Source organism: Panicum virgatum, chromosome 4K, assembly GCF_016808335.1.
Source record: "Panicum virgatum strain AP13 chromosome 4K, P.virgatum_v5, whole genome shotgun sequence".
Lineage (NCBI taxonomy): Eukaryota > Viridiplantae > Streptophyta > Magnoliopsida > Poales > Poaceae > Panicum > Panicum virgatum.
In genome coordinates this window covers 43350708-43494587 of record NC_053139.1, presented here as the reverse complement: position 1 = coordinate 43494587, position 143880 = coordinate 43350708, and the positions used below count along the sequence as shown (strand labels likewise).

Below are 143880 nucleotides of genomic sequence, written 5' to 3'. Positions count from 1 at the left end.
TCCTCCCCGGCGAGCTTCGAATCGGCGGCGGGCCCGCCCTCGCCCTCCGCTCCTCCGCCTCGCGCGCAAGGAGGGAAGCTGGGGAGGGGCGCTCGCCGGCGGAGGCGAAGCATGGGAGGGGCGTCGCGCCGCCTGGCCCCGCCGGGAGCAAGGAGGAGAGGCCGCGTCGCTCCGCCCACCCTCCCTCGCCCCGCCCGCGACGCTCCGCCCGCGCGCGAGCCGAGCTCCTCCGCTGCGAGCTGAGCTCGAGCTCGCGCTGCTCCGGTGGCCTGCCGCGACGGCAGCTCGCCTGCGCCCGCTGCCCGCCCGCGCCGGCCGTGCGCCGCGCCGCCCCGTCCGCCTGCCCGCCGCGCCGCGCCGCAGGGAGGAGGAGAGAGGAGCGGGGAGGGCGCTCGCCGGCGGAGGCGAAGCAGGGGAGGGGCGCCGCGCCGCGTCCCCGACCCCGCTCGATGCACCGCCGCGACCCCCGACGGCCATGGGCGCGAGGGCGGGCGTGGCGAGCTCGGCCACAGCGCGCGGGTACGGGCGCAGGGACGGCCACCGGCGGAGGAGAAGCAGGGAGGAGAGAGAGAAAGAGACGTGGGGAGAGTGAGCGGCGATGCTGGCAGCCACGTCATAAAACCGCTGCCACGTCATAGCAATACCGGTCTGGTTTCAGCTCGAGGGGGTATTTTGCACGGTTTGATTAGTTCAAGGGTGTGGGATGCCCGGTTTTGTAGTTCAAGATAAAAAAACGGACTTTTCCCTTTCAAATACCGTCCACCCCCTGACGACCTACCGTCCGTCCGCTGCAACGCGTGCGGTCGAGATTGGGCGCGTCGCGGATGGCGTCTTCCTTGTCAGGGCCGCGCGGCGGCTGGCCGGTGGCCGCGATGGTTCGGTGGCTCGGGAGAAGCAGCGGCTTGCCGGTGGCCGCGATTGTTCGGTGGCTCGGGAGAAGCAGCGGCTTGCCGGCGGCGTGGTGTGAGCGCGGCCATACATGTTCATGGAATCGGCAGCAACCAAGAGCCTGTTCGCGACGCGGCGAGCCGGCGTGGCTCCTGCGAGCAGGGCGTGGCAACACGGACGAGACGACCGCGCGGCGAACGCTTGTGGCGGCGCGCAGCAACCGCGTAGCATCATGGAGGAAGAGACGACGAAGAGATACGCGGGCAGGATATGGCCGGAACGCGGCGGCGCCCCGGCCAGCAACGGCGTGCGGCATGAAGCTGGCCTTCAAATTTCCCGCAACCCCTAGGGGTCGTCGTCGTTGCTTGATCACCCTTGCTGCGTGCAAAATGCAGCGGAGCAACGCTGTCAGGATCATGGGAGGGTCGCCGAGGACGGCCGAGGCACGGCCGGCGAGCGGCGGCATCAACCGTTTCATGCGACACCCGGGGGTCGGGGGTGGACGGTATTTCAGATACCGTCCGTCCCCAGGGTAGCTAGCAGCCGTCCGATCCCGTTTCTGCGGGCTAGATTACGCGCATCATCGCGAGAGACGTCTTCCTCCTCAACCTCTGATGGCTCCTGAGTCCGAGACCGTGCGCGTCCCCGGCGGGCGCCTCGCCGGCTCACCTGGCGGCGGGCGAAGGTTCACGCCGGCGGCTACCTGGCACGTGTCTGTAGAGATGTCCCAGCCGCCGGCATTCTCTACGCCAACATTCCCTGGCTTCTCTACGCTGAAGCCTAGAGGAGTCAGGAGTAGAGGCTGTCTCACGGCCGTGAGCCATCCTTGTCTCCTGTTCAGACTGACGGCGGCGCGCTGCTGGCCTCTGCTTCCGATGCAGTTTACTGTGCCGTCACTGGCTGTGACGCCGGTGATACTAGAATAGACCTGTGCCTCCTTGTCTCTCCGGCAAGTGAAGGGCACAAGACTGGTAGAGTTATCCCAGAATTTCTCCCCTCGTTCCTGGCCGGTGCAGTCACTTTGCGTTCACACGCCATCGCCAGTACAACAACCTATGTTGTCCAGGGCAAAGTTCATCATGCTTTTGTGTTTAATTCAACCACGCATTGCTGTGCAGTAAACATTTAAGACTATAGCTAACTGGAAGGAAAATGCGAGTGCAAATTAGATGTGTCAGAGCCTGGAGTTTCTGTAGCTGATCAAGAACAAATGCTTTGTACAAATTTGTCGTGGTGCTGCAAACCACAGTCGGGTGGCGGAAGACACCCGCCCTAGCCCAGAGGGCTCCCAGACCTTCCCCAGCCGGGGGACGGGTCCGGGACCATTGTCGGGTGAACAGGGCTCCGGACCGCAGGGGTCCGGCTGTTTGGACGTAGTCAAGGATAACCACAAGGCTCTTGCCTAGACACAGCAAGAGGGAGTACCCCAGTCCTGGGGTACCGACAAAATTGCTTCTTCAGAGAAGCAGCGTGTGTAGTTCTTCTTCAGACAAAGTTGTTCAATTCCTTATTGCAGCCCAGACAACAATAATTGAGATCATATTATAACAGATCAACTTCTTCAAATTTGTGTAGTTCTTCTTTGTACTTCCGGCCATCACTGTATTACATACACAGAATCACAATCCTGCAATTCAGTATGCGTATTCACATGAACATATGCTTCTTCTCTAAAGATTGGATGGTACATGCTTCAGTCATTTCTCTCTCCCATGATTGATTCATAATCCTGCAAATTTCCAGGATATTTGCTCACATCAAAACATGCTGCTTCACTGAAAATTCAAATTGCACTCTCTTGACATTTTTCTCTTCCAAAAATTAGATTCAGGGTGCACTGCTTTCTACAGAGCACAATGATTGTACCATTTATTCTTGACTAGCTCTGTCAGACTTATCCTTGGTCTTCAACACAGCAATGACTGTGGCTTTCTTGATTAACAAATGGACATGAATTTGAACTTGAACGAAACTGCTCTCAGATTTCACTACTGCATGCGACAGCCGCCGTTGAAGTCGAAGCTTCCCGGCCGCCGGGGCGTCTCCCCAGGCCAGCACATGCTTTCGCCCAGAATGGATCGTGAGAGCTCCGGCAAGGTTCCCGGGGTCCTCGACGCCCGGCGGGTGCTCGCCGACGGGCCCGAGCGACGCCGCATCGAGCTCCCGCGCCCGCCTGACGAGGAGTCGAGGATGAACGAGCCGCTGACCAATGTCCACGACCGATCTGGGCCGCTCGTGCTTCATCTAACGGACGGCAGGGCCTCCAGGGGTGGACGGTGTTTCAAATACCATCCACCCCCGGTGCTTGTTCCGCTCGCCGTCCGCCCCTGGTTGTAACGTCCCGCCTCCCCGAGGCCGGGCCCGCTTACATCTGGCTGCTTTCTAGGACATAGACTGTCCTCACAGACCAACACCAGTCTTTTCTGCACATTTTATCCTCACTCGTGCGCACCCGGGAATAAATTCTCGGTCGGTCACCCATCCCCAAATTGCTCCGGGCCAAGCACGCTTAACCTTGGAGTTCTTTGGAGACCGGCTCCCGGAAAAGAAGTTGCAACTTGTTGGTATGAGTATCCTATTAATCCTATTAAGCCCTGAGCGGGGGTGTCACATGCTCACCCCCTTAAGAGACTGACGTCCTCGTCGGTCAATCCCAAGCCAGGAACGTCCTCTCTTGGCCACGTCCCGTACGTCCAGTGCCAGCAGCCCATGTGCCACGTCCGTGCGTCCAGTGCCAACGGTCCCTGTGCCACGTCCGTGCGTCCAGTGCCAACGGCGCATCCCAGATGCCCGCGCACTGACCCACCACGCGCCCGTGCACATGCCGGTGGCATCTGCGCCCCCACGCGTCCATGCTCATGCCTCCGCACTTACGCCCGTACGTGCCTGTGAAACCGCGAGAGTCGGCTTTGATACCATTCTGTAACGTCCCGCCTCCCCGAGGCCGGGCCCGCTTACATCTGGCTGCTTTCTAGGACATAGACTGTCCTCACAGACCAACACCAGTCTTTTCTGCACATTTTATCCTCACTCGTGCGCACCCGGGAATAAATTCTCGGTCGGTCACCCATCCCCAAATTGCTCCGGGCCAAGCACGCTTAACCTTGGAGTTCTTTGGAGACCGGCTCCCGGAAAAGAAGTTGCAACTTGTTGGTATGAGTATCCTATTAATCCTATTAAGCCCTGAGCGGGGGTGTCACACTGGTCCGTGGGTCGTCCGCCTCCGCTGCACCCAGGACCGCCGCCTCTTCCGTCCAGGTCTCCTTCCCCGTGACCTCGTGACGAAACCGGCTCGGATCGCATCTTCTTCCACGGCCACGGGCAGCAGGCAAGGGCCAAGGAGCAAGGAGCGGAGTTCATGCCGGCCGGTGTTCAGCAGCGGCCGCGGCAGGTGCTCGGCACCGTGCACGGCCGCGCGCGGCGGCGGCCTCCGCTGCTCAATAACAAGCTTCCTATTTCCGAGGGCGTCGACGGCCGGCGGGCCCGAGCAACGCCGCGTCGAGCTCCCGCGCCTGCCTGCCTGACGAGGGACGAGGACAAACTGAGTCGCTGACCAAAGTCCACGCCCCATCTGGACCGCTCGTGATCGATCCGACGGACGGCAGGGATTCCAGGGGCGGACGGTAATTGAAATACCGTCCACCCCTGTCCCCTGGACCCTGGTCGGTGTCGCTTTGCCGTCCACCATGACCGTCCCGTCCGCCTTCGCTGCGCACCGGCGATCTCGCCAGCCATGCGATTATGCTGACGTCGTCCTCGGTAACACAGGAGCAGGACAGCGCGGACATCGCGCCGTTGCAGCCTGGAGAAGCTGGAGTTGCCGGCGGGGCTAAGAGATGGAGGGGTGGCACTCGGAGCGCACGGTGGATGTGAACTGATAACTGCCAACTGCGGCGGCAGCGGCGGCGCGGTGTGCAGGACAGCAGGAGGAAAGACGCCATAGGCGGTGGCCTCCGGGAGTCGTCGGCGCTCGGGCGAGCTATGGCGTGCCGCGGAGACGGCATTCTCATGACCCCGCGAGGTGGACAGTGTTTGGGATACTGTCCGGTGGACGGTATTTGAAACACCGTCCACCCGCCTAGTAGCCGTCCGTTCGAGCGTACGGCCCAGATCAAGAGAGTCTCCGCTACCTCTTCATCTTCCTCGTCAGCTTTGGACTCTGACGGGTCCATGCCGCTAGAGTTCCTCGCCGGGTCGGAGCCCTCCGCCGCCCGTCGGCCCCGCTCCTTTATCTGCGCCTCCTCGCTGCCTTTTGCCCAGGCAGAAGGGAGGAGTTGAGACGGCGGCCGCACGCCCACGTGCAGGCGCTGACCTCGCCGGAAGGCCGCCAATAGTGGAGGATTAAATTTGCCATGTCCTGAAATTAGCCTTTTATTTTGACATGTCCTGTTCACCAATGACGTGTGTGTCCGGGTCCGGGAGAATCGAGTGAAGATGGTGGCGAGCTGGTACTATACAGCTGAGTTAAATGGAAGGTTGACAGTAACAGCAACAGCACCCTTCCTTGCTCTCTTGTTAAGGTTCATTGGTTACACCAGACTTCAGAGCTAGCAACAGTGCAGGGCAACACTAGTGAGTCTGCAGACAGGTCAGCTGGCATCATGTCATACAAATTTCTGCAAGATTCCATTTTCTCTCTGGATGATGCTTCAGTAGGAAGTGCTCCCTGGGACTATATTTCAGCCGGATCCTCTGTTTCTGAATCCTTTCAGTTTGGTAAGCAAAAAGTTCAATATCCTGTCCATAATGGGCTCAGATGTATTGTTTCCCCCTCCCTCTTCTCTTTAGTAATTCTTGACTTACATGTCTTGGCGATGCACGCGTTTGCCGTTTCGTGGACAGCTGAATGAAAAGATCTTGTTTAGAGCAAAGTAATTTTGCCACCGCGCATACTGACATCAGTTTGTATGGACGACGTTTTGCAACCTTTGGCTCTGCTCCGCTCAGTTCATCCTTTCTGTTTGGTAACTAGAAAGTTTAGTAGTATCTAGTCTATAAAGGGATCAGATCCTGCTCGGAGCAAAATAATTTGGTAAATGTTTCTTGTTATCTGCTAAGCCATTCTGGCCGTGCTTCAGTTCACTTGTATGTTGGTTTCCTTCTCTTGGACATTGATAAATAGTCCTCTAAACAATTCTGTAGATTTGTTTCTCCAAGCAGTTGCTTCTAATCTCCTTGGCCTCACTCAGTCAAGACACTGAAGCAATGGAGGATTGATTAATATGAATAAACTGTTTCTGCAAGATGATTGCTATCCATCCTTGTTATCAATTGATTTTCCTTGTTGTGTAATATGATTTCTATAGTTGGACTTCCAGCTGTGGTTCAGATAGTGCATCCCTGTTTACTTGGTCCCATGATGTTGCTGCTGTGAAATATGATAGCATGACACAGAGCAGAATCACCAAGGATTCACACGCTGCGCCCTGATCAGAAATATTTTGTTTGAGCAAAAATTCAGATAATATCACCACTTCACCGGTACCTCTCCTCTCTCTTCTGTTTTGGATTTTGGCTACTCTTAAAAGATCGCAATTTTTCTTACCACTGAATCTTTTTTTAGTTCCCTATATTAATACGGCTGCTGTCACTATTTTTTCATTGGTCTTACCTTTGATTCTTTTGAGCTACCACAAAATTTGGTAACTCCCTAATTATAATTTTTTGGTCTCAGTAGTACCTTTTGATACATACCAAGGAGTAAAAAAAACTCAAATTAGTATGCTATACCACTAATGAAGTAAGCAGTTCCATGTCCTTGTGGCATATGCATTAAGCATTGGAGATGGTAAAAAAAAAACTCAAATTAGTATTCATGGGCAACCGTGTCAAGGCGTTGAGACTGGACCTGCCGGAGTTCAAATCATACAGCAGTAAGCACCGGAGATGGTAGAAAGGCAATATTCTGGTACTTGTCATGGAGAAAGGACAGGGTCTCTTTTTTCGCAACTGTGACTGAGCATGTTTTTCATTAAGAGGAAAGGTGGTTCTGTTACAAAAGAGTTGGTTTCAGAGATAAAACTGTAGGAAGGGTAGGATGCGTATAATGCGGTCGATTGTATTGCAATGAGCCGCTTGGGCGGTATATATAGGAGTACAAGACTTGGAGGGCAAGACACCTCCCCTAGAGATAAGGAAGGCTATCACGGGATTACATCAATCCTAAACTACCATATCTGGAGTTGCCTAATATACTCTAACATCCCCCCGCAGTCGTAGCGGTAGCAACACGAACGGTCAGACTGGAGAACAATGGAGACGTATCCCCCCTGCAGTCGGAACGCCGGTGCGAAAGCTTTGATTGGAGACTCATGCAGATGATAGCCCTTTAGTGCCATAGTAGCCGAAGTCGAGGTGGACGTGGTCGAAGCCATGGAGGGGGCGCGGGTCGAAGCGTCGTCGAGGTGCTCGAGTACGCAAACTCAGCAGCTTCTTGACGAAAATAGCAGAAGGACGGTGCGGCGGATGACGAAGGTAGACGGCGCGGTTTGCGACTTAGGTCAAGCTCAGGACAGGGGTGGCGACGGCACATGTTGCAGCAAGTGTCGCGCTCAGATCAGGGGTGGCGACGACGTCTTCCTTAAGGAACATCGGCGGCGATGTCCGCGCGAGAAAGGCTGGAGGCGCGGAGGCAGATCGAGCGCCTACTTGACGAAGACCGGCAGCGAGTGGCGCCACCGCCTGAAAAGACGACGACACCGGTAGGGTGGCTTGATCACAAACGTCGTTGCTGCAGCCTGGAGGGCGCAGCAACAACCTCGTCCTTCGGGAGGGTCGACGATGGATCGAAGACGAACGGCAGGGCGACGCAAACCCGATAACGAATCGGGAAAAACCTAAGAAAAACACACAGCAGCAGCAGGGTGACCTCCGGGTACAATCTCGGGTGCCGTAGCGAATTCCTCTCTCCTCCTTGTCTCTTCGCCGCGTGGTCAACACGGGACAGAGAAAATAGAGGAGATTGGAAAACCCGAGCGGCTCTCCTCCGATCGTCAGGCCAAGATCCTCCCCCGCAGCCGCATCTTCTCGAGAAGCGGATGCGGCGCTGTGGGAGGAAGGGCGGCGGCTGATGGCGCAGGGGGGTAGCCGGCGAGGGAAGGGCGGTCGGGCAGAGCCCACGACGCGGCGACCCGACAGCGACGTCGACCGGCGATGCTGCAGCCCGTCCGCCCGACGGCGCGGTCTTGGCTCCTCCCCTCCAGCCGCGCACGCGCGCGGTGCACAGGCCGTGCGGCGGCACTGGGAGGGGCTCCTCCCCCTCGGTAGCCGCGCACGTGCGCTGTCGTGCGGCGGCGGCGGCGCTGGGAGGGGGGCTGGCCTGAGGCGCGGAAGGGGCGGGGAAGCCGTGAGCGGGGCCGGGGACGACGACGCAGAGGCGGCAGCGGCCCAAGGCGGGGCCATGGCGATGCCGACGAGCGACGCGGCCACAGCGACGGTAGAGGTCAGCCCTCCTGCTGCTTGTGGACGACAACGGCGGCGCGGATCAGAGGGATCCGCGGCGTATCCTAGGAGGGCGCTGCCCCCGGCGGAGATCAATCTCGATCTCCCCAGGGGCGCGCGGGTGCAGCGAAAGCGGCGGCGCGGCTAGGGTTAGAATCTCGTAACCTAGGCGTCTGATGCCATGTAGGAAAGGTAGGATGCGTATAATGCGGTCGATTGTATTGCAATGAGCCCCTTGGGCGGTATATATAGGAGTACAAGGCTTGGAGGACAAGACACCTCCCCTTGAGATAAGGAATGCTATCACGGGATTACATCAATCCTAAACTACCATATCTGGAGTTGCCTAATATACTCTAACAAAAACACCAACCCTTGAGTTAAGTTAGCAGACTATTACACGGTATCGAATGCGCGACCTGTAAACCTACCAAAAGCAGCTACCGTCGGCTGCTGCCGTCTGAAACCAGCATGGAACCAAGCAAGAGTCTCATCGCCCACCCAAGCTAAGACATTGTCTACCCTGCGCACTCGGCGATCAAACGTTCTACCGTTCCTCTCTTTCCAGAGCAGCCAGCAAGTCAAGACGACAAGGGTGTCAAAGCACTATCGTTCATCCTTCTTGGTCTTCTTCCTCGCACTACTCCTCCAGACGACAAGTTTGCATTGCTGGGGATCAGGGAAGATAGCTTCCCAACCGAGCTTACGTAGCAATCTGAACCAATCTTCCTTGGAGAATGTGCAACATAGGAGCAAGTGATCAATTGTCTCTGGGAGCTGAGCGCACAGTGCACAGCAGTCATTGTCTTGCAGCCCATGTCTTTTCCTACGATCAGCGGTCCAGCATCTGCCATGTAAGACCAGCCAGATGAAAAAATTTGCATTTGGCCGGCGCACGCACTTTGCAAAGTAATTTTACTCCCTCAATCGGGTGCTGACCAATGAAGAAAGATAAATAAGCTGAGGATGTCGAGAAGACCTTGTTAGCCGACCATTTCCAGCAGATTTTATCCTCACGGCCAACCGTAAGCTGGATCTCCCGTGTCAGGTCCCAAACACGTAAGTACTCGACAAGGACCTGTACCGTTAGCGCCCCCTTAATATCAGTAATCCAGCAATTACTTTCAGCAAAGTTGGACAAGGTGGTCAGGGATGAACTAATAATACACCAGAGTTGGACAAGGGGCTTCAGGCTTGTGGAAAATGGACTCAGTTCGGCAGATGGCTAGCTTTGTACAATTATGGGATTTGGTGCAGCAGGTGGTGCTAACAGATGAGCAAGATCAGACTGCCTGAAAATGGATCAACCCATGGCATCCATTTTTCAGGCTACAGTACTACTGTTCTGGGTACGACAATATGGCAAGGTCAAGCAGAAGGGAAGCACAAATTCTCATGATCTTGTTCTTCGACTGGTTTCAGTGCCACGAAGACTGCACGCGTATTACTACTTTCTCATGGTTCTTCTCTTCTTCTCTTCCAAACAAGAGCGAACTGTTCCCGACAGCAGTAGAAACTGTTGTGATCACGTCGTCTGTTCAAGAATTCGAAGTTCAGAACTGCTGCAATGGCCAATGCATAGTAAAGTTGAAGCACCTCTCCGAATTTAATCATGTATGGATTCCCTTGCCCTTGAGTGCTCGGTACAATGGCTGCTACTATGAACTAACAGCTGAAGATCGATTCGGCTAATTGTGTCATCAGGTGCAGCGATAAGCATCTGGAGCTTAATGTCTGACTGGACTAACATCTGATCGATGTTCTGTCGAACGAAATCCATCCAAAAGTGGCCGACTGAAATCAGCGACAGACTGCGAAATCCACACTGCTGGCTCGCCGCTGCAGAGCGAGCTGGCGGTGCCCGTGCGTGAGTGCAGTGGGAGAGCATGACGGACGCCAGCTCACGGCGGACGCGAGCGGCGGCGGCAGCGCGGTCTGCAGGAGGAAAGATGCCTTAGGCACTAGACTGGCCTCCGGGAGTCGCCGGCGCTCGGGCGAGCCATGGCGTGCGGCGGAGACCGCGTTCTCGCCCCCCCCCCCCCCCCACGGGGTCCTCGCTGGCCGATAGATCACGCCGCACGCGCATCGCTGGCCGAAGCTCCGCCGGCCAGGGCCCGCTCCTCTCTCATAGGGTCCTCGCTGCTGCACACAGAGAGGCCATGGTCTTGCGTTGCTCGGTTGGCCGGCAACGAAAACAAGGCCAGCAACAACTCAAAAACCAGAGAGGCCATGGCGGTCCACGTCCAGGAACGCCGAGGAGCAGCTCCTTCCTTTCCATGGACCTCCCTGGGACAGAGCCAGCACGAACAAGGCAGCGCAGCTGTGCAGGTGCTGGCGTGCGTCCCGGTTCGTGCAGTTGATCGTTCGCCGTCGCAGGTGACCGCGCGCGGTGGCGGTGCGTGCAGCTGCCGCCGGCGGAGGGTAAATCAAAGAGCGAGCGAGGCGCGCGCCACTGGGAGGCTAGGAGCTAGCGCACGACGCTACTGCAAGGGGGCGGTGGCGGAGGCGGCAAGGTCTCAAGCAGCGAGGACATGGGAGCCGGCAGCCGGGGCGGACGGCGTTTGAGATACCGTCCAGGTGGACGGTATTTCAAATACCGTCCACCCCCTGGGTGCCTAGCAGTCGTCCGATCGAGCATGTGCAGCTCAGATCGGCGCTTTGTCAGAGAGTCCTCCCCTTCGTCACGAGACTTGGAGGCTTGGAGATCGATCGGGCCGCTCGCTCCGTCGCCGTCCCCAGGCCAGCCCGGCTCGGTTCATGAGGCTCCTCGCTGCTGCCAAGCACGACGCCATGTCTGCCGGCCGCGTTCATCGTCCACCCCCCGACTCCTGATCTGCCCCATGTTGTCGATCATCGTCAGCGTACCGCGCGGGCGCCGCAGGTGATGGCCACGAACAGGATCAGCATGTCCACGCTCACCAGAGCCTGCGGGATGGGGTAGTCCTGCCAGCCTCCTCCCAGTGCACCGGCGGCTTGAATGTGCTTGTGTCAACCAGGAGCCGGGGCGAGAAGGCGGCGGCGGCGGTGTAGTCGCAGGTGGCGTCATCCTCGTCACTCGTCAGGGCAGCAGCCCGTGGCCATGGCGAGCTTCCCATCCCTCTACCGGCGATGGTCTCCGCGGATTTTGTCGGAGCTCTGCGGTACCCTGACGGGGTCAGTCTCCGTCGCCGTCGCCAGTGGGCTGCCATGGACGACGGTTCCAAGCAGAAACCTGATGCGGCTGTCATGGACAGTCCACCCCGGCCGCAGTCCGGCACTGGGAGCGCACGACGCCAGCGCACGGTGGATGCGAATTGCAGCGGCGGCGGCACGGTGTGCATGAGCAGAGAAGCCATAGGTGGTGGCCTCCGGGAGTCGCTGGAGCTCCGGCGAGCCAAGGCGTGCGGCGGAGATGGCGTTCTCGCGACCCCATGGGGTGGACGGTGTTTGGGATACCGTCCGGGCGGACGGTATTTGAAACACCGTCCACCCCTGGGTGCCTATGGCCGTCCGTTGGAGCATGTGCGGCCCAGATCAAGAGTCTCCTCTTCATCTTCCTCCTCAGACTTGGACTCTGACGATCAAGCCAGCGCCCAGGTCCGCGAGCGCCAGCCATGCCGCTCGAGTTGCTCGCCGGACCGGAGCTCCGCCGCAGGCAGCCCCGCTCCTTTATCTGGGCCTCCTCGCTGCTGAGTGCTGACCACCGCTGCCTGGTCTGGTCTTTGCGGCGCCTGTGCCCAAAGCCCCGTACCGTCCTACCTGTTGGCGTGTGTGTCCGGGGGAATCGAATGAAGATGGTGGCGAGCTGGATAGGAGGGGGGAGCTGAGATGATGCTTCATCACCCGGATCCTCTGTTTCTTTTTTGTGTGTGAAATCCGGGTCCTCTGTTACTACATCCTTTCAGTAAGCAAAAAGTTCAGTTATATCTAGTCTGTATTGTTCTGCACCCTCTCTTCTCTACATGGGGTTTTGTGCAGCTCATGTAAAATTAATTGGTTGGTGTAATGTCCAATCTTTTTTCTTCCATCTCCCCTAAGACTACTAATTTTCATTTGACCATTCAGGGGATACATGTATGCAGTCCTGCGGAATAAGGCTCTGTTTAGATCTTTACTTGTAAATCTCGTAAACACAAAAAAAACGTCACATCAAATGTTTTGACATATGCATGGAGTACTAAATGAAGTCTATTTACAAAACTTTTTGCATGGATGGGCTGTAAATCACGAGACGAATCTAATGAGCCTACTTAATCCATGATTTGCAACAGTGATGCTATAGTAACCATCCACTAAATATGGATTAATCATGGATTAATTAGTATCATTAGATTCGTCTCGCGATTTACAATCCATCTGTGCAAAAAAATTTTATAAACAGACTTCATTTAGTACTTCAAATTAGTAAGATTCCAACGCATTGAATGCGGTGGGTGGGCGAGTCTTCCAGCGGAAGGCTTGCGCCCACGCCCGCGTCTGCGTGACACGTGGCGGCTCCGGACCCCTCCCGAGCAGCTAGCTGAGCCGAGAGCTCACGGGGGTCCGGATAGGTACGTGGAGGTCCCGGACCCACCTGCGGGGGTCCGGGTCCGCGGCCACAGGTGCTGAGCATTTCCACCTCTGGGACACGTGGTGACACCGGACCCGTCCCCGAGCGGGAAGCGGGTCCGGTACCGTTGGTCCGGTGAGATAGAGCTGGACCCCAGGGGTCCGGCTGCTCAGCTCCTTAGGGCGTAGTTACGGATAACTATGCGAGTCTTGGCACAGTAGGAGTGGGTACCCCAGTTGCAGGGTACCGACAAAGGCCCCCGGGCCCGCCTCGGGAGAGGCAACGAACTCGCAGGTGGGGCCACTACTGTGAGCAACTTGGTTGCTTCTGGCGCCCAGCGGTGCGCGCCGCAAGGGTCTTGTCCTGCGTCGTCCATCCTTTGGGTCACCTGCTGCATCATCACGTTTGGACCTGCACATGACTCAAGGTAGATGCTTAGTAGCGTGCCCACGGGTCCCAAATCCTGTTGGCTCTGATCCTTTGAGATAGACAGCTAGGCTCAGTGAACGGAGCTCAAGAGGCCGATCTTTAGGTTAAGAGAAAGTCCGGACCTCCAGGTTCCCAGTCCTAGGTACTACGGCACTCATTCACAGGAGGTGGTGCGTGCAGGCTTAGGGTACGGAACCAGGCTAAGCGGCTACACGGCTCCGGACCTCCTCGGAGAATGAGTGCGCTTCCCTGAACCTACAGGTTCCCATGGGTCCGAACCCCTCTCTTCCATGAGGGGTCTTGAGCTAAGTCACTAGCTAGGCAACTCAATTCGGACCACAATCACCGCACAAGAGTAAGAAGTCACGTGGGGGTTAGCGCAAACAGAATGCGTAGATTGAAATTGGAATGTAACATCCTTAGAGGCGAACTGAGAATAAACTTTTCCTTTATAACTAGATGTACATGAGATGTGTGATGTAAGCTAGAACACGGGTTTATGAGGCCGGAGCTATCCGGACCTCCGGGCCCCAGTCTTTGGTACTACGGTATACGCACTAGGGAGGTAGAGCATGCAGGCTTAGGGTACGGAACCAGGCTAAGAGGCAACACGGCTCCGGACCTCCCGGGAGGGTGAGTACACTTCTGAAGCGTCCCCTCATAAGAGAAGACTTAAATGTGATACAAAGCACCAGTCCCGGGAGGCTGATGCCACATTTATTACATCAGATAGTTCAAAACCGTACAAACCTTGGAGGACACTCGATACAGATAATAATAATAATTAACCAAGGTACAACGTAACACCAGACCGCGAACCACATAGGGTCTATCACGGGCTCAGAGTATTGCGACAGCGGAGGCATCTCGACAGGGCCGGTACCACAGGCAAGGTTGGGTGTAGAACGATAGCCCTACTCAACGTCGTCTGGCACGAAGTCTGGGTCTTCTTTTGTAAAAAGTAAGAATGGGGTGAGTACAAACGTACTCAGCAAGTTCAACCACACCCACGGAGGGGGTTATATCAGAATATCATGCATATGTAAATCAAGGTTAAGGTTACGGTTTAATTTGCAGAAAAACAATATTTTATGCAGGAGTTTATTTTACAAAAAACCATTTTAGAAATCAGTTTTGTAGTAACACGGAGTTCAAGCTTTAAACTGCTACCGGACTCCCCGTCCGTCGTAGCACACGGCACAACTGCCGGACACAAATTTCAAAACAACTCACACCAGCCCATCCCAAAGAAACACTAGTTATGTGACCACACCGTAACTCGCCCAATACCGTGGGCACAGACTATTCGAATAGATTCTTAACTCTGCAGAGGTGTGCAACTTTACCCACAAGTAGAATACCACAACTCGAACACCGTCGTGTCGGTGTAGATCCCAACATAGCCATTACCCACCTTAGCCAAGTCTGACTAACCATCACAGGATTCACCAAGGGGTCATCGACCCAACTCTGAGGTATAACCGGGGTATAAGTCACACTGAACATATCCCTTCTCCTTGGTCACCCGTTGCTCTCAGCCCTCCTGATGGCTATCACACCAAATAGTGGGATTTATGCTATGCCGTTGCCCATTCAACGGTCGAGTGGTTTGCACGATAGTGGAGTTAGGTGAGATGACACACCAACTCGGTCCTTAGACACGACAAGATGGATATCTCCCTTCTTTTCCCTGCCACACAGGCATAAGCACACCAATCGGCAATTCACACAGAAATGCCGTCCATCCCGTCCATACTCATCTTTCGAAAATCCACATTTTATCCCTTCCCACACACACACATTTTCTTTAAAAATAAATCGTATTATGGGCAAGGTCCTAAGCATTCTAATATCGATTAACGTCCAAGCAAAATCAGACATTAATCTAGGTGGTCAAGGAATGGTCATCACAAATCAAGGGGTGGCTATCCAACCGTATTTTTCATGCAAGCAAAACATATGCAATTTTTATTAAGCAGGCTTTTGGGTTGTGTTTATAAAAACTAGGATAGAAACATGCATCAAAGGATGGGATTGAACTTGCCGTCTTCGTAGCCTTCGGGAAAGTCCTGTCCTTCGGGCTCGGGGTCGCGGAACTGTTCCTCGTTCCCTTGTTCGCAGTACTGCTCGTTAGCGGGCTCTCCTTCGATCACACCGTGATCTACGACGCAAACAAACAAGCACACAATCAAGACATAGAAATAAAAGTTTTATCGTTGAGCTCAAATCGGGAACACATAGAATATGGAGCATGGAGTAAGGTTTTCGAGTAGATTCCTAATGGTAGGGCTGAAACTGAGTTAAGAGATACTTGGTAAAGTTTCGGGTTGATCAGAGGTTGTTTGGTTCATGAAATAATGGGTAAATCAAAGGTTTAGGAATTAATAATGATCCAGGGACCTATTTGTAATTATATTTGGGAAGGCAAGGGCTTGGTTCGTATTTTAGAAACTTCTTGGGTTATTTAAAAAGGGTCAGGGGCTTGATTATAAAAGTTTTCTCATGAGAGAAGGGTTTACTTCGAATTATGTTAAAGGAGGGGTTCTATTTGCAAAAGCATCAAGAGGTGGAAGGGCTCTTAAGGAAATAAAAGAAAGGGGAGGGGGTTCTGGGCATAACTGCCCTTCTTCTTCCCCCTTCTCGCGATCAGAACAGGGGAGGGGGGGCGGCCGGCGCCGGCGATTCGGCGGCGTGGGGGCTTGGCGGCGGCTCGGGGTAGGGGAAAAAGGAGCGGTGGAATGTGGGGGATTGATTCCCCCGCTCACCTCGGCTCGGGGCGTAGCGAGGAGGCGGGCCAGCGGGAGTAGGCGGCGGCGGCACTAGCAGCGTGCGGCGGCGCTGTGAGCTGTGAGGGGAGGCGGTGGTGGCCGGGAAGGCTTGGGTGTGGAGGAGCGGCGCCGGTGGGGCTTTTTATAGCCGTGGAGAGGCGGTGGCGCGGTGGAGGTGGGTGGCCGGCTCAGCGTGGTCCGCGGGCGGCCATTAATGGCGTCCCGGCCGCTAGCGGCTGTCGTGGGGCGGCTCTCGCGCCGAGGGCGGCGTGGCGGTGTAGGGTGACGGGACTCGAGCGGCAGCGGCGAGCACAGGGCAGTGGCGCAGGCGGCGAGGCGGCGAGCAGTGCCGCACTGCGCGGGGCAGCGGTGGGCGACGCGCCGTGGTCAGGCGAGCACATGGCTCAGCGGCTAGCGGGACCGGGGCGGCCAGCGAGCGGCATGGCCACGCGGGTGTGCGCGCGCCGAGACGGCGAGCGGCTCAGGGGAGTGGCGCAGGCGCGGACCGGCGGGCGGCGCGGGTACAGGGGCGTGGCAGCGGCGAGTGGCACGGCGTGCGGCGCGAGCACGTGGTGCGCGTGCGCGCGTCTCGGTTCGGCGTGCCGGGTGCGCGTGCGAGCGAGGCCGCGGTGTGGCGCGGGCGCGCGCACTGCTTGGTGCGCCGCGGTGGGCGTGCCCGTGCGCGAGCGCGGACGGCGGCGGGTTGGGGTGTGCGCGCGGGCGGGAGAGTGAGCTGGGTGAGGCCGGGGCCTGGGCGGCGTGGTGCGGGTGCGGGAGGGGGTGAGGCGCGCGCGGGGTAGGCGGGCCGGGGCTGGGAGTGGCTCGGGCGCGCGTCGGGGAAGGAGGGAGCCGGGCTGGCGAGGCTCGGGGCGAGCGGGAGCGAGGCAGAGGAGGGAGAAAGGAAGGAGGGAGGGAGAGAAAAGAAAAAGGGAAAAGAGAAAAGGGGAAAAAGAAATGGGAAAAAGGAAAAAGAAATAGAGGAAAAGAAAATGGGAGGGAGGGAAAGGAAAAAGGAGGGAGGGGGCGGTAAGCGCCAGCGGCGTCTGCGGCCGCGGTCGGCCACGCGGGTGCGGGCCACGGGAGATGGGGCACGCGGTCAGGAGGGGAGAGGAAAAAGGAGAGAGGGAAAAAGAGGAGGCGGGATTCGCGGCGGCCGGTCGCGACGCGCTGCGTTTGATGGGAAAGGATGGGACGCGGATTGAATTCGGGTGTCGGGTTGTTCGGGAGAGGTTCTGGGAATTAGGGTTCAGGGTTTGAGTCGAGCTCAACGACAAAAACAACTTTAGCGCATGATTTATTTTTGGTGAGTTTTCGGGATGTTACAAACCTACCCCACTTAAAATGAATCTCGTCCTCGAGATTCGGCTGGTTCCTAAACAGGTGGGGAAACTCCTTCTTTAGAGCGTCTTCGCGTTCCCAGGTAGCTTCTTCCACTCCATGTCTGCTCCACTGAACTCTGCAAATCCGTACTTCGGAGTTTCTGGTTCTCCTAATGACAGTGTCTAGAATCTTGACCGGAACTTCTTGGTATCGTAGGTCTGGCTGTAAATCTATCGTTTCTACTGGCACAAGCTCTGCCTCGGGTACCCTCAAACATCTTCTTAGCTGCGAGACGTGGAATACTGGATGTATATCTGACATTTCTTCTAGTAGTTCCAAATGGTATGCTACTGCTCCAACTTTCTTCAGAACTCGGTATGGTCCAATGTACCGAGGGGCCAATTTTCCTTGTACCGGAAATCTTCGGGTTCCTCGTATGGGTGATACCTTGAGATACGCGAAATCTCTTGGGTTGAAACAAATTTCCCGTCTTTTCTTGTCTGCATAGCTCTTCTGCCGGGACTGGGCTGCTTTCAGTTTCTCTTTAATCTCGGCAACTCTTTCTTCTGCTTCCTTTATGAGCGCGGGTCCGACTAGGGCACGTTCTCCAACTTCTGACCACATCAGAGGGGTTCTGCATTTCCTTCCGTAGAGAGCCTCGAATGGCGACATGCCCAGGCTTGCTTGGTACCCATTATTGTAGGAGAACTCGGCATAGGGTAAACTCTGTTCCCAATCTTTGCCGTAGGTGAGAACACATGCTCTCAACATATCTTCCATAATCTGATTCACCCTTTCTGTCTGACCATCTGTCTGTGGGTGATAAGCGGAGCTAAAGTCTAGCTTGGTGCCCATGGCTTTATGCAAACTCTTCCAAAATCTAGAGGTGAACTGGGTCCCTCTGTCTGAAACAATTCGACTAGGCACGCCATGCAACTTCACTATATTTTCCACATAGAGCTTGGCTAGCTTCTCTCCACCGTAGTTGGTCCGTACGGGTATGAAGTGAGCCGCTTTAGTGAGTCGGTCCACTATTACCCATATGGAATCGTGTCCTTTCTGGGTTCTGGGCAAGCCTACCACAAAATCCATCCCTATTTCATCCCATTTCCAAACCGGAATGGGTAGAGGCTGCAACAATTCTGCCGGCTTCTGGTGTTCAGCTTTGATTCTCTGGCAAGTATCGCAATGGGCGACGAATCGTGCAATATCTGCCTTCATCCCATTCCACCAATATTTCTGTTTTAAGTCCATATACATTTTGGTGGATCCCGGGTGGATGGAGTAGGCCGAGTTATGGGCTTCGTCCATGATTATCTGTCTGAAGTCTCCCTTCTGGGGCACACAAATCCTATCTTTATACCATAACGTTCCCTTATTATCCACTCTAAAGTCTGGTGCTTTATTTTCTCCGGTCTGTCTCCGGATTTCCATCAGTCCCTTGTCCGATCTCTGGGCTTTCCTGATTCTTTCTTCTAGAGTGGATTGAACGTTCAGTACTTGGCTGGAGCCTCGAGGGACAATGTGCACATTTAATCGTGCCATTTCCTCTTGTAAATGGTCATTCTTGGGCCCGTAGGATTTCCGACTAAGGGCGTCGGCCACTACGTTTGCTTTTCCAGGGTGATAATGGATTTCCAGATTATAATCTTTGACCAATTCCAGCCATCTTCTTTGTCTCAAGTTCAAGTCTGGCTGGGTGAAGATATACTTCAGACTTTTATGGTCGGTAAAGATTTCGCACTTATTTCCAATCAAATAATGCCTCCAAATTTTAAGAGCATGCACTACGGCTGCAAGTTCCAAATCATGGGTCGGATAGTTCTGCTCATGGGACCTGAGCTGGCGGGAAGCATATGCAACGACTTTCCCGTCTTGCATCAGTACACAACCCAACCCTTGTCGGGATGCATCACAATAGATGACAAAATCCCGATGAATATCCGGCAGGGTTAGCACTGGGGCTGTCGTCAATTTTCGCTTCAACTCCTGGAAGCTCCTTTCACACGACTCCGTCCAGGTGAACTTCTTCTCCTTCTTGAGCAGCTCTGTCATGGGCCGGGCTATCTTAGAAAATCCCTCAATGAATCTCCGATAATACTCCGCTAATCCGAGGAAACTTCTGATCTCACTGACATTAGTTGGTTGTTGCCAATTGGAGACTGCTTCGACCTTCTCGGGATCCACTGCTACTCCTTCCGCGGTCAAGATATGACTAAGGAAAGCTACTTTCTCCAGCCAGAACTCGCACTTGCTGAATTTGGCGTATAGCCTATGCATTCTCAGCTTCTCTAGAACTACCCTCAGGTGTTGCTCGTGCTCCTGAATACTCTTTGAGTAAATAAGTATGTCGTCAATGAAGACTACGACAAATTTATCTAGCTCGTCCATAAACACTTTGTTCATGAGGTTCATGAAATAGGCAGGTGCATTTGTCAGTCCAAAAGACATCACCGTAAACTCAAACTGACCATACCGGGTGACAAAAGCTGTTTTCGGGATGTCGCTCCCCCTGATCTTGAGCTGAAAGTAGCTGGACCTCAGGTCAATCTTGGAAAAGTACCTGGCCCCTTTTAACTGGTCAAAAAGATCATCGATCCTGGGGAGAGGGTACTTGTTCTTGATCGTGACTTCGTTGAGTGCCCGGTAATCAACACACAACCTCATACTTCCGTCCTTCTTCTTGACGAATAGAACCGGGGCTCCCCAAGGAGACGAACTTGGCCTGATGAAGCCAATTCGTAGTAGCTCCTCTAGTTGTTTCTTTAGTTCTGCCAACTCGGAGGCTGCCATCCTATAAGGTCTCTTGGCTATAGGGGCAGTTCCAGGGACAAGGTCAATAACAAACTCTACATCCCTATCTGGTGGCATACCAGGAAGTTCTTCGGGAAAGACATCGGGGTACTCATTCACTACTGGGACTTCTTCCAAGGACTTGGCTTCCATGCTGAATACCATTGGGTTTGCTCCACTTTCCCGGGTATGACAGGTCACTCGGACTCCATTTGGGTTTGTTAGATGGACTACCTTGTCCGTACAACCTATGAGGCCATTGTGTTTGCTCAGCCAATCCATTCCAAGGATCACATCTATCCCTTCTGACTTAAGTACTACTAGATCTGCTAGAAACTCTACCCCACTTAAATTAATCCTCACCTGTAGACAACCCAGTTGACACCTGATGTCTCCTCCGGGCGTCCGGGTTAATAGGGGTGTCTTTAGTAGTACTGTAGGTATTTTATGTTTCTCCACGAAACTCGAGGATATAAATGAGTGTGATGCTCCGGAATCAAACAGTACTGTTGCAAGAGTTGAGCTGACTAGGTACTCACCGAGCACTACGCCCTGAGCTCCGTGAGCTTCCTGCGCGTCGATGTGGTTGACGCGGGCTCGTCCAAAAGACTGCTGGGGTTGCCTCTGCTGGTTGCTGTTGTTGGCGTTGCCGCGGAGGGGCACTCGGTTGGCACCGGTCAGCACTGGCTTGGGTCCGTTCACTGTGTTGGAGAAAGCTGACGTAGCTGGCTTGTTCTTGGCATAAGGACAGTCGGCGATGAAATGACCCGTCTCCCGACAGTTGAAGCAGGCCCTTACATTGCTATTGTTGTTGGTGACCTGGCTTGCATTACTCTGTGGGGCCCTCATGGTGTTCTGGCTCCTGAGCTGTGTGTTAGGGGCCCGTGGTCCTGTCACTTGAGACTGAGTTCTGTACTGCATTGGGGCTTGGGACCTTGGTGTGTTATAGCTGAAGCTTCTGGGCTTCTGGAAACGATCCTGCTGGCGTGACTTGCTCTCTAGGAACTTGCGCTTGTTATCCTTTCTTTCATCAATCTTGGCCTTCTCTGTAAGGATTGCCGTGTTCATCAAGGTGTTGAAGTCAGGATAGATCTGAGGGGTGAGCAGGGTCCTGAGTTCTGGGTTTAGTCCCTTTTTGAACATATCCTGCTTTTTCTCGTCGTTGTTCACTTCTTCGGGTGCATAGCGAGCCAACTCCATAAACTGGTGGGTGTACTCCTCCACCGACATACTCCCTTGCTGAAGTGCGTGGAACTCATCTGTCTTGCGCTTCATGGTGGCCGAGGGGATGTGATAATGGCAGAACTCCCTCACGAATTCATTCCAGGTGATGGTGGTGGCATCTCTGGCAGCAGCGCAGTAATTTTCCCACCAGGCTAAGGCAGTCCCGGTGAGTTGATGTGCTGCCAGGAGGACTTTATCTCGATCCTGGCACCCAAACGGCTCGAGCTTCCTCTGGATCACGCGGAGCCAATCATCTGCATCCAAGGGGTTGCTGGATCCGGCAAAAGTAGGTGGCTTGGCCCTCAGAAAAGCTGTAAGCTTGTCATTGAAGGTCTGCTCTCGTGGCTGCCTGTTCACTAGAGCATTGGCCAATGTCTCCAGTATGAGAGTTTGGTTTTGAATTATTTGTGCCAGGTCCACGAAGGGTGGTGGTGGTGGTGGTGGCTGTGCATCATGAATTTCCCCTCTGCCCTGACTCACTTCTTGTTCTTCCTGAGGATGGTTTTGCCCGTTAGGTCGTACTCCTGCATCAGCCGCTGCAGGGTCCCTGACACGGGAGGCCCTCGTGACGCTTCGAGAAACCATCTGCAGATTGGGTAGGGTTTTTGTGAGATTGAGATTAGGTGATGTTTAAGTTGTTTAATTCGTAGCTTTGAAAAGGCAGAATTAACCTTCTGCCAAAAGGCACACACACAACAAGCACACAACAAGGCAAACAAGCAACCTTCAATAAAGCGAGGCAGGGTACAACACGAGGACACATCTAGAACGCGTACTACACGTCCGGGTACAGGTTCAAACTAGGGATACAACTTAAACCGAAAGGGCTAGAAGGGTACAACAACAGGGTAGGGTTGGACATTCTACTCGCGTGGCGAGTCTTCTTCTGGGGCGGTACGTTCTTCCGGGGAAACAAACGGCTCGCCGTCCTCCGGGTTTCCGTTCTCTTGGGGCTGAGCAGCAACTTCTCTTTCTCTGACAGCAGTAGACCCTTCGGGGTTCTCGGGTGGGCCTCGAGGGCTTCCGAAGAGCGTTCCCCATCCTATGACGGGTGTCCCAAGTAGAACATGGTCTTCTCCGATGGCCGGAACTGGGGTCCCACTTCTGGTCCATTCTTGCATGCACCGGTCTCGGGCTTGTCTGAGGCTCTCTTGTGCAACCGCTTCACTGCTGATCGCGGCTGCGGCTCTTGCCTCGGCTTGGGCTGTTCGGACTTGTTGGAGCCTCACCGCGAGTTCAGCTTGCTCAGCGCGATGGGTCTGCTCCCTCAGCAGGTGGGCTTGTTCATCGAAGAGCTGATCCAAAGTGGCTAGGTAGTTAGCCACTTGGTACAGAGGGTCCTCTTCATGGCGGCGCCGTTCCAGGCTTCTCATGCGAGCTTCCCAAACAGGGTCCTGATGGCCGGCGGGAAGAACCTTATTGGTGTGGGCGCTAGGTGTTCTTCGAAAATCCGGCACAGGTAGCGGAGTGTCTTTCTGATGGCCAAGGGATAGGTGTCTTGGTGCCTAAACCCTGTAGCGGTCACTCGCCAGGACTGGATGTTGGGGTAGCGATCACTTCTGGCGATGACTAGGATCACCCTGCAGCGGAGAGTGCCATGGTGTTCGTACTCTCTGCTGTAGTACCTTGGGCGTTCCGTGACGCCAAGGCTCTCCAGGGCGTTGATCAACAGGCTGGGGAAGCCAGGTGCAGCTTGGCAGTCGCCCTGGGTCCATCCTTCCTCAGCCATCTGAAAACAGAGATAGAGTAAAGATCTTGCACAAATAATTGAGGTACACTAAGAGAGTGGATGACATTTATTATTGGCAACATGGTGGGGTACAAACTTTATGGATACACGATAATTTGAGCAAAGGTTCCAGCTTAGAGGCTACTTCGATCATGGGGATTCTTTCTCAATCCTAAGGGAGCGCATCTTCAGTGGAAGGTACTGATCCATCAAGTCATCCTCAGTCTGAGTCCCTTTATCCCAGTGAGTTTCTTCGGGTTCTTCTTCCTCGGTCTGAGTGCCAACGTCCCAATGGGTTTCCATGGGTTCTTCTTCTTCGTCTTCCTCTATCCATCCACCTATTCCCCAGCGAGCCTCGTACCTCCGCATCCGAGCTTGGAGAGCGGCTAGCGAATCCTCTGCACGAGTGGCTCTTGCCCGCTGCTCTTCCAGTTCTGCCTCTTTTTCATCCATTTGGACTTGGAGGGCGGCTAGGGAATACTCGGCGTGTACGGTCCTTGTTCGTTGTTCATCCAGCTCCTGGGTTGCCTTTTCTGCTCTGTGGACTTGTTGCTTTAGCTGTGCTGCTTGCTCACGGTAGAGCTCATCCAGGCCGGTGAGGTAGATGGACAGGTGAGATACAGTGACTTCCAGGTCTTCTCCTTCCCTTCCGAGTCCTCTCATCCGGGCAATCCAGGTGCGTCCTCTTCCTTCAGTTGGCGGGAAGAACCCCATAGGAGTCCGCTGAAGGTGATGCTTGTAGATCATTCGGAGCCGTCTCAGGGCTTTACGGGCGGCTTTTCGATAGGTATCCGGGAAACAGAATCCAGTGGTGGAGATGAACCAAGGGTCCACATCGGGGTAGCGGGTGCTCCTTGCTATGAAGATCATCAGATCACACCGAAGAGTGCCCTTGGAGTCGTACTCTCGATAGAGAAACTCTGGCGGATCCACAACTCCAATGCGTTCCAGGCTGAGTATCAACAACTTAGGAAGGCCGGGCTTTGCGAAACAGATTCCGCCGATCCATCCATTGTCAGCCATCTGGAACAGGGCAAGAACCAAAGGTAAGTGTTTGTGTGAGGAAAGGATTAAAGATAGAAAAGTCCTAAGGTGAAAGGTCTTGAAAACAGGTTTCGCTCCTAGGGTCACGTCCTACGGCCAACCTACGGCTCTGATACCACCTGAAGCGTCCCCTCATAAGAGAAGACTTAAATGTGATACGAAGCACCAGTCCCAGGAGGCTGATGCCACATTTATTACATCAGATAGTTCAAAACCGTACAAACCTTGGAGAACACTCGATACAGATAATAATAATAATAATTAACCAAGGTACAACGTAACACCAGACCGCGAACCACATAGGGTCTATCACGGGCTCAGAGTATTGCGACAGCGGAGGCATCTCGACAGGGCCGGTACCACAGGCAAGGTTGGGTGTAGAACGATAGCCCTACTCAGCGTCGTCTGGCACGAAGTCTGGGTCTTCTTCTGTAAAAAGTAAGAATGGGGTGAGTACAAACGTACTCAGCAAGTTCAACCACACCCACGGAGGGGGTTATATCAGAATATCATGCATAGGTAAATCAAGGTTAAGGCTACGGTTTAATTTGCAGAAAAACAATATTTTGTGCAGGAGTTTATTTTACAAAAAACCATTTTAGAAATCAGTTTTGTAGTAACGCGGAGTTCAAGCTTTAAACTGCTACCGGGCACCCCGTCCGTCGTAGCACACGGCACAACTGCCGGACACAAATTCCAAAACAACTCACACCAGCCCATCCCAAAGAAACACTAGTTATGTGACCACACCGTAACTCGCCCAATACCATGGGCACGGACTATTCGAATAGATTCTTAACTCTGCAGAGGTGTGCAACTTTACCCACAAGTAGGATACCACAACTCGAACACCGTCGTGTCGGTGTAGATCCCAACATAGCCATTACCCACCTTAGCCAAGTCTGACTAACCATCACGGGATTCACCAAGGGGTCATCGACCCAACTCTGAGGTATAACCGGGGTATAAGTCACACTGAACATATCCCTTCTCCTTGGTCACCCGTTGCTCTCAGCCCTCCTGATGGCTATCACACCAAATAGTGGGATTTATGCTATGCCGTTGCCCATTCAACGGTCGAGTGGTTTGCACGATAGTGGAGTTAGGTGAGATGACACACCAACTCGGTCCTTAGACACGACAAGATAGATATCTCTCTTCTTTGCCCTGCCACACAGGCATAAGCACACCAATCGGCAATTCACACAGAAATGCCGTCCATCCCGTCCATACTCATCTTTCGAAAATCCATATTTTATCCCTTCCCACACACACACATTTTCTTTAAAAATAAATCGTATTATGGGCAAGGTCCTAAGCATTCTAATATCGATTAACGTCCAAGCAAAATCAGACATTAATCTAGGTGGTCAAGGAATGGTCATCACAAATCAAGGGGTGGCTATCCAACCGTGTTTTTCATGCAAGCAAAACATATGCAATTTTTATTAAGCAGGCTTTTGGGTTGTGTTTATAAAAACTAGGATAGAAACATGCATCAAAGGATGGGATTGAACTTGCCATCTTCGTATCCTTCGGGAAAGTCCTATCCTTCGGGCTCAGGGTCGCGGAACTATTCCTCGTTCCCTTGTTCGCAGTACTGCTTGTTAGCGGGCCCTCCTTCGATCACACCGTGATCTACGACGCAAACAAACAAGCACACAATCAAGACATAGAAATAAAAGTTTTATCGTTGAGCTCAAATCGGGAACACATAGAATATGGAGCATGGAGTAAGGTTTTCGAGTAGATTCCTAATGGTAGGGCTGAAACTGAGTTAAGAGATACTTGGTAAAGTTTCGGGTTGATCAGAGGTTGTTTGGTTCATGAAATAATGGGTAAATCAAAGGTTTAGGAGTTAATAATGATCCAGGGACCTATTTGTAATTATATTTGGGAAGGCAAGGGCTTGGTTCGTATTTTAGAAACTTCTTGGGTTATTTAAAAAGGGTCAGGGGCTTGATTATAAAAGTTTTCTCATGAGAGAAGGGTTTACTTCGAATTATGTTAAAGGAGGGGTTCTATTTGCAAAAGCATCAAGAGGTGGAAGGGCTCTTAAGGAAATAAAAGAAAGGGGAGGGGGTTCTGGGCATAACTGCCCTTCTTCAACCCCCTTCTCGCGATCAAAACAAGGGAGGGGGGGCGGCGGCGGCCGGCGCCGGCGATTCGGCGGCGTGGGGGCTTGGCGGCGGCTCGGGGTAGGGGAAAAAGGAGCGGTGGAATGTGGGGGATTGATTCCCCCGCTCACCTCGGCTCGGGGCGTAGCGAGGAGGCGGGCCAGCGGGAGCAGGCGGCGGCGGCACTAGCGGCGTGCGGCGGCGGCGCTGTGAGCTGTGAGGGGAGGCGGTGGTGGCCGGGAAGGCTTGGGTGTGGAGGAGCGGCGCCGGTGGGGCTTTTTATAGCCGTGGAGAGGTGGTGGCGCAGTGGAGGTGGGTGGCCGGCTCAGCGTGGTCTGCGGGTGGCCATTAATGGCGTCCCGGCCGCTAGCGGCCGTCGTGGGGCGGCTCTCGCGCCGAGGGCGGCGTGGCGGTGTAGGGTGACGGGACTCGAGCGGCAGCGGCGAGTACAGGGCAGTGGCGCAGGCGGCGAGGCGGCGAGCAGTGCCGCACTGCGCGGGGCAGCGGCGGGCGACGCGCCATGGTCAGGCGAGCACGTGGCTCAGCGGCGAGCGGGACCGGGGCGGCCAGCGAGCGGCATGGCCACGCGGGTGTGCGCACGCCGAGACGGCGAGCGGCTCAGGGGAGTGGCGCAGGCGCGGTCCGGCAGGCGGCGCGGGTACAGGGGCGTGGCAGCGGTGAGTGGCACGGCGTGCGGCGCGAGCACGCGGTGCGCGTGTGCGCATCTCGGTTCGGCGCGCCGGGTGCGCGTGCGAGCGAGGCCGCGGTGTGGCGCGGGCGCGCGCACTGCTTGGTGCGCCGCGGTGTGCGTGCCCGTGCGCGAGCGCGGACGGCGGCGGGTTGGGGTGTGCGCGCGGGCGGGAGAGCGAGCTGGGTGAGGCCGGGGCCTGGGCGGCGTGGTGCGGGTGCGGGAGGGGGTGAGGCGTGCGCGGGGTAGGCGGGCCGGGGCTGGGAGTGGCTCGGGCGCGCGTCGAGGAAGGAGGGAGCCGGGCTGGCGAGGCTCGGGGCGAGCGGGAGCGAGGCAGAGGAGGGAGAAAGGAAGGAGGGAGGGAGAGAAAAGAAAAAGGGAAAAGAGAAAAGGGGAAAAAGAAATGGGAAAAAGGAAAAAGAAATAGAGGAAAAGAAAATGGGAGGGAGGGAAAGGAAAAAGGAGGGAGGGGGCGGTGCACGCCAGCGGCGTCTGCGGCCGCGGTCGGCCACGCGGGTGCGGGCCACGGGAGATGGGGCACGCGGTCAGGAGGGGGAGAGGAAAAAGGAGAGAGGGAAAAAGAGGGGGCGGGATTCGCGGCGGCCGGTCGCGACGCGCTGCGTTTGATGGGAAAGGATGGGACGCGGATTGAATTCGGGTGTCGGGTTGTTCGGGAGAGGTTCTGGGAATTAGGGTTCAGGGTTTGAGTCGAGCTCAACGACAAAAACAACTTTAGCGCATGATTTATTTTTGGTGAGTTTTCGGGATGTTACAACTTCCCTGAACCTGGTTTGCAGAGGTCCGTACCCCTCCACGGGGGAGGCTCACCGGACTAGACCACACAGAAGTACTACCTAGTTACAAAGGAAAAGGTTTTATTCCCTGCTGGGCCTCTAAGGGTAGGACTTATAGAGATGTAGAGTCCGGGGTGCGACCAGAGTCGGCTTATCATCGGAGAGAGCCACTAGAGTCGGCTTAGTGCGACCGGAGTGGGCTTTCCACCGGAGCGGGCTTGGTGCGACCGGAGTCGGCTTTCCACAGGAGCGGGCTTGGTGCGACCGGAATCGACTTTCCGCCGGAGCGGGCTTGTTGCGACCGGAGTCGGCTTTCCGCCGGAGCGGTCTTCGTCACATGAGTGAGGTATGATGCGAGCTGGGATTTGTATTTCCGCCACTCGCAGCTCGTGAGGGGCCCTTGACGGGCGCCCTGGCTCTCGCCGACGTGCAGCGCGCGCCGCCGCCGACGGTGGCTGCTCCACAGGCACGGTTGCCCCTGGCACAGGAAGGCCAGAGGCGCGTGGCGCGGATGACGCCACACTCTCCATCATCTCCACGTCGTCGTCGTGGTGGGAGTGCTCAACCATCCGAACCATGGAGATGAGCAAGAGATGAACTAAAATGTAACGCCCGTATTTTCAAATTAGGAACCTAAATAAATTTAATTAGGTTTTTTGTAGGTTCAATAAGGTTCTATTTATTTTATCTTGAATTTAGAGCATTTATCGCAAGCTTAAATAAAATATTTAGCCATAAAATAAATGTAAGGAAAACAGGTTTGTGCATCTCATGCTGGTTTGCATTTTTATTTGCTTGTTGTTCAACTTAAATTCAAATCTTTGAGTTTGAATTTAAATTGAAAGTGTTTGAATCATTTTGGAAAATGGAAAATCCTTTCTCTTTCTCCCTCTCTTTCAGCCCAGCCCGTCTCTTTCACTTTCTTTCACCCCCGCAGCCCAGGAACTCCTTTCCCGCAGCCCTTTTCCCTCACGCGCCGGCCTGTCTCGCGGCCCCGCCCGCTCCGCGCTTCCCTTTCCTTTTCTCTCACCGACGCGTGGGCCCCGCCCGTCGGATGCTCCGTCTTCCCCGCGTCGTACCCAGGAAGGACTCTCCCCGAGTCCGATTCCGCGCCGCCGTGTTCCCGGGGCCCGCGAGCCCAGGCGCCACGCCCGCCCCTATAAAAGCAACGCCGCGCCCCCCTGGAAACCCTAAAACCGAAGCCGCCGCCGCCGCCTTCGCGAAACCTAGCTCGCGCCGCCATTGCTGTGCCCGAGCTCGGAGCCCCGCATCGCGCCGACGTCCTGCTTCGCCTTCTCGACAACATCACAGCCCCGAAGCTTCGCGTCGAGGTGAGGGAGCTCTCAAGCTCCGTTTTCCTTCTCCCTCTCGCTCTGTTCGCCCGCTTTAGCTCGCCGGCGCCGCAGCTCCGCGTGCGCCGCCACAAGCCGCTCCACTGCCCTAGCGCCCTCCCAAAACCCCCTAATTGAGTTCGCAAACTCGCGAGCTCGCTAACCGTGCAACCCGCGCTCGAAAAGAGCCCCGGACGGCCGTTCCGGCCAAGTCCGGCCATCCCACCGCCGCGTACGCCTTGCCGCCGGTCGTTTGCGCCGCCGCCAGCGCCGCCGCTCAGCCCCAACCCTTGGTGACCGTCGGATCTAAATCAAACGGACTAGATTAGATCCCATCCAAGTCAACTAAGTTAGAACCGGTCAACCATGGTCTTTTTGCACTTAAGCCCCTCTGTTTTTCCAAAATTAACCCGCCGTCCACTGCTGTTGAAAAGTTTTTACGGAAAAGCCCTTTCTTTTATGTTGTAGCCCCTGCGTATAAGGTTTAATTATGTTTTAGCCCTTAAAACTTGTTTTATCCATAACTTCTCCGTTTTAGATCCGTTTTCGTTGATCTTTATGCTCACGCAAACGTTACAACGAGTAGTATAGTTTAGTAACCTCTTTTTGTACTGTTTATATTGTCTGGTATACTGTTTCTTATTGTTTGTATTTGTTTGTTTGTATGTGCGTGTGCAATGCGATAGACGATCCGCAGTTTGAGCAGCAACAAGATCAAGGCTTCGGAGGGCTGGACCAGCAGCAGTTTGAGGAAGGCAAGTGGACCCTTGATCATGTTTTTGACCCATGAAATCACCAAATCTATCACATTTACTTTTATGTTCATGCATGTGTCTATAAAATGATGGGAACCGAGTTAAGGACATGCCTAGTATTGTTTACCTTATTCCTTGATCAACTTGGGTTTAATTTCATGTTGGGTAGCTATGCTAGTTGCTATACCTTGGGTTATGGTTGGTTAATGATGATACAAATGTTATACATGTTTTTATCCCATGTTCATGATGCTTAATGTTGTTAATCAAGAGTATATGATTTAATTGGAACATGGAGAACCACCCAGGAAAATAGTGCAACCACAATACTATATGGCTCTGGTCTTGGCTAAGTAACTAGATGATCTATATGTCGTGCTGGGGCGGTGATTGGTGGGTTTTTCGGGTTATCGTGCTTTGAGGAGCGGGTGAAGGAAGCTTCGTCTTCTGAGGTACCGCAGAAAAAGGGACCAGTGCGTACATATAGTGATTCTTTGGAAAAGCCTCGTAGTGAATCCCTAGCCACTCACCAAAGGAAGTGTTTAAGGGCTTTGCAAACCCGGGCGACATGGGAAACACGAATTATGGGTAAAGTGTACAACCTCTGTAGAGTGTAAAACTAACCGGTTAGCCGTGCTCACGGTCAAGAGCGGCTTGGACCCTCACATGATAATTGAACTTGAAGTTGATCTAAATCGATGCTCTAATTTATGGTTAATTGTTGTTTATCTTTATATATGCTTATCTTGTGGGTTTAATGGTATATACTTATATCTAGCTAATGCTTGCTAATAAAATATAAACAACTAAAATTGCTGAGTGCAGTTAAACCGTGTCAGCTATTCCTTGAATTAGCTTTGCATATATTATAGTTGTTTCCCTGCCACTTGTTGAGTACCAACCATAAGTGTACTCACCCTAGCATACTTGCTGCTCAGACCGTAATAACAACTATCAGGAGTTTCCAGAAGACTTCGAGGATTTCTAGGCGTATGTCTCCCAGTCATCTGACTGTGCTGAAGAAGATTCCGCTGCTACTCTATAGACGTTTAATTATTTGCTTAAGACATTCGGTTTTATAATAAAGTCTTTAATACTCTATTTACGCTTGCACTAGTTGTGATATTCACTTTATGGTTAATCATATGTGTGTAAACTGATCCTGGCGCACATATGAGATGCATTCGGTTTGCCTTCATAAACCGGGTGTTACATAAAACTAGCTAAAGCTTCCCCTACCTGGCGCGCCAAATGTCGTGGTGTGCAAACCCACAGCCGGGTGGCGTAGTGCACCCGCCTAAACCCAGAGGGTGAGTATTCGGGGGTTAGTTAGGATTAGCCCAATCTCGGTGGAAGAACGCGTTGAACACAGCAGGTTTAGAGTGGTTCGGGCCGTCGGAGCGTAATACCCTACGTCCAATGTGTGTTGTATTGCTTGTGCTCTCAAGAGGTTGAGAACGGGATTGTTCGGAGTGAATCCGAGCTTGTGTTGTGTCTGCCATTTTCCTGGCCTTCGAGAGTCTAGAGTGTGCAGCGAGCGCCTCCCTTTTATATCTCATGGGAGGCGCGTACATGGCCGTTGAGTACCCGACAGGCGGGCCCAACGATGTAGTATAAAATAACATACTGTACAGACATTATGGCGTTGCAGGCGAAGGAGATCTCATTCCTGGATTTCCTTGCTTTGCCCGTGGGAATCTTCCGTCCGGCACAGCCATGCCCTGTCTTGTCAAAACGGTGCCAGAGTGTAGCTTGCGGCGTAGCTTGCCGTAGCCTGCCGCGTAGCTGAACGGGCCGTGTAGCTTGCGGCGTAGGCTGTATGATGAAAAGGTGTCGTGCCGTCGTATCTATTTAATGCGACAGACGGGCTATGCGTGGATGTGGCGCATGCGGCTGCACTGTGTACCTCGGTAATATGCGGTCTACAGTGAGGCCTGACAAAAGCTGACCCGCGTGCCGCCACGGCAAAGCACGCCTCAACCACCCGCATTGAATGCGGTGGGTGGGCGAGTCTTCCACACTACAAAAAATGTGGTGATCTATGACGTGATATTTTAAAAAAACCGTCACAATGTTACACAATCCATGACAATTTTCAAATTTTCGTCATGGATTTGAAGGTATGGGCCCTTGGCCCAAAACTTAGTGACGTTTTAATGAATTCGTCAAAATCGAGCCCACAAAACAATGTTTCGGCATTAATGTCACAGAAATCGTCATAGTTATTTTTGGCTACTTCTGCCATGGTTCATTATTTAATTTTAATTATATTCAAAACATGTTGGAAATATGCGCATTATTCTATTACTAGATTTTAATTTGAGATATATTTCATAAACAATTAAACACAAGATGCAAGCTAGTTCTAGCTGTATGTAAAATTACTATGCGGTAAATTAGAAGTTGTCTATTACATGTAAAAATTATATTGGGATCTATAAGATTAGTTTTGCATTTTACTTCATAATATTGTCTTAATTAGTTATTTAAAAAGAGCAAAAACAATTTTACATATAAGAATCGAAACATAGTCTCAAATCTCAAAGATATAAAAAAAATATGACTTACCAATGAGGTATGCCCTCACTCATGGAGTGCTAGGCGTTATTTTTTCAGTTAAATTATCTGGCTTAAAACGGAAAAAAAGTGGCGCATGATGATGGGGTCCGAACCCTGGTCCTCAGGGCAATAGGCACCCCACCTTTCCATTATGCCACATCAGGTATTAAATATTTTATATAGTCTCCCATGTTTTAATTCGAACAAAAAAGAAAAGGAAATGCCTGCGCCACGGAAATAAGAAGCGCAAGCCCCGCCAACTCCTCTAGACCACCGTTTGGGTTGGTGAATCTATATATAGACAATGTTTCTCATATTTTAATAATTTGGAGAAAAAAGAGGCACAGAGAGGAGCGGGTTCGAACCCGGGGCATCGCGATAAGACCAGGGTGCCCTACCAGTGCGCTGAGCCTTTGTATGTGATCATGTTGGATAATAATTTTTTTATATACTAATGTTGCGACGTGGCCCCACAGAACAGATGTGTGATTCATCTTTTTCTTTTTGTAATTAGTATTTCTTCATCATATGAACTCTAAATTTGATGGTTCTTTTTTCTAAATTTTTCTAAAATCCGGATCTTTTATTTAGTGGCTTTTTTTGTACGTTAATTGTTATATCTTGATTGTTTTTGTAATACATGTTTTATTCCAATTAATAGAGAATTGAAAAACATGTTTTTCCATAACAATTGCTAATGTAACTAGATATTTTTCAATGTTATGGTCAACATAAGGTGATGTCCAAATTTGAGGTGCATGTAAGTTGGAACATGTTATGAGGTATTCAAATCTCAAAGTTTGACTTGAGATATATGAAACTATGTGAGAGAGGTATCCATTTGTGAATAATATATAGTGACATACTATTAGAACAACTTGATTTTTTATGGGAAGCTAAACGATCAAAAATATGTCGTCATTCCAATTTGTAAAATTTTTGGACCAAATTTAGATATTACTAGAACTCAGTGCGCGGCGTTGCCGCGCAGTTCCGAGTCAGGCCATTGTTTTTCTTGTAAGCTATTGTCTAGCTAATGTTTTGTTGTAAGATAATCATGCCATAATATTAGCATTTAGATGAGTATCAAATAATACAATACTTCCTCCGTTTCAAATTATAAGTCGTTTGACTTTTTCAACCTCAAGTTTTGATCACTCGTCTTATTAAAAAAAATTGTGCAAAATATCACTTTTTTTGTCGTGGTTTGCTTTATCAATACAAGGTCTTCAAGAATGACTTCAATTTTATTATGTTTGCACAAATTTTTTGAATAAGTCAAGTGAGCAAATTTAGAGTAAAAAAAGTCAAACAAACTATAATTTGGAACATAGGGAGTACATACAAGAGAGTGATCAACGTGAGATTTTCACATGCTTTATTTGTAACAAGATACGTAAGAAATTTTGATTAGTGCCTTAGTATTCCTTATTTTGTTTTTCTTGCCCTCTAAATTAAGCTTAGCTAAGTCATAGTATGGAGATGTGTACCTGTCGTCTACTGCATTTTTATGTTGTTCTGACTGCAAAATCGAGATAAGTACCTGAAAATATGTTGATAGTATCCCAAAACTCCTCAAGAAAGAAACGTTCATGCAAATTCAGCAGACGCCAAATTTTTATTGCGGACAAAAGATATTGCACGGAAAGGACATCAAATCCTCATGCAATATTTACATAAGGAGCTGTTATATTATAGGGAACAGACATCCAAAATCATGCAATCCCTACTTGTGAAGTATGACTATACCAACATTGAAATTTGAATTGAGAATCTCGAGAAGCTCCATTGTACAGCGTGAACCTAAATCTACAGGAAGATCAATATGTTTGGATGCAGGGGCGGAGCTAGGAATGCCCTCCATCCCGGGCTAAACCAATGAACAAGTGCTAGTTTGATTAAATTTAAGATAAATGCTATTACCTTAGGCCTAATTACTATAGAGATTTACATGGCACGAACTAGTTTGGACCCGTGCTGCAGCACGGCAAGCACGGGCCCTGGCTCTGCCCCTGTTTGGATGTCACAATCTTTAGATAAACCAATAGTCTCAAATCAGATCGATGGATCATATAGTATAACTTGGAATCTTTTTAACGGAGATGAATACCTGTCAGGTTTTGAGCTAAATAGCAAACAGTCCAAAGCTGCAAGCAGTACTACTTCCTTGATTTTATATGCAACCACTCATTTCAGTAAATCAACGAGGGTGGGGGTCTGCCGTGGGAGAAACGTGTGTCGTGGACCGCAGTTTGGGTGGAGCAGGTGAGTGGCAGCGAGCCGCAGAGGGACAGCAGTCCATGTTTCATCGCCGTGGAGACGAAGGCTCTGGAACGCCGGCTGCTTCACCGTGTTCGAACGTCTGATCAATATCCAATGGCTGAGATAAAAGTGCGACGTGGCCCAATGTGTGGCCTGAGTCTCTGGTACAGATTTCGTTATGTAGAGATTATAATTATTCTATGGCATCTTAGAGAGATAGAAGTACAAATTATCAATAGGAAACAATTGAATTATTGATCTATCTCGAAAATATGGGTTATAATGGAACATATGAGGCTAAATATGATTTTTAGATTCTTTTGTATCTTAATCGATGTCCACGTAGTTTAATTTTTAATTACTTTCATTAAGCACACATAATATCATTTAAACCATTGAAAATAGTAAATGAGTTCGAAAATTAACAAAATTTGTACAAGACAAGTTATAGGTAGTCTGTTATATTTACAAAATATATTAGTGTATATAAGATAATTATTTTTATATGTTACTTCACACTGGTGTAATAAAATAGAAAAAGAAAAAAAACATTAAGCAGAGAAGGAATGTACTTGGTTCGTTTCGACCCAAAACTCAATATCAACCGCCAAGCCCAGCAGCGTGTGGCCCATCGCCACCGGCCCAGCTCAGCATGTCTGGCCCATCACGCACAAAATCCGAATGCTACTAAATCTGGACGGTTTATCAGATCGGACAATTCTCATCTGCAGCTGCCTCAGATAAAAATAAAATGGGATGTCGGACGGTTCCCATCCCTCGAATTTTTTAAATTTTTATATTATTTTTTCCCCGATTTATCAAAAATATATGCCGAATTTTTTTTTTGCAAAAATGTCATCCTGCCGCCAGTTCATCCGGCGGAAGGCAGGTACCGCCGGATGAACCGGCGGTATGGTACTGTAGCGACTTCCAGCGGTACTATAGCGGCTTACCGCCAATTCAACCGGCGGTTACTGTAGCAAATCATTGTAGCACATTTTCAAAAAAATATAACAAATTGATATGGATTTGGATGGAGATAAAATTTATATGAAAATTATAGACCTCGACGAGATCTACAACTTTGCAATTCAAACTTTTTTCATTTAGAATCATTCTGGTGTTTAAATAATCGACACAACATTTAGATCTAAAAAATCAGATCTAAACAAGTCGTGCTGCTCATCAGGAGTGCACCGAGAATTTTTCATCTAAACAACGCTAGACTTGTTGTAATTACAAAGTTGTTTAGATCGGCAATTTCCGGTGCACTCCCGATGACCAGCACGACATGTTTAGATCTGATTTTTTAGATCTAAATGTTGTGTTGATTATTTAAACATTAGAATGATTCTAAATGAAAAAAATTTGAATTACAAAGCTGTAGATCTCGTCGAGATCTATAACTTTCGTATAAATTTTATCTCCATCCGAATATGAATTTTTTATAATTTTTTGAAAATGTGCTACAGTAGCCGACGGTTGAATTGGGATAAGTCGCTACAGTACCGCTGGAAGTCGCTACAGTAACCATACCGCCGGTTCATCCGGCGGTAACTGCCTTCCGCCGGATGAACTGGCGGCAGGATGACATTTTTGTAAAAAAAAAAATTCGGCATATATTTTTGATAAATCGGGGAAAAAATAATATAAAAATTTTAAAAACTCCCATCCCTCACTCCCTTCTCTTTCCCCAGACAGCAGCCCGAGCCTCAAGGTCCAGCGCCGCCGCCAGGGGTCCGGCCGGCCGCCGGCCACGCTCGGCAGCACCGCCGCACCCTAGATGCGCCGCCGGCCGGGATCTGGACGCTGCCTCCTCATGGCCTGCGCCAGCCCGGTCACCTGCGGCGTCAAGTCTGCGTGCCCGAGCGCCCCTCCCAGGCCCACGCGCGCGGGTCCGGACGCCTCCTGATGCGCCGGGTCACCGCCGGCCGGAGCCTCTGCGCCACGCAGCGGGCGCCGCCCGTCCTCATGCGCCGCGCCGCGCTGCGTGGACCCCGAGCCTCGCGGGACGCGCGCTTCCTCATGCGCCGCCGCGGGCGCTCGGGCCCTGGCCTCGGCACCGCCCTGGAGAGGGCGAGCGTCTAGCTACTGCCATCTCCGCTCAACTCCAGCCAACCTGCGGGCTCAGCCATTACGCTCTGCCATGCCACCAAGTAGCAGCCTCCCCTGCGCCCTGCTTTGCAAGTCTGCATCTCAGGTGAGTGCAGTGTAGTATGTAGATTTGCTTAATTGCTTACCTTCATCATAAATTCGTATGTGATTCAGTACTTCAATGGTTAGGGGTTTGCTTAGCTAGTCCACGTCCCAAGTCAGGTGCAATGTTGAGGAGGAAACAATGCTAAGAACATTCTCCATCTCTGATTGATGAATTGTGCTCCAATCTAGGAGAATATAAATGCCATGGAATGCTACTGCTGCAGACATACATGCATAGCACTGGCTTGTTTTTGCTGCATTAGTATGTTCATAGTACTGTTTGCGTGCTAGAGAGCACACTGCATTCATTTAGAGGACTTGCTGCGCCTGCTGATATATTTCTGGTAACTGCTAAAATTTTCAATTGTTCATGTTTTTTCCATATATAGTAGCAACCAGAGGTGTTTGTTGTCTTTGCTCATGTATAATTTTTTAAGAAAAATAGTATTTTTGGGACGTAGAGAGAGTATAATTTAGCTGATGCTGGAGGATCTTTCTAACTCTTCCCCTGCGTGGATTCTAACTGAAGCCACTCTAGGTCTTGGTGGGGTACCAAAGCCAACGTAATCTAAGAACCCGCGAGTCAAAGTGTTCTAAGTCAGATATTTGAAGCCCATCCTTATTTTTTGGTTTGCAGGTGACGGGCTATTTGATAAGGCAATGACCATCAGTAGTGTTTCTAAATGCCTCGCCCTTTCACAGAATCTTCTTCTGATCAACTTTACTTTAGATAAGCTTTGTGCTTTGAGATTTCATTACATGGAAACTAAATTCCGATGGTGTTAGTGTTTACAGATGCAAATTGACAGAAGCTGACCATTGCCCTCAGTGGTGAAGTATCATGCTTTTCTGTTAGTTAACTTTTCTTTTGCAGTGATCTCTAATTGCCTTTACTGCATAGCAAGTTAATCTATTGAAAATAGTATTCATGTCATATCTGTAATTTGTTTATACTGAAAATCAGTTGGCTAATAGTTCTTGTTTATTCTTGATGATACAATCTAATCCTAATTTGCAGGATGTCTTCTGCTGATATGTGATCCTTGGTTTCAGTCTCTTAGATGACGATGACTCCAGAATGTCAGTATTGCTCTTCCATCCCAATCTTACATTCTGATGGTTTTTGTGTTTTTTTCCATGTCTAATTTACCTTGCACATATTTTCTCAGTGAAGGATCAACAAAGGTGGCATCTGAGGCAACAGATATAGGAAGATCTGCCTTTTATCCAGATTCTAGTTTATCAAACACCTTTGGGTTCAAGACACAGGACAAGCAAGGCAGGATGCACAGATTTAACCGTGGTATATATCATTTACTTTGTAGCAATGTTTTTCAAGTCTTGGATTTATTGGAATGCTTCTTAATCTTTTTTTTTTAGGAAACAGAGTATGGGAGGATCAAGAGAGATGAACAAGAAGCAAGCCGAGCTTAATGCAAAACTTGATGCTGGATTAAAACTTATGTGATCTGTTGTTTGATGTGTGATGTGATGCTGGAAAATTTGAGATGTATGATGTAACATCATTCTAATTTTGAAACTGGTTCTGTGGGCTGTTTTTATATGGCTCGTGTATAAAGCTGAATCTTGTTTGTTGGTAATTAATGTTGAATTGAAATTAGGCCCAACTTAGTGGCCCATGTAGAATTGGGCCCATCCACAAATGGGCTATGGTGCTGATGCCACCAGCCACATCACTAGCCACGTCGATCGCCATGTCACTTGCTTTTCATGTCTTTGCCATGTCACCAGCCATTTTATCGTCCACGTCAATTTACATATCATCATTACCATCCATGTCATCACCATGTCAACAGCCACATCATCCTCCATGTCATCGATGTGTGACATGGCAATTGAATCTGTGACGAAAATTATACTGTTTGTGACGTTTATTTTCGTCATAAAAAATGGGCTTGGGTTGGGCTTTGGGGCCCGGGGATATTTTATGACGATTTCAAAACGCCATAGATCAAGCGATTCGTGACGAAAATTTAAAAAATGTCACGAGGTGTAATCTGTGACGCTCAATACATCACACAATTTGATATCGTCATAGATACTATTTTATAACGGTTTTTTGGTGATCTGTGACGAAATTTAATCGTCATGGATCAATAGATTTTTTGTAGTGCCAGCGGAATACTCGCGTCCGCGCCTGCGCCTGCGGGACACGTGGCGACTCCGAACCCCTCCCGAGCAGCAAGCTGAGCCGAGAGCTCACGGGGGTCCGGATAGGCACGTGGAGGTCCCGGACCCATCTGCGGGAGTCCGGATAGGCACGTGGAGGTCCCGGACCCACCTGCGGGGGTCCGGGTCCGCGGCCACAGGTGCTGAGCATTTCCACCTCTGGGACACGTGGTGACACCGGACCCGTCCCCGAGCGGGAAGCGGGTCCGGGACCGTTCGTCCGGTGAGATGGAGTCGGCCCCCAGGGGTCCGGCTGCTCAGCTACTTAGGGCGTAGTTACGGATAACTACGCGAGTCTTGACACAGTAGTAGTGGGTGCCCCAGCTGCAGGGTACCTGAAAGTGATCGAGTGCTCTAGCCTAAGAGGGGGAGGGGGTGAATTAGGCACTAATAAAAACTTTGACATATGGCTCCAACTAGTTTGCATAAAACTTAAACTAAAACACCAACTAGTTTGCATAAAACTTAAACTAAAACATGCTATCTAAATATGCAACTAGATTGTTCTAGTGTGAAACCCCTATCCCAAAAGAGTTTATCAATATATAGCCTTTCCTATCAAGAAACTATTCTATGAAAGTAAATGTACACAAATTGCTAGTATGAAATGCGGAAGCTTAATGAGCGGGATAGGTGATAGCAAACTCTTGACGCGGGTGTTTATCCCGTGGTTCGGTTAGCCACAAAGGCACACCTACATCCACGTTGTTGTAGCACTCACTAAGAGTATTGCTACTTGGCCACCAAGTCTCTTCCGTGAACACAATCACGGTCACCTTGGCCCCGGGTTCCACTAAGAAGCTTCTCCACAAAGGATGGGGGTCTCCAAGTCGGAGGGTCGATGACGTTGCCGGCGAGCTTCACGCTCCAAGGTGCCGGCGCACCAAGCTCTTGTTTGGTTCACTAGAGAACCACAGCACAAAGGCTCAAGGCCTTGCAATCTCACTCACTAAGAGCTATTCTAGCACTCACACTTTACAAGCTAGTGCTAAAAGCTAAGGATATGAACTTGATGCTCTTGTATGGCTTGGAGATGTTCTTGGATGTGTGTGGGATGTTTAGCAACTCCAGCCAACTTCAAATGGCCGGGGTGAGGCATATATATAGGCCACCAAGTCTTGTAGCCGTTGCTCCAACGGTCAGCAGAAAATCTGCGTATCACCGGAAGAACCGATGCCTCTGGCAGGGGTAGCGTCGGTTCATCCGGTCACTCTAAGACACGAAATAGCCGTTGAACTTCTGACTGCTGACACAGTGACCACCGGTTGAACCGATGCTTGCCCGTCGGTTAAACCGGTCACTCACAGCCTTCTTCTCTTCTGCTGACGTCAATGCACCGACGCAAAACTCCGATGCACCGTCGGTTGAACCGGTGCTGAAGAAACTTCTCCTGGGCACTTGACATCGTCTCTGGTACATAGTACGCCTAATGCACCGATGCCCTTTCTTGGATCGTGGGTTCAACCGGTGCCTATAGGCTGACTTGGCTTCGACTCCTTTCTGCACCAAACATCATAGCGTCGGTTCATCCGACAAGTGTCGGATGCACCGATGCTTAGGCATCGGTTCTTCCGGTGCTCCTGATCCGAAGAGCCTTGCTACGCCTATCTTCTCTTTCTCTTTGTCATCACTTGAACCTAAAAACTTGAGAATGATCATCTTAACAATCATATTAGTCCAAGTATTGTGTTGTCATTCGATCACCAAAATCACTCGAAATGGCATAAATGGTGCCATATTCGTTTCAGTACCGACAATAATATACCATGATCAGACACTAGATAGCTCTTGCATGCTTTATTTAGCGTGATCGAACACGACCTTCCACCCTGCTCAGATGGATAGACAGATAGATAAGATCGCGGTGGATTATTATGCGTGGGTAAAAGTAAAAACTTTATTTTTTTAAAAAAAAAGTAAAAACTAAAACTCAACCGGCGTCAAAGACAACGCAAGCTGATGATGATATATTAGTGGAAGTTTTGACCTAATAACAGGCGCAGCATGCTGCTGATGACTAGTCTCAATATGTGTTGTCCTAAGCTAAGCTTTCTACGCGCTTTCCCGCCTTTGATGAGCTTTCAATAACATGCCATTGATTCAAAAAGCAGGAGATCCTGCATGACAGAAAGCAGTAAATAAAAGCACTGATTGAGAGCGACCATTTGGCATTATTCCTCTCCCGTCACCGGTGGGCCGCCATACGTGGTACCAGGATGTCAATTGTCAGAGTTTACGATCTTCTCATAGGTTTTTCTACAAATGATATAGAGAGATGATATCTTTGTTTGTTGGTCGCACAGATTTAGTTAGTAGTAGTTACATGTACTCGATCTTCTTTCTTCTCCTCCCCATGTATTATTCTTCGTGATGTTTCTCCTCACTTGTTAAACTTTGTAAGAGCATCTCTAAGAGTTTCCAATCTCACTTTCTCATCTTTATTTTTTTAAAAAAAAGAAAAAAAAACTCTCTCCAATAGTTCCCTATCATAGTTCTCCATTTTCTAACAATTGGCAAATTATCCTTCATCGTGCGTAAAAATACGCACCCGTCACACTCCTGATCGCCCTTCTCCGCGTCTTTTTTTGGTCGCGGGCTTCTTCCCTGCGCCGTAGCCGGAGAGCGGGCCGCTCTTGGCGCCGCCACCGATGCCTGGCCACAGTAGAGGAACTGCAGCACGAGCAGGAGCTCTTTATAGCGGATGGAGCCGACAGGAATGACCAGCTCCGGCGCGGCGCTCGGCTCGGATCCCAGTTAGGGGGGGGGGGGGGGGGGGGGGGGGCGGCGGCGCGCGGCAAGGACGCAGCGGTGGGTGTGCACGAGACGGCCCTCTGCGCGAATTGAACAATGATGGTGACAATCATGGAAGCACAACTAGCTAGGCAAGGCGGCAGCCATTGACCCAAGGAGACAAGCTAGCATGGTGTATTGGTGTGGCGGTGTACCCGGCGTTGAGGTAAAGTCAGTTCGAACCGACGAGAGGAATCGCGAAAGCACAATGTTTCCCGCGGAATTAAGCTACAACTTTTTATTTTTAGAGTAAAAATAGGGAATTCTTGGAGATGATTTTTTTTTATTTTTCCCATATCTATTTGGAGAGTTTGCAAATAACAAGATTTAGGAAGAAAAAATTGGAAATTCTTGGAGATGCTCTAATAACTGTCTCCCGTTTGCAATAAACGTTCAGGAACCTACGTTGCCGTAGTTTCTTTTTCTTTTTTTTGATACAGAAGTTGCGTAGTTTCTTGTTAAAAAACAACATTTTTCGGTTTAACGTTTTTTTGAACTTTACAATCCAAGAGTTTGGAAGCTCAATGTCCATAATTGAAGGGGGTCTCTAGCTTGGCCGTGGCCTATGCTGGCTTATCCCCGGCCGGCCGCCGACTACCATTTTATGCTTTCCCACGCAGGGCGATCGATCTTGTACGTGAAGCTTCCGGGAAGCTAGTCAAGCGCCACACAGCACCGTCTTCCAGGAACCTTCCCCTCGCTCAATGCAAAAGGCCCCAATTTTTTTTTTCTCCTGGAAAATTATATTGAAGCTACACGTCAGGCTCATTAAAAGGGCATCATTGCTAAGTGAGAGCACGCAACCTCCACACAGAGCGAGAAGACGGGAGCTGCTAGGGCTCAAGATTATTGCCGTTGGGGATCGGTGGATATGGACAGCAAGACCGGCAGCCTGACGGCCCGCGGCAAGGGGAAGGCGCCCGGCCCCCCGCCGCCGCCGCCGAGTCGCGACGACGCGAACGGCGGCGGGCACCGCCGTGGGTGGCAGAGGAGGAGCATCTGGCCGCGTGGCCGCGCCGTGGTCGTGGCTCTTGTCGCGATGATCGCCGCCGCCGCGTTCCTTCTCTTCGCTGACGCCCTCCCCGTGGCGCCCCCTTCGCCCGAGTGGCTACTCGCGGCGTACGTTCTTTGGATCATCGGGCTGAACATGCTGGTTTGGCTAATGAACTGATGGCCACGCCGGCGTTAGCGGCGGCGCGCATTGTAGGTCAGGTCTCTAGCTAGCGCGGCGCTGCATGGAGGGCGCGCATGGTAGGTCAGGTGTCTGGCGCGGCGCCGCATGGAGGGGTCCGGCCGTCCGGGTACGTATAGCTGGTACCTGTGCTAGATTTTTTTTTGTTTACTCTTCTTTTTAATTTGCCTCTCTGGTGTAAATATAAGTGTATATTCCCTGTCTATGTACATACCGATTGAGCTTATTACCTGATCTTGTACATCGTCCTTCATCCGATCGTATGACTTACTTGATCGAACAAATTTTCTGTTTTTTCATTTGATTAATAATGGACACAAATATTAATATGCATGTTGGAACACCAGCTGGAACAGATTAGATCTCCAACTCTCCCCATTGTGACTCGTGAGAGGTGTGCATCTGCTGCTGTAAAAACGAAAGGAAAAAAAAAAGGAAGGCTTCATCTGATCATCCTTTTTGCACTGATGAGTTTTATACCAGCATGCATGTATATATGTTCATCTCTTTCGGGTTTATGATTCCGCTCGTCCCACATGGATTATTGCTGGTTGTTGCAAGATAAGTCTCCATCGCTAGCTACTATCAGATTTTTTTTTAAAGAGTTCAGACTGCGTAAGCACTAGTAACATGCAATTAGCAGCTTCCTCGAGGAAGAGCGGTAACTTGCATTGGACCCCCTCTCCCCCTCCGGCCCTACCACTCCAAAACTTCGGCACGAAGGACCGCGTGGTGCCCGCGGGTGGTTTTTTCTTCCACGACGTGTTTAATTTCTCCGCCAAGTGGATCGCGGGAGGTATCGACACGATCCTCCCTCCCTGCGTCGATGGCACGGCGGGGTTGCACTTGCAGTTTCCGCACCTCTGATAGTCTGATCTCATCGGTGATCGATCGCACGGCATGCACAGCCTCGACGCCATGCGGCGGCGAGAGGCTCGTGCTCCGGTGCTAGCGGTGGCGCTGCTGCATGCGGCATGCCGATGTGTCCAACTGCCGGGTCGGATCTTCCGCCGATGACCAAGCTGCAGATCTAAGTCGCTACTCGCAAATCTAAACACATATAGAATCTCCAATTAATTAAGCGAGAAATACAGCGGAACTGGCGGCCGGCGTCGTTACTTACATGGGCGGAGTGGCCGGGATCAAGCTAATAGCCGCGATTGCGTCAATCGGCAGGCCAAGCTTGCTTGCACGTATGCCGGATTCTGAAACTTTGGTTTCGCATTCATGGGTTCATTGTTCATTCCTCTTCACGAACAAGGAAGCCATGCACATGGTTAGTTCTTCCTACCCTTTTTCTCTGCTTCTTCCTCGTAAACCATGCGAAGCACAATTGGTCATGACTCCGATTACCTGGAGTCTGGAGGAGATCCAGTCAAACAGTGCAAACCAGCATATAACCAGGCAAAGCACAGTTGACAAGTACTCCCTCCGTTCTAAAATATAGGTAGTTTTGGCTTTTCTAGATTTATAGTGTTTGATAAGCACCTAGATATATCATATGTCTAGATACATAGCAAAATATATGAATCTAGAAATGTCAAAAAAAACTACATTTTAAAATGGAGGGAGTAGTTAGCTAAAACAGCCAAAGCCCAAAAGAACACATTTGATATTTTGCTGCGAGTACAGCAGCCAAATATATGCGTTCGTCCACGCACGATATAGGCATATATAGGGTATATTAACTCACCAAACGCCATTAAAGAACTCGGTCATTAATCAACCCAGATACTTACAGTCATGCAGATTCAAGTGCAAATCCAGCTCCATGCAATGCAAATGCTTCTTTCTTGCTTGCTTTTTTTTTTTAGGAACTCTTGCTTGCTTTTGGTGGACATGCAAAGCCAGGTGTTCAATGCATTGGGCTCGGCCTTCACTATGCAGTCCAGTTTAGAATTCAGCCTGCTCAGTATTATTCTTTCAGCCCAACTAGTTATACTGGGCCCTCGGTCGCTGCATGTGGATCCTAGTCGCGCATCCGCCGGGTTAGTTACAGGAGAGCCGCTAGGGTGGGAAATCCTTTTTTTATTTTAGAAGAAAGGTTGGATTTCATTATCATAATATTTTTACATCCAACCCCTTAAACAACGGGAAGGATATATACTGTCTGCGTTACAAAAGGCAAATTCCATCGCCCGAAGAATATCGTACGGATCTGTGGGAAGATTTTGGCCCAAGAAAGCAAAAGGCCAAAATACATTAATACTTGGCATTTCCTTTTACTGATATTTTTAACTTTATTGCATTTTAGTTATTTTATTCCTATCTATTTGCTCATATTTAAAAATAGTTCATGCTTAACGTATACCAATTTATTTGCATTCTAGATGTATTTGTGAAATAATTTAGTTATATACTAACTCATGTTCATATTTCATTTGCATATAAAAGTAATATATTTGCTAGGTGGATACATTGTTAATTGTTTAGCTATATATAACTAATTTGTTCACAATGTCAAAATATTTGTTCGATTTGTAGATTAAATTGTTCGGCCATATTGACTCATTTGTTCGCGATACTTATTTATCATTATTTATCCTATGCAATCAAATGTTCGCGATAGTTAATATTTAGTTCGTTGTACATTATTATTTGTTCATTATGTATGATTTTTTGTTCATTAAAATATTTATTTGTTTATTTTGTTAAAATATTTGTTCTCAACAGCCAAAATTAATTATTTAATATTTAAAAAAATTAAAATAATGTGCAAACAAAGGCAAGTTTGGTACTGTTTTAAAGATCCTGTCTCAAAAAAAGATAATGGTGTAATCGGAATTTAATTTGGATATACGGTTTCAAATTTATAGATTTTTTAGTATGAACTCTTGTTGCATGTGGGTGATGCCATCAATTTTGTTTCCACCTGCATGCATGCATCTGCTATTTTATTTTTCTTCTGGCAAAAGTACTATTCGTGGCGACGGTAAGCTAATTAGCAAAATCCTGACTTGGTTTATTGAGCTGATGTTTGACGGCCCATTTAAGATATCTAGATCCTGAAGCGATAGCTAATCGGCCCCCTTAAACAAGGCACCCCTCGTAAAAGAAAGCATTACATAAAAAGTTCGAAGCAAGAGCGCTCAGCGAGCCTCGTCGCCACCGACGGTCTCTGCCGCAGGCCGAGCCTTCTTCATCTGGGTGGGAAATCTATTATTGAGCTTTCTCCTCCCACAAAGACCGACCACTTTGAAACTTTCGGATAATAAATCCTCATTTCTCTTTTACCGTGAAGTGGACAGGAACAATTTCTTTTCTATGACAATTTTTTAATTACATAATACAACTTGGCGTCAGTTATTCAACAAATAGCCCAGTACGGATTAGGTGTTCGGATCCCCTTTGCTAAAGTTTAGTTGCTAAAGCTTAGGAACTTTGGATCCAAACAAGACTTGCTAAAATTTTGCTAAACTTTAGTTGGATCCTAAAAAGAGCTTTAGTCATTAACTAGTCAAGAGTTGCTAAAATTACCAAAAGTGAGCAAAATCCAAACAATAATAGAATTAAATGAATGGTAGCATGGTCAATTAGAAGAGTTTAGCAAGGAGATCCAAACAACCCTTGCTAAAGTTTAGCAAACTAAACTTTAATTTGCTAAAAAAAGTTCCAATTTTTTTTACAGATAAAAAAAAGCTCCAAACTTTAGCAAGCTGAATTTTAGTTGGAGAAGATAAGCATGACCTTACTCTGTGTTTCCTCTAGCGCGTCGCAGCACCCGGCTGCCTCGCGCCTTAGATATAAATAGGGGTGTTAAAGAGTCTTGTTGGATTGTGAAGAGCCCACTAGGGCCATGGCCATTATCACCCCTGGATATAACAGGTCGCTCTTCGTGAAACTCGTTCACAGAAACTTGGCGTTGACGGTCATCGTCCTATTCTCCATTGGCCTCTATTTGATTTTCCATAAAAACAATTTCGTGGATTTTTTCCTGATTTATATCTTAATTTTGTAGACTGGCAGTAGCTTTTCTGCGGCGCCGGTAAGTCTTTTGTTCCATTTCAGAGGTAGTTGTAAACTCTTACGGTAATTAAGAAACCCCATCTTTTTTCTGAAAAATGTTGTTTTGGCATATGACACAATAATTTATAAACTCTAACAATTAGAAAAGCACGCGAGCTCTTTTATAAGCAGAATAAATTATAGGCTGAGATGCTTTAATTTGCGCGTGCGTTTGAGCAACGAGCAGCTTAGGCCTAACGTGTTTTTTTTTCTTCATAAAAGCAAACTCTTCTGTTCTAGGGAGGCAAAAGAATGTGGGTGCATTTCCGTCTAGCTATCTATGTCTCCCGATGCACCGCAGTAAACTAAGTAATAAATAAGATTTTTTTTGATACTTAGTAATAAATAAGATTGGAAAACTATGGAGAATCAATCTGAGAAGAAATTAAGTGGCTAGAAACGGCAACAACTCTTCAGCTTGGGGCTGACTGGTTTTAGTCAGTTTGGTACCCATTACTTCAGGTCTTCAGCAATTCTGATGCTGTTGTTTGAGATCTTTCAGAGAATACTTAAGCAGTTAAAAGTATAATATATGTCATGAAATTGTTTTGGCAAAGTGATTAACGTAATAAGGCATACCATCAGAACTTTCTAGCTAAATAAATGTAGTAATGTTTGCATCACAACCATCAGAACTTGACTCAAGAGAAAACCATTATTCACAGCAGAAATGTGGAGTAGGATGATGACGTACCCGCTAATCCGAAGCCCAAGAACTAGCTCCATCCATGGATCACTGGAGAGCTCGCAGCTGATCAGCTTCGCTCCTCTGCTCGGATGGAGAGCGTTGCAGAGTTGTTGGTAGGCATGTAGCAGCTTCGGGGGGAGCCTACTGCCGCGGCCAACCGCATTGGCTCGATCTAGACTTCGTATAAAGACCAGGCCAGTCGTCGCAAGTCAAGTCAACTGATAATAATGGACAAAAAAATTGACCGACTCGGCAACGGTCCCTTCAGTTTCAGTTCTCACCAAATGGGCACCCACCGTATCTCTATCTTAGACCCTGTTTGTGGGCCATGCAAGTAGCCGGAAATAGGCGTCCCCTGATGTCAGTCTCTGTTTGGCACAAGGTCTGTCTTTCTAGCAGTAAGTAAATGCGAGCTGCAAGTCAAGGTCAATGGGCAGTTGCGTAGCGGGCTTTAAAAAAGCCCACTTGTTTAAGAAGCTGGCACGGGCCAAATTGAAAATAGTATCTTCGGCTGCACTAGGTAGAAGGAAGATCATCATTATCATCATCCTTCACGACAAATAAATTTTGTCATTTTGATACGTTTCGGTTTCGGTTTTAACCAAAATGAAGACCTGCTGTGGGAGATTTCAAGTGCTGTGATCATGCAAACGGTGAAAAATTATGACACGGACGGAAAATAACAATGTTTCATGCTTGTGTGACTTTTTTTCTTCAAAATTCTTTTTTCTTTTCTTTTTTTAAAAATTCTTGCGTGACATCTTTTTCAGCCGGGCTCATTGCATAATGTAGTTTAAGCCCAACATGCCGTTTTTTCTGGTTGGCATGTGAAAACTCCTCATACAAGCAAGGCTTAAAAGGCTACATAACGCGTGGGCTGCAAAATGACAATCCATCGCCTAAATGCTTCCGTGCGTCGCTTTTCGGCTGGATGTATGTTTATTGGGCCCAATAACTTTTGGACGGAGGCACCAGCACACATGCTCCAATCCTATATATTTTCTGGTAAATTTTTTTCTTCTCCGCCTTTCAGTGTTCGAGATTCGCACAACCATCTACAATTGTTGGATCAACACAGCCAGACCCTAACCCTCACCCTCTCTCACTCGCGCCTCCCTACCATGCCTCCACCGCCATCCCACACAGGCCCGCACGCGTACCGCCAGCGGCGCTCCCTGCCCCGCCCCCTACCCTGCGTGTCGCGCCTGCCCTGCCGCCACCGCCGAGCGCCACACAGCTCACAGAGAGAGAGAGGAAGGAGAAGGGGAGGAGAGGAATGAGAAGGGTGGTGGGCTACTGGGTTCACAGAGGCAAAACCGTCTTTTTCACAAGTCATTTAGTGGTTCTGAGACGAAAAATCCAACAGGGTGTCAAATAGAGAACGAAAGTTAAATTCAGTGTCAAATAGGGAACGAAAACTTTTTGAGTGTGAAGAATGTAACGGGTGTTTTTTCTGATGTCAAATAGGGAATTTTCTCTTCATTTTTTTGTTTGGCTATTACTTTCACACAATAAAATAATGACTGTAAATAATCTGTTTAAAAATGGATGTCAGAAACCTCTGGAGTGTAGTTTTTTGTTTTGAACATGAGTCGGTGGCTGTTCTTCAAGTGTGAAATTACTAGAAAAATTTGGGAAATAGCTTTATAGGCTTACTAGAAAAATTTGGGAAATAGCTTTATAGGCTTTTGAATAGGAATTTTGAGGATTGCTAGTAAATTGCTGAGTCCGAAAAAATTTGACATTATCGTGGTGTGGTAAACCACAGCCGGGTGGCGGAATACACCGCCTAAGCCCAGAGGGTGAGTACTCGGGGGTTAGCTAGGACTAGTTCGATCTCGCTCAAAGAACACGATGAACACACCAGGTTTAGAGTGGTTCGGGCCGCCGGAGCGTAATACCCTACGTCCACTGTGTGTTGTATTACTTGTGTTGTGAAGCTGAGTCCCCAGAGAGTCTGAGGTGTGTCTGAGTGAGCTCGAGAGCCTGTTATGTACAGCGAGCGCCTCCCTTTTATATCTCAAGGGAGGCGCGTACATGGCCGTTGGGTCCCCGACAGGTGGGCCCAACGATGTAGTAAAAAATAACGCACTGCTCATACATTATGGCGTTGCAGGCGGAGGAGATCTCATTCTTGGATTTTCTTGCCTGCCCGCGGGAATCCTCCATCCAGCATACACATGCGCTGTCTTGTCGAAACGGCGCCAGACGTAGCTTGCGGCGTCGCCTACAGCGTAGCTGAGCGGACCGTGTAGCTTGCGGCGTAGGCGGCATGATGGAAAAGTGTTGTGCCGTCGTATCCAATTAATGCAGCAGACGTGCTCTGCGCGGCTGCGGTGCAGGCGGCTGTGCTGTGACCTCGGTAATACACGGTCTACAGTGAGACCTGACAAAGGCTGCCCCGTGCGCCGCGGCGTCAGAGCACGCCTCATCCACTCGCATTGAATACGGTGGGTGGGCGAGTCTTCCAGCGGAAGACGCAGCCCGCTGCTGCGGGACATGTGGCAGCTCTGGACCCCCCCGGCGGTATGTTGGTTCTACGCGCGTGGGAGGTCCGGACGGACGCGGGAGGTCCCGGACCCCTATGGGGGTCCGAGGCCTCGGCTGTCGGCCCAGAGCTTTCCCTCCTCAGGGACACGTGGCGTCACCGGACCTGTCCCAGTGCGGGGAGCGGGTCCGGGGCCGTTGGCCCGGTGAGGAAAGAGCCTGACCCGTGGGGCCTAGCTGCTCCGCCCCTCATCGCGCAGTTACGGATGACTATGTGAGTCCTGTCTTGCTGCAGTAGGAGTGGGTATCCCTGCTTCAGGGTACCGACAGACATAAGGATGGCAACGGGTCGGGTTCGGATCGGGTGGAGTCTCCGTGTACCCAAAACCGAAACCCGAAATCGAAACCCGAACCCGAACCCGAAACCGATTCGGGTGGAAATCCATCACCAAAACCTAAACCGCGGATACCCGAAACCCGAATGGATACCCGAAACCCGTGGATAAATATACACATATTCACATGTATAAACAAGAGGCAACAAATAATAAATATTTTCAAGAGTCAACTTTTAATAAATTTAATAGTCTAAGTAAACAAGTTATCATTAACATATTATAAAACATGAGTTTTAATTCCAAATGATTTATTTCGGATATCCACGGGTGGAAACCAAAACCCGAAACCGAACCTGAAACCAAACCCAAACCCGAACCTGAAAACCATGGGCGAAAAACCAACACCAAACCCGAAACCCGAAAAACCGAAACCCGCGGATACCCGCACCGAACCCGATCCGCTGCCATCTCTGGACAGACATGCTTAATAGTATCGTATTTGGAACTTTATGGGCATATGGCTGACTTGGAATAATCATATTGATTTGCACAAACCAATCTTTCCAGGATATTGGGATGGTATTTCAGATGATCTGGAAGTCTGGAAGAATATGATTACGTGGCTACAATTGTACAAGCATGATATGAGGGGGATGGAGGCATGGTGTGGCTATTTGAAAGAGCAGATCAAAGAGACAATAGAGATTGATTATTTGTGAAGTTCAAGTAGGGGCTGCAGCTAGTTTGGTTTTTGGTCTTTCTATATGTTTTTTATACGAAAGAAGAAATACATTAGGCCATAGTTGAGTACATCATCAAGTTACAAGCACGCTGGAATACAACCTGATCATCTAAAAGTCCTGTATAGTCTAAATTCTCAACTCCAGACCTATATGACGCTTCGTATAGAAGGCCGCACAGGCAAACACTCGGCGTGCATAGACAAACACCCAGCAGCAAACTCGAGAACAGAAGCCCAACGAATGGCGGCCAACACTCCTGCTGGCGAAGTGGAGAAACTTCTTCTTTCTCGTGTCTTATGTCTTCTTCTTTCTGCCACCGAAGAAAAAGATAGACTGATCTGCATATTCTCCCTAGTTCTTCATTGTTAACCACAACAAAACAGAGAAGAGACTAGAAAAAATTATTCCATGACTGCGGCATCATCTCTGCCTTGATGTCACCACCCAGAAAACCAAGTCTCCATGTTGGAAAAAATTATTCCATGACGGCGGCATCTTCTCCGCCTTGATGTCACCACCCAGAAAACCAAGTCTCCATGTCGTCAAATCGATGAAGTTGCTGACGTCGGTGTCGCCCTCATCTTCAACAGATCTGCCATGGAGAAGATGAATCCATCCTGGCCCCTTGCTGTCACCGGAGAGGAGAAGGAGGAGGAGGAGGAAATAAATCTCCAATACCAAGAGACTTGGTATGGAGACACTCTTGTAATGAATAGCACTTGTATTCATTATGAGGGCTCTAGGCCCGAATATAGACATGTACAGGTATTAGGAAATATGCACAAAACCCCTTATACAACAGGGAAACTACAAAAGATACATATACATCTAACAACTCTAACCCTAGAAGTCTCGATCTACTGGAGAAACTAGGAAAAAACGATGGATCCCCACTCCCTTTGGCCTCAGGCGAGATGCCGAAGGGGAAGAGAGGGGGAGCAAAGCGGTGTTGGAGGCGGGAGACGCCGGCGGCGGCGCTAGGGCTTCGAGCGAAGAGTTTCGCCAACACGCCGGTCCCGTGGTTCACTCTTCTCCAACAAGCCAGAGACGTCTTTCTAGATGTTAAGAGTGTCTCCAACAGTTTCCCATCTCTCTTCCCCGTCTCCAATAGAAAAAGAAAAAAGTAAGTAAATAAGAGGAGAAAAATAAATAGAAAATTAAAATAAGACTAAAAAAATTTGTATGAATGAATAGAAGAGAAAGTGCAATGGAAGGGAAAAGTAGAGGGGAAAGTGAAACTAGCAACAAAAGGAGAAAAGGCCAAAAAAAATCAAAATAAGAAGCAGCAAGATGTGGTTATAGCAATTGAGTAGCAGAAGCCTTACAACCTTCCACGAGCAGCAGTACCTTGGGCTGCACAACAACAGACTGAAATAAATAATTGGCTAAATTCATCTACCAATCCCACCTCTGAATCTTTTAGGCGATGGATCTATAATTTATAGCACGGGTCATACCGGATGGCTATGCATCGCTCGGCTACAAAAACCAGATCCACCGCCTGAAAAATAACACGTGGATTAGTGAGATGATTTCGGCCCAAAAAAGCATAAAGCTGTTGGCCCAGAAAAAGCCCGCAGATTAGCTGAAGGTTGTGCCGTGCTATGCGGTGGCGCTGCTATCTGTAGTTACATGCATATTAGGCGTGAGAGAGAAGCACGCATGTGAACCGTCATTTAATTCGCTAAACGGGTGTAGCTCCCGCCATTTGCATGCATGCTAGCGTGTAGTTCCATGTGCGCTATTTTTTCTTTCCTCTTTTATTTCTTTTTCTTCTCTTTATTTTATTTTATTTTTACCTATTTCTCTTTCTAATATGATTTTCCCACTGTCCTATCTAATGTTTCCTTTTATTCTTCTGTTATTCGTTGTTGTTCAATTTATCCATTAATTTTTTATAGATAGTAATATTTTATTCTATCTTCATAATATAATATGATTGTTTCAGGTTTAAAATTTATTTGTTTGTTTTGTAGATTAAATTGTTCGGCCATGTTGACCCATTTATTCGCGATATTTACTTTCTATTATTTAGTCTATACAATCAAATGTTCGCGATGTTTAATATTTTATTCGTTGTAAATTATTATTTGTTCATTGTATTTATTTTTTTGTTTGTTAAAATATTTTTTTTGTGTTGTTAAAATGTTTGTTCCTAGTAACCGAAATTAATTATTATTTATTATTAAAAAAATATCATGTAAATATAGGCAAGTGTGGTCTTGTTTTTAAGATCTTGCCATAAGAAAGATAATGGTGCAATCCAAATTTAATCTGAATTATCAGTTTAATAGTTATAGTTTTTTTTAGTTTGTAATTTTCATGCATGTGGGTGACGTCAACATAGTTGTCCACTTTACATGCATGTATAGACTACCTCTCTAATCTAGTCGGCAACGTACACATATGTGGGCCTAATGTACGGCCCAAAACAATATCACCATAGAAAATTAGATCTCGTCTCTTCAGGCGATGGGTGATTTAATCATCACGCGAAGTGATACATAGCCGCGCCCCGAGTGATACATAGCTTTTCCGAACTACATCTGTGTGCGCTTGCTGGACCAACTTATCAAAGTTTGGTGAGCCTGAAATTGGGCCGGCCCATATTGAAAGCATATATTAGCCCATGAAGTATGAAGCCCAGGCTCGCGTGCGTAATGCCTTGCCTTACGACAGAAGGGGACATACGGCGGATACGGTATATGTACACTAACGAAAAGGGCTCAAGGACAGAAGCAGTGTGCCAGAGAGTGAGAGTGAGAAACCCTAAGGCGGCCAAGCCCCAAAGGCGAACCCAGCACAGCCAACGCGCCGCCGCATAGTTAGTTAGGTCGTCAAGCCGAGCGATGAGGCGCCTCGCCGGATCGACGCCGCCGCCGTCGGAGACCGCGCGCACGAACTGGGCGCCTTCGGAGACCACCGCCTCCAGGCCGCGGTACTCTTTCTGGTCTGGAGTGTCGGCATTCTCATCAGCGTCGCGGCGCCCAACTACCCCGCGTACCCGGGCCGCGGCTTCTGGTTGGGGTTCCTCGGGTTCATCCTCGGCGCGGCCGTCATGCTCGCCGTCGCCGTCGCCGCGGCCGGGCGCGCCCCCGATGTTCGCGAGGAGTATCATCTCGACTAGCGTGTCGAGTTCTAGCATTGGGGGAGATGCCAGATGCTGGGGATCGGAGGCCGTCAGGCTTTAGCTGGCTGGTGTAGGGAGTATGTTTGATCTGTGTTAGTACATGTGTGCGGCTGCAAGTCCCCTGAATGTGCGACATGTAATTCACTAATAATTTGCCAATATAATTGCTATACAATCAGAGTTTTCGAGTCAATATAATGTTGTGTGCACATGTTTTCCCAATTCACATCCATCTCCGCGTTCTGTGATCTCCACCATTTTGGTTCCACTGCATCTCATGGTAGTAGCTGCAAGATCTTGGTCTCCTCCATTGTGATTAGCTATCGGATGGCTGAATTGATTGATTAAACAGCAAACAAGAATGTCCTAAGTTCTAACAATATAACAGAGGATTGGGATGATATATGAGTAATAGATGTAATTGTCATAGGACAATAATGTGCCAATTCTTCCACTGTTGCTGCTGCTGCTACTACTGTCTTTATAAAATTATGGCTGTATATAGTCATTTCTTCTTCTTCTAATTAACTACAAAGAAGTGAATTTGCATGTATTTGCAGTCTCCCTAAAAGCAAGTACTTATTGCCCAGATGGTTGGGTCATGCATCAAGGAGACAAGCATGCACTTTGCCAGTTTAGGGCATTATTGAGGAATGTGGAGTACTCACTCCTGGTTGTGATGAGTGAATTGTCAACCGTGCGGTGTGATCGTGTGCTTGGTCTTTGGTTGCAGGTACACGGGCGTCGAGTGTCGACGAAAAGCTGCCATGGAGGTGCTGTGGCCGATGGACCGTGCGGTGGACGGCGGTGAAGGGCAGCTGGGACCGGAGCTCGGGTCGGGCGGCAGCGGTGGCGTCCACTCCTGGATCGAGGGCGCAAGCGCCGATGGAAGGCGGGTTTCTTGGTTTGCGCCACAAAACCAAGTTGGCGGATGGCGGTTGAAGACACCAAGTTGTGGAGGCACGGGCGTCGGTCTCGGGACTGGCGGAGGAACGGGCGTCGACGGCGTCTAGGGCCTCGCTGCGGGCGAGGAGGTGACGGACGTCGGGCGGCATCTAGGGCCATCAAAAGGCCGAGACGGGAATGGCGTCCAGGGCCACGGCGTGGAGGCGGGAATCTTCCCACGCGTGGAGTTTTGGCGGTTTTCTCAAAACCGGCCACCTACTCGGGTTTCGCGGACCCTCCAAAACCGCGGACCGGATCTTCATCCCCACAGCGGCATCGCGGAGAAGACTTCGACTCGAAGAAAGAACCTTGGCCGTCGGATGAGTCATTGTATCTTTTTCTGGTTTTGCCCTTACGGGCTTTCTAGTGTCTAGTTAAGTCTAGGGGTATTTTAGTCTTTTTGTTCTAGAGTTAGTGGGCTTAAATACCCCCTCACCCCCTCTCCTCTCTGGCTCTCCTTGCCTGGCGCCCAGACTCTGCTTCCCTCTCCCGTGCGCCTCCTCCCGCTCTTCCAGTTCTTCCTCCCTTTCTTCTCTAGGGTAGGATTTAGCTATGGATTTTTGAGACTTTGTACTGAGATTGAATGGGAAAGGAGGCCCTTCCCTCCTTGTGCCCTCCGGGGTTTTGACTTCGTTTCAATTTCATACGTCTCGTGCTTTTCTTTGCGATGAATTTCGATTTTGCTTTGTTGGTTCTCTGTGCACGAGTTTGTGGTGATAGTGTGACTCTTTTAAGTGATTCTAATCCATCTAGCCTAGTGCTAAAACCCCCGGAATCACGAGTCCCCTCAAATCGAAGTTTTTGCATTCTTGAGAAAACCCCGTTCTTGCTCGGGAATTCCTCGATTCCTCCCAAACCATGGAGTGATTCGTCGATTCCTTTGGTGGGTATGTTCACAAGGTCTTTGTGATCGTGCCTGCAAATTTTGGTGAGCTTTGAACTTGTTTTGATCCTCCGATCGTCAAGTCTCGGATCGAACCGAGAGCAAAAACAGAGTTTCTGCGTCAGCCTGAGTTTTTACCTATCACCGGTTAAAACGACGCTTGTGATAAGGTGCATCGGATCAACCGGTGAGTAGGTTTTTCACGCATTAGGGTTTTTGGGGTTTTCGATTGGTTGCACCGGTGCATTAGTCCCACGTGCATCGGATCAACCGGTGATACCTTTTCACTGACCTTTAGTGTGCTGTTTTGAGCGTTGCACCGGTGTATAGAATTTTCTTAACGTCGGTTCGACCGGTGCTCAGTGCGTTTCATTTTGCAATCTCTCTGGACAATTGCACCGATACTAGGGTTTTATTTTCATCGGTTTAACCGGTGTTAACCATGCGTTTTTGAGTCCCTCTGGACAACAGCACCGACGTTGGTTTTGATTTTACCGGATCATCCGGTGTGACAACACCGGTTGAACCGACGCTGTTCCAACCCATACGTCGGATCAACCGGTGCTCGCGTTTCTCTGCTGCCGGCTCCTTCTCACCGGTTGAACCGACGTGTTCATACCTATGCACGTCGGATTAACCGGTGAGTTATACCGAGCTGTTTCTTGTGTTGTTTTTCGTGCTTGCTTCCGCGATTGTTCTCGCTTGTCCCTAGGGCTGTCGTGTGCTGGTGTAGCTCCTCCATAGCTACTCCACACTTCACCTAGGACGTTAGGGTTGGGTGCATACTTTGGATCTTAAGCCGAGCTTCCGATTGCGATAACTTTTAATCGGCTCCCATTCACCCCCCCCCTCTGGTCGCTTTTTCGGTCCCTCAATTGGTATCAGAGCTTGGTTAAGGTTTTCATTACCCTAACCGGTTCGAAAACCACTTGGCGACCATGGCAAGTCTTGGGAAGATCCCTGTGTTTTCTGGCGAGGACTATGCTTATTGGAAGGTTCGCATGCGAGCCTTCTTGCAAAGCATGGGAGCCGAGGTTTGGGATATAACCCAGAACCAGGCTTACGAGGTGCTTGCTGTTCGGACCACTCCTCTTCAAGTGACTGAGCACGAGGCTAATGCCAAGGCTATCAATGCCTTGTTCGCTGGCATTTCTCGTGCGGAGTTCTCACGCGTCTAGGGTTTTCAGGAAGCCCACAAAGTTTGGACGTGCCTTGAGAACTACCACGAGGGCACACCTCAGGTTAAGGCTAGGCTTTTCGAGACTCACTGGCGTGAATATGAGAACTTCACACATGGGCCGGGTGAGAGCATTGGCGACATGTTCAGTCGGTTTCAATCGATTGTGAATAAAGTCAGTGCGAACAGATCTGCTGATGCCCTTGACTACACAGAGCATGAGAAGGCTCTCAAGTTGCTCTACGCACTTGACCGAAATGTGTGGGATCTCAAGGTGAACACGATCATCGAGTCTGCAGGCTATGAGACTCTGACCGTGAATGAGCTCTTCAGCAAGCTCAAGGCCACGGAGGTGGATAACCAGACACGAGCCAAGCTCAATGGTGCCCCTCCTTCCAAGAGCATCGCTCTTGTGTCTGGCCCAGGTGGATCGAGCTCTAACGCTAACTCTGCTCTTGGCTTTTCTCTTGCCTCTTTGCCTTCTGTTACAGATGAGCAGTTGGAGATGCTGGGCGACGACGACTTGTGCCTCCTCATCAACAAGTTCTAGCATGTCTACCACAACAGGCAGAGGAGGAAGAACCCCGGGTGCTACCACTGCGGCGATCCGAACCACTTCGTCGCCGACTGCCCCAAGAAGTCCGGCGATGACCAGAACAACAACATCGAGTACTACCGCCACCGCGACCGCGACAAGGGAGGCTCCAACAAGGAGCGTCGGCGCCACAAGCACCGCAGTCATGACCGGGACAAGGGAGGGCGCTTCGACAAGGAGTCGCTCAAGAAGCGCTTCCAGTACAAGGCCAAGAAGCGGGAGAAGGCTTTCTTGACGCAGCTCAGCGACCTCGACAAGAGCCCCGACACCGACCGTTCTTCTTCACCGACCTCCGACGACGATGACAACAAGAAGAAGAAGCGGGACAAGGAAGCCACCGGCTTCATCGGCCTTTGCTTGGCGGCCGGTCGGCGCAAGAGTTTCTGCACCATGGCGGGTGAGGCAAATGGTGCTCGTGCATCTCCAGGTGGACATGCTACACTGACGCATGATGACTCTTCTCCTAGATCCGAGAGTGATTAAGAGGTAAACTCCACTATCGACCTGCTTGATACTAAGGTTAGGGAGTTGTACGCCACTCTCGACAATCAGAAAAAGTTGCTTAAGGAAGCAGCTAGAGAGCGTAAGCTGCTTAGGGCTGAGCTGGCTTGTGCTAGAGAGAAATCTGGTGAGGATGAGTGCGCTGGCTGCATATCTCACATGAATGATCTTGTTGCTCTCCGTGCCAAGCATGATGAGAACGTAGCGAACTTGGATGTTGCCAAGATTTCGCTGGCTGACGTGTCTCACGAGCTAGCTAGGGCCAAACATGAGCTTGAACTGGCCAAGGATGCTCCTATCGTTAGTGATGTGCTTGAATGTGATGAGTGCTCCATCTTTAAGTCTGATCTAGCTTCTTTGCAGTCTAAGTTTGCTACTATTGTGTGTGAGCTAGAGGAGCTTAGGTCTAGGCCTGTTCTGCTTGGTGCTTGTAAGCTTTGTGCCACGCTTAGGTCGGAGCTAGATGAGAAGAACGCCTTGATTAAGTCTTTGGGGAAGACTAAGGTCGGGGAGTCTAGCCCACCTATTGATTGTCATGTTTGCCCTGGTCTGATTTCTGATTTGGATAATCTTGCGGTAGAGAAAGCCAACTTGGAGAATGAGAACACATATCTTAGGGCGATTCTTAGTTGGGTTTCTAGTAGTGAGCCGCAGTTGGGCATGATGATCAAGCAGTTTAAGCGTGGTGATGGGTTTGGGGTCGGTTACACCTGCACGAAGTCAGACTTTGACATGCTGTATGGTAAGATCGGCAAGGCTGCTGGAGTTCCAAGTGCTTTAAACACTGCTAGTACGAGCACGCAGCCTTCGCTTGTTGACCCCGTGGATGGTGTGCTCAAAGAACCACAAAAAGCACCTCCACAGAGGCAGGTTTGGGTTCCAAAGCCCAATGAGCTAAGGAATCCCCTCGATACGTTCCCTGCTGCCACAGCCCAGGTTATCCAAAAGAAGAGGGCTGCTCCTCCCCGTCCAAAGGCGGGGCCTCCACCTCCCAAGAGAGAGGTGAGGTACCACTGCGAGTACTATCATAGAGACGGTCACTTGGAGGAGTTTTGCTTCAGGAGGAAGCAGGCTGTGAGGCGTGAGCAGGAGAGACGTAACTCGAACATGTACTCTGCTCGAGTACATGGTCCTCCTCGGCGTGGTGGTAGGCAAGATGCTAGGGCGCGCCGTGTAGGTGGAGGACAGGGAGACGGTGGTGATTACCGTGCTCCAGCGGGTGGTCGCTTTGCCGGTCGTGCTTCTGGTCGTCCTCAGTACGGCTATGGACCACGGGACCGAGGCTTTGGAGGAGGTTACGAGACACCACATTTTTCTCGCGGTGGTGGTCGTCAGCCTCGCGGTAGACGGGACAGGGGATACGCTTTACCTAATTTTGCTAACCCTTCTGTAGAGCAAATGGCTCGACACTGGTTTGCTTCACACTTTGCTAACCCCAGTGTTGAGACATTTGCTCACCCTTTGTCTCGCTACTGATGTACAGGTTGGAGGCTTGGAGAACAGGTGGATCATGGACTCCGGTTGTTCGCGCCATATGACTGGGAATGACAAATAGTTCTCCAGCCTCATCCCGATGCGCTCAAAGGAGTACATTGTGTTCGGGGACAATGGAACATGAAAGGTATGTTGAATTGACGCTGTTCGTGTTTCCGATCGCTTTACCCTGAGAGAAGTTGCTTTGGTTTCGAACCTTGGGTTCAATTTGCTCTCTGTTTCGCAACTTCTTGATGACAGGTTTGAAGTTCGCTTCAAGGAGGGTTGTTCTCGTGTTTTAGATTCCAGAGGAAATTTGGTTTGCCGGATTTTACCTCGCGATCGGATTTTCTTGGTTGATTTCTCTGGAACTTATCTTAGTCCTCCTTGTTGCTTGCTGGCTGGTCCTTTTTCTGATTTGTGGAAATGGCATAGGAGACTTGGACATTTGAGTTTTGATTTGTTGTCGAGACTGAGCTCACTTGGCCTGATCCGAGGATTGCCCAAATTGAAGTTTGAGAAGGATCTTGTTTGCCATCCGTGTCGCCACGGGAAGATGGTTGCCACCTCTCATCCGCCTGTTAATCAAGTGATGACCACTCACCCTGGAGAGTTGCTACATATGGACACAGTTGGTCCTTATAGGGTGATGTCGGTTGGTGAGAAGTGGTACATTCTTGTGATCGTGGATGACTTTTCTCGCTATTCTTGGGTCTTTTTCATGAGAACCAAGGATGAGGCTTTTGAGATTGTTCGAGACTTGATCTTGAGGTTGAAGAACGAGCTACCCCATGCCATGAGAACGATTCGCAGTGACAATGGCACAGAATTCAAAAACGCTCGTTTTGACACCTTTTGTAGTGATCAAGGTCTTGAACACCAGTATTCTTCCCCCCTACACTCCACAGCAGAATGGAGTTGTAGAGCGGAAGAATCGGACGCTGGTTGAGATGGCTAGGTCGATGCTCGATGAGCATAGGACTCCTAGAAAGTACTGGGCTGAGGCGGTTAACACCGCTTGTTATGTGTCCAATCGTATTTTTTTGCGTCCTTTCATGGACAAGACTTCTTATGAGTTGCGATTTGGACGCCAGCCCCGTGTTGACCATCTTAGAGTTTTCGGTTGCCGGTGTTTTGTGTTGAAGGAAGAAAACCTTGATAAGTTTGAGTCTTGATCGTCTGACGGTATTTTCATCGGTTATGCTTCTCACTCTAGAGCTTACCGTATGCTGATTATTGATACTAACATCGTCAGAGAGACTTGTGAAGTCACTTTCGACGAGACTGCACCGTGCAACTCTTCTTTCTTTGAGGTTGCAGGAGATGATGAGCTCGGCACCCCCATCATTGAAGATGAGGAGGAAGAAGCTGCGGAGGGTGATGCTGAGGCTACCACACGTGCTGTGGACCCAGCCGCCTCCGCCACGAGCTCGGACGATGATGACGGCCCCATCCCGACTACATCTACTTCCTGGGGGCCGATCGAGCAGGTGACTCAGCCTTCACCAGCTGCATCTGAGGAGACACCAGTTTTGGTTGAGGAGGCGACTTCGACAAGGGAAGCACCGTGACACATTTAGCGTCGTCATCCACCTCAACAGATGCTAGGTGACCTCAACACGCGAGTCACACGGTCCAAGGTAACAAGTATCGCTGGCTTTGCTCATTCAGCGTTTGTTGCCTCTTTCGAGCGCAAAGATGTTGGACACGCACATTCTGACTCTAATTGGGTCAATGCCATGCATGAGGAACTCGAAAATTTTGAAAGGAATCAGGTTTGGGTTTTGGTTGAGCCTCCGCCGGCTTGTAACCCCATTGGAACCTAGTGGGTTTTCAAGAACAAGCAAGGTGAAGATGGGTTGGTAGTGCGGAACAAGGCTCGACTTGTAGCCCAGGGGTTTTGCCAAAAAGAGGGTATTGATTATGAGGAAACTTTTGTCCCGGTAGCACGCTTAGTGGCGATTCGAATTTTTCTTGCATTTGCTGCTTCCAAGGGTTTTAAAGTTTTCCAAATAGATGAGAAATCTGCCTTCTTAAATGGTTTTATTGAAGAGGAAGTTTATGTGAAACAACCCCCTAGTTTTGAAAATCCCAAGTTTCCAAACCGAGTTTACAAACTTCAGAAAGCTCTTTACGGTTTGAAACAGGCACCTAGAGCTTGGTACGATAGGCTTAAAAACTTCTTGCTTGCTCAAGGTTTTAAAATGGGATGTGTTGATAAAATATTGTTCCTCATGCGCTCTGGCTCTGACTTTTTGTTGGTTCAGATTTACGTGGATGATATCATCTTTGGTGGCTCTTCTCACGCTCTTGTTTCCAAGTTTTCTAAGCAGATGTCCAGGGAGTTCGAGATGAGCATGATGGGTGAGCTGCAGTTCTTCCTCGGGCTGCAGATCAAGCAAATTTCCCAGGGCGCATTCGTCCATCAAACCAAGTACACCAAGGACTTGCTGTGGAAGTTCGACATGAGTGACTTGTGTCCTCAGCCGACTCCGATCAGCACATCAACGGCGCTTGATGCGGACTTGGACGGTGAGGCGGTGGACCAGAAGGGAGTACAGGAGCATGATCGGCTCCCTCCTGTACATGACGGCGACGCGGCCGGACATTCAGTTCGGTGTCGGCCTCTGTGTGCGGTATCAGGCTTCGTCGCGTACCTCCTACAAGCAAGTGGTGAAACGCATCTTCAGGTACCTCAAGTTTACTCCTGAGTTCGGTCTTTGGTATTCTGTGGATTCATCTCTTGTCTTGGTTGGTTTTTCGGATGCCGATTTTGGTGGGTGTCGGCTGGATCGCAAGTCGACTTCCGGTACTTGTCACTTTCTCGGTACATCACTAGTTTCGTGGTCCTCTCGCAAGCAAGCTAGTGTAGTGCTCTCTTCCACAGAAGCCGAATACGTTGCCGCTGCTAGCTGCTGCTCTCAGATTCTTTGGATGAAACAAACCTTGCAGGATTATGGGTTGAGTTTTGGTAGGGTTCCCATCTTTGTAGACAACATGTCTTCCATTTGCATTGCAAAGAACCCAGTGCTCCACTCCAGAACCAAACACATAGACATCAGGTTCCATTTCCTGCGAGATAACCATGAGAGAGGCCACATAGACATGATTCATGTACCATCTGAGAGGCAAACAACATATATGTTTACCAAACCACTTGAGCATGAGACTTTTGCTCGCTTGCGAGGGGAGCTTGGGGTGTGTTACCCCTTTTAGTTGCTAGTTTTTGTTTGGTTAGCTTTGTAGGGCTTGATTCTTTTTCTCTTCGTTTTTCTAGGTTTGGTAGCTGCATTTTGCACTTGCATTGTACATTTCAGCATTTTTGCATTGTCTCACTTGCACTAGCATTCTTGTATACATTGCTATGACCTCCTAGTGTTTGCTAGTGTGAGTTTATAAACGTGATCATGAATAGCTTGCTCCACTGTGTATATGATATCCTCTGAGTTAAGCTATTTTGATTTGAAAATTCGAAAACATGGTCACCCTGTCTTGGCTACTAGCATGTTAGGGCGTGTTGATATGCTTTGCTATCTTATTCATGCTAGTGTAGCTTCTTGATACTTAACTTGTAAAATTGATAAAATTGCTTGAATTGTGCTTGAAATGGAATGAAAAGATCCACGTGGGATTGATTGTCGCACTGATCGAGCTTTCGGGACGGCTCACTTTGCACTTGTGAGAACCCGGGCAAGGCTGTGCATGACTGAAACAAGTGTCTTAAGCTTCTGATTGCCGTTGGCATAGGCTTGGCCTCGTTGCTAAGTAAAGCATGACAAGCTTTCAACCCCTGGCATTAATAATTGCTTGATATAATTTGATTGCAAAATGGGTGTTTGCAACATATTTTGGCTGTTTTTGGCTCACCTGTAAGAGTTTGATTAGCACTGATTTTCATTCCCTACTTGTCAGTGCTAGATCATGGGTGATGTTTTTATTTCAACTAAACTGAACTTGCTAAGCTCTAGACATGATTTGATATACCCTGTTGAGCTAGATGCAGGTCTTGTTTATGGATGCACACGTGCTTGTGACTAGATGTTGCTCATATCCTTGTATCCCTGAATGCTTTCACTTACACCTCCTGCATTGCATTCATTGCATAGCATACCTTCAGGGGGAGTTTTAGATCTGTTTAGCCTTGATGTGTGCATGTGCCAACAAGGGGGAGAAGTTTAGTGATCGAACAAGGGGGGAGAATTGTTTGATTTTTTGAGAGTTTCAAAAACTTGTTGTGCACAGGGCTTTGAGAGTACATACATGTGGTGAGAGTTACACTGGTAAGGGGGAAATGCATTTCAGTGGGAGTTTCTGCTTTGTTTAGCTCCTGGTTTTCTCTATGCTTCTGGCATGACTGTGTCGAGCCCTGCCTCTGTCTTTGAGGAGTCATGCTTGTGTTTGATCGATTGCGTCGAGCCGTTGCCCTTGTCTTAGGGAATCGATCTTTGCTTGGTCAAGTGACTTGTTCTTGATTCTTTCGAGCTTTTGTCACTTGTTCAAGTTCTTCATCTTCTTTGTTCTTCTTGGTTTTTGCTTCTCTCTTAGTTCGTTTTTGTTTCGATTGTGGTGTGTTGATAATGCACTCATCAAGGGGGAGATTGAGGAATGTGGAGTACTCACTCCTGGTTGTGATGAGTGAATTGTCAACCATGCTGTGTGATCGTGTGCTTGGTCTTTGGTTGTAGGTACACGCGTCGAGTGTCGACGGAAAACTGCCGTGGAGGTGCTGTGGCCGATGGACCATGCGGTGGACGGCGATGAAGGGCAGCCGGGACCGGAGCTCGGGCCGGGCGGCAGCAGTGGCGTCCACTCCTGGATCGAGGGCGCAAGCGCCGACGGAAGGTGGGTTTCTTGGTTTGCGCCACAAAACCAAGTTGGCGGACGGCGGTTGAAGACGCCAAGTCGTGGAGGCACGGGCATCGGTCTCGGGACTGGCGGAGGAACGGGCGTCGACGGCGTCTAGGGCCTCGCTGCGGGCGAGGAGGCGACGGACGTCGGGCGGCGTCTAGGGCCGTGAGAAGGCCAAGGCGGGAACGGCGTCTAGGGCCACGGCGTGGAGGCGGAAATCTTCCCGCGCGTGGAGTTTTGGCGGTTTTCTCAAAACCGGCCACCTACCCGAGTTTCGCGGACCCTCCAAAACCGCGGACCGGATCTTCATCCCCACGGCGGCATCGCGGAGAAGACTTCGACTCGAAGAAAGAACCTTGGCCGTCGGATGAGTCCTTGTATCTTTTTCCGGTTTTGCCCCTACGGGCTTTCTAGTGTCTAGTTAAGTCTAGGGGTATTTTAGTCTTTTTGTTCTAGAGTTAGTGGGCTTAAATACCCCCTCACCCCCTCTCCTCTCTAGCTCTCCCTGCCTGGCGCCCAGACTCTTCTTCCCTCTCCCGTGCGCCTCCTCCCCCTCTTCCTATTCTTCCTCCCTCTCTTCTCTAGGGTAGGATTTTAGCTATGGATTTTTGAGACTTTGTACTGAGATTGAATGGGAAAGGAGACCCTTCCCTCCTTGTGCCCTCCGGGGTTTTGACTTCGTTTCAATTTCATACGTCTCGTGCTTTTCTTTGCGATGAATTTCGATTTTGCTTTGTTGGTTCTCTGTGCACGAGTTTGTGGTGATAGTGTGACTCTTTGAAGTGATTCTAATCCATCTATCCTAGTGCTAAAACCCCCGGAATCACGAGTCCCCTCAAATGGAAGTTTTTGCGTTCTTGAGAAAACCCCGTTCTTGTTCGGGAATTCCTTGATTCCTCCCAAACCATGGAGTGATTCGTCGATTCCTTTGGTGGGTATGCTCACAAGGTCTTTGTGATAGTGCCTGCAAATTTTGGTGAGATTTGAACTTGTTTTGATCCTCCGATCGTCAAGTCTCGGGTCGAACCGAGAGCAAAAACAGAGTTTCTGCGTCGGGCTGAGTTTTTACCTATCACCAGTTAAACCGACGCTTGTGATAAGGTGCATCGGATCAACCGGTGAGTTGGTTTTTCACGCATTAGGGTTTTTGGGGTTTTCGATTGGTTGCACCGGTGCATTAGTCCCACATGCATCGGATCAACCGGTGATACCTTTTCACTGACCTTTAGTGTGCTGTTTTGAGCGTTGCACCGGCGTATAGAATTTTCTTAACGTCGGTTCAACCGGTGCTCAGTGCATTTCATTTTGCAATCTCTCTGGACAATTACACCGACGCTAGGGTTTTGTTTTCATCGGTTTAACCGGTGTTAACCATGCGTTTTTGAGTCCCTCTGGACAACAGCACCGACGTTGGTTTTGATTTTGCCAGATCATCCAGTGTGACAACACCGGTTGAACCGACGCTGTTCCAACCCATACGTCGGATCAACCGGTGCTCGCGTTTCTCTGCTGCCGGCTCTTTCTCACCGGTTGAACCGACGTGTTCATACATACCTATGCACGTCGGATTAACCGGTGAGTTATACCGAGCTGTTTCTTGTGCTGTTTTTCGTGCTTGCTTCCGCGATTGTTCTCGCTTGTCCCTAGGGCTGTCGTGTGCTGGTGTAGCTCCTCCATAGCTACTCCACACTTTACCTAGGACGTTAGGGTTTGGTGTATACTTTGGATCTTAAGCCGAGCTTCCGATTGCGATAATTTTTAATCGGCTTCCATTCACCCCCCTCTGGTCGCTTTTTCGGTCCCTCAATTATATTGATCCACATGACTCTAGTAAAACAAGGAACCTGTTCCTCGCCAGAGACCCACCAGCAGGATGTATTGTATGGTGCAGGTTAGTAACTGATACGTGCCAATGCCGTACGTATTGCTAATGTACAGTCTAATTGGATCGAATTTCACCATGCCATATAATATAATATAATAACTACTATGACTGATGTATATATAGTTTTGTTATCTGGTTCATTGTTACATAGGGTAGAAAGCAGCCATATTGTTACTATTATCAAATTAAACCAAAATTACAAGAGGTAATGCCCATCAAGTTTTCCTGTTGAAGGGTAAACCAGAGTAAAACAAGAGGTAATGCCCATCAAGGTTTCCAGTGAATAATAAACATGTTGTACATGAATTTTCCCTTTCATCCTCACCCACTGATGCCAACAATTTTGACTCGATCTATCTGATATAGTAGCATCTAGATCTTTATGCCCCTCATTTTGACTTCATCTGATCAGCTGGGGGAACAATATTTAATCTGTGAGAACAAATAGTCTCATGACACATAAATTTAAGGCTTATGTATGCTTATATGTCCCTAAGTAAAGCTCCTGCTATGCAGATGGTGGCATTAATTTACACTTTCAGGCCAAGATGCAGACTGGCTTCAAGGAAACAGGAGGATGGATGCAACGGAAGCACAAGCTAGCTAACAAACCTTGACTCCTGATAATAACAAACCTATGATCAAGGAAATTATAAAATCATGTGTATTAATGGTGAGTTGTGCCAATGTGTTTCTCATGTAGTTGATGAATCGATAAATTATAAACGGATTAGTAGAATATTGTGCCAACTAGTTAACACGAACAAGTGCTGTACTTATGAAATGACAACATATGGTCATGGATATCATGCATCGTAGAATTATTTTGTGCAGAAAGACTTATTAGCTTACAACCACATTTCTGTATAGCCTTTCCTAAGATAGCTTTTATACTGATCTCCCCGTTAATGTTAAAAGATATCGACGACCAAACTAACAGGGTTTTAAATAATTTCCCATTGGTAACCACATCTCTATATATGTATGCGTATATATATGCCTTAAACAATTAACCGCTTCTATCATGTGCATAACATGGATTTTGCCTATGATGATTGACTGAAAACGTTGCTTATATCTTCCATGCATGCATGGATCCACCAGGAGTAGTATATATGTATAAATCGGTGCAGGGCTGGTACTGTATTTGGTAATGTAGTTTACTTTAATTAGTTTATTTATTTGAAATGAAATATAGTTTAGTTCATTGATCATGCAATGCATTTGATTCTGTCTAGCTAACATGTTGGACTGCTCATCAATAGCACCTTGTTAGTTGTCAAGTAGCACTGCTATTAGAGCTCAGTAATTTAGCTAGTTGTCAAGTAGTACTGTCAATTTAACCTCAGTTATTTAAGAACTTGAACTTGATGCTTTGAAATGATGTATGGCAACAGAACATATATAGAACTGTATTATTAAAAAACATGCTAGGTCATGCTAATTTCATGCAATTGGGTCTTAGCTCTTAATATATAGATATGCAAGATATATACTAAACATCTAGAATCATAGTTTGTCTTTATCTTATTACCATTGTTTGTTGTTGATAATGTCCAGGTTGCATTTTTTGTGGTGGTGTGTACATTTGTTTTCATAAAATCCCTTGAGTTTTTATAGATGAGTTCCTTGTTCTAACTGTGTTGCAATATGTGAGGATTTTATTTGGAATGGACCAATTAAATTTTATTAACAGTATTTTTGCTGTTTATTTGTTACCCTTGAGACGATTTCTCCACACAATTCATTCTTTCAGTCTTGCATATTGTACTGCTAATTATTTTGATGACTTCTTGTTGGACAAACCTGGATGACCTGATGTCTCATAGGTTATAAGGTGTGAAATTTCTGGCGTGTCATTTCACATCATAATAAATTGTATAGTTTGTCTTTAATTTATTATCATATCATATGATAAGCTGATCCTATGTATTGCATACGTCAAAAATACATATGTCGTTTTGCATTGGCCTAATTTTCTAAAACACAACTTTCACCACTAGCTCCGTTCCGAAAGGTAAGATCTTTAAGTTTTGTCCCTAGTCAAGCTTTGACTAAAAAAATATATTACACTAGCTCTCCGTTCCGAAAGGTAAGATCTTTAAGTTTTGTCCCTAGTCAAGCTTTGACTAAAAAATATATTAACCTCGCCCATATCAAATAATAAATACACTACCAAGATATATTTTATGATGAATTTAGTGAAACTAATTAATATGATGCCGTAGATGTTGGTATATTTTTTTTAACTTGGTCAAAGTTAGAGACGAAGTTTGACTTCGGGCAACTGTTTCATTATATTTTTGGAATTTGAACGGAGTACATACCTTTTCTTATAAGTTTCAAAATTACAATGCCATATTTTATCTATATGTATGCAGGTGTTTCATGCAAACTTTAATTAATCTAACTGCTGCCTTCTAACCTTTAGAGTTACTAGCTAGCTCAAACAATTCCCAGTATCATGTATTCAGAATATTACTAGAAAAATGCTCCCTAGAGGTCCGTCACAGACGTATATATATCGTCCCTGATAGGTCGATGAGCTTCCTCTACAAGAAGCTAGTTACAACAAACTCTATCTTATACAACAAAGATGATACAAACAACGGATACTAGCTAACCTTATCAGGTACTCCCTCCGTTCCAAAATGTAGATTGTTTTGGCTTTTCTAGATTCATAGTGTTTGCTAAGCATCTAGATATAATATATGTCTAGATACTATAACGAACATGGCACCATTTATGCCATTTCGAGTGATTTTGGTGATCGTATGACAACGCAATCAATGGGACTAATAGGTTTGTTAAGTGAACATTTCTAGATCCCAGGGATGAAGTAAAAAGGGCATGCAAAGCAATACACGAAGAAAGAACTCAAAGAAACGCTGAATTGGATGAGTTCTGCAGAAAATAGGAGCACCGGAAGAACCGATGCATGCAGCATCGGTGCATCCGATGGTTGTCGGAAGTTCCGACGCCCTGGCATCGGTGCAAATCTGAGCACCAAATGGAGATCAAGCGAAGACCAAGTCAAGATAGCCAAGTCACCGGTTGAACCCGACGGTGTCAAGCTAGGCATCGGTGCATTGGATGTACTATGTTCCAGAGACGATGTCAAGCACGCAGGAGCCAAGTCTTCAGCACCGGTTGAACCGGTGGTCCATCGGAGCAGAGCACCGGTGTAAATGACGTCAGCAGAAGAGAGATGTCCAACGACTAGTCCAGTTGCTGTTGTGACCGGTTGAACCGACGCCCATAGCAACGGTTCATCCGATGGTCTCTGGAGTCACTGCAACTGTGTCAGCAAGACAACGGCTATTTCAGTTGCTATGAGTGACCGGAAGTTCTGATGCCTACGCAGAATTCTACCAACGGCTACAAACGGCTAGTTCGACTTGGAGGCCTATATATATGTTCTCCCCCGGCCATTTGAAGATTGCTGGAGTTGCTGAACATCCCACACACACCCAAGAACATCTCCAAGCCATCCAAGAGCATAAAGATAAAATCTTTAGTCCTTAGCACAAGCTTTGTGACTGTTAGTGCAAGGTTAGCTCTTGAGTGAGTGATCAAGCAAGGTTTAGATCCTTGTGCTGTGGTTCTAAAGTGAACCATCCTTGTATTACGGTGCGCCGGCCATCCTTGGAGCAATTGGTGACTCGTCGGCAAGTCAACGACCCTCCGGTTTGGTGTGGAGCGGCGTCGATGACATTGTGCGGGGGACGGATACCCCTCCTTCGTGGGCAATCTCCCTTAGTGAAGATCGGGATCAAGATGACCGTGATAGTGTTCACGGAAGAGACTTGATTGCCGGGAAGCGATACTCTTAGTGAGTGCTTCAACAACGTGGACGTAGGGGCGCCTTTGTGGCAAACCGAACCACGGGATAAATTCTCGTGTCGAGAGTTCGCTTCCTCTCATCCCTCTCTTTAAGCTTCCGCATTTCTTATTGCAACTTGTATGCCTTTACTTTCTTAGTATAGTATCGTGCTAGGATTGGCTATAGATTGTAAAACTCTTTTTGGGATGAGGGTTACACACTAAGGTGAACCGTAGTTGCACATCTAGATAGCTTGTTTTAGTTTAAGTTTTGTGCAAACTAGTTGGAGCCATATGTTAAGGTTTTAATTGAACCTAATTCACCCTCTCCCTCTCTTAGGTTAGAGCACCCGATCACTTTTAGATACATAGCAAAATATATGAATCTAGAAAAGTCAAAACGACCTATATTTTGGAACGGATGAATACTTGTTACAAGATTTGCTCAACAAGAATATCTATCTATGTAACATGCATATATCATAAGACCGTCCACAGCGATAAGAGTAAATGGAGGAGTAAATCTACTGTTTGGCACTGTAGATGCACTATTTGGCACTGTAGACAGAGAGAGCGTGGGAAACGAGGCAAGAGCAAATTTGCTCTTGCTCTTGCCACTGTGGACAGCCTAAGTGAGTTGGGTCTTGGGCCAACGGGTCAACCGGTCCAGTCTGCATCCTAAATCGTCATATATAGCGGAACGTTGGAAGTAGCTAGTGGCCCGGGCCAGCACGCCACCAGCCAGCACCAATGGCCAACCAAGGAGAGCTGCCTATTCGCCCGGTCGTGCAGGCGGGGAGCACGAGCGCCTCCTCATCGACGGCGCGCGCGCCCTCATGCTCCTAGAAAGGAGCAGCCGCCGCCGTGTCAACGATGAAAGTGATTTTTGGGTCCGGAACGAACGTGTCACTTGAAACTTCATCGAAATGGATGCCGAAACCGAAACGTCTTTGTCAAAACCATTGGTATGGTATAGTTTGAAAATGGGGAAAGGACCTGGCACAGTGTCCTGGCAGCCATGCATCAATAAATAGTACTGGCACCCATGCATCTATAAATAGCGGCGGCGAGCCGGCTCGCATACGCATAGGTCCGATCCATATATCCAGGTCTTAACAGCACAGAGAGAGGCGCCGCCAGCAGCAATGGCCAACCAAGCAGAGCTGCGTATTCGCCCGGCCGTCGTGCAGGCGGGGCAGCGCGACCGCCTCCTTGACGGCGCGCGCGCCCTCATGCTGCTAGGAGCAGCTGCCGCCGTGTCCAGGACGACCGTGGTCGTCGGCAACGCCGCCACGGCCACGCATCAGCTGGTGGTCTGCTTCCTTGGCCTCGTGACCTGGCTGCTTGGCGTGTGCCTCCTCTCGTTCGTGCCGGTGGCGGGCCGTTTCCCGCAGGCTGCTGCGTTCGCCGGCGCCGCAATCGCCAACACCAACGCCATCGCCATCGTCCTCGGTCACCTGGCCGCCCGGCCCCCATGGAAATAGCTCCATTATTATTCTGACCATCTCGCTCGCTCGCGCGCGCGCATGGTCGGGCAGCGAGCAGCCGGCGGCCGGCGCACTCTACTACGATCTCCGAATATATACTCTCTGCGTTGCGTTTTCTTCCTCCCAGGTTGCCGCGTCGATCTGTTCCAAATAATTGATAAGCACGTACTACTACTAGTGTTGGTTGTGTTTTCCATGGAAGATGGATGAATTATTATGTTATTATTATTGTTTATAAGTTTTTTTGCGGTAATTATTGTTTATAAGCTTTATAATTTGCCGGAGAGTATCGTCGAATCTGGGCCTGTGCAGTCCGTATTCCACCAGCAGGCCCCCGATTACAGACATACGGCCTCTCTTCTCTGTTGTACGTCTCTCCGGCCCAACTAGCCCCACAGGTACGATGACGGGCTCACCGCATGAATAGTATAGGGCCGGTAGAATGAATAGTATTTTGTGAGAAAAAAAATAAACCAACCTAAAACAAACCCTCGCCGAATTGCCGGCAGCGACGACAGAGACAGACGACGTGTCGCTCTGTAAGTCTGTACAGTAGGAGCGACGCGTGCGAACGCTACTGGCTAGCTGGTCGCTGTTCTTAATTAATTGGCGCTGGACCTGCCTCTGCCCTGCATTCGTATTCACAGCTAGCACGACACCTTGTTCTGTACCCCAGCTGGCTATCTATTGGATGGACCGATGGTACACAGTCACAGATAATCAAACAAAATAATAAGGGCCCCACTTACTTGTTGCTTGACGACTAGATCCGCGAAGATGAGTGGCGCCTGACAAATTGTTTTAATTTCCAGCAGCCAGCCAGGACTCGTATTAAACCGCTCCATAGTCCACACTACCGCATACATATCTAACCTTCTAAGCGCGCGCTAGCTACCATTCGTCGTCGTCTTCCATGGCCGCCGTGCTTCGCCTGCAGATCTGCCGGCCGCCGCGCCACCATGATTAGCTGCTTGCCCGTGTCGCGCTCCGGCCCGCTCGGCGCCGCCCACATGTATGTACTACGTCCCATCTAGCTAGCTCTTCGATTAGTTTTTGCATGGTTTCATTCAAGGTTATTTGGAGGTTGCAGCTTTTCCCTTTTTGGTTCATTCATAGATACTACTCCTATCAGGGGCGTAGCGGGGGGGGGGGGGGGGGACACGGATCCGGTGCAGTACTACACGTGCAGTTACTGCCGCTGACACGTGGGCCCCACGGCGCATGGGCCCACACATCAGCGGCAGTAACTGCAGCTGCACTACGTCACTGAATCTCAGTCCGTTGGGGGGGCGTAGCCCTCCTATGGTTCCCAATTTTACATTATAAATTTGAAATTTGATTAAATTTTTATATAAATTAATATAGTTGCCCCCTAGTAATGAAAAAAAAAATTCTGGCTCCGATCCGCCTCTGACTCCTATGGTTTTCCCCATGCATGCATGTTTTTTTTTTCCCCGAAAGATGCATGCATGGTATATGTGTGTTGCCGTTTCTGCTGCATGTAGCTAGCTAGCACGGTTTAGCATAAACTTTTCCGGATTTTCTTGGGGGTTGAATAGATGTAGAGATGATTGGACATATAGGATAGTTGCGCTGCGTGTACTCTCTCCCTCTCCTTGTGCCCTTGTCTCTCCAATAGCTTGAGCAGTTATTAGTTAATCAGAAATTTGTCTTTCTTCGAGCTCATAAAAAGGGAAAGAAGAAGAAGAAGAACCAACAGATTAAGGTAGCATAATCATCAACAAAAGCAGCGTGGAGAATTTGCTTGATCCTTTCCCGGCGGCCCTGCTAAGCACAAGGAGTAGATCTAAATCTTGTTGGTCAACGGTGGGTGGCCGCGGGACGCGGTCGTGCTCAGCCAACAATACAAATCAACTGGAGCCCAAGCGTCGACACGGCCCATTTTCTGTTTGGTCAGCCCAATAGTATCTCAAAAATAAGCTCGTGTAGCATCGTTGAGGCCCATGACACGCCCTCCGCTTGAGGGAAAAAACCAGGCCCACATAACATCTACTTTGCAGTCCAAGGCACCCAATTGGCCCCCCAAAGCCCAAACACCTTCCGCCACAGACAAGAAGCAACGCTACCAAAGACAGCAGGAGGCGATTGCGAGACTAAACCCTAATAGCCTAGCTAGCCGCCATCTACGACGACCTAATCGATCCAACCATGGAGGCGCCCAAGGGTGGTGAGGTCCGCGACGAACCCGCCGCCGCCGCAGCAGCAGCAGCCGAGGGCCGTGTGGGAGGCCGCCTCGCCGCCGTGAGGCAGCTGGTCGAGCCCGAGGACCGCCGCCTCCGGGCTTCGTTCGTCTTCCTCGCCTGGGGCTGCTGCGTGATGCTCCATGGCTCCGTGCTTAACAGCGCGGCCAATCCGGAGCACGTCCTGGTCGGGTACGGCCTGTTCATCATCGGCGCCGCGCTCGCGTTCCTCTTGCTGAGCGGCGCCGGGCGCGCTGCGGCCCGCGTGGAGGAAGCGCTCAGGGGGTACTTCTAGCTAGCTGCTACCTAGATCCGCTGCCAGCAATCAACGAGCATTTCTAGTGCTTTTGGGCCCTTGGCCCCTGGTCGATCTGTGCATCCTGTATTAACGTACGTCGCATATATATACCCAATGACCAGCTTGTAATTTCACCCTGGGTTTGTAATTCCAAGTTTACTCTGAATATATATATGGCCTTCATCAGTGTCACAATTTTTTTCTCGAATAGTGTCCACAAATATCCCTTTTGGCCTTCATGATGGACCGATGTTCCTCCATTGTTTTGATCTGGTCTGAACATCAGAAATTGGGGGAAACGAGTAATTAAGCTGTGATTATTATTACATTGAATGGTGTCGTAATTCTCTGTTCTTGCGTTATGAATCACACTTGTCTTATGTCTTGCCTGAATCATATCAATTCCCGCCTCTTTATTCTGACGACAAAGAAATGGGCCTCGTTTCCAGTTTTGTAAAACCAGCACTTGCATAATGCATTGACCTCTACCTGGATTCAGAACACTTTTAATTTGCCTGATCACTGCTTCACAAACTGCCTCTGCAAGTAATACGAGAGGACATGATCCAATATATGAGTGCAGTAACAGTATATATATACTCACAGCATGCCATATACTGACCATTTCCAAGTATTCAAACTATGACTGTATGCTCCCTATGTATATGATAGTGATTATCAAGCTAATTGTCAAGTTGAACTACAATGCATCAAGTAAAGATGATTTAATTTGCAGCTCATAGAAAAAATTTAGGTACTGGTATCCCTTTGGTTTTCTTGTACTCTTCTGCGGCCTCCCCTATTTATTTAGTTCTGTTTTATGTAGCAGAATTTTGTTTTGCTAGTTGATGAGATTGTTACCATACCCATCATTTTTTCCAACATGGGCCTTGCCCGAATTTCATTACTTAAAGCAACGAAATTACACAGTCGTTCCCACAAAGGTAGCAGCAGTTCTACTGAAAAAAAGACATAAAAGGTCCAACAGCGAAGCAACCAAACACCAACTACTCCCAGTTCAGAAAACAACAACAGCACGGCAACAGAGGCCAACGTCTAAAAACACCAACTCAAGCAAGACTACTTAGCAAAAACTAAGATACCACCACTAGGAAGCTAAAGATAGATGCCAGCCGATCCATCAATGCATCAGAACTACCCCAGCATCTTCCGCTTGCGCCTCTCGCGGGTGGAAAGATAGCGCTGTCTCCCTGAGTGCCTCGGTGCCAGCATCCAGCTTCTTCTTGTCTTCCTCCAGCTGCAATTCTGCCCAATAAGAGATAAAGGAAGAAGCTAAGCAGATGATCTCTGTAGGAGATCTCACAATTTTTTGTTCAAAATGAATTTTATTTCTCATTCTCCACAGCGCCCAGAAATTGCTGCTAGCCCTTCATACCAAAATTTCCCTCCTCGTGGGAGAAACTGTTTCGTCCAGACCCAAAATTGGTCAAGAGAGCAGGGCCTGCAATCTGCGCCCACCACATAAGCAACCAAACTCCACACGTATCTCGCCATAGCACAATCAAAGAAAAGATGATTAATCGATTCATTCTCAAGACAAAAGTTGCATCTCTTATCCCCCTGCCACCCTCGTCGGGCCAGATTATCCCTAGTTAGGATTGCATCATTCTCTATCAGCCACATAAAAATCTTAATTTTTAGAGGTAACTTTGCTTTCCAAAGATTTGCATGCTGATTTTTTGGAATCGAGTCACATAAATGTGAACACATTGATTTTACTGTGTAAATCCCCCTACCATCCCAACACCACTTAGGGGTGTCTTTTTCTTGAGACAAAGCTAAAGAAGAGATCATGTCTCTCAGCTGCCTATACTGTTCTTGCATTGTCACATCCAGCCATCTTCTAAAGGTCAACCTCCACCCATTTTGTGCTATTCCCTCAACTGTAACGGAAATTTAGCTGATTACCATACCCATCATGTTCAAAGCGAGGATTGTGAGTGAGAAATTTAGCTGTAATTTTCATAATAATATCCCAATTGTTTTCTTGGGTCATAATATACTCTGGTCCAGGCATTATGTGCAAGTAAATTTTCAGCTGATTGGCCATTTTCTTCTCATGAAAAATGTGGTTTTATGTATATTGATGGTACTAACAAACACACGTCTTGTTCAGATGGTACCATGGTGGCATCATAGACAGTGTAGGTCAGCTTCAAGGAGACATGCTACGTACAAGTATTTTTACCTGATCACATTCGATAAACCGGCCAATGCATAATTACACAAGGTTTAGGGCGATCATCTATGATCATATATTAATTGATGGAGCTTTTAGCAAACAGAGATCGCCCACCAGTAAGTATTTGCAGGTTAGCAATATATTATATTATATTGGTAATGTAACATAATTAACTGAGCTATATATATGAGTTTTTTTTCTTATCTCGTTCTTTTCATTTAGTCCCATAGTTTTACAGATTGCTAAGTAGTAACCATTTTTCAGCATGCAAACTATGACTATATACTACATATTTATGGTACTAGTAGTTGAACCTACCTAGTTGTCAGGTTGCACTAATATCTGAACATGTTAATATCAGTAATATAGGACCTTGAACCTGATGTATTTTAACAGGATAGGGTACATCCAATTCTTTATTATAGGAGTATGCTTCTTAAATTCTCTCTGCTACCTGCTTCAATTCCTTGCTGACAGTGCCATGCATGGTCTTTGTTCTGCATGCATGCTCCTCCTCAGCTCCTCTCGTTTGTGCATGTGATTATGAGAGTGAGCTTATGTTAATATGGGTAGCGCTAGCTTGTAGCTTTGGATCCATTATAACGAATGACCTGGAGCAGGCCACTAATTAATGCCCCGGCCGTCAGCTAAAAATTGTGCTTTTAGCCAAGATGTCCAACTACTAATTATGAGAGGATATATTATTAATTAAGCTAGACATCTCATTCGCATTTCCTAAACCGATTGGTCTTTTTTTCTTGTGCCTTTTACTTTTCATTTTTGACAGATTGATGGAGCCAATCATGTCCATGATGATGTGTGCTGCCATTGCATATACGAGTGGGCGCTGCTAGCATGCAGACAAGAAAGTACAATTAAATAGCACTCGCATTTCTCACTACTCTTACCGATGGAAACGACGACCAGCGCACTGCTCCTGCCTCATCGGTCATCACTCCACCGGTCCACCCCCGCGTACCGCGTCCCCCCCCCCTCCTCCTCTATTATTCCCCCTTCTCGAGCAACATCTTCTCTTCTCTTCTTCTGTTGCTGCTGATCGCCTCCTGCTCCCCCCTGCAAGCAAGGCTCCACCTTCTCTTCCTCCTCCTTCGATCTTCTTCTTCTTCTATCTGCTGCTGCTCCTCCTCCTCCGATCCATTTCCTCTCATCCCCTTACGTCTCGCCCACCCTTTCTTACCAAATCAATCAATTCTCAGACGGTATGTGTTTTCACTAATTTAGACGGAATCCTTACGTATTTTCCTTTCCATTATTCCTTTTTTTTTTGTTTCTTCTTCTGTGTTTCATGGATGACGTGGGGTAGGTGAAACAGATGCCGGACTTGGAAGTGGGGATTGAGGAGGTGGTGGATACCCCTGCAGTACAAGCTCCAGAGGTGGCTGAAGATTCGCGAGTTCACCAGGTGATTTCCTCTTTAATTCGTGTGTCGACCAGGCCTCCCCCTCCTTCCGTTCCTGGCTGCCCCTGTATGATTTCACATGTCGAACGACGATCTTTGTCTACCTAAGTCGCGTATTAAAACAGGGATAGATGGGTTTACCGATATGCCAAACCACCCTATTTTCCATGGAACTTTTTTTTCAGAGGATTAATTCTCTCAGATCAGTTTAATCTTACTAGTCCTTCTAGCAAACATAAGTTGTAGTAGTTGAAATGGTGGGAAAAAAGATTGGATCTTGGTTTCGTTCTTCCGCAATTCTACTGTATCATCTTACCATTTCTTTTGATTGGCAATCCAGTCTAAGCAGTGTGTCACACTGTCACTCGGTCCAAGTCGTCCGCTAACAATTATAACTTTTTTCTCAATGTTTTTCCATGCAACAGTGTAGAAAATTTTAAAATTCCCTTTTGCAGGAGTGGCAAATTATTTTATTTATCAATAGTATCCAAAATATATACTTGATCAGTAGTGCACCCCTATATCCTATGTCTAGCTAAAAAAATTCAAGATCTCAACCCAGGTAATTAATTCATCCAAACTGTCACACAAAATGGAAGCTAGCTTGTAGCTTTGGGTGCAACCTACTTTTTTTATCTGGAAGCAGATTCAACAACCGCATGCCCGTACGTGGCCCTGTTTTTTAGTAAAAATTAAAGAACAAACTAAGTCCAAGATTAAAATACTGTGATGGAGTTTGGACACAAGTTTATGTTTCTAGTGTTCCGTACGTCCTGTCTGTGCATGAACTCAATCACTGGTGGTGGGGTTATACTTCAAAATTTTAATTGTTTTTATCAGTATCATCAGGGCTATACTATTAATATTTTATTACATGACTGCATCATCTATATATAGGCGATCCGGGTCAATCATCCCAATTAAGTTAAATCAATCATACATGTAATTTGATTAATTTTTTTGTCATTTTCTTGGCTGGACTCACTCCCATATGTTAGCATATCATCAACCTTTAATAATGTGCATACGTGAAAGTCAAACATATCATGCATTTAGAGGCAGCTTTGACAATCTTGATTAACTAGAGTTGATCGTGCTTAAATAACACATACTCCATTTATAATGCGTTTAATTTGGAACAATCTTGATTAACAATTTTCAGTATAAATGGACGCCTTTTTGTGTGCACATGTGACAATAAAAACCCTTGACATCCATGCACGATCCCATATTATATATGTTCCCTTAATTATTACCATGATAATAGTATGCATGTGTATATTGTATGACATGTTCGCGCTTTGATTGCCATCTGTATGTATGAGCAGGTTGAAGGGGGCACAGTAGCTAGCAACATGAACCCGGGCCAGAAGATGTGGCTCGCGTACTGGCTCTTGGGGGCTGCTGCTTCTGTGATCTTTCTGAACAACCATATCGACGCTGCCACTAAGGACCAACTGTTCCCTCCAGAGCTTTCCATGTTCGTTGTGTTCCTGTGTGCAATCTGCCTCATTCTTCGCGCCATGAAGCAGCATAGATGATGGGAGAGTACATCGATTGCGTCCATGCCTTACCATCCAGAGACCCAATTCCTAGTACCCCCTGCTCTACATCGATCGCCTGCTCGCGTGCTGCATGCCCTCGCACCATGCTCGAATGGTTTCAGCTTACAGGCATGAACAAAGCTGTGTTTGTAATAATTCCAGGATATGGTTTTGGACTACTGAGAACGCCCCAGAGCACCTGGCTCAATCATTTGGTTGTGAATTTGCTTGTATACCTTTCCGGCTTGGCGGTATATATATGCTTTACTATTTGGCAAGATCGTGTTTACTCTTAACTACCTCCTCCAAATTATAGGTTGTTTTGGCTTTTCTAGCTAGATATATAGTTTCTGCTATGCATCTAGATACACACCTATATTTAGATACATAGCAAATAATATGCAACTAGAAATGCCAAAATGACCTATAATTCAAATCAAAGGGTGTATGTTTGAACTATGTTTCATATGATTTTGCTCGGTTGCCATGACTTTTGATAATTTATTTGCAGGTTTACAATCAGCATCGACCTGCATAGTATAATTGTGGCTATTTATAGTTTCTTATCACCACCCATATTTGGGGTATTCTAAGAATTGACACTGTACTTTACTGTTAACCATACCAATACCAGTGCAACTATATATTACTATAAGGAAGTACAAGTTGTTACCAATCTGCAAGCTCTTGTCATAGTAAGGAATGCAACGGGTCAAACAAATTACAAAAAATGGATACTCATACAGCTTTCAAGTCTAGCATTTGATCCCCATTAGGAGTTGACTGATGTTTGACGTCTTGTTGTAGCCTACCTGTTGGGGACACCACCTTCGGTCCGGTTGCCGAAGGAGCGCGAAGACCAGACCGCACGTGCGCTGGAGCCAAGGCCGAGCGAAGATAATGCCAGCCTTCGCTGCTCTTTGGCCAGGCAACCGAAGATACGCGAAGGTGGGATAGCACAAGCATCAAAGCGAAGGGCGAGCGAAGGACACTTGGGCCTTCGGCTGGTCGGCCGAAGATGAGGCGAAGCCCGTCTTCGGAATAAGGCACGTCTCTGAGGTGCGCGACGAGGAGGGTCGACGCGAAGAAGACAGCCTGAGGCAACGGGGCCATCTGAGCTGTAATCCACTCACGATTGCAATAGGGAAATTACGTGTACGTCCAGGAATATTCTGGAAATATGACCGTTGTAAAGACATAGGGTAGTAATTGCATTTGGGAGGCGGAACGCCACCTATAAATACCCGTGTAATGTACATTGACAGGACACATTGAATAGAGAGAGAGAGCACTCCCTACTTGGTTTGCGTACTTACCGTTACTGTTGTTGTGTTCGCCCGTTTTGGAGAAACTTTCCACCAACAGTTTGGCACGCACCCGTCGGTTCGATACACCACATGGCGGCGAAGAAGAAGAAGGGAACCACCGGAACCACTTCGAAGGACACGACGACGACGACGACGACGACGACACCTTCGCAGGACGAAGCGGCGACGCAGGTGAACGGAACCAACGGCGATGGCGTCTCCATCGACACCATCGCACACGGCCAGCATGAAGTCAACCTCCTTGACCTCGGCGTCTCAGCTGAAGACATCGCGGCGACGCGCCACATCGACGCCCGCATCGAAGAGGCACGAAGGGCTCAACAGTAGGCCTTGGAAGTAGGGCCTTCGGAGCGACAGATGATAACAAGAGTGAAGGGGAAGGAGACCATGCTCATCGAAGCAGAGCGTCAAGAGCAGTACAACAAGTTGAGGGAGGAGGAGCTTCGTTGCAAGGCACTGCAAGAGAAGCTACGGGCACAACGGCTGCTGCTTGAGAAGATGCAAGCACCCCCACCACCACCACCGAAGGAGAAGGCTGCGACCAACCCGCGGCAACACGAGCTACCAAGGGTCCGCCCAAGGATCATACCAATCGAAGAGATCTCTAACCACTCTGAATCGGACGGCGAAGAGCACTACCGAAGAAGCTATCAGCGAAGAACACCATTGTCCGAAGAACTGGAGGGAATACAATGGCCCCAACGCCTCAACCCGGCAGTGCTGCCCCAGTTCGGCGGTGAATCAGACCCTGAAGAATTCCTTCTCAAGTACGAAGCCACTATAGAAGCAGCAGGAGGAGGTACTGTGTGTAAGGCGAAGGCACTCGTTCTCGCATTGCGAGGCCTGGCCCAGCGCTGGTATGCAAACATACCACCAGGAAGCATATTGTCATGGAACCAGCTTCGCTCCGAGTTGCGTGCAAGTTTCCGAGCCGTAAGGCCCGACGAAGTCACATCCTGTGACTTCCACAATTTGAAGCAAGGAAGCATGACTCTACAGGAGTACCTGCAAACCATCATGAAGCTTCGTGCAAGAGGGCCGAACGTGGACGATCAGAGCATCATCGACTCAATAGTGAAAGGAATCAATCTAGGCCCGTGCGGAGAATACATATCCCGACGCAAGCCAAAGATAGTCACCAAGCTATTTGAGATAATGCAAGAATACTGCATATCTGACAGAGCGAATAGGAGAAGGCTCAAGGAGATGAATGAGCAAAAGAAGCCACGGAACAGTGAGAGATTCCATTCAAAACCATGGCATGCTGATAAAGCGAAGCATAAAAGAACGGTGAACAACGTTTCTGAAGAAGAACCACGAGACTCCAGACACCATCACCGGGGGAAAAGAGAGAGGGACCGTGTCGGTACTTTTACCACTCGCCTACCTTAGGATGCCCTAAGATAGGAGATGGTTGGGAGCAGATCGCCGAATCTGGAACTTGAAGGTAAACGTAAAGACACAAGACATAAATTTAGACAGGTTCGGGCCGCCGGAATAGCGTAATATCCTACGTCCTGTGTGGTGGTTTGGTATATTACGCCCTGCGCTAGTTCATACCGATCTAGGTACCCCGCCCTCCTTTATATAGTCCTGGGGGTGGAATTCTAGTCGGTTTACAAGCTAGGAGTCCTAGGAGGATTACAAAGTAGAGTCCTAGGAGGATTACAATTTCTTCCTTCCTTGTGTGTATCCGGAATCTTCCTCTTATCTATGCGGTGTGCACAGTACTGTGGGCTCGGGTCTGACAAGCCCCCGAGCTCTTCGTAGCCGAGTACTGCAGGCGCGAGTACTTCTGAAGTCGTCTTCGAGTACTTCGAGTGCTCCGTCCAGTGCTTCAAGTGATCTTCCGAGTACTTCCGGCTGCATCGAGGCTGTGAGGTGCTCAAGCCCCGAAAGTCTTCTTTTATATGGTGCGCGATGAACTCGCGCTCCATATGGAGTAGCCCCCGAGCCTTAGGTTGAATCGCAGAATCAGGCCGAAGGTCAAATCAGTCTTCAATCTTCTGGTCTTTATCTTCCAAAATTTTGAAAAATAAACCGTCGATGACACGTGTCCCGCAGCCCCCGAGCCTTGAATCCAAATTCCAAGATTTGGAATAAAGGATCCAAAAATTGTGGCAGGCAGTGTAGAATTTTTCTTGCCTCCGGTCTTCACATGAGTCAGCATCGAGTAGTTTTGCGGCGTCCAGCCCCCGAGCCTGCGAGCCAGGAAAGCCATGGAAGCCACGTTGAGTAGTTTTGGTGTCTAGCCCCCAAGCCTGAGAGCAGGACATGCCAGCAGCATGCTCCAGGTCCGATCTCCTGTGAAATAAACATAAAAATATGTTGTAAAATGATATACATGATATCAAGTTGGGAGTATCCTAGCATTGTAGAAAATGCATGTAAAAGAACGGGAGAAAATCCCAGCATTAAAGAATGCATATAAAACTTTTTTCGTGTCTTGCTGTCATGTCCCGAGCAGTTAGCCTATTACGTGTAAGCACCTGATCCCTGATAGCCGTAGCCCATAGCGCAGGGAACTTGGCCGCATGCACACGTAGGAACATAGGCGTACAGAAGAGTCGAAGTTGGCGTGTGCTCCTCGAGTACTTTAGCAACCGTTGATAGAAGACAACGAAAATAGAGAAGAAGTCGACAAGGCGACAAATAAGATGCGCGACACGCATAAAGCACTTGAGAGTGCAGGTTGCGGACAAAAAAATCGGCAAAAGTGCGGGTTGCGCACAAAAAAAAAGGTCGGCAAGAGTGCGGGTTACGCACAAAGCAGTCAATTATGGTGTAGCCCCCGAGCGTAGGTTCGGTCAAGAGGCGTACACCAAAAAAGCAGTCGATCTTGTGAAAAACAAGTCGAAAGATGTATAAGTGACTTAGCTTGATTGATGCCGACTAGTCGGAATCGATTCCGACTAGTTATTGATGGTGCGAGACCCGTTCTCAACTAGTTTTCTAGTCGAGAAAAGTATTCGAAGCAGTCGATGACGGGTCGAAGTTTGTCGACGCAGTGTCCCCGAGTAGTCTAAGTAGTCGCCGGAGAATAGTCGAAGTAGTCGTAGCTGCCGCACGAGCTGTAGTCGAAGTAGTCGATGTAGTCGCCGACGGGTCGCCGAAGGTCTTCACGAGGTTAAAATACTCGACGCTTGATCCTTGCTGGTAGCTTTGCGTGTGCATGTAGTGATTTTGGAGCAGATTGAAATTTCAGCCGCACATACTGACACACATTGGCATCAGCTCGATGCTCTCTTTTTTTTTTCTTGGGCTCTCCTGTTAGCCTTGTGTGCGTGTAGCAAAAAATTGCTAGTTGAATCTGATCCGCATAGACATGATGCTCTGCTCCATCGTGTGATGTTGTCAACTTGACCTCACGCGCTCAGGACAGCTTCGATTCCAGAGCCAGATTGCTGGGCGGCTTTTGTTGCCGTGTACGACTTGACTTCGGAGTCTGATCCAATAGAATTCGGAACAATAGAATTTGGAACAGAACCGGTCTTGATCTAGATGCCGCATGCAGCTCGGTCTCGGACCCACTTTGAACTTGCGCTCAAGATAGTTTGACGGGCCTGAATTTGTCTGCTCGAACTCGAAGTTTGTGCTTCTCGTCGAGTAGATTGATTTTTTGTGATGAGGTACTTCAAGCTCTCCCAATGATCACGACGATCGGTCTCACGGTGGGCGCCAACTGTCGCTATTTTTACCGCTCATCTACCTTAGGATGCCCTAAGATAGGAGATGGTTGGGAGTAGATCGCCGAATCTGGAACTTGAAGGTAAACGCAAAGACACAAGACACAAATTTAGACAGGTTCGGACCGCCGGAATAGCGTAATACCCTACGTCCTATGTGGTGGTTTGGTATATTGCGCCCTGCGCTGGTTCATACCGATCTAGGTAGGCCGCCCTCCTTTATATAGTCCAGGGGGTGGAATTCTAGTCGGTTTACAAGGTAGGAGTCCTAGGAGGATTACAAAGTAGAGTCCTAAGAGGATTACAATTTCTTCCTTCCTTGTGTGTATCCGGAATCTTCCTCTTATCTATGCAGTGTGCACAGTCCCGTGGGCCCGGGTCTGACAGACCATCATGATGAAAGGTCCAGCCGCGATGATCGCCACCATCGTGAAGACTGACACCAATAGAACCGAAGAGACAACAACGGCCGAAGAGAGAAAACCCATTTTTGTTATTTCCATGGCAAGGACAAAGGCCATTGGATAAACGAGTGCCCCTTCGCCATGGAGAGGAAAGAAGAGTTCGATCGGCTGAACTCCCAGCCAGCGAAGCCAGTCAATCAAACCTCGCAGTTGCCACCGCAGTCTTCGACGACGGCAACCACTTGGACTCCTATACCAAATTGGCCGGTGTCATATCCGGTCTACAACTATAACCCGTTACCATACGCACACCAAGCACCACCTCCGCAACAACCAGTGCCAATGCTACCCCCTCTGCAGTATAGTCAAACATGGTCGAGGAGCTCCACACCACAGTCTTATGACCCAACAAGTATACCCCCACCTCCGAAGCTTGAGCCGGGGCAGATACCAGAGCGAGCAAGCAATGCACCGTCCGGCAGCAGGGTTAACATCATCAATGCCATCGCCGGGGGATCCAACGAACCAGTGCTTGAGACGAAGAGGCAACACAAATAATACTTCAAAACTGTCTCTCACGTGAGCGAAGGCAGATGCTTCCGAACAACTTGGTCACACGTCCCGATATCCTTCACACAGGCAGATCTTCGGCTGCAACACTACCCACATAATGACCCCCTCGTCATTAGGGCTAACATCGGTAAGAACTCAGTACACTCGCAAGGAATGATGTAGGGAGAATCTTGGTGGACAATGGGAGCTCCGCAGACATCCTGGTATGGCAGTGCTTCGTCAAAATGGGTTTCACAGAAAAAACCTTGCAGAAGTCACAGTACCCGCTCATTGGCTTCAGAGGCAAGAGAATAGAAGCTCTAGGCAAGATAGAGCTCAATGTCACATTCGGCGAAGGGGCAACACAGAGAACTGAAGCAATAACTTTTGATGTTATCGACATCAACTACCCCTACAACACTATCTTCGGCTGCAATACCTTGGTCAAATTTGCAGCAGTGATTCATCAGTCGTATTTATGCATGAAGCTACCCTCGGCCGGAGGAGTCATTACAGTCTTCGGTAACCAGGAAGAAGCAAAAAGATGCAAAGACAATGCATTAACCGCTAACAAGAATGTCCATGTCATTGAAACACCAGATGAGGACACCGATGCTGCAATCAGCGAAGACCGAGAAGAGTCAGGAGGAGTATCTCTAGCAGAACATACGAAGAAAGTACCTTTATGTGAAGATGTGCCCGACCGAATGGTAATCATCAGAAAAGGGCTCGAAGAGGCCGAAGAGGCCAGACTCATACAGTTCCTTCGCAACAATCAAGATGTGTTCGCTTGGTCCTCATCAGACCTGCGAGGAGTCAGTTGAGCGGTCATTGAGCACACGCTCAAGGTAAACCCGAAGGCGAAGCCAGTAAAGCAGGGCCACAGAATAATGTCCAAAGAAAGGCAAAAAAGCAGCTCAGGCCGAAGTGCAAAAATTGTTGGACGCAAGCGTCATCTGCGAAGTTCAGTACCCAAAATGGCTGGCAAATGTTGTCATGGTGCCGAAGAAGAACAGGAAGTGGTGAATGTGCATAGACTTCACAATCGTCAACAAGGCATGTGCAAAGGACGAATACTCACTACCGCGCATTGACACCTTGGTCGATGCGGCAGCTTGCTCGGAAATCTCAGCATGCTGGATTGTTTCTCCGGCTATCACCAGATCTTCATGAACAAGGCAGACGAAGAGAAAACCAGCTTCACTACTCCCTTCGGGACATATTGCTACGTGAGAATGCCAGAGGGCCTTCGCAATACAGGATGCACTTTCAGCAGAATGATCAAGAAAGTACTGGGAGATCAACTGTAGAGGAACATCTCCGCATATGTCGACGATGTGGTTGTCCGAAGCAAGAAGAAGGAGGATCATATTCAAGACCTCTGTGAAACATTCATGAACCTTCGTCGTCATGGCCTAAAGCTGAACCCGGAGAAGTGCATCTTCGGCCTCTGAAGAGGCAAATTGTTGGGCTGCATGATCACCGAAAGGGGAATCGAGGCAAATCTAGAGAAGATAGAAGCCATCAGGCGGATGAAGCCGCCAACTACAAGAAAAGGGGTGCAGAAGTTAACAGGCAGATTGGCATCGCTAAACCAAATCATCTCCAAGTCAGCGGAGAAGTGCCTCCCATTCTTTAAAGCACTAAAAGGCTCCGGCAACATGGAATGGGGCGAAGAGCTGGCGAAGGCCTTCGAAGACCTCAAGCAATATATTGAAAAATTGGTAGTCATGTCCAGCCCCTCGGAGAAGGCGGAGTTGCTGTTATACATCTCCATATTGGGCGCAGCCGTCAGTGCCGCTCTCGTCAAAGAGCGCACGGTCGAAGGGGCTTGACACAGGTGCCCATATATTTCATTTTCGGAGCCCTCAACGGATCAAAATTGCTGTATTCAGAAATGGAGAAGATGGCATATGTGGTGGTCATGGCAGCGCGAAAGGTTCGCTACTATTTCCAGAGCCACAAGATCAAGGTCCCAACCTCTTTCCCACTTTGAGACTTGTTTGAAAACAGAGAAGCCTCCGGTAGAATCGGCAAGTGGGCTACGCAGTTAGCCGAACACACCATTGACTTCGTCTCCAGATCAGCAATCAAGTCCCAGGTCTTGGCAGATTTCGTCGCAGACTGGACTCCAGCTACACCTTCGCAAGAGCAACCGAAGATCGAAACAATATGGCAGCTCGAGTGTGATGGGGCTTACCACAGAGATGGATCGGGGGTTTCGGCAGTATTGACAGCGCCTTCGGGGACACAGCTAAAATATGCAGTCAGACTCGACTTCAAGGGGTGCACTAACAACGTCGCTGAGTCCGAAGGCCTTCTCTTAGGTCTTCGCAAAGCAAGAGCGCTGGGGGCGCGAAGATTATCGATCAGGTCTGATTCAGAGTTGATCACGGGCCATATCAACAAGTCCAACAGAGCTCTGAAGCCAGAGTTGGTGAAGTACTTAGCAGCAGTGCGAAGCATAGAGAAGTATTTCCTTGGGTTCAGTATATGCAGTTTCTTCAGAATGAAGAACATGAAAGCCGATCAGCTAGCGAAGGCAGCAGCACAATGTGATCCTTTACCACTAGATGTGTTCTTTGAAACACTAAAACATGCCTCCGTCAATTGTACCAAAGAGCCAGCAAAGTTCATCAACGCCATAACCAGTGAAGACTGGAGGGCCACCATCATGGCCTACCTTCACGGGCACTTCGTCCCGGAGGATGAAAAGGAAGAAAAGAGGATGGCGCTTCGCGCCCGAAGTTACAGAATCATGGGCGAAGAGCTATATCGAGGGTGGGGGGTCTGCGCGCCACTCCTAAAGTGTATTTTGTGAGAAGAAGGCAAACAGCTACTCGAGGAGATACATGCAGGGATGTGCTCTTCGCACATCGCGACGAGGGCCGTAGTAGGCAAAGCTTTCCGCGAAGGATTTTATTGGCCTTCGGCTGTGGCGGACGCACACGATGTGATTCGCACATGCCCAAATTGCCAAAAGCATGCCCCATACAGCAAATTTCCACCCAATGAGGTGCAGCTATTGCCTCTGGTATGGCCCCTCGCACGATGGGACATCGACATTGTTGGGTCACTACATACAGCTCCAGGGAACTACAAGTACGCCGCTGTGGCAGTTGAGTACTTCTCCAAATGGGTCGAAGCCAAGGCGCTCAGGGACATCACGGCCGGAGCCCTACAAAAATTCTTCTGGCAGAACATTGTCTGCCACTTCGGGGTCTCGAAGGAGGTTATAGTGGACAATGGCAAGCAGTTCGACTGTGCAACTTTCAGGGAGTTTAGCACTCAACTGGGCACTAACTTATGCTTCACTTCGGTCTACCACCCGCAGTCAATTGGCATGGTGGAGAGGGCCAACGGCATCATCTTCACAGGCATCAAGAAAAATATCACCGAGCTGCTGAAGGGGAAATGGGCGGATGAATTGCCGAGGGTCATATGGTCTCATAACACAACAGAGTCCAGGGCCATGAAAATTACCCCATTCAAGCTTTTGTACGGCGAAGAAGCCATAACACCCGAGGAAATCAAGCTCAAATCATGGAGAATAGCCGAAGGGGTAGACAGCATCGAAGAAGACATGAAGCCTTCCATCGACATGATCGAAGCAGGCAAGATACGAGTAGCAATTAACTTGGGCAAATATCAAGAAGAGACGCGAAGGTGGAAGAACAATAAAGTGAAGCCCAGAGACAACAAAGTGGGGGATCTAGTGCTTCGGAGAATCCCGAAGGCCAAGCAAAAAGGCAAGATGCACAGCAAGTGGGAAGGTCCATTTATCGTCGCGTCCATGGCAAGGCCGGAGGCCTGCAGGCTCCGCACGCTGGAAGGCACCGAAGACCCGTATTCATGGAACAAGGACATGCTACAGAAATACTACGTGTAGGAAATGTGTAAGAGCCATCAGAGGGAAATAACTGAAGGGGCTCGTAGAGTATATGTTCTTTTCATGCAATTTTCCTTCCACGTTTGCGAAAATTCGCATAATGTACCGAAGGGCCCGTACTATTTTCCTCACGGGGAAACCTTCGCGCGTCCAAATTGGGCGTCGAAGGTGTCAGATTTTTAACGAAGCGGAACCTTGTGTAACCCCTTTTGAAATATAAACAAGCCCCCCACAAAAAGAATCTCAAAAGCACAAGTGTTCAGGAGGCACCAAAGCGTCTATCCCTCTTCGTCGAAGTGAAGAGGAGAGTCATCGGCGCAAATTGCAAACCATGACGCTTGAAAGAAGTAAGCACGGGGCACAATCCCGAATAGGGGCTTTGCTCTCCTTAGCGAAGGGTGGAAGGTTCTGTCATGCGAAAGCCGAAGGCTAGGCGCGACCCTCTCCGGCTAAGGAGCCGAACGTCCCCTAAGAAAGTCCTTACGTGCGAAAGCCTAAGGCGGAAAGTCCTGTCGCGCAAAAGCCGAAGGCTAGGCGCGATCATCTCCGGCTAAAGAGCCGAAGGTCCCCTAAGAAAGTCCTTACGTGCGAAAGCCTAAGGCGGAAAGTCCTATCGCGCGAAAGCCGAAGGCTAGGCGCGACCCTCCCCGGCTAAAGAGCCAAAGGTCCCCTAAGAAAGTCCTTACGTGCGAAAGCCTAAGGCGGAAAGTCCTATCGCGCGAAAGCCAAAGGCTAGGCGCGACCCTCCCCGGCTATAGAGCTGTTGACGCTCCTTAGCGCCCCCGATTTATATACCGCAAGCGCACAGTTTCGTGTAGCTTTTCCCTTAGAGTATTCCCCCAAGGTTTATCAATTCACGGAACCAAAGAGACAAGAAACAATCTACTAGCATAGAGATTCCTTTGTGTTGAGATGGTGAAAACGAATCTAATATACTAAAAACACGACAAACACCGAAGGTAGCAAGAGAAAGTTAGAGATAACCAATCTAGATCACCTAGATCGTGCATATGTTGTAGTTCCAGCTAGATAAAGTGAAGTAAGATAGATGTGAATCTCAATGAAAAGCCTCTTTAAACCCAAAATCTCCAATCCGATCCCTCGATACCCAACCTACTCTGTGGAGACGGCCTGTCACGACGCCCCCCTTTTCAATGGGATACCCTGAAGCAAGTCGAACTCACTTTGGTAGTTCCGCCATGAACCTCTAGCCACCATGACTACAAGATCATGCTAAGTGATCTATCTCGATAATAGATCTAAGATGAAGCGAACCCAAAGAAAAAAACGAAATCGAAAGAGGAGAACATGGTCGCTAAACATTCGGAAACACAAATAACTTCACCATGAATGATAGTACATCACAAGATCACAACCGGGGCCCTACCTTGATCTTGATGATCCTAGCTCCAGAACTCCGACGTGGTCTTCCTTGCAAGGTTCCCACGTCGGCTAGGGCAAACCCTAGACAACTAGCACGACCCTCGGCTCTCCGAGAGGTGTCCCTCTATCTTCTCTGCTCCTTGGCGTCGTCTCCCGAATTGATCTCTGCGTGAACCTTGGGGAGGGGTCTTTAAATAGCCTCAGGGAACCCTCGGTCAAAGGGGAGGTCGAACCGACCTAAAAACAGGCTGGGCCGGCCGGCCCAATGAGCCTAGGCCGACCGGCCTGGGTCTTTCCTTCGCCGGCTGGTGCTCAACTTTCTCCCCAAGTCTCCTGGAATCTTCTAGAGTTTATGTCTTTCACGATTGCACCCCTTTAGACGTCGTTATCTTCGAGGAGAAGGATAGGATGGAAAATCCTTCCTTAAATATCTCTTTGCTTTGCTTAGCCCCGAAGCATCTCAATCTTATCTTGTGGGCTTTGTCTTTTGGGCTTCATTGGAGGGTGGATGTGCATGAATGGGCCTCTAATCATCATGGCCTTCGATCCTTTGTTCGGGCTTTGGCCTTCGTCATTCTTCGTGTCATCGCGTGATCGTGGGCCTCGCCATTTCATGCTCCAAAATTGGTCAAAAACCTACAAAAACGAAGTACCTCCAAAATATATGTGCAAACGTGAAAACGACCAATAATTGGGCCGAGGTTAGGATGGTTAGTGATTTTGATATTAAATTCATGCCATTATCAAAGTTAAACAGGGGATAAAATGGATACTTAAGGAGCGCCAACATTCCCCCCATGCTTAAACCTTGCTCGTCCTCGAGTAAGTCTTTGATAAAAATCAGCGCTGCCTTTCAGTGTCCAATCCCTGCACTTGATCATACACGAGAAAACACAATGCTCCCAAAAAATATTTTGCAGTTAATAGTCCAAGTTGTAACCAGTTTTTTCAATGTGGAAGGTAGATACAAGTTAAATGCTTCCCCACAATTATTAAGCACATGCTCTCAAAATTAAACAAGTCTCAGAATTGAGAAAGTAAGTTCCATAAGTAATGCTAAACCAAGATCAATAATTCAAACTTCATTGCAATTTGCTCATGGAAACTCTCAGCTCATCTTGTCTCTCAAACTTGCTAGAACTCTCTCCTTTCTTTCTCTCATATGTATGTGTGAGGCTTTATCTGGAGCTCTGGAAAAGGTTAGTCCTAACAAAAGATATTATAACCAAGATATTATCAAAACAAGAAATACTTCTTATGGATTTACCGAGACTCGTCAAAAAGACCATTGGAAAATAATTTCTGTGTGGAGAGGGAGAGAATGGAACACACACTTTAGATGGTGGACATGTGCAAATGGCAACGGTTGATCCCAAGGCACGATTGAAGTCCTTGTTATCGGATTGCACATGGTTGGAATAATTGAGTATAGAGTAATCTTCAAAGTACCTGGAGTTTAATGAAGCTAAAGGAACCGAGGAGCTTTTCATCATTATTTATTTCATTTTTTTCTTTCTTTCTCTTTTTTTTAATTCTTTTTGCTCCTCAGAACCACTGGCAACACAATGCACTTACTCCACCTCCCCCCATGCTTGAACTTTTGCTTGTCCTCAAGCAATGAAGTGATGATAACTTGATGGAGTGAGTGCACAAAACCTTTATCAATTCTCTGGACATAACTTTGGAATTCAGGGGAGCATCTCCTCGTGAAAGATTGAAGCCAACAAAGGAGGAAAAGGGGCAAGCCGGCCGGCCTAGGGGTGTTGAGCCGGCCGGCCTACTGCCTGTAGGCCTCCACTTCTTCGGATTTTTCTTCTGCGAACTCTTTGATGCTTCCCAAGCTTATGTTTTACTGAATTTTGCTCTTGATTCCTCTGTTTTGCCGTCGACATAAATATATATACTCAATATATAGGTTGTGGTCAAGGAGGTGTTTCACAAAAAGATGTTTTTGGTTAAGGGTGGATATCCAGCGAGGTTTGCGATGTTCCCGGTATAGAAACTCACAATGCATGGATAGAATGGCTAGCAAAAGATAGGTACGCAAAAATACGGAATGGTCAACTTCTTAGTCTCGTACCAAAGAAGATAAATCCTGAATTAATTCATGTGAAAATAATTCTTGCTCTATGGTTTTCATGATATATCATTTAAGCTTGTAGAAGGGTAGAGCAAATGCAAAAGGTATCATTGACAAGGTTAGCTCAAAATTAAATCCAAATTAAATTTTCCTTGACAAGCTTAAGTAAGAGAGCAAGAATAAAAGATATGGGTCCTAATTTATCATAACCTTCACAATTGAATTAGCCGGCATTTAATTAATTTTCAGATCATGTTAAAGAGAGCATTAGTTTAAGCATGCATAAACCAAGCACAAGAAAGTAGACAAAGCGGCAACGATCATCATATTTTAACATGGCACAAACTTTCTATCATCATTACTAACCATAACATTAAAGCGTGGGTGATGCATTTATTTATCATGGTGATGAAGACAAAAGAAAACAAATTGCACACATGCTGAAATAAATAAAACAGAAAATCGCTACGCACACACAAGCTTGCACACATGCTGAAAATGAATGAAAAGAAATAGAAAATCCAAACCACACGTGCGAGCATTTTATTCTTGGTCATGCCTGTCGATCAATCTCCTTGATTGGCTCTTGCATTGTATCCTTGATCATAATACTGCTGAAATGCTCCTCCATTAAATTGTTCCGGTGGCGCCAGACCTAGAAGTCCCATTTGATATGCAATTCCTGCAGTTCCATCTTCTAGTTGGGTTGTATGCCTCCGGATGGCATCTATATCTTCCATATTTTTTCTCGCATAAGCACCCATAATTCTCACTCCTTGTTCTGGTTGAGGGAGGTCAAAATATTGTGCTCCAAATGACGGGTCGGGCATCTCTCCTTGATATGACGAGGGTGGGTAGCTGTAGTTGCTAAATGGTGGGGGTGCCGCGGCAGCGTGCCCCCATGCTTGTTCTTGGCTTCCTTCCCAATGACTCGTCCATCCTTGCGGGTATCCCTGTCCACTTGATGCACCTTGAAATTCATTTCTCCAATAAGCAGAACTTGGCGGTGGAAGATTTACTTCCAAGTCTTCTTATTGTGCCGATGCCGATGTCCCTTCAATTATCCTTCCTCTTTTTGATTTCTTCACCTTTTTTCCAATATTTTCAACTCGCCAATCAGTCCTCCCTCTTGCAAATAATTTCAGCCTTTGATCGAGGAGGGAAATATCCATCTCAGAAATAGTAAATCCCTTCTTTTCATCTCCTCCGATATAATGGCCTTGCCTCAAATGATCAATCCCAATATCTCTTCCCGGGACATAAAATTTTTGGATCACTCGTAACCTCGGATTCATTGCTCGGGCTATCATTGTGAGATAACATCCCGAACCAACTTCTCCCGTGCCGGATGATGCTTCACAAAGCCACCTTTCAACCAAGATGTTGGTGGGATCAATTACTTGCTTCTTCACCAATGCAGCATACATCCAACTTAATTCCTGGTCGGTGACCTTTGATTCTCTCATCCTCCTGAGAATTCTTTTGCTCAACCAAGAGTGGAATATTTGGAGGATAACATTACTTATATTCTTTCTTTGGCGGTTGACATCTTTTGCTATTTTTGTCCAAAATTCATCAAGCTCTCCATCTTCAACTTGCACCATTTCATATGCATTATTTTTGAATCCGAGCAGGCTTCCTATTTCACCATAGGTGATTACTTTCTCTTCATTCTTGAGCCTAAATTTCAGACATGAAACTTCTTCACCATCCACCACTTCCGTTGATTTTTCTAATGTCATGAACATCTCAAGAGCCACTTCTTCTTGCATATCAACCGTGACACCATCAGAAAATAACTTCCAACCGATGTTCTCCAATAGCTCATAGATGTCATGATGAAATCCCAGCTTCACCAATGCTTCATCATCAAAATCATAATTTGCTCGTAGTCTTCCCTTCATGAACTTGAGCCTTTCTTCTTCTTCCTTCGACAAGTTAATAAACCCATATTCTGAATTCTTGGGCTTGTATGGTGGTGGTGCGGATGACCTTGTTGAATGCCGTGGAGGAGGTGGCATCCCTTCGGTGAATCTCATGGAGGAGCTTCTCGGGTCTCTCATCCCACCAAGGAGCAACATGTCGCTCCTCGGTGCGGGGTTGTCTTCCTCCATGCTCCGCAGAGACTCGGAGACCGAGTGCCTCCGCGAAGAACTTGCCGATGCGTCGGATGTTGATGAACGTGTCCTTCTCCTCCCGGCGATGAACTTCATGAGGCCACTCATGGTGACTCCTTGCTGCACACACTCAAAAACAAACACACCGGGGGTTTCTTGCCGGCAGGAGAACAATATATCGAAGAGTGGAACAAACTAGGAATTGTGGTGAATTTTCTGAGATTTTTGGAGTAGATTTTGGTGGACGAATTTTTCAGGGCTCTAACTGATGTTTCTGGGCAAAGAACTTGAAGAACATAAGCAAGGAAATGAGTGAGGAGCATACCTTCCAAAGTGGAGCACCAGAGGGCATAAATAGGGGCCAGGCCGGCCGGCCTAGGGTGTTTTTCCCTCTTCTCCACTTCAATTTTCTCTGGTGGCTTCCTGGTGCAATTATTTGCTTCTGTCCAGTACATCTTGTATGCTTTGCACCGCCCAAATCATGTGAACCACTCCTTCTTTGCCTTTGATGTCCACTTGCAACATTATTTCTCCACTTTGTGTCATTCACCTTATCCCATGCTTAATCATTCATCACATGGTGCCATCTTTGCTGAAAATCACTTGTCCTTCCCATGCATGGCTGCCCCCTCCTTTGAATTATTTGCATGTGGTGGTAGGTAGAGAGCACAACTCTTTCCCGTGAACTCACTTTGATCAGTAGATGTTAATCAAGCACATAAACCCTTTCCAAATGATGCTTAAATGTTTAATCCTCCTCTAACTTCGAAATTTCAGAATTGACTCAAAGCATGCAATGAGTTTAAATGAATAATTAGAGGGGGATTGAAACATCTTTACATTTGTAAGTCGAAAAATATTTCCCGACTACATTAATTTTGGTTGCACCGGAACCGTTCACTTTCATGAATTGATAGCGAACAATCTCGAATTCAACTGTGGGTCTTGGGTTTAGGTTCTAATTTTTGCCAAAATGAGAGAGAGAATTTTGAAAAACAGAATAATTAAGGTTAGGAAAATTCTAGTCCTATGGTAATGAAACTGAAAATTCTCTCTATGTTTGTGTGAACTTACGCATCAAGAATTTAAGTAACATAGCGCGGCTCTACTCGTGTGTTTTAACTCAACTTGGTCCGGCCGTCATGGAGAGGACGGTCGCCAAAAATAGGTATGGAATTTTGGATGTGGCTTTCTCAAGAAGAGGCAAATAAATCATAGGATGGCTCATGTCATTGGTTTAAAATAAGAAATAACATTGGAATGACCGAGCGAATAAAATCCAAATCGAATTGATTGACCGAATTACCAATTATTCAAAAGTATATCATGTTCTTGCGTAGCAAAATTCTCGACTCACTTACCTAAACCTTTCGTGGGTTGTCCTCCTGGCAGCTTTATTCTTGACTCGACGAACGGGTTGCCTCCCGCAAAGCGCTTCGTTTATAGTCTATAGCTAGACTTTCTTCTTCTTCACTTCGGACCAACGCTCGGTGATGGCGCTGCAGTCTTGGGTACCCACTTCCGCACAATCCTTGGTACAGGTTTGTCTTCTACGTTAGTCTTCTTTTTGGTCTTCACAGGCGGGCTTTTAGATTTCTTCTTGACGGGTGCAACGATCTTCTTTGTCGCGATGGACGCGACGACTTCTATCTCCTTCTTCGCTTCCTTCTTGTTCGGCTCCTCTTCTTTCTTTGGCTTCTCCTCTATGACACGGCGGTGAGGCGGAACATATTTGACATTGATCATGTTGCATACCTCGAGGTGTGGACGAAACTTGAATTCGCTTGTGGTGCCATTGATGTCGAACTTTATCTCCCCCTTGCTAACGTCGATGTTTGCCCTTGCGGTCTTGAGGAAAGGCCTCCCGAGTATGAGAGGCGCCTTGCTCCCTTCTCCCATATCGAGAATCACAAAGTCAACGGGGACTAAGTGTTCTCCAATCTTCACGGGCACGTCTTCGGCGATTCCCAAAGGATAGCGAACGGAATTGTCCGCTAACTCTAGGCACATGGCGGTGGGTTCTAGCTCCGGTAAGCATAGCTTCTCGAACACATTCTTTGGCATGACGCTCACACTTGCACCGAGGTCACAAAGTGCTCTTTCGAACATAAGAGATCCAATGGAACACGGGATGGTAGGACATCCGGGGTCCCTCTTCTTTTCTGGAGCTTCATTAGCGATTGCCGCGCTACATTCCTCAGTTAGCTTGACAGTGCTTGGCGGTATCTCGCGCTTGTTTCCCATGATGTCTTTGAAGTAGCGAGAATACGTCGGAACTTGTAGAGCGTCCAAGAGCGGCATATTGATGCTCAACCCGCGTACCATCTCAACAAATTTGTTGAATTGCTCATCTTCGTGTTTACCTTTCCGGTATCGTGGCCTTGGCGGTAGAATCTTGGTGTCTATATCATCTAGCTCAAACTCCGGCTCTTCGGTGACTATCTCTGGCATAGGAGTAGGTGCCTTCTCCTTGATGATGGTCTCCACTTCAACTCTTGGCTTAGGCTTCCTTGCTCCCGCTGCATGTTCGGGTTCTTCGGTCTCCTTTCCCGAGCGAGTTTGAATTGCCTTAGCCGTCTCCGGACTTTGAGGTTGCCCGGGCAATTTTCCTTCGTTGCTAGATAGGCGTCCGGCGAGCTGGGCTACTTGTGTTTCTAGCATCTTCATCATGTTGAGTACTTGAAGGTTAGAGCTCCCGACCTCCGTCACCTTGCCATCAATGTTCTCCAAGATCTTGTCCATAGCCTTGAACTTGGTGACGGTGTCCTTGTTGATCTTGCCTTGCTCCTCCATAAACTCCTTCAATTGTATACGAAGAGGCACCGAGTTTTGAATGGAAGAGCTTGCATTAAATTGGGGTCTACCTTGCCCGTAGCGGAAGTTGGTCGGCGGAATCCATTCTCCCTTCTTCATGTAATCGAGCATCTTGGCTTCCTCCGGGCAATTCTTTTGCACATGGCCGTACTCTCCACATTCTTCACATGTAGACCTTGCTTCGGCCGCCTTCAAATCGATAGCTTGGGCTTCTCTCTTTTCCACTTCCATCTTCTCCAACCTTCTCATGAGCGAGTCGATCTTCCCTTCTAGCACTTCTTCGCGCTCCACTTGTAATACACTTTTCGCGGCGCCCACGGCTTGGAGTGGTTGCAGGCGCCCCGATGATGCCCATGCATCATTGTCCGCCACCTTCTTGAATAGTTTGAAAACTTGAGTAGGCATGAGCTCAATGATAGAACCTCCGGCCGATGCGTCAATGATCCCCCTTGATGCAGTAGTGAGGCCTTGATAGAACTTCTGGACCACATCCTCCCTTGAGAACTTGTGATGAGGTACGGTGCGGATGTAGTCGTTAAAGTGCTCATAGGCTTCGGCAATAGTCTCTGTCGGGGCTTGCGCGAATGTTGCAATCTTGTTGCGCAGAATCTGGGTCTTGCCCGGTGAGTAGAACTCCGTCATGAACTCTTTCATCAAGGACTCCCAATTTTGCACCGTGTGCGGTGGTAGAGAATGAAACCATTGCAGCGCTCTCCCAAGTAGAGAGAATGGAAAGAGCCTCGCTCTTATTTGATCTTGAGTCATCCCTTGCATGTCGAAGGTGCGGCATAGTTGGAGGAACGCTTGAAGATGTAGATTAGCGTCTTCTTTTCCAGTGAAGGGCGAGCTTTGCACCATCCTTATTATTGAAGTCTTGATCTCGAACGGAACTCCGATGTTGTCGAGATTTTGGATCGGCAAGTCCCGAACGTCCGGAGTGCATAGCTCTTCGATCGTACGCTCTGGCTCCTGTAGCGCCATCCCTTGGTGAAGTGGCGCCTCCTTTGGACTTGTTGGTGGAGTTGCTTGAGGTGAAGACGATGAATCGTCGGCTTCAACTTCTGGATCTACTAGTTCCGGCTTCCTTGATCGTGCTTCTCGTCTCCTTTGCCTGTAAATTTTTTCTGGATCATCCACAAAATTTTCGGGTTTGTTGGAGAGGCTCCCGTCCATCTCCTGTTAGGGGTTAGTGAAAAAGAAAAATATATACGAGATCTAAAAGATCAATATACAAGATCTAAAACATAAAAGAAAAATAAATCAAAATAAAGAAAACTCTAGATTAGATTGATTTTCGTGGAATAGATCTTTTTTTTAGTTAGTTCAGAAAAATAAGAGATCTAAAAAGGTCAAAAGAAAAAATCAAGAAATATTTACGAATGCAAGTAAGATTGGATCTTAAATCGATGGTTCCCCGGCAACGGCGCCAGAAAAGCTTGTTGACGCTCCTTAGCGCCCCCGATTTATATACCGCAAGCGCACGGTTTCGTGTAGCTTTTCCCTTAGAGTATTCCCCCAAGGTTTATCAATCCACAGAACCAAAGAGACAAGAAACAATCTACTAGCATAGAGATTCCTTTGTGTTGAGATGGTGAAAACGAATCTAATCTACTAAAAACACGACAAACACCGAAGGTAGCAAGAGAAAGTTAGAGATAACCAATCTAGATCACCTAGATCGTGCATATGTTGTAGTTCCAGCTAGATAAAGTGAAGTAAGATAGATGTGAATCTCAATGAAAAGCCTCTTTAAACCCAAAATCTCCAATCCGATCCCTCGATACCCAACCTACTCTGTGGAGACGGCCTGTCACGACGCCCCCCTTTTCAATGGGATACCCTGAAGCAAGTCGAACTCACTTTGGTAGTTCCGCCATGAACCTCTAGCCACCATGACTACAAGATCATGCTAAGTGATCTATCTCGATAATAGATCTAAGATGAAGCGAACCCAAAGAAAAGAACGAAATCGAAAGAGGAGAACATGGTCGCTAAACATTCGGAAACACAAATAACTTCACCATGAATGATAGTACATCACAAGATCACAACCGGGGCCCTACCTTGATCTTGATGATCCTAGCTCCAGAACTCCGACGTGGTCTTCCTTGCAAGGTTCCCACGTCGGCTAGGGCAAACCCTAGACAACTAGCACGACCCTCGGCTCTCCGAGAGGTGTCCCTCTATCTTCTCTGCTCCTTGGCGTCGTCTCCCGAATTGATCTCTGCGTGAACCTTGGGGAGGGGTCTTTAAATAGCCTCAGGGAACCCTCGGTCAAAGGGGAGGTCGAACCGACCTAAAAACAGGCTGGGCCGGCCGGCCCAATGAGCCTAGGCCGGCCGGCCTGGGTCTTTCCTTCGCCGGCTGGTGCTCAACTTTCTCCCCAAGTCTCCTGGAATCTTCTAGAGTTTATGTCTTTCACGATTGCACCCCTTTAGACGTCGTTATCTTCGAGGAGAAGGATAGGATGGAAAATCCTTCCTTAAATATCTCTTTGCTTTGCTTAGCCCCGAAGCATCTCAATCTTATCTTGTGGGCTTTGTCTTTTGGGCTTCATTGGAGGGTGGATGTGCATGAATGGGCCTCTAATCATCATGGCCTTCGATCCTTTGTTCGGGCTTTGGCCTTCGTCATTCTTCGTGTCATCGCGTGATCGTGGGCCTCGCCATTTCATGCTCCAAAATTGGTCAAAAACCTACAAAAACGAAGTACCTCCAAAATATATGTGCAAACGTGAAAACGACCAATAATTGGGCCGAGGTTAGGATGGTTAGTGATTTTGATATTAAATTCATGCCATTATCAAAGTTAAATAGGGGATAAAATGGATACTTAAGGAGTGCGAACAAGAGCCGAAGGTCCCCCTAAGAAAGTCCTTATGAGCAAAAGCCTAAGGAGAAAAAGTTTTATCGTGCAAGGCCGAAGGCCAAGTGCACACGTTCAAAACAAAAGGACCGAAGGGGCTAAAAGCTACCACACACAGGTTCATCATCCCCGCCAGTCGAGCGAAGGGGGGGTGGCGCTTCGCAAAACCAATTCACACGCGATGGCGTTGCCGATGAACAAAACAAAGTACGTTCACCCCCTCACCCGTACAAAGGGGGGTGGCGCTTCGCAACACATATTTTTGCACAGCCGAGGGGTAAACGAGAAAGAAGCACACTTCCAATACAGATCACACACAAAGTGCAAGTTTTTGTTACAATAAGAATACACGCTTCGCGCAAAGGCGAGAAGACACAACAAATCACATAGTTACATACGAGGCCTCTTCCTAAAAAACAATGTGGTCCACCTCAGATATGGCTTCGCGGACCGCAATATCTAATATTTCTTCGGCTGTTCGGCGAAGAAATGCTTCGGAGTCGTCCCCTGAAATTGAGGGCAATGCAATATTAACTAGAGCTTTCGTCAAAGATGCCTTTGCGACGATACATAAATTCGTGCGGAGATAGTGGCTCTTCGTCCACTGGTTCCGGTTTCGGTTTAAGGAGACCAGTGGGAGCACTATACGACCTATCGGTGTCGAGAATTTGCTTTATATCGCGATGAAGCGCGTGGTCAGCAAGAATCTTCGCGTGCTTCTCCGGATCGCGCTGAAACTCAGCAAAAAAATGCTTCGTATCGGCGTTCCGAAGCTCAGAAACGCGCACCCTATCTGCCCAAAATTCCTCAAATGAAAGCCAGGGATGACGGGCATGAAACTTCGCCCAAAACGCACTAGCGACATAAAAGTTCCCTCATTTCAGAATTCGGGGAAGGACGCCTTCGATCACCTGCGCAGGGGCCAACGCGGGGTCCTGCGTAGACACCGAAGGTGTTAGTTTTCAAAAGATGTTAATTACAACACAATATTTGACCAGTCACACAGCCACGGCCCTCACACCTCGCCAGCCGCAGTGGGAGAAGAGGCCCCCATTGTCTGATCTTCAGGAGCCAGGGCTTGGTCGGCAACCCCACGACCACCTTCGACGTTTCCACCCTTGCCTTCAGGCCCTTCTTCGGTGGCCGCAGCTTCGGCAAGGATGGGCTCCGCGATTGCATCAGCTTTGGCCTAGAGCTGAAAGAGACCAACAACCAGAAGCCGTCAGCAGGTTTTGAAGCGAAGAAGAATCGCAATAGAGAGAGTCAGCGGTCACCTTGGGCTTCATTCATGCGACCTCGCGTGGCACAATAGCACGGCCTTCGCCCTTGAAGAAATGTTCCATGAAGTTCACGGCGATATTCTTCACCAATGCCGGCAGCGCCTCTGGACGGACAGCCTCCTCGCCCGGCCAGCAGTTCGCATCGCGAAGGGAAAGGAGTTGAGCCTTCATTACTCTACCCACCTGGCCGGCTTCGGTGGGAAAAAGGCCATACATTGCGGCGTTGAGAGTGCGGACGACGACCACAGCGCTGCTATCTTCATGGAAATGCGCCTCGGCGTCCAACATGGCGACGCAGGCGCGAAGCCACTGGAAAAATGGCTCCAGACCAACAGTGTCGGTGCCCTCCGGAAATATGTCTAGAGCCACAAGCCCATATTTCGCAAGAAGGTCAGGAAGCTCCTCTTGCAACTTCGCCGAGCCGGTCTTTATGGCCTCCTTGAAGGTGCGAAGCCGAGTCTACATCACATCACGGCGGGTCTCTGCGTCCTCGGCGATCTTTTTTGTGGCCTTCGCCGCATCTTCAGCTTTGATCGCCCGCTTGGCCATCGCCAGGAGCTCCGTGGCGAGGGTGGCCCTCTCCGCTGCAGGCTGGTCAAGGCATTGTTGCAGGGCAGTTTTCTCCTGCTCGAGGGCGGCCACCTTCGCTTCCAAGTCCGAAACGGCAGACCTCGAGCTGCTCTCGGCTGCCAACTGTCGGGCCGTGCACCGCGCGGCCACAAAGGCCTTGAGCGACAGGTCCTGGGCGTTCTCCAGCATGTTCTTCAGCCCAGTCTCCATCAGGTCTTTCTCCATCAACGAAAAGCAAAAAGATTCCCCCGCCTCGGCCAGCAGAGTGTGCTCGCGGTCTCGGCTTTCAAAGCGAAGAAATTTCACGATATTGCCGCCAAAGACGCACGGCCGCAGGCTTCGCACCTAGCTTGTTGGCCACGGCCTCCGGATCAGCATTACGGATGAAGTAGCTGCTGCTATTCGAAGAGCCACTGCTGCCTTCGCCGCTATTTCCTTCGTCTTCGGAACCGGAGGAGGCCGTGTCCCACGCGGACGGTGCCTTAGCATCCTGGCCAAACGCAGGAGCCTCGCATGTAGCGGGCGAGCGACGGGGTTTGTCGACCTCGATTTGCACCTCTTCGTCGCCCCCTTCGTCATCGCTCTCCAAGGCGGTGCTGAACTCAAGGTCCAGGCTTGGAGGAACCACCTTAAGTGGTGTCACTTTCTCAGCGGGGGGAGGGGGGCGCTTCGCCGGATGGACAGTTGCTGTCCCCGCTCCCACCGTCCTCGGAGTCCCCTTTGCTTTGCAGGGGCGACTGTTGCAAGATGTCATCAAGAAGCTGGCCTCGCTTCTTCGGCGCTGCCAAGGCAGACGCCCGTTTTCTCTTTGCCTTTTCCAAGGCGTTTGTGGGGGTGGCACTCTGGCCCTCAGCGAGCTTCACCTCGGCCAGCCGCTGAGGAGCGGAGAGGCCCAGAGCATGGAACACCCAGTTCCGTCGAACTGTGCTGAGGTGCCCCACCAAAACTTTGTACTCATCCTTCGAAACCAGTCTGACCATTTCATCGGCCCGGCTCTCGATAACAATAGGGTCAACACCTACATGGACGAAGAGGCACAAGATGTAAGCGACAAAGCGGTGTAGTAGATTCCGCAAAGAAGTACCGAGAAGTAAAACTTACGATCGGTGCGAAGATTGAAGATGGTCACAAAATCAGGTATCGGAATACCCTCAATCCATCGATCCTCGAACAACCAGCTGGAGATCGTCCAGCCGGCCTTGACGGGGAAGCAGTCACACGCGACGAACTCTTCGATGATATCACGCATGCTGAAGGTCTTCGACAGCTTCTGCAGCAGCGCGAGCAAAGCCTTGTCTTCGGCTCAGGCGTGGGAGGCGACCTTCGGCACATCTCCAAGAGCAGGGATGTGGCCGATGATAAGGGGATGGGTCTTCGTCGTTGGATCCAACTCCACCTTGTGGTAGAACCAGTGGGACGACCAATCATTGGCCCACTTATTCTTGCTCGCAGCCACCGGGCACGGCAAGTTCTTGTGGAAGGCGAAGGTATAGTAGCCATACTGCGGGATGGCTGATATCTCCGCGCCTCCCGAAGATTGCACAGAAATCTTCTTCGGTTGATAATGGATGCGGAAGGCACGAGCAAATCCTTCGGCGCTTGGAGCTATCTGGCAGGTCTTCGTTAGCCACATGTAAAGGCTCAACCGAAGAATTGATGTTGGTGTCATCTGATGAAGGTACACTTTGAAAAGGCGGAAAATGTCCACCACCACAGGGTCCAGCGGCATCCGGAGACCGGCAGTGAACAGATCACGAAAGATGACCACCTCATTGGGATAAGGGTGAGCGATTGTCTCACCCTTCGGCAGAGCGCGGACATCATCCGCAGAAATGACGCCTCGGCGAACCAAGTCGTCGAGGAGGGTTGGCATCATCTTCGACAGGCCAAGCACAGTGGTTGTCGGCCCCTTAGATTGATCCTTCTTCAGCACCACTTTCTTGAACCGCCGCGGCCAAAGAGTCGAAGAAGAACAAGCTTAGAAAGAACCTTCGCGAGAGGAGATGTTAGGAGGTTGGGAAGCTAATGCAACGAGCAGTAACACACACCGTCACGGCGCCAGTATTTAAAGGGGGGGGCGGGCGCGAGAGACCCAACACGCCATCACCGCGAAGTGGAAAGACGCCCGCACCCCACGCTCCGCGTCTAAGCCTAAGGAATCGGGGGGCAAATTTGTCTATTCAAGAGCCAAGGAGCCAATGCGAAAATTTTTCTCCCGCCAAAATTTTCTCCGCTAGCTTTGGGCGCGAACTAACGTACTAACTCCGAAAATTTTGTTTCTTCGGCGGAAGCATGAAGCATTTGTGCAGGACGACATGGACTGCGCTTCGCCGACCACCGTCGCGGCACCCAGCCCGAAGGGTGGTGCTTCGACGCCCACAAGGTCGAAGCCACGCCCTTCCTAAAGATCGAACCGAGGCTCCGAGGGGCTACTGTTGGGGACACCACCTTCGGTCCGATCGCCGAAGGAGCGCGAAGACCAGACCGCACGTGCGCTGGAGCCAAGGCCAAGGACGAGCGAAGATAATGCCAGCCTTCGCTGCTCTTCGGGCAGGCAACCGAAGATACGCGAAGGTGGGATAGCACAAGCATCAAAGCGAAGGGCGAGCGAAGGACACTTGGGCCTTCGGCTGGTCGGCCGAAGATGAGGCGAAGCCCGTCTTTGAAATAAGGCACGTCTCTGAGGTGCGTGAAGAGGAGGGTCGACGCGAAGAAGACTGCCTGAGTCAACGGGGCCCATCTGAGCTGTAATCCACTTACGATTGTAATAGGAAAATTGCGTGTACGTCCAGGAATATTCTGGGAATATGACCGTTGCACTTGAGAGGCGGAACGCCACCTATAAATATCTCTGTAATGTATATAGATGGGACACATTGAATAGAGATAGAGCACTCTCTATTTGGTTTGCGTGCTTACCGTTACTGTTGTTGTGTTCGCCCATTCCGGAGACACTTTCCACCAACACTATCCACCTACGCAACTTAGTCCTATGTTGATGTGGCTAGTGCTTTGATACTGTACTCCTTTACTACACTTGAGTTTGTTTTCAGCATGTTCCTTCAGTCAACCCTTCTAGATGCCTTCTAGATGTTCATTTTTTACCGGAGATTTTCAGAAGACATGAGAGCGGAGGAGACGAAGACTTGTTTATGCCCTATGATTAAGCACGGCCGGTAACCTTCAGTTGACGGGTCAACACAAGCAAGAGACCAAATAAAGGACGGCGGAGGACTATGGATTAAACACTAGGATAAGGTTTGTCTCAGGAAATCTACTAAGGTGGTTGGAAAGGTATCAGGAGATACCTTTCATATTTTGATAAGATATCAGGAGGTACTGGGAGGTAACTTTCTTATTTTGGTACCGATTGGTACCTTTTTCTATGTATCTCTTATGTCTTAGCCGTCAATTTTAGTTGTATCAACCAATGTAAAATTCCTCTTGTCTCGGTCCTTCGAACCACTGTTGTATAGAGGAGTATATATACATACATACATAGTTAAATCTGACAGTTGACTAATTAATTTGGACCGACATGATCGTGAGTACATGCATGGATTCAGAGCCCCTAGTAGCATAATACCTGCTAGTTTTATTTAAAGGACACTTGTCAAAGGTAGCAGTGTGATATGTACACTATTACAAAACAGACCTTTGTTACAGGCCATTTGTCCCGGCAGCCTTTGGGCCCGGGACAATAGGTGGCTTTTGTCCCGGGTCCAATGGCTAGCCGGGCCAGCGGGGGGACAGGGGCCTTTTGTCCCGGTTGGAGACACCAACCGGGACAAAATGGGGGCCTTTTGTCCCGGTTGGTGGTTCCAACCGGGACAAAAGGCCCCCATTTTGTCCCGGTTGGTGCCTCCAACCGGGACAAAAGGCCTTAGGCCCCTTATCCCCTTCCCTCTCCCCCCGCCCGAGCCATTCAGCTCGCTTATTTTCTTGCTGTTCTTGGCTCGGGATAGAGGAGTTCTTGCTCATTTCTTCACCATATTTGTGAAGATCTTTGATTCCCCGTCCATCCATCGGCGCTAAAGGTTTGGGGCTTGTTTTTCTCTTCTTCCTTGGCTAGTATAGCTCATTTCATGCTTTAGAAATAGAGAAAATGTGTAGCTATCTCATTTCTTGGACATTTAGCTAGCTAGATTGCATATGTAGGTGTGATTTTCTTTTAGATTTAGATGAGTATGTGGATAGTAGAAATTTTTAGAATGAGTGTAGACACTTCATGTGATGTACTTGTATATATGACCATATTGTAGATAGTTGATTTTTTTATTCCTGAATGAATTAATGAAATGAGTATATTATAGAATTTTTTGTATTATGAATGGATTATTTTGACACTCTAGTGATGTATTTAATCAGGCTCACATTGAAACCATCTAGAAGCTAAAAAAATCTTTATTTCGAAACAAGTATACGTCGTTAATCTCCATCCAACGGTGATGGCACTACCTTTCAGGGATACACGATGCGCTATAAGGACGTCGCAAATCGGTTGGTCGCATCACCAGCACTTCCGACTGATAAGAAGACAGCATTTGACGCAGTCAGCATGGCCGTTGTTGTACTGAGAGCATATCAACGAGCATGCTGCCTGTGCCAAGTGTTGTGCCTATTAATCGTAAATGTTGGTGCTGCGACTGGTCGATTGGTGACATCCTTGTACCGCACCGTGTCCCCCCGAAAGGCTGTGTCATCACTGCAGGGTTGAGGTTACTGACATATATATTTTCAGAAATAAAGGTTTATTTTTCTTCTAGAGGGTTTCTGGATATTGAAAAGAGTGTACTCCTGGAACTGAAGGGTGTCAAAGTAATTAGAAGTTATAGAGATTTCTTTCAATTAATTAGAGATTTCTTGAGGATTAATGATACATTTCGTCTTTTTTATATGATTTCATTGTTATTTGCAAGAGTTATTAATCTGATCATTGTAATTGTAATAGTAAATAATTTTTGCTTTGTAATGGTAAGAATTTATAATTTTGTGGAAAATAAAGGTATTTTTCAATAAAATATGGCTTCAGCAGCTGGAGGGAGTGGCGCCGGTGGGGGTGATCGTTGTCCTTCTGGAGAGAAGGGCACAACTCGAGTAGTATTTTTAAGTTTCATGTATAGTACTCCTTTGTTAAGTTCTGTAATGGATTAAGTACTCCTTTTAATTAATCAAGATGTATGATGGATATTGCATATCTTTTAATTATTCATGTTATGTTACATTTAGTTTAATTTAGGTTTGATATATTTTATTTATTCGATACGTGTAAAGAATTCAAATCGATTTATTTAAAATGCAGATGGACCGGCAATGGATGTACAATGCTGACCGACGTTCGAAAGAATTCATTGATGGCCTGCATTATTTTTTGTCTGTGGCTGAGGCAAACAAGCAGAATGGTTTTATGTGTTGCCCGTGTGTTCATTGCAACAATAACAAGGATTACTCATCTTCAAGAATCCTACACAGCCACATTTTCGCAAATGGTTTCATGGAGAAGTATGTTTGTTGGACGAAGCACGGAGAACAGGGGGTTACCATGGAAGACAATGAAGAAGAAGATTTTGACGACCACTTTCCCGGGAATGCTGGAATCGGTGCATTCGAGGACGATATTCCGATGGAAGAGCCCGAAGTAGATGTAGCAGAAAATGATCCCAGCGACGATCTAGGGCAGGCATTGCACAATGTGCAGGCAGACTGTGAGAGTGAAACGGAGAGGTTGAAGTTCCAGAAGTTGTTAGAGGACCACCATAAGTTGTTGTACCCAGATTGTCAAAAGGGATTGAAGAAACTTGACACCACCTTGGAGTTGCTGCAATGGAAGGCGACAAATGGTGTATCCGACAAGGGATTTGGTGAATTACTCAAACTTGTTAAAAAAATGCTTCCTAAGGACAACGAATTGCCTGCCACAACGTATGAAGCCAAAAAACTTGTTTGCCCTTTAGGACTGGAAGTGCAAAAGATACATGCATGCCCCAACGGCTGCATCCTCTACCGAGGCGAGTACGAGAATTTGGATGCATGTCCCGTATGCAGTGTATTGCGTTACAAGATTAGAAAAGATGATCCTGGAGATGTCGAGGGGGAGCCTCCCCGAAAGAGAGTTCCTGCGAAGGTCATGTGGTATTCGCCTATAATACCACGTTTGAAGCGTCTGTTTAGAAATAAAGATAATGCTAAGTTGATGCGATGGCACAAAGAGGAACGCAAGAAAGACTCGATGTTGAGACACCCCGCTGATGGGTCGCAGTGGAGAAAAATAGATAGAACGTACCCTGAATTTGATTTGGATGCGAGAAACATAAGGTTCGGTTTGAGTACGGATGGCATGAATCCTTTTGGTGAGATGAGCAGTGGTCATAGCACTTGGCCTGTGACTCTTTGTCTGTACAATCTTCCACCATGGCTCTGCATGAAACGAAAGTTCATCATGATGCCAGTGCTTATCCAGGGTCCAAAGCAGCCCGGAAATGACATTGATGTGTACCTAAAACCATTGGTCGAAGAACTCTTATTCCTCTGGGGTGATGAAGGTGTACGGATGTGGGATGAATACAAACAGGAAAACTTCAACCTACGAGCATTGCTGTTCGTAACGATCAATGACTGGCCTGCTCTTAGTAACTTGTCAGGACATTCGAACAAGGGATACAAAGCGTGCACACACTGTTTAGATGATACCGATAATATATGGTTGACTCACTGTAAGAAAGTTGTATACATGTGTCATCGTCGGTTTCTTCCCATCAGGCATGCGGTACGAAAGAAGGGCAAGCATTTCAAAGGCCAAGCGGACCACCGAACAAAACCGATGCACCGTAGTGGTAAAGACGTCTTCAACATGGTAAAAGATCTAGAAGTTATTTTTGGAAAGGGATCTGGTAGCCAACCTATTCCGAACGAAAACGGAATGGCGCCCATGTGGAAGAAGAAATCTATATTTTGGGAGCTACCATATTGGGAAGTCTTAGATGTTCATCATGCAATTGATGTGATGCACCTCACGAAGAATTTTTGCGTCAACCTGATAGCATTCTTGGGAGTGTACGGAAAGACAAAAGATACAGTAGAAGCACGTCAAGAATTGCAACGTATGGAAGAACAAGATGCTTTACATCCACAATAGCGAGATAATGGACGACAATACTTAAGTCCTGCCAGCTATACTCTTAGCAAGGAAGAGAAAGAAACCATGTTTGACTGCTTGAGCAGTATAAAGGTTCCATCTGGATACTCATCCAATATAAAAGGAATCTTAAATTTGGCAGAGAAGAAATTTACAAATCTCAAGTCCCATGACTGCCATGTGCTTATGACCGAACTTCTTCCGGTTGTGCTGCGGGGGATTCTGCCTGATAATGTCCGGTTAACCATCGTGAAGATATGTGCCTTCCTCAACGCAGTTTCTCAGAAGATAATTGACCCGGAGAATTTGATAAAGCTGCAAAACGATGTGGTGCAATGTCTTGTTGGCTTTGAGCTGATATTTCCACCATCTTTCTTCAACATCATGACACATCTTCTAGTGCACCTTGTCAAAGAGATTGATATCCTCGGACCAGTATTTCTACACAACATGTTCCCATTCGAAAGGTTCGTGGGGGTACTCAAGAAATGTGTTCGTAATAGAACTCGTCCAGAAGGAAGCATCACCAGTGCCTACGGAACTAAGGAGGTCATTGATTTTTGTGTTGACTTTATTGATGACCTTAAACCGATTGGAGTCCCTGAATCGCGATATGAGGGGAGACTAACTGGAAAGGGTACATTAGGAAAGAAATCTTATGTCTGCACAGATGATTTCTCATTCAAGAAAGCACATTATACGGTTCTTCAACAATCATCCTTGGTTGACCCATATATCGAGGAACACAAAAAAATTCTGCTCTCCAATTTCCCAGAAAAGTCTGAGGCATGGATTACACGTGAGCACATGAACACTTTCTGCAGCTGGTTCTTATTGGCTGGGGGACCATCTTGGAATATCTTAACATACCAAGGGTACGAGATAAATGGAAACACATTTTATACGATAACCCAAGATAACAAGAGTACCAACCAAAACAGCGGTGTTCGTATGGATGCCACGGACAATAATGGAAAAAAAGACACATATTACGGCTACATTGAAGAGATATGGGAGCTGGATTACGGTCCCAATTTCAAGGTGCCTCTATTTCGTTGCCAATGGGTTAAGCTATCTGGAGGAAGGGTAACAAAAGATGAGTATGAGATGACAATAGTTGATCTCAACAATCTTGGGTATAGAGACGAGCCATTTGTCCTAGCCCAGGATGTCGCTCGGGTTTTCTACATTAAGGACATGTCCAGCAAGCCAAAGAAGGGGATAGACAAGCAAAAGGATGAGCCTAAGCGACACATAGTTCTATCAGGAAAGAGAAACATCGTTGGAGTGGAGGACAAGACAGACTTGTCAGAAGAATATAATAATTTTGTTGCCATTCCACCTTTCGAAGTAAATGCTGATCCATGCATCCTGCTAGCCAATGATGATGCTCCATACTTGCGCCGTGATCATAATCAAGGGGCATTTGTGAAGAGAAAGTCTATTACCGCTAATCCTTCATGTACTTGAATCATTTTATATTATTCTATAAAAACATAATCGTAATTCGAATACTTTTATTATATATGTACTGTACAATTATACTTTATGTGTTATATATATTATTTTATATATTTTTCACTTAATTACCAGACTCAATTATAATTTTCATTCAATAATGGATTACTCAACTAATTTTATTTATTTCATGAAATTACATTCACATTAACACACTATATTCTCTCACTAACACACACAATCTCACTAACACAAACTATCTCTCAAACTCACACACTACTCATTAATATCATGAAATTGCTTAATTTTATCTAAAAATCACTTTTTAAACGTTAATATAGTGATAGAATCCAGTTTCTGTCGAAAAGTAACAGTTTGAAAAAATTTGTTCACCTAATATATTTTTGCATGGTCAAAATAACAAATATGATTTCAAAAAAGTTAGATATTTCATTGACCCAATCACTTGAATGAAAATTAATTATTTTTGTTGCGTGTATCAAGTTTATATAGAGATAAGAAATTTTGTTCCATAATTTTTGGAATCATAATTTTATTAATTGAATTAACAAATGAAAGCCAATTTTAAAAGAGAAGTAAAAAGAAACAAAAACAAACATAAGATTAGGCGGGAAACGAGGGAAAACGGGCCCCTTTTGTCCCGGGTGGTACATCCACCCGGGACTAAAGGTGGGCCGCGGGCTGGGAATTTTCCCGGCCCGCCCAAAAACCCCTTTTGTCCCAGTTGAAGCCACCACCCGGGACAAAAGGGCTTTTTGTCCCGGGTGGTGGCTTCACCCGGGACAAAAGGGGGGCCTCCTATATATTCGCTCAACCTCTGCCTTCCTCCTACACGCAGTTTCCTGATCGATCTGCGCCGCGCCGCCGTCGTCTCGCCCATCGCGCCTCCTGCTCCGCCGCCGTCCCCGAGCGCCGCCCGAGCTCCGCCGCCTCCACGCCCCGGCCGCCTTGGACGACGACCCCGCCAGGCCACTCACCGGTAAGCCGCCGCTGGCCGAGCTGTTCGCCGCCGCCGCACGCTGCGCGTCCTGCTCGCACCGCCCCCCCCCCCCCCCCCCCCCCGCCACGCTAGCGCGAGCACCGGAGCCACACGCCCGTACTGGTGCTCGCATCGCTTCGCGCCGCCGCCACCGGGACAGCCGCGCCGCGCCTCCCCTGCTTTGTGCTACCGCTAGGGCACGCCGTCGACATCCACCCCGCCGCCTGGGCGCGCGCGCAGGCCCCACCGGGCCGCCGCCAGCCAGCCGCCGCGCGGACCGCCGCCGCGGGTCCCTTCTCCCCTGCGCCTGGTGCGCCACCACCGCTGCGGTGTGCGTGGCTGGGTGGGGAAGACGCCCCTCCCACTGACCAGCGGGGCCCGCTGGTCAGTGGAGGGAGTAGGGGGATTTTTCTTTATTTGTTGATTGATTTCGGCTGAAGCTTGTAAAATCCGTATAAAATCAAAGGAAAATGGGAAAAATATGAAATAAATTTTGTTAGATTTGTTAGAGTAAGATCTATGGAGGAAAAATATACATGATGGCGAAATGACCTCTTTACCCCTGCAAAAATTTAGATTGTGTTTAGTCTTGATTAATTTGTTTCTATAGATCTGTTAATCTAAAAATTATGAAATTTTTGCAGTAGCTTACTTTAAGTATGAGTGGTTCACTGTAAAATTTTCATGATCATAATACATAGTTTAGTACATGTTTATAAAATGTACCTAGCTAGTATATTGCATAGGGGTAAATAATATTTTTATATATAAGATTCTTTAGAAATCATGAGAAGTAATTTAATAAATGTCTTTGCAAGTCATGTTCTGTTGATATTAAGTGGTACTCTAGTTTGATACTTAGGTAGATTAGTTGTTTCTAGCACTAGGGTTTCAATCGTAATTTCTGTGCTAGGAAAATTTCCTTATTTTTACCGGAGCCTATAAACAACTAGTTATGATTGCTAGAAAAATGTGAACACTTGAAGTGCAGTATAACTGTTTTTAAAAATCAGTTATGCTTTATTCCTTAATAACTTGTGTTATTTTTCATACCCTGTAAAGTTATCCATTAAATCTAAAAATTTTGCAGAGAACTCCTAACGTCCGCCATCCCGGCCCGGACCCCGCCGTGCGAGCCCAACGTCCCCAAGCGCCGCCGACCTCACGCCGCCGCCCAGAGCCCCGCGTCCTCCGGCTCGCCTCGCCTTCGCCTATAAAATATATATTATTTGTTAATGGTGCTTTAATTTTGATGACAAATAGGGTGTTAATTACTTTTGAAATTATATTATTTAGAGTTCATGTTATTTAGAGTGAAATCATAATTTGTTGTGTAAATAAAGGTATATTTACAAATTCTCGAAATGTATGAATGTATGTATGTGTAAAGTGAGTTTAAGGGTTTTATTTGTATTCATATTTTAGTTACGATGGGCCCGCGACACACAGACGCGGAAGACGAACAGTTCCTGTTAAATATGATTGGCGAAGGTCAAGGAGATGTCACTGAACAAGCTGATGATGGCAGCAATACCGACATATATTTGAATATGTCCGGTGATGGAATTGAGGCACCATCTATTCAGGATGACGCTGCTGCTGAACAAAGTGCTAATGTACATATCACAACTATACTTATTTGTAGTGACAATCATATTTTCATCTGAATCTATATGAATACTATTTTTTTTATAGCCGTCTGGATCATCGTCGCAGCAGAAAAAGACGAAGCGAGGCCCAACAAAAAAACTGGAAGGGCGGTTCATTATAACGGAAGTTGGTCCAGATGGCGAACCGATCGCTCCAGAAGCTGCCGCCAAAAAATTCATAAGACAATCCGGATGTATTGTCAGGGACCACATCCCGATCAGCTTCAGGCTCTGGAAAGCTTCCAATCCAAGCGAGGAACGGGATGCGGTACCCGAAAGAGAAAAAGAATGGTGCTGGCGGGAGCTTAAGAAAAACTTCACAGTTCCAGCTGAATCCGAAGAGATATGCAAGCGCTGGATCCTGAGTAAGATGGCCGAACAGCTGCGATCATTCAAAAAAATTTTGACGAAGAAATATATCAAGACCGGGACCACACCCGTATTTACCGGCGAGCTCGAAAAGCTCAGGGGTCACTGGGATGCATTTGTGGAATACAAGTCTTCAGAGCTTGGGCTTGAGAAGGTGCAGAAGGCCAAAGACAACGCCTCGAAGAAAGTGTACCATCACACTCTAGGCCAAGGAGGCTACAAGCTTGCAGTACCCAAATGGGAGAAGATGGAGCAGGATCTGCTTGACAGAGGCATCCAACCTGCGACCATGAACTGGCCTGAAAGGTCAAGGACCTAGTTTTATGGTCACGGAGGAAGCTTGGACCCATTGACTGGTGACTGCATCTATGGGCCAAACATCCAGAGAGCAGCCCAGAGACTACAGGAGGCCATACAAGCAGCGGCCGAGGGAACATTCAAGCTGGATAGAGAGAGGGACGGGCTGACTTACATCCTTGGGAATCCAGAGCATCCGGGCCGCACAAGAGGCAAAGACGTGGTTCCGTGGAAGTATGGGTTCAGGGATTACATTGAATCATATAGAAGCCGGCAAAGAAGAAAGAATGATGAGCGGGAGCACATGCGAAGGCTAGAGGAACGGCTCATGTCACACGATCAAAGACTGGAGGAAGAGGTTCAACGCCAAGTGGCCATAGCAATGAGCCAGCAACAGCAAGCCCAAATGGTGCCTCCAGAGCCTAATGACGCAGCCGATCACCTGTCTCAGCGGAAAAAGCAGCTGCGCTTCCACAGACGTCGCCGTCGCCGAGCCAACGGGGATCCAGGCCGCAGTTGAAGCGTCGGCCCCGCAGCGATTTCCAGTGGATGAGATCACACAGCGGACACCTTGTGACCTGCAGACTGCCGTTAAGAACTTAATGTTCACTGTTGCGTACGGTACCGCCATGCCAACCCAACCAGGCGACGTGTACCACGGGCAGCAAATTCCGCCTAGATACACAAGAGTTGGCATGGAGCAGGTGTGCCAGGGTTGGGAGACGCTCGAGCTTGATATTCCTGGAGGTGATGGGGAGAGGACACTAGCAGAAGCCATTCATGGCTACATCCTATGGGATAAGCGCTACATTGTCCTAAAGTCGGATGATCAAACACCAAGACCGGCATCTCAGCATGCCCATCCAAGACCGGCATCTCCGCAAAACTCCCCAAGGGCAGCACTGTCTCGGCAAGGATCACCGGCACATTCTCCATCACCATCATCTCATGCGCCGATGAACACTCAAGCGTCACCGTCGCCTCCATGGTCACCCCCTCCGCCGCCGGCAAAGAAGCAGAAACGGCCGCCGGCAAAGAAGGTAGCTGCACCGGCTAAGGAGCCTCCAAAGAAGAAGGAAAAGGAGAAGAAAACCAAGGAGACTCCTATTAAACCCTGGGACATGAGCCTTGAAGAATGCGATCGGATAACTCAAGAAAGAGTTAAAGAGCACTTCAAGCCGAAGCCGAAGCCGGAGCCCGAGAAAGTCATAAATCCGATAGATTTGAATTTTTTTAAGGGAATGTGCGAAGCAAATAAGAGAAAATTCATTCCGAGAGACCCCCCTTCAGACTACGAACACACAATTATCAAAACTACTGAGAAAAAGAAGAGACAATCAAAGTCGTCGTCGTCCGACGTTCCACAGCTCGGAGCCCAAAAGAAACAATCAATAGAGCCTCTCGTAGTGGGACAGACGACGCAAGAACAAGACTTTGTTACATTTTTGAAAGAATCAAACCTGACTGTGGCTCAGATTGCAGGGGGAGAAGATATTCCAAAGGCTGATGTGGTCGTCAAATGGACGTTTGAGATCGGCAAAACTCTTGTACCCCCGAAGTAGTGTCTGTGCTTCCAACGCAAATGTATAAGCTGCACCAGCACTACATGTGTGCGATGGCCGATTGCATCTTCATGCAGGGCGCAAAGATTAAAGATGACGATTTCTTACGGGGGGAGGCCATTATATGGATAAACTGGGAAGAAATTTACCAACTATTCCATCAGGAGGCCCTCGACATCTCTATGGTCGGCTTGTGGGTTCTGTAAGTATTTTACTCTCCTTACGTATTGTTTTGCATGATCTCAACATACTGATCTCTTGATTTATTCGGTATCATGTAGAATGGAGATACATACTTGCAGAAGAAAGGGATACTCTCACCTCGGCTTCATCGACCCAATTACTTGTAATTGGAGGCTTCTACGTGACAATTCCGATGAGATATTCCAAAACTTGTTCAAGTACATAAGCGTTCATCACAACAAGCAAATGATATTGTTTCCTTACAACTTTGCGTGAGTGATTCCTTCCGTCTAACTGTTTCTATTATATTCTGTAATCGAATTGTTTAAACCTTAACTACCAAGAACTGCCTCCGTATAATCTTGCAGTGAACACTGGGTCCTAATTGTCATAATTCCCGAGAAGAGCCTACTCGTGGTTATGGACTCATTGAGGAGACCTCCAGAACAATACGAAAATCTTCTTAACATGATGAAAAAGTAATTCTACCACTACTCCGTCGATGACCGATAATTTGAATCACTTTGTTACTTGACTATAATTGTTCTAATCATGCACAAGATTTGGAAAGAATTCACTAAAAATCATCCAGGCAAATTTGACAAGGAATTGAAGATCAAGACAGATTTTCCGGTACGCACTTGGATGATTCGTTGCACGATTCATTAGTTTTATTATATATTCATGTAAATACATGATAATTTCTTCTCTCTTAAAGTGTATGAGGCAGAAACAATGCACTGTATTGTGCGCATACTATATATGCGAGAACATCCATGGTCTGGTAGGTCCTCCAAAGGGCTGGACAGATTGGGAGGAGGAAGTAAGTAAAAAACTTGTTAATATTTGAACTCGTATTTTAATTAGTCGAAATTAATTATCCCCTTTTTCCATAGGTCGGGGAGATGCGCGATAAACTAATACCAGAGGAAAAGATTATGGCGATTCAAGAACAATTCTCCGGATTTATTGTTGAGCAAGTCCTCGATCCAAAAGGCGAATTCTACTATGATGGAATATCTAATATTGACAATCACAGCAAATATGACAATATACGCGTATATATGTAATTAAGAACGAATATACCTATGTAAATATATATGTGTCTATGTATTAAATTTCTATTTATGAGTATATATGTATTAAATTTTCAAAAGGCGAATTCTACTATGTAATTAAGAACGAATATACCTATGTAATTAAGAACGAATATACCTATGCAAATATGATGGAGTATGTATGTATTATATATATAAGCACTCCAATAATATATATGTGTATATATATATATTTATATAATATTGGTCCTAGACATTTTCATATGTAAAAGAATTCACATGTATAGATATGTGTATATATATATATAAGTGAATTAATTTATATATGAAAACTATGTAGGACAAATATTATATAAGTAACTATATATATATATTAGTGGAGATCATACACACTGAATTCCAATACATAAGTTTAATTGAAATGCAAAAGTATAATTGAAATAGAAAAAGAATTGAGAAAAGGAAAACATGAAGAAGAAAAAAGAACCTTTTGTCCCGGTTGGTAACACCAACCGGGACAAAAGAGTGCGCCAGCCACGTGGGCGCTGGCTGCACCTTTTGTCTCGGTTGCCAGACCCGGGACAAAAGGGCACCCCCTTTTGTCCCAGACTGGCGTTCCCGGTTAGGAAACCGGGACAATAGGGGTTTCCCAACCGGGACAAATCAACATTTTTGTAGTAGTGGTATCTGCATATGGCACATCAGGTACTGCCCAAATAGGCGCGAAAATTGCAAACTTAATCTGTTCTGTCCTTTTTGTGGGTGCATGCAGAGTGCAGCTAGCAGTTAGGTCAATTTCAGTGGAAGTATCATATGAGTGTCATAAACATTAAATTTGCTAATATATACCAATAGTATGAGGAGAGAGGAGTGTCATGAAATGTGATAGAAGTGTCATCACCATGACACTCCACTGGCATAGTTCTCTAGTCCCCAGTCTTGGTAACTGTGTCGATGACACTGACACTGATACTAGCCTAATAATCAGATCAAATCAGGCACTGATGACGCGGCAGGGCAGAGCACTTGAGGTACGTATTTAATTACTTATCCATGCATGCTACTTTTGCATGGGGCTGGTGTTTTCAAAGATTCGATCTCCTACACGTAGGCCCGGGCAGTGGGCCTCACCAGCCGCTTCTTTCGACGACGACGACCAGCAAATAATATGGTATTACTTGGCGGTGAAGGACCTCTGAAGTGATATAGTAGAACTCCTCTCGTCCTCTGCTGCCCCAGCCCTCTTCCCATGCATCTCTTCCCCATTGGAGAGAAGCTCTCCGCGGAGGAAGAACATGAAGTAGAGATATGCAGGTTGCAGGCGACTAGCTAGCTAGTAGCTATAGTACTCGTTTGCAAGTCATCTTCCTCCATCGCTTGGTAGACTTTCGGATGAATGGAGGAGATGGTGGGCACCGCTGCAGCGGAGGACTGTCGAGTTCCTCATCTCCCTCCTCCAGATCAGTTGGCGGGCGCCGGAGGCGAAGAGAAGGGATTGCCTCCGGCAGATCATCGGCCCCTCGTAGCTGCGGTACGAACCAAAACAGATTTCCTTATTCTCTATTGCATCAGCACTTGCCTCCAAACTTGTCCTCCATCACACACCTGCAAAGATATGGATGTAGTTAGCCGGCATCTTCTCTTTAATTGGTAGATCTATCATGTTCTTATTCAGAACTCAGATGTAATTTATTGTATGTTTAATTAGTACTGATGAGCTGCATGCATATATACTACTGCAGCTGCAGCAGATGGACAATTCACATAACAACTCCATGAAAGGTCCAAATATTGCTCTTGCTGCTCCACACCCTGACATAGAAATGGGGACTCTCCAACCAACTCCACCAGTTGAGGTAGGGATAAAATCCTTGGCTTTCCTATATGATTGTTTTCGGCACAAGGTTGAAAAAAAAATTACTCTATATATCCCATGTGGCAAGCACGAAGTCATGCGCTTGTCAAAATTAAATTACCATTTTGTGAATTCAACTCTGCATCGCCTTTGATTCTTTTAAGTTTTCTTTTTCTGTGTTTGTGAGCTATTTTATGTGAAATAAATCCTTTTGCACATACTAGATCATCTAATATTCTTTATACATATGTACGCACAAACAAATAAACTTCCCTCTGAAATTCTATCTCTATTTTCATCTAAGCCTTTTCCTCCAAGCTAAGCATGATGCCACATGAACTTCATTTCTCCTATGAAACAAATAATACTGCTATATATATATATACGCTCTAATTCAACAAAAAGGTTGATAATATATTGGCATGGAAAATCATTAGAGCAAATATATGAACCAGCGCTGCCAGTAGTTGTTCCTAATAATGATAATGCATCAGTCAATTTAAATTAGTTAAAGAACTTGCATCAAACAATACTATGTCATTAAATTTATGTCGTCATGTGCAGGATGGCGTGAGTTGTGGCAGCAACGCTAACACTATGACCAAAGAGAGAAAGCTGGATTTTGACCTCAAGGTGTCAGTGCTCCTCATCACACTCTCCATGATCCCATTGACCGACATACTCTTCCTCCATGGACCAACTGCTAAGCTGAACCTGACTCTCAAGCTCTCAGCGTTCATCGCCTTCACCGCCTTCGCATCCGCTGTCTGCCTCATGTTCCACACTTTTAAGCTGATGGCCATCGTCAAGCCAGAACAGTTCCTCCCCAAGAGTCAGCTCAGGGCTTCTAAGATCCTCTTCTCCATTGCCGTGGGTTCCCTGTTCTTGACATGCATATCAATCACCTATTCCCTCCTACCCAAAGCCTACTACTTGCTGCCTCTTGCGCTGCTCCCATCGCTCCTTGTCGGAGGCTTTCACTTCCTCTATGGCGCTGACACTGATAACAATGGGGAGGTCGTCACTCCAGCGCGGATCAAAGCTCTGAAGAAGGAACTGAAGCGCGCAACACAGCTCACCTTGTCTCTGGTCTCGATGTCCTTCTCGGGGTTCATCGGCGTCCTCCTTGCCATCTACCACAAGGCGGCCAGCCTCGGCGCAGCATTTTCCTACGCCAAAGTCTCCGTTTACCTCTTGCTCGGCGGAGGCATAGCCGGAGCTTTGGCGTTGCTTCTGTGCAGGCTGCTGTCCAGCAATGGCGGCGGTGACCGTCAGTCGGGGGCATGGCAAAGGGCGATACTTGCTGCCGCAAACGCCGCCATGACCGCCATGCTCGTGCCGGCTGTCCTCATGATCGCCGAGACGATCTTGCACCGCCTCCTCGTCGGCGCCGCGTTCCCGGTCGTCGCCGGGGCCGCCGCATGGCTGCTCATCGAGTTCTGCACCGCAGAGGGCGGCGGGGGCACGGAGACGGAGGACGGAAAGACGGCGCAGGGCAGCACGATGTACGCCGTAGCAATGGCGGTGGCGTCGGTGTCGTTCGGCGCCATTCTGGCGATTTTCGGCGGGATGCTTGGCGGCGGAGTGGGCAAGGAGCAGCTGAAGGCGTGCACGTTCCTCCTGGCCTCGGCGTTCGTCGCCGCGGTGAGCTTGGGGGTCGTGGTGCTGTCCGGGATGGCGCGGCCGGAGAAGACGAAGGCGAGCACGGCTTTCGCGGCGACGGTGCTGACCTGCTGCGGCATTGGCACGCTCGTGCTCGCCGCGCTCGCTCTCTTCTATCAGATCGGCGCATGAGCCGGGAAGGAAAGGAACGCTAGCTGTGATCGACTCGTCGAAGCAGGTTGCTCGAATCAGGCACGTGCATGCAATGCAAGAGGATTAATTAGTGTCAATATTAAGATGCCTCTGAAGATAGTTCCCTTCAATCGACAATCTGCTCTGTAATAGGCCGTTAATGGTGCATTCCTAACTGCTGTCCTAGCGCCTTTTCCTATGAACCTGTTTTTCTTAGCTGCTCTACTTTCGGACCTTAAACTGAATTTTGAACCTGAGCTTTGTTTCGCTGGAATAAAGCGGGAGCGATCCTTTTCTCTAAAAAAAATGCTACTGGTGAGTGCTGACTGGTGGACGATTTCCATACTTGTAAAAGACACGATCGGCGGTCTTTGATCTTTGTTGTAAAATTAGCGGAGCACATTCATAAAAATAGAAACTCGTGATATATATTGAAGATAACACACTATAACACAGGCTGAGCTTAAACTTAAATGACGCGATCGAGATAATAGCAGGCTCCTTATATATAGTAATATCCAATAACAATAAATATATATATGCTAAAAATTTCAAAGAACATATACAATGGCCCAGTTTGGATCCATAAGTTATTTTTTAGCCACCCTCAAATAGCCCAAAGGAAGTCAAATAGGAGGGCTATTTTGGGGCTATTTGCAAATAGGCTACCCAAAAAAAATATCCCCCTCAAGGTGTGCTATTTGGGGCTATTTTGTGTGGGGCCCATTAATTCTCCCACTCTCTCTTTTGAAAAAGTAGTAGCCCAATGGTTGAAAAGGTGCTTGAGCCAAATAGCAATAGCCCTTGGATTCAAACACATGAAGAGCTATTTCATTGAAGGGTTATTTTCTTGAACTAAATTTTAGCCCTCAAAATAACTCTTGGTTATTTCTCCAAATAGGCCCAATGTATAATATGTGCTTCTGTTTCAACCTAATCATATAGTACTAGGCTACTAGCTAGCTATAGTGGAGACGCAAATACGCAGCATTTCTTGAGGATAAGCCCTGAGACTTCAGGGCAAAGACCTCGCTCCCCATGCCTCCACTAGCAGCTATATAGAGACAAGGAGACAGCTTCATGGAAGCTTCGCCGTGCCCATGGCGGTGGAGGAGGCGTTCTAGATACCTGGAACCTTCGAGCTCTCGTGCTGGACTTGTCCACTTAGCGAGGGACACAAGCCCAGAACAACGCGTACGCCGACAATACATATATGCATGGACACTCGGCCGGCTCAGCTCGCTGACCTCACTCCCGTGACGGGAGCTTTCCTTACATCACCGGCCGACTGAAATGAAGCGATCGAGATAATATAGTAATGGAGTATATAATAACAATAAATATATATACGCTGCCAATTTCAAAGAACATATACAGCATTTCTTGAGGATAAGCCCTGAGACTTCAGGGCAAAGACCTCGCTCCCCATGCCTCTACTAGCAGCTAGCTAGAGACAAGGAGACAGCTTCATGGAAGCTTCGCCTTGCCCATGGGAGGCGTTCTGGTTTCCTGGAACCTTCGTGCTCTCGTGCTGGACTTGTCCACTTAGCGAGGGACGCCCCACTGCCGCCCGAACCCAGCATAAAGCTCCTTGCCATTTGGCGTACCTTCCCGGCCAAGGGCAAGGCGAGGACGGAAGAGCTCGGTGATTGGGCGGCCGGCCCGGCCGGCTTGTTGCCAAAGTCGAACCGGGGTGTGATCCGGCCATGGATCAGGGCGGCGAGAACGACGCCCGGCGGCGTCCAGCGGGGGCTGATCGCGGCAACAACGCCCCGCCGCCGAGCCCTGAAGACGACGAGGCGAACGGCGGCGGGCGCCAGATCGGGAGGCCGCGCCGCCGCGTGCGTGCCCGCGCCTTGGTCGTGATGGTGGCCGCCGGCGCGTGCATCCTCCTCGCGGAAGCTCTCTCCGGGGCGCCCCCTTCGGCGGCGTGGATGCTCACGTCCTTCGTGCTGTGGCTCGTGGGGAAGGCACTGCTGCTGCTTTCCTTCATCAACTGCCGCGCGCGCGCGCAGTAGATCTCTCTGGCGCCTGCTGCTATGGCGGATGCAACCGCAAAGTTTAGGGGAAATAAATCTCATCTCCTCTTCTTCATCCTGCAATATAATGCATCCACCTCGGCCTTCCCCCACCTCACTACCTCGATCAGCCGCACTGTATATACACAGCCACTAGCCAGTAGTGCGTATGGGCGTCAGACTTTGTATGCATGAGTGCATGTGTATACCTTATATTTAGGCATCCTTACGTGCTGGCTAGCTTTCTTTACAGTTGACTACCATCCATGTGTATATACTACTGTAGATACAGCTTGAGCTAATAATGTGACTTGTTCTTGTTCATCTTTCGTTAGTTCCATCTTTGCAGTTTGCACGTACGAATTGATGGAGCAAAAATAATCTTCTGTGCTATTTTTCTTTTGAAATGGATCATCACTAGGTCACCTCATTAAATCAAGAGACGTGCTGGACTAATGGTGCTGCAGCCGCAAGCACGAAAGAGAAGGATCACATTGCTTGGCTCCAGCGCCGATCCTTCATCTCTCTTTTTTTTAATTATTCAGTTTAGTTAGCACAGGAAATAAACCCACTTAGCTTCCGCGATTATATATACTAGATGCAACACGCAACCATTGCATTGATCCCCAACCTAGCTAACATGTGCTGCTCGTTTCCTCGCGCAAGAGCGGCAATTTCCTTGAAACCCTTGGTAGCTAGCCGTGTAATTATCCATCCACAGGTTGATCCAGTTTGGTTGTCTCAGGCGCGAGTAGTTCTCCCCTCCCCCTTCCCGGGATTGCTCCTCCGATTCCGGGCTGTTGTCTTTCCTTTGCGTCTGTTGATGCTTTGTGTGTTGCGAGAGCGACTGCTCCGCGTCGTTGTAAAACTATTTTTCACTCCTTAATACAATAATACGCAGCTCTCCTGCGTATTCGAGAAAAAAAAAACAGGTTGATCCAGCATCCACACCTCCCCGGCCAGTCCAACCCTTCGAGGCGAATGAAGGACGACCGCGCGGGTGCCTACAGCGGCCGCACCTTCTTCTCCGCCACGCGGTTACTACGACGACGGACGGCGACGTGAAAATTAAAGCTAGAACACGCGACAGGTAAAAATGACTCAAACGAGAGAGCCGATTAATCAGTTTCCGCACCTCTGATCACAGCCGTGATTAGTATTGCATGGCCGGTCTCGACGTGCGGCGGAGGCTGATGACGACGACGCTCCGGTCCGGTGACCGCCCGGCCTCACCGCCGCGCGCCTCAGGCTGGAGCAGCAGAGATAACCGATCGAGTTCAAAGCTGAATAATAATCATGCAATGGCTACAGATCAAATCTAGCTAGTCTCTGCATCCCCGAACGTCGATCTATCCGTGCATGCAGTACATGGGTTCGAGCGAGGCTTCGATCGAGCAAGCTAGCCGCGACCACGCCGCCATCGGTTTCTATTCAGGAGTCATGCTGATTCATTCATCTGCGCGATTGAAGAGGATATATACGTACAAGATTAATCTGTATCTTCTTCTTTTTTCTGCTTATTATTCATAAACCACACTAAGCAGACGTCAGTCGTTGAATTGTTCTTGCTTCAGTTAATTAAATTAGTGGGCCAATACAAGCCATGCATTCTTTAAGATCCGGGCAATTCCTATATATCAGTCGTTCGAACGGGGGAGCAATATCGGCAAACATGTGCCAGGAGCGTAAATATTTTTTTTTGAGGGGGAGATGTGCAAATATTAAGGGTAACGCCCGCTGGTGAGATTGGTTTTGTCGCGCAAGAATTTTTCCAGACCGGCCCGCTTCTTTCTTTATTTTTCTGCCGGCCCAAAGTTTCAGCCCAGGCTTCGTCTGTGGTCAGATCCTCTCTGCTGCGCCGCCAAGGCTCCCTCGGCATTAATTTTTTTCAAAAAAAAAGTTAACATTTTTTTCTGTTCCATGGAAACAAGGTTTATTTGTTTCTATTAATCAATTTTTCACCAAACAAATTTAATGTTTGTTCCCTAAACAGTTTAAAAGTTTGCTTAGAACAAAAGACTTTTTGTTCATATTTTAACAATTTTTTGTTCCAACGCAACAAATTTGACCTGTTTGAGAAAAACTATTAATTTTTATTTTGGAAAAAAACATTTGGTGCCAAGTAAAGAATATTTATGTTTCACGGGAACAAACATCTTTTTATTCGCTGTGCTTTACGTGCTTATTGAGAAACGAACCGGACCTCTTCCAAATTACAGCCCCAAAATTAATTAGCGCCACCGAAGCAACTTCTGCAATAAATCCAATCCTAGTCACGCGGGTTACCTCTAATCGGACCCGCCAGGAGGATGAGTGATTATAAGGTAGTTCCAAACTTGAATGTATTTTTATGCATGACCTACGTTTTGTACCATGCGTTTAGCTTAGGATCTGTTTGGAAGGGCTAAATTATATGATAAACTTTAGCACCTATTAACATTTATACTCTTGCTAAAGTTTTAAGTCTTATCGAAAGTTTAGCCCACCTTGTTAGCACTACTATTTGGATCAATCGGTAAGTTTAGTACTTAGATCCAAACAACCTCTTAATGGCAAATCTCAATGCTGATCAACAACAACGACGGTCGGCCCCACCCGGTACGTGCAATAGTTTACATGTGGGATGGAAAAAAGCAAAACATTCAAGAAGATGTGTAAGGAAAACTTGATAGCAAGCCCGAACCTGATAGCCGGCTGGTCCAAGCAGCCCTAGCCGGCCCACATAGGTGAGCCTTAGAAAAAAAAAGAATTACTAGACACGCGCCACACGGATAAAAAAAACCCTCTCAAAAAAACACGGATAAAAAAAGAAAAGGACACTACAGTAACAATCCTACGGCTATCTTCCGGTCACATATGTAAACATGGGTTGCAAAAAGATTTGTCTTGTGATGTTCTACTACCAAGCCACGTACAACCACAGATCCTTTTGTCAGTTTGTTACCGAGTGCCATGGACGGACCATCACTACAAATAAAGTGCCATACAGTGAAATTGGTAGACTCATAACAACATGGCTGGCTACTCCGAGCCTCCCGACTTGTTACCGAAAAGGCTCTCGACCAGCTTCATCACGAGAGGTTCAAATTCAAGGGTGTTCTACAGGACCTATCAGAAGTACCTAATAATAGAAATGAAAAAAACGAAATGAAATGGGAAAAAGAAGGCACAGACTGTACCTTTCCCCCTAGTAATTCAAGCACACTAACGTTCGGACATGAAGGACAGCTCTTAGCTCTAATTTGAGGTGTCGACAGCAGATATCTGCATTGTGCAGTAGGATTCTAGGATGGTGGCGTACCTCATGATCCGAAGCTGAAGAAGGGCTAGCTCCATCCATGGAGAAGAGCTAGCTGCTGCTTGAGGTAGCAGCACGACCGCAACTGATCGAGCCTGGCTCGCTCCAGACGCCGATGGCTGGCTGCTCTGCTTGGATGGAGAGCGTCGCCGCTTGCAGAGATAACAATGGCATATGCTTGAGTTGCGGATCTAGTCGTCGTCGTTGCCAGCATTGGCTCAAGAGGCAGGAAAAGCTATGGATCTGAACTTCTAGACGCGGAGTCGTCGCCAAGTCAAGTCAACTATGCGGACAAATAACCGGTCTCGATCCTTCAGTTTCATTCTCGGCCGTGTTTGGTTGAGGGTGTAAAAAATTTTGCGGAAACTTTTTGGTCCTTTGATCACTAATTTAGAGTAGTAAACGAAGTCTAATTACAAAACCACCTCCACAACCTTCCGTGTAAATCGCGAGACAAATCTAATAAGGTATTTGACCGCGCGATTAGAGGATGGTTACTGTAGCATTACTGTAGCAAATCATGAACTGATTACCGTCATTAGATTCGTCTCGAAAAGTTACACACATCCATAAAAAGATTTCACAAATAAACTTCGTTTAGTACTCCATGCATGCCTTCGTCTTTTTTTAAAAAATTTCATGGAAAGAACCAAACACGGCCCTCACCCAGAAAGGCACCCGCCTCGGAGTATCACTGTTTGTTCCTGCTCTGTCGATCGGGTCCCGCAAACACGCGTCCCCGGATGTCAGGCTCTGTTTGGCTGGCACAACAAGGTCTGTCTGCCTTTCCAGCGCGTCATTGGCTGGGAATCCATGCTGACATCAACATAGTTTGATCCCATCCACGCGACATTGGCTCTGTTTGGTTTTTTTTGCGCCAGAGTGATTGGAAATTTTGACCGTTAATTATGTTGTTAAATAAAGTCAGTTTACAAAATCAATCTTAGAACTTCTGTGCTAGAAACCCTGAATAATCTAATGAGGCATTTGACCGCGTGATTAGAGGATGGTTACTGTAACATCACTGTAGTTAATAATCAATTAATTATCTTCATTAGATTCGTCGCGAAAATTTATATCAATTCCTAAAAATATTTTGTAAATAGACTTTATTTAGCACTCTATGCATGCGAAATTCTTTTCTCGACTTGTGTACACTGGGAGAACCAAACAGGACCATTGTACATTGTCCCACTAGTATGTTTCTGCTACAATTTCATCTTGGGCTACAATTTCATCTTGGGCTATCTGCTCCATTCAGAGAAGGCCCATCAGCATCAGGATGTCGACCAGTATTTTTGAGAGCTAATGAATTCCTCGACAAAATGGAATCGCATCGAGTTATTGCAATTTTATGTTTTTTACATGTGTGTAAAAATTTGTCAAGGAAGGTCCAGGTTTATTATAAAAATTAAAATTGAGATTATTTTTTATGAGTTTTCCATATTATTTTTGTCGTGCTACTAAGATAAACGTTTAGTGATTTTTTTTTATTTTGGTGACAGTTGTGTGAGGAGTACTTGGTAATCAAATCGAAACGAAGTGTTGGTGTTGACCTCGCAAAAAAAAAGAAAAAAAGAAGTGTTGGTGTTGGTGATTACAAAGCCCAAACAAAGGCTAAATGACGGACAAAATGTGGCTCAATGTGTTTCTTTTAAAATTCAATTGCCTTACAAGGCCTCAAGGGTCTTTTCGATTTGTTGACAGCCAAATTTGGCATTTGCTGAGGCCGACCGGTCTGACCGGTCGAGCCGGCCGGTCAGACCGGTCGGGTCTGTACAGTCCTCATATAATCCTACTCGTGAAGGGGTACGTCTTCCCCGGCCTATAAATATAAAGGCTAAGGCCGATTGAGTTTATTCCCAATCGAATCAATCAAAATATCGCATTACTTTTACTTCTCAAACTAGTCTTTTCCAACCTTAGATTGCTTTCTTCATTTGTCCCGGCGGCGTTTGAAGACGTTCTGAGTGGCCTGTCGACCTCAGAGCAACCCTACGATCACGAGCTCCGACGGGGTCCCCCCGGAGCTCGCTGTTCTAGGTTTCCAGCGAGCCCCTGCCTGCACCGGTCAGACCGGTCGGCGAAACTGGTCAGACCGGTCCGCCCATGGTTTCGCGGGTGTTGATCGTTTTGACGATCGTTCGCGCGTTCTAGTGCACTCGAGTGTGTTGGCGCGATTATGTGTCAACACACTTTTTGGCGGCTCCACTGGAGAACAGATTAATCTGGTTTCAAAAAACCGATCTAGTCTAGATTCTCCAAGAAGATGGGTACTCATGGTGAGATCCACAACGACAACATCATCAAGGCGACCATGGAGGAGCTCACTGAAGAGGAGCGCAAGGCCTACCTCATCGCTGAAGAGCACCTGAAGGAGCAGTTTCTTTAGGGATTCAAGAAGGAGCGAGGAGGCCTAGTCAAGAGGGTCGGGGAGTTCGTGATGCCATCGTTCAAGTTAAACCAAGTCAAGGTCGAGGTACTTCCTAATGACCCCTCTGAATTAGTTAGGCAATTATCTCTCATGGTAGATTCGAAAATATCTGCTGCGCAAGTAGCTTCGGGAGAGACTCTTGCTGGGCTTAATGATGAAATTGCAGCGCTCAAAAAAGGTAAAACTGTCGAGGGTGGCGCTCAATTCACGGAATCAGATTCGGCTGGCACATCTTTTACCCAAGATCAATTCTATGGGATGCCGCCGAACTCGTTTCCAGGGCAATCTCCGTTGCCGTCCACTATTCATGCGCCACCGGTCCCACCGGTCACCTCGACCGGTCAGACCGGTGCAGGCGGTAAGACTGGTTACTCGACCGGTCAGACCAGTATGACAGGACAGCAACCAGTGCCCTCTGTACCGTACACGTCTAACCCTAGTTCGGCCGTCCCTAGCCGAACTAATGAGATGGTGATGTACACAGGGCCTCATGCTACGTCACAGCAGGGATCTGAACCTCATCGAGGGCCGATTTCTAACACTAACATGGCTTACTCCGGTCCTACCATGCAACGTGTTTCATCTTCTCTAAATACTTCGGCTAGTGGTGCTTATCTGGCCGATTTTAGTAGATTTAAAGAAGATTTAGCCGGAGTACTTAAATCTAAACTTGGGATTGATATGGGTGGGTCGCGTTTATATCAAAAGCCATATCCTCCTGAGTTTGATTTTATTTCATATCCTGTTGGTTGGCGTATTCCCGAGTTTGTCAAATTCAATGGTGAAGATTCTCGTACGACTTGGGAGCATATTAGACAATATGTCTTGCAATTGGGAGAAGCGGGTCTTAATGATGCCTTGCGGGTTCATTTGTTTTCTTTGTCTTTGATTGGAACCGCTTTCTCTTGGTTTTCCTCACTTGCGCCGGGATCTATTTTAAATTGGAATCAATTAGAGCGCAAATTTCATGATCACTTCTATAGTGGGGAAGCCGAAGTTCGATTGCTAGACTTGACATCGATTAAACAAACTCGAGATGAAACAGTTTTGGATTACTTTCAAAGATTTAAAGCTTTGAAAAATCGGTGTTTTAATTCATCTCTTTCATAAAAGGATTTGGCGGATTTAGCGTTTAATGGCTTGCGTTCTTACTTGAAGGAAAAACTTGAAGGTTTTGATTACATTACGGTTAATCATTTGCAAATGCGAGCTATTGGCACCGAATTTAAGTATAAAAATCTTAAAGATACTTTAAAACCTCATCGGTCCAACACACATGTTCTTGATCCTGATTCGGATGGTTCGGACGATGATAGTAAGGAAGTATATGCCGCTGAATTTGTTTGGCCATCAAAGGCCAAACCCGGTTCGGTTCCGTCTCTCAAGCCGATTCAAAAGAATCGGCAAGAGGAGCCGAAATTTACTTTTGATGTTTCTAAGTGTGATCGGATTTTTGATGAATTGCTTAAGAATGGTAACATTCGATTGTCACATGCTATTCCATCTCCCGATGAACTTAGACGACATGCATATTGTAAGTGGCATAACTCTACATCTCATGCTACTAATGATTGTAATGTTTTTCGTCGACAGGTACAATCGGCCATTAATGAAGGACGATTGGTACTTTCTGAGATGCAAATTGACAAAGCTCCTTTCCCTGTTCATACGCTGGAATTGAACAATCCAAAGGTGCTCATTCGGCCGGAACAAGCCGAAGGAGCTAAGGGGAAGCATGTTGTCATCGGTGATCCAAGACCGATGGATACAAGTGATAAAATCCTTGCTCGTGAAGTTGTCAAAGAGAAAACTGATGATGGCAAGGATACTTTGAAGATCATTGTCAGAAACCCCAGACTCGGGGGGCAAGGAAGTTCTCCACCAGAAAATCGGTCTGTTGATCAGGCACGACCGGTCAGACCGGTGTCTGTGACTGGTCAGACCGCCCTGGTCACCGTCCCCGGACCTTCAAGCCGAAACGTCCGGAAGTGGGTACTTGGAAGACCAATGAAGTGAAGGTGCAGGGAAGAACTGCTAATCAAAAGCCCACCTTCAACCAGTTGTTGAACAAGTATACAAAGGCCGTTCAAAACGATCGGCGTTAAAAAAGAGACCGCGTTCACCACCGCGTCAAGATCGTTCAGCGTCCCCAAGGAGGGAATCCAGCAGGCGCAGAGGTGATGTTGTCACGCTATATCCTCCTCAGAAGATGTATGCTACTATGCCGTGGATGCCACTGGCTTCAAATGCAACAAATCCGGCATGGGAGCATGGGGGGATATGGATGCAGTGTTTCCCGATGCCTTATCCTCCACATTATCAAGGGGAAAGCTCCAGGATGCCAGTGCATGACCGATTGGGACCACGCCAATCCGGTCCAGGGCAGCAGGTTGCACCGGTCAGACCGGTACACACTGACCGGTCAGACCGGTCTCATCAGAAGCTGGGTCAAGCTCCTTATCCAAGGTTTGAGTATCGTGTCGAAGAAAAGAGGGGGGAGCAGAAGACCGTGGTTGATTCAGAAAAGCCCAAAGCCGATGTTATTCAAATCGGTGAAATCGAAGTGCCCATAAGAGATACGGGCAAGAGACCGATGGATGTAGATACATCGGTTGATGTTCCTTCACAAAAGCCGGTCATGTCCAATGATCATGAGGCCGGTAGCAGCAAGGGTGCAGCGGATAAGTACCATCAGCCTAGATGGTGCCCTTCGGGATTAACTCATACTCAAAAAAGGAAATTGCAGCGCCTCCGCAACAAAGAAAAGAAGGAACACGAGAAGGAGAAGATGAGGGATGAGGAATTCAACAGATACAGGCCTATGTTCCCTCAAAGCAAGGTGTGGAAAGCTAAGACAGCTGACCAGCCAGACAGACCGGTCGGACCGCCACAGCCGACCGGTCAGACCGGTCAGGAGGACCGGTCAGACCGCTCTGACCAACCGGTCAGACCGGTCGAGCCCAGTGCAGAGGCAACAGCCGAATCGGTGTCGCCCGTTTCGGTTTCTTCTGTTGATGAAGCCCCAGCAGTTCCTCTGATAGCTGAAGACGAGGAATTGGTAGACTACGAAGTGTCTCCAGAGCACACCAATATGGAGATCAATGTGGTGCACTTATCTTTGGATTACTTCGTGGTTCCGGAGGAGGATTTGGCTCATCTTCAGTTCGGGCCCCGTGAAGCTGTGTTCCAGAAGCCAAGCGAGAAAGACAATCATCTGAAGGCTCTTTATATGAGGGGACACATCAACGGGAAGCCGGTGACTCGCATGCTAATAGATGGTGGGGCCATTGTAAATCTTATGCCCTACTCGTTGTACAAGAAGCTCGGTGGCCAAGACGAAGACCTGATCAAGACGAACATGACCGTTAGTGGTGTTGGAGGGAGCGAGCCCCTTAGCGCCAAAGGAGTTGCTTCCATGGAGCTCACCATTGGAAGTAAGACGCTTGCTACAGCTTTCTTCGTCGCGGAAGTGCAAGGTAACTACAATTTGATTCTTGGGAGGGATTGGATTCATGCAAATTAGTGTGTTCCTTCTACCTTGCATCAGTTTCTTGTTCAGTGGATCGGCGATGAGGTTGAGATTGTCCATGGGGACACTTCATCCTTTGTTGCTTTAGCCGATTCAGATTCCATTAGTGCACACGACAACGTCAAGTGTTTATCGGGTGTGGACCTATCCGATTATGATTTGATCAGTTGCACTAAGGATGGTTTTGTTTCTGCTGTACTAAAGCCGATGGATAATCGGCTAAATCATTTAATATAAATCAGGTGAGTACAACAGAAGCTCCAGAAGAGACCGGTCAGACCGCCCGTGCCGACCGGTCAGACCGAACACCCCTACCGGTCAGACCGCCCGTGCCGACCGGTCAGACCGGACACCCCTACCGGTCAGACCGGTCCAACGTAGAGTGGCTGCAGCAGAGGCTAGATCAATATCGGGCGCGCACGAACGATATGTGTGAAGCCATTGAAGATTCTGATGATCTAGATAAGCTGGGTCAAGAGCTTACATCGGCCGATCCTTTAGAAAAGGTAGATATTGGTGATGGAACTATTCCTAGGCCGACTTTTGTAAACAAAAATTTATCGGCTGAATATAAAGCCGATTTGGTTAATTTATTGAAGGAATATGTTGATTGTTTTGCTTGGGAGTATCATGAAATGCCTGGATTGAGTCGTGATCTTGTTGAGCATCGTTTACCAATTAAAGCCGGTTTTAGACCTTATAAACAATCAGTTAGGCGTTTCAATCCCATTATTTATGACCGAATTAAAATTTAAATTAATCGTTTACTTGACGCTGAATTTATTCGGTCTTGTCGTTATGCTGATTGGATCTCTAATATTGTGCCCGTTGAGAAAAATGATTCGGGGAAAATTAGAGTATGCATTGATTTTAGAGATCTTAATAAAGCTACTCCCAAGGATGAATATACTATGCCTATAGCCGATATGTTGATCAACAAAGCTTCCGGACATCGTGTCATTAGTTTTCTTGATGGTAACGCCGGTTACAATCAAATATTCATGGCCGAAGAAGATGTATCTAAAACGGCCTTTTAATGTCCGGGATTTGTCGACTTATTTGAGTGGGTGATTATGACTTTTGGTTTGAAAAATGCGGGTGCTACTTATCAAAGAGCTATGAATTTAATCTTCCATGATTTGATTGGTGTCATCTTGGAAGTGTATATTGATGATATTGTCATTAAATCGGCCGGTTTAGATCATCATTTAGCCGATTTAAGAATTGCTCTTGAAAGGATGCGCCGCTATAGTTTAAAGATGAATCCACTCAAATGTGCTTTTGGTGTATCGGCTGGAAAGTTTCTTGGCTTCATTATTCATGAGAAGGGAATAGAGATTGATCCTAAGAGAGTTGAAGCCATGAAGAAGGTTGAAGCCCCTACATGCAAGAAGGATTTACAGAAGTTCTTGGGTAAGGTAAATTTCTTGAGAAGATTTATATCTAACCTGTCCGGGAAGATCGATGCTTTTACTCCTATTCTTCGGTTAAAAGATGAAACCGAATTTACTTGGGGGGCAAAACAGCAAGAAGCATTTGCGAAGATCAAGATTTATTTGTCTTCACCACCCATACTCAAAGCGCCTAGGAGAGGAGTGCCTTTCAGACTTTATGTGGCTGCTGAAGACAAGGTTATTGGGGCTGTTTTGACTCAAGAGACCGAAGGGAAGGAATATATTGTTACATATTTAAGCCGACGACTTATTGATGCGGAGACGAGGTATACATTTATTGAGAAGTTATGTTTGTCTCTTTATTATACTTGTACCAAATTGAGACATTATCTATTATCTAGTACTTGCATAGTAGTATGTCAAACCGATGTGATCAAACATATGTTACAGAAACTGGTTTTGAGTGGTAGAATCGGTAAGTGGGCTTATGCTTTGGTTGAGTATGATTTGGCTTGTGAACCTTTAAAATCTATGAGAGGCCAAATTGTAGCGGATTTTATTATTGAGCATCGGATTAATGACAAGCATGATTTAGAAGTCGGCTATATTACTTGCACACCGTGGAAGTTGTACTTTGATGGATCGGTTTGTGATGATGGTCAAGGGATTGGTGCTGTTCTTATTTCTCCGAATGGTGCTGTTTTTGAATTTTCAAACCGATTGGAAGAAGAGTGCACAAATAATCAAGTTGAATATGAGGCTCTTCTATTTGGCTTGGAATTCTTGCAATCCATGGGCGTGAAGCATGTTGAAGCCTTTGGAGATTCTCTTCTGGTGGTGCAGCAAGTATCTAAGGTACGCCAGTGTTATAATGGTTCTCTAAATGCATATCTTGATAAATGGCTCGATATTATTTCCTCTTTTGATGAATTTATTATCAAACATATTCCGAGGGAGGAGAATGGAAAGGCAAATACTCTGGCGCAACAAGCATCTGGCTATAATGTTACGAAAAAATATTTCAACATTCGCAAGCCGATGCAAACGAAAGCCGAGTGTTTGGTTCTGGACGCACCGGTCCGACCGGTCAGCGAAACTGGTCTGACCGCCCAAACCGGTCAAACCGGTCCAGAGACCGGTCTGACCGGTGATGCTGTTGCTGGTTCTAATTCGGCCAAAAAAGATGATTTAATTGTCTCAGCCGAAGCCCAGGATTGGAGAGTTCCTCTTATGTCGTATTTGAGAGATCCTGGTCGTGGCGCAGAGAGGAATATTCGGCGTTTGGCTTTCAAGTATGTTTTAATTGACGATGAACTTTATCGTCGGACTGCCGAAGATTTGCTCCTCAAATGTTTAGACTCGGATCAGGCCCGGATTGCTATGGGTGATGTTCATAAAGGTATTTGTGGTACTCATCAATCGATGAAGTGATTACTTAGAAGTGCCGGTTTTTATTGGCCCACTATGCTATCCGATTGTTTCAAGTACTATAAAGGCTGTGAAGAATGTCAGTGGTTTGGTGATTTGCAATTGGTGCCTGCTGCGTTGATGCATCCTATTATTAAACCATGGCTGTTCCGAGGTTGGGGATTGGACTTCATTGGACAAATTAATCATCCATCTTCAAAGGGGCATCGCTTTGTGTTGGTTGCTACGGATTATTTCACTAAATGGACCGAAGCGGTTCCTTTGAAGAATATGATGCATAAAGAGGTAATTGAGTTTATTACTGAGCATATTATTCATAGATTCGGCATTCCACAAACTTTGACAACGGATCAAGGTACTTCATTTATATCAAAAGAGGTGCGTGCCTTTGCCGAATCTTACAAGATTAAATTGCTCAATTTCTCTCCATACTATGCTCAGGCCAATGGGCAGGCCGAGTCTAGTAATAAGATTTTGATCAAACTTGTCAAGAAGAAGATAGAATAAAATCCTAGGAGGTGGCATGAAGTGTTATCCGAAGCATTATGGGCTCATCGTATATCTAGACATGGTGCTACTAAGGTTACTCCTTTTGAGCTTGTGTATGGTCAAGAGGCCGTTTTACCCGTTGAGGTAAATCTGAACGCATATAGATTAGCAAAACAAAATGACCTCTCCGCTGTTGATTATCATGATATGATGATGGATAATATTGATGACGTGACCGACAAGCGTTTGAAGGCTTTGAAGGAAATTGAGAAGGACAAGCTTCGGGTGGCTAGAGCGTACAACAAGAAGGTAAAACTTAAATCTTTTCAGGTTGGAGATCTAGTTTGGAAGACAATTTTGCCTCTTGGGATGAAAAGCAACAAGTTTGGCAAATGGTCGCCAAGTTTGGAGGGTCCCTACAAGATTATCAAGGTTATCCCCGGTAATTCATATATGATGGAGACGGTGCAAGGTGAGCGTCTACCTAGAGCCATCAACGGGAGGTACTTGAAGAAATTTTATCCTAGCATATGGCAAAGTGCGTGAAGACCGGTCGGCGAAACTGGTCAGACCGGTCCGCTCATGGTTTTCACGGGTGTTGATCGTTTTGACGATCGTTCGTGCGTTCTAGTGCACTCGAGTGTGTTGGCGCGATTCTATGTCAACACGATTATACAACTTTACTCCCTCGTACGTACGGTCGATCGGGCATATATTTTGTATTTGGGAAATTGGTGTTTTTACCCTTGCCGAGGAAGCCAATTGTGTTTTTACCCTTCTTTTTGTAACTTTGTGATTTTACCCTCATGTTTCAAAAATGAAGCTTCTATTTGCCCCTACTTTGAGTGTTTTTTAAGTGTACCTCTGTTAAATGAATTTAAAAGGTAATAAATTTTTTTAAAAAAATCATAAAAATATGTAAGTACCCCTTATTCAACCATCCAAACCCTAGGTAACTATCTAAAACTCTCCTGCTCCTTTGCACCACCTCCACCTCCCTTCTAACCCTAGCAGCTTATGCGGTCAATGACAGCAAACTAGCATTCGCAGCGGCCGGTGAGCGCACATAGGGCGGTCGAGTATGCTTATGCAGACAGATTTACTGAATGTGGTTGGACATAAAGTTTTTCTTTTGCAGTTAAATTGATGCCATTAGCTTTTTCTAATAAAATAGGGGTAAACTAAATCTTCAGTTTAAAAAATCAGGGGCAAAATCACCAAGTTAAAAAAATAGGGGCAAATCACCATTATCACTTAAAATAGGGGTATAAACGCAAAAGCCCCGTATTTTTAGTGTCCTGTTGGACGCTGTATTTTTAGTGTCCCCGGCGCGCACTCACGCCGTCGGCTAAAATATTGTTTGCACGCCGCTGGGTGCAGGCCGTGTAGCCGGCCCGGCCGGTAGTTTCTCGCCCAAGGCCAAGACTTGTTTCGCGCGCCCACGATACTCACCACCTCCATGTATTGTATATATAATACTAGTAGCACACTTGAGTAATTACAGTAGTAGCAATGGCTGAGCACCAACGGGCGGGGCGTAATAATAATGATGAGCGGCCGGAGCAGGCCATCGAGCCCGCCGACGCCATTCCAGCCGGCCACCGCGCCCGTGCGGCGTGCTCGTGCTGTGCGGCGTGCTCGTCGGCCTCGCGCTCGCGCTGTGCGGCGTGCTCGTCGGCACCATCCCTCCCGCATTTGACGACCCCGCAGCCGTCGACGCCCAACTTGCCTTCATCGGCTTCCTCCTCTGGATCGCCGGCGCGTGCCTGTGCCTCCTGGCGCTCACGCCCGCGGCTCCACGCGCCGTAATAATGGCCGCCGCCAGCGCCGTGCTCGTCAGGTGCCTGCCCCCTCGCATCAACTAGCGCGCGCGCAGAGGACGAGCGGTAGCTCGGTCGGTTAACGCTCCAGTGGCACGAGCGGCCGGTCGTGGGTTCGAGCGCGGGCTCGCCCACGATTCTCACCGGGGTATTTCTTCAATTTCTTTCAGGTACATGTGGCTCTATTTCGACCGTGCGCTGCATATGAACTGATTTCTCTGGAGGATATGTTGTAGGTCTTAATTACTTTATAGAAAGGTGTGAGTGCGTGTGTGCGGTGTGTGTCTATATGTGTATTAAGATTCTACAATTTGTACTTTAGTATAGGATCTTAAAAAAAAATAGCGCCCGCCGCCGGGTCACGAGCGCACGTCCTCGCCTCGTCGCGTACGTCGTCAATTCAATAAGGCGCTCCTTGTCACTTGCCAGTAGTCGAATGCACGCGCTGTGATCAAGCGTGTGCTGTGGGAGATTTCAAGTGTAGTGATCATGCCACGGTAAAAAAAATAACAATGTTTCATGGTTGTGTGACAACCTTTTTTTTCAATTTTTTTTTATGCCTCAACTCTTCATGTACAAGCTATAGTAAATTTTTTTTTCAAAATTCTTGTGACATCTTTGTCAGCCGGATTCATTGCATCAGGTAGCTTAAGCCCAATACTGGCAGGCCTTAAAAGGCCCATCACGAAACTGGCTTGAGAGCGCGTCGGACTCCGTGACAGCCTCTCGTTCACGACTATCACACAAAGCTCAATAATTATTTTTTTACTTTAAAACAATTTTTTGTTCTAGAACAATTTTTTGTGTTGTTGGAACAATTAAAAAAATTAGAACAAAAAAAATGTTCTGAAATAAATTACACATGTGGGTCGATTTGTTGGGCTTGTTTAGGTCCAAAACATAAAATCTGAAGTGGATGAGACTAGTGTGACATGTTTGTTGGGGGTCACACAGGTGACCCCAAGCAGTGCCCACCGACTCGGGACCCTCGCAGTCACCCGTGTGACTGCGATGCCATCCATAGCAACAAGCTGCCCCCACTTCAGATTTCGTGTTTTGAGCCTAAATCGGCCCAAAAAAACCAGCCACATGTGTAATTTAGTCAAATTTATTTCGAAATAATTTTTTACTATAGAATAACTTTTTAATTGTTCAAGCAATACAAAAAATGTTTTGGAACAAAAAAATGAATCTTTTGTAATGATTTGACTACCAGTCACACGGGCGACTCTTAATATTTGCGAACCAATTTGGTTGCCGTGGGCCATGACGACCCATTCTGCCAATATAAAGGTCCAGCCTACGTAGCCATTGCCCGCGAAAAAAGATGGAACTGAATGGGAAACTCCGGACCGCCTGCGCTAGCGGGGGGAACCGGTAGCGTGCCTCTCGGCTCTCGCGCTCTCCACACTTGTACATCTTAACGGCGGCGGCAGAACCGCTGAAGCGAAACCTGATGGCACCCAAAGGCGCTCGCGCGGCAGCGGCGGCCAGTTCCGGCTTCGAGGACGCGGGAGAGGAGGTAAGGATGGCAGCGGATCGGGTTCGGGGTGGATACCCGCGGATTTCGGATTTACGGGTTTCGGGTTCGGGTTCTGATTTTCGCCTGCAGATTTGCAGCTTCGGATACCCGAAATATTTTGAGTTTGAGGCAGATTCGTAATTGTACCTACGGAGCTCCATTGGGTCCCGAAACAAATCAGCCCAACAGAAATTCATTAACAATCCATTGCTCATTAATTAACGCAGATGCTTGGAAGCTAGGCATGAATAAGTGGAACATTGGAGGCTTGCAGGTATGCGCTCCGCGCTCGTCGCCACTCGCGAGGTAGTCTTATGCATGCGCGCCGCGACCAAGCAGCAATTAAGTGGATAGCTGCGAACGATCGTCGTCCACTAATATACACCATGGGCGTTGCTCTAAGCTGAGCATGTCGTATAGTGTGGTAACAAAGACTTGCCTCGGCTTGTAATTAAGATAGAAGTTGTAGAACCACAGATCTCTTCACGTTTCTCGTTTTGTTCGGTTAGCTGTGGCTGATGTCTGGTGGTGATTTGGTGTGAAAGAAAAATACTGTTGGAAATTCCGATCCACTTGAATGTAATTAAGCAATTCCGTTTGTTTACTCGGGAACTCCGATCCATTTTTACTAGGAGTACCACGTTGGACTACACGATTCAAGGCTGACAGGACTGGGCGAAGGCGGGAAAGACTGGATAGCCCGGTTGACTTTGAAATGGCTCAGCGAGTGCGTCAACTAGTATAAGCTAACTGGCTTTTGGGGCCCAGTGATCAGTGTTACAGAGTCCGGATTCGACCCGAGGTTTTAGTTCCCCCTCTGCTTTCCCCTTTCACTGATCATCCCGGCGGGCGGCGTTCGTCGCGCGATTTGTTTAGTAGTTATTAGTGCCTCAGGCTCAGGGTTTGGTCTGGTCTGTGTACATATCTGTGCGCATGTACAGAGAGCTACTGTTATTAGTACTGTAGCTGTGTAAGTTGCTGACTTGGGGTGTGTAAACCTCTCTGTAAATTACTAAGTACTTACTACTTTATCATGTGAATGGCCATGGCCAGACTATACCAGTATGTGCAGTGTCATCTATCTAAATACGCGCCCAAATTAGCGATCAATCTTCAGGATCACCTTATCCAAAAGTGAAAATATGCAGGATCATTGGTGGCGCCGCGGTGTCCACTAACAGTTGCAAAAATCAATATACCCTGTTTACCAGACTCATTTGCATTGCTGCCATCGCCACAACGTGTCAGCTAACTGAGGTCGCGGTACGGTGGTTTGAGGTTTGTACTCGTAGCATGCTGTTTCAGTGTGGTAGGTCGGTCACGATAGGGCACCCACAGTGTTGCAAATAATCGAATCGTCGCACAACAGAAACGAACAGAGCACACTGCGGCAGTCGAATCTTGGTGTCAGAGATCAAAAGCGAACCGTGTTTTTGGTTCGAACAAGGTCCAGATCCCAAAACGTAGAATTCTAAACTTTAGAATTCTAAGCGCAGAATGCTATTAGCCTGTCTTGTGCTCCATCCTTCAGCCACAGAACGGTGAAGGGGAATTCTAGAGCTCCTCGAGTACTCTCCTCTTATTTAGATGCCTTCAAAATTTTAAACTTTATAAGATTCTCTATCACATCGAATCTTTGAACATATGCATAAAGTAGTAAATATAATTAAATAAAATAACTATTTACACAATTTATCTATAATTTGCGAGACGAATCTTTTAAGTCTAGTTAACCCATGACAGGACAATAATTATCAAATACAAATAAAAGTACTATAGTGTTTTATATTCAAAACTTTATGCATCTAAATAAGAGCTCTATTCTGCTGGCCGCTATACCACTCCATATGCTAATGAAAAGCTCTGCCTCCACCAGGGTCAACGCCTAACGGGCCGCTCCACCACCACCGTCCCCGCACATTATCCTGCTCATCCGTTGGTAGAGATGGCAGCGGATCGGGTTCGGTACGGGTATCTGCGGGTTTCGGTTTTTCGGGTTTGGTGTTAGTTTTTCGCCCACGGTTTTCAGGTTCGAGTTTGGGTTTGGTTTCAGGTTCGGTTTCGGGTTTTGGTTTCCACCCGTGGATATCCAATGGATATCCGAAATAAATCATTTGGAATTAAAATGCATGTTTTATAATATGTTAATGATAATTTGTTTATTTAGACTATTAAATTTATTGAAAGTTGACTCATGAAAATATTTATTATTTGTTGCCTCTTGTTTATACATGTGAATATGTGTATATTTATCCGCGGATTTCGGGTATCCGCGGCTTTGGTTTTGGTGATGGATTTCCACTCGAATCAGTTTCGGGTTCGGGTTTCGATTTTGGGTTTCGGTTTTGAGTGCACGGAGACTTCACCATATCCGAATCCGACCCATTGCCATCTTTATCCGTTGGTAGATATCGCGTCGCTCCCCAGAGGCCAAGCAGTGGACATGGGAGTTAGGGTTGGTTTTTTTCATATGCGTCCCCCTCGTTTAGTTGCGCGCGTAAAATTTTTAAAATGAAATTTTTCACATTTGAAGTATTAAACATAGACAAATCATAAAACTAATTACAGAACTCGTCTGTAAACTATGAGACGAATCTAATGAGTCTAATTAATCTATCATTAGCGCATGGTTACTGTAGCAATTTAGTATCTAATCATGGCCTAATTAGGCACATTGGATTCGTCTCGTAATTTACAAGCAAACTATGCAATTAGTTTTTTATTTCATTTAGATTTAATACTCTATGCATTTAAGATTTCTCTTCGATGTGATAGTTTTGGAATTTTGAATTTTACAACTAAATAAGGAGAAGAAAAAAAAGATAACGCTGTCGGACTTGGAGCTGGCGTGTGGATGGCGAACTGGGCAGCGCGTGGGCGAAGCCGCGGCGGCGCACACGGACCGTCTGGCCGCACCCACGGCAAGCCTACTAGCCTAACGTGTTCCGGTCTTCCGGATAGGGGAGCACGTCACTTCGTCAGGTGGATTTAGCGGAAATGTTGCCGCGCCCGCGGTCCGTCGTCTTCCCCAGTCGCCACGGATGGGCTGCAAGGTCAAGGTCTCTGCAGTGCTTGACTGACCTCAGGACGGTATGCTTTGACCGGATAGAGGATGCTGATGCAGGGTTACTCTCTCTCTCTCTGGAAGGGCGCCTTGCGATCGTCTTCCTTTGACACTGCTCTGGCCTGCTGAAACAGAGAGAGAACGAAGGCCTTCTCACTTCTCAGGCTGAGGCTCCGGCCACCAAGCGCGAGCCGCTGCCTCCGGCTCTGTGCTGGCTTCAGCACACGCTAGTATGCTAGGCTGCACCTAGCAGCTCTGTTGCATGCATACTTCTAGGGAGTTCCGATACGTTTTGTATATGGATACGGTTCAGATATGTTTCGGATACATTTCCAACTATATCAAAAAAAACCGGATACATATTAGCTTGGATATGTATATCCGATATGTTTGGACCAGATAGAATACGGTCCAAAACTGTAGTCAGTCCAGTTAGCCCACCCCATATCATATTTGAGACTACTACTCTCCTAAACCCTATCCTGACTTAACAGCAATCGTTGCAATCGTTGTGCTTGTATTCATCCCTCTCGCCCAACTCCCGACCTCCTCCTATCACCCTCTAGATCCAATGGCCGCTGGCCACTGGCGAGCTCCTTACACAGCAAAAATCGATCGTTTTCTTCTCACCATATTTCAAAACGATATTTTGCGCTTTTTTGCTCTAGTGCTTTGAACTGAAGCACCCATTTCTCCTTTCTTTTGCTTTTTGGTAGTACAAGATGGCACAAAATGATATATGTGAAGCCCCCTCTATTGCAGAATATCCATGTGAAATTTATTTATGATTATTAATTATCCTAATTGTATTTCTGTATCGGTGTTTTTTTGGAAAAGTACGTATCCATGTATCCGATACCTGTATAACATAGCCTAGCAGGCTAGCATCACTGGCCATTGCGGACAACCGGAAAATCGGCCACACTGCCGGCTGCGCCGCCGGGGCGGGCCTCGGCGTGCTCACCGTCAACTCCGGCCTCGCCATCTGCCGAGCCAGGGGCGACCCGGCCGGCCTCCGTACGTCCTCTTCGTGGCCGCCTCCTACCGTGCTGCTGCTCCTGTTCCGCCGCGGCCAGGGTCCCCCGGACATGGAGCGGGCGAGGCGCGCCCGTTTGGCCGATCACCGCGCTGCTCACGCTGGGCTTCGCCTGGAAGGTTGGCGGCCGTCTTGCCCTCGGCTGCCGCGGCCGCCGCCGGGTGGGGATTAGCCGTGGCTTCTTTGCTCTCTTCCTGGGGAGTGTTCTGTTTAGATAAACTGCTGTTACTGTAGATACTCTGTGTACAGCCAGAACCTCTTGTGCACAGCTAATTAACTTGTATACTTTATATTATAATATATCCCGTCCAAATGAATGATGTCTAACAAATGGACCATCTTTTTGCCAATGAAGATATGCTCGAATCATTATAGTCGTCAGAGTCTTTGTTCATAATCAAGTGAAATTTTTATCCTGCCAATAGCAATTCGGGGTCCAACAGATTCGGGCAGCATGCGTGCCAGAGCGACTTGCATCTCACAAGCTGGGACTGGGAGGAGGAACGCGCGGCAACGAGACGGGTGCTGCAGACTGCACTGACGGCGGGTCAAGAGTCAAGACTCAATCACAGGACAACGATCCCACGAAACTGACGGCCTTGGTAATAAGAGTCTAGCTTTTCAAAAAAAAAGATAGTCTAAAAGAGACAGAACAAAGTACTGATCTGTCTTGTGTCTACGGGTGTAATTGTATAGTAGGTTTGGATTATCTTAAGAAACTTTTATGATTTACAGGTTTTAACCGAAAAAATGTTTGTCCGATAAATCTGAATTACTTGTGAATAGATTTTTTTATTGTTTTACCTT

General features: G+C 47.8%; 3 protein-coding genes and 4 long non-coding RNA genes across 10 annotated transcripts; 5 read left to right on the top strand and 2 right to left on the bottom strand.

Moving 5' to 3' along the window:
* The first annotated feature begins 36347 nt into the window (after positions 1 to 36347).
* Positions 36348 to 38496, top strand: LOC120704203. The gene is made up of 4 exons (XR_005687495.1): positions 36348 to 36869; positions 37506 to 37948; positions 38038 to 38171; positions 38249 to 38496. It is a non-coding gene; the product is annotated as an uncharacterized LOC120704203 (long non-coding RNA).
* A 4223-nt stretch (positions 38497 to 42719) lies between these two features.
* Positions 42720 to 43019, top strand: LOC120702261 (protein AUXIN-REGULATED GENE INVOLVED IN ORGAN SIZE-like). Its single transcript, XM_039985981.1, has one exon. The coding sequence runs from the start codon at positions 42720 to 42722 to the stop codon at positions 43017 to 43019; it is 300 nt and encodes a 99-aa protein (XP_039841915.1).
* A 450-nt stretch (positions 43020 to 43469) lies between these two features.
* Positions 43470 to 47877, bottom strand: LOC120704202. The gene is made up of 3 exons (XR_005687493.1): positions 47740 to 47877; positions 44164 to 44400; positions 43470 to 44090 (listed from the first exon to the last, which is right to left on the bottom strand). It is a non-coding gene; the product is annotated as an uncharacterized LOC120704202 (long non-coding RNA).
* Positions 47878 to 72861: 24984 nt separating this feature from the next.
* Positions 72862 to 79991, top strand: LOC120704201. Of its 2 annotated transcripts, XR_005687492.1 has the most exons (5): positions 72865 to 73059; positions 76684 to 76865; positions 77537 to 77969; positions 78083 to 78172; positions 79498 to 79991. It is a non-coding gene; the product is annotated as an uncharacterized LOC120704201 (long non-coding RNA). The 2 variants fall into 2 exon arrangements; XR_005687491.1 differs by having other exon boundaries at positions 72862 to 73059; positions 76684 to 77969.
* On the top strand, positions 73461 to 74750 carry LOC120704200. The gene has a single exon (XM_039988510.1). It carries the CDS (start codon positions 74217 to 74219, stop codon positions 74541 to 74543), a length of 327 nt encoding a protein of 108 aa, XP_039844444.1. The 5' UTR covers positions 73461 to 74216; the 3' UTR covers positions 74544 to 74750.
* Positions 79992 to 118103: 38112 nt separating the features above from the next.
* On the bottom strand, positions 118104 to 126612 carry LOC120704199. 2 transcript variants are annotated; one of them, XR_005687489.1, is made up of 2 exons: positions 126361 to 126608; positions 118104 to 118997 (listed from the first exon to the last, which is right to left on the bottom strand). It is a non-coding gene; the product is annotated as an uncharacterized LOC120704199 (long non-coding RNA). The 2 variants fall into 2 exon arrangements; XR_005687490.1 differs by lacking the exon at positions 118104 to 118997 and adding an exon at positions 123587 to 124308 and having other exon boundaries at positions 126361 to 126612.
* Positions 118754 to 121348, top strand: LOC120704198. Of its 2 annotated transcripts, none has more exons than XM_039988508.1 (3): positions 118754 to 118923; positions 119135 to 119248; positions 119812 to 121348. In XM_039988508.1, exons 1-3 carry the CDS (start codon positions 118789 to 118791, stop codon positions 121039 to 121041), a joined length of 1479 nt encoding a protein of 492 aa, XP_039844442.1. In that variant the 5' UTR covers positions 118754 to 118788; the 3' UTR covers positions 121042 to 121348. The 2 variants fall into 2 exon arrangements, with proteins under 2 accessions (XP_039844442.1, XP_039844443.1); XM_039988509.1 differs by having other exon boundaries at positions 118912 to 119042.
* Positions 126613 to 143880: the final 17268 nt, after the last annotated feature.

Bases quoted from the DNA above. Each gene is read 5' to 3' on its own strand.
- LOC120702261 (XM_039985981.1), top strand. From the start codon at position 42,720: ATGGACAGCAAGACCGGCAGCCTGACGGCCCGCGGCAAGGGGAAGGCG.
- LOC120704200 (XM_039988510.1), top strand. From the start codon at position 74,217: ATGGAGGCGCCCAAGGGTGGTGAGGTCCGCGACGAACCCGCCGCCGCC.
- LOC120704198 (XM_039988508.1), top strand. From the start codon at position 118,789: ATGGAGGAGATGGTGGGCACCGCTGCAGCGGAGGACTGTCGAGTTCCT. The intron at 118,924-119,134 runs GTACGAACCAAA...ATACTACTGCAG, and splicing joins ATCGGCCCCTCGTAGCTGCG to CTGCAGCAGATGGACAATTC. The intron at 119,249-119,811 runs GTAGGGATAAAA...CGTCATGTGCAG, and splicing joins AACCAACTCCACCAGTTGAG to GATGGCGTGAGTTGTGGCAG.